This window comes from Vicugna pacos, chromosome 29, assembly GCF_048564905.1.
Source record: "Vicugna pacos chromosome 29, VicPac4, whole genome shotgun sequence".
Lineage (NCBI taxonomy): Eukaryota > Metazoa > Chordata > Mammalia > Artiodactyla > Camelidae > Vicugna > Vicugna pacos.
The window spans coordinates 12,702,878-12,847,056 of record NC_133015.1 but is presented as its reverse complement, the minus strand read 5'-3'; the positions used below and the strand labels follow the sequence as shown (position 1 = coordinate 12,847,056).

Below are 144,179 nucleotides of genomic sequence, written 5' to 3'. Positions count from 1 at the left end.
GTGAGGGAGAGCCTGCAGAGTGAAGCAGGGGCAAGATCACACAGTGCCCTGGAATCTGCGTCAGAAATTGAGCTCTGTGTTGAGGGTGATGGGAGATGCGCTTTGCATTCTGGAAAGCTAATTGGTTCCCTCCCAGTACACTCAGGAGGAGCAGGGCCTGTGGAGGAAAGCCAGTTCCAAGGCTGATGGCATTCATCTGGATGAGGTGATGGTGGCCCACACTCGGGGAGTAGCAGAGAGGTGGAGAGTAATGAATAGGTAAGAGAGGTATTCAAGAGGTGGATTTGTCAGGCTTCAAGGACTGATCAGGTGAGGAGGGAAGAAGAGACAAGGTGTTGAGGATGCTGGCATCACTGTGGGACAGCAGGGCCTTTGACTGTGCGGGACGCACAGAAGAGGAATTTAAACGTTGATAGAAGAGAGATGGTGAGTTCAGCTTGAGATAGGTTAGGTAAAAAGTACCCATGGGACAAGCCAGGGGAAACGCTCAGCTGTCAGTCCGGTCAGTGGGTCTGGAACTAAGGAGAGTAATGCCAGCAGCCTTTGTGACTGCTCTGGGTGATCTGCTGTGACCTGATCACAGGTTGGCATCCAGTATAGCAACATGGGCTTTTGAGTCACAGGAGATGTCAGTTCAAGTCACTGATGAGCTGCGTAAGCTTGGACATTACGTTCCTAAGCCTGTTTCTCCATCATAAGCTGGAATAATGATCTGACCTTCTTCATAGGATGTTAGGAGAAATAAATGAAATCATGCTTGGCCTCAATAAATCCTCACTGGTGGTGTAGCAGGATCATCTACCCTGGAAATGTAGATTTGAGCACCACCAGTGTACAGATGGTATTGGGAACCACTGGAAGAAATAATGAAAGGAAAGAGGCGTGTATTAAAAAACACCAACGTTGAAGGGTTACATAAGGACATACACAGTGGAGATTGAGAAGTAACCAGGGAGGTAAAGGGAAAATGCAGGCAGTGCTGTGACACCATGAAAGCGAAGGGAAGAGAAGGTTTCCAGAAGGGGAGGTGGTCAGTTGGGTAAATTCCTAGCAACGGGTCGAGAAAGGTAAGGGCTGTGTAGTGACATTGGATTCGGGGACAAGTAGGATCAGCGGCCCCCGAGACAGCCGTTTCAGTAGAAGGGCAGAGGCAAAAGCAGATTACCGCCAGTTGAGAGAAGTTGCTAGATACAGATCTCCATTTAGTATGTGAACACTTTTTTGAGTTAAAAAAAAAATGGCACAAGGCAGAGGCATAAGAGAAAATTAAAAATGTTTTCTGATTATAGAAATTTGATTTTGCCTCAAGGCTCTGATTCAGTGTGTAATAAAAAGACCTTCTGGCCCTGGATACGGGCACCCCACTCTAGCTTTTCATCGAGCATTGCCAGGCACTGGCGAAGGAAAGGGAAAATAATCATTCTCAAGGCATTCCCTATAGAGGAGACGTCTTGAGTACACCATCCAGGCCTAATGTGTTCATTCTGTTCTCAAGGCTGTTTTGGAAAGAAATTAAACTCTCTGTAGCATCAGTAGCAATTTTCTGCATTGTGTGCATGTTCACTTGGAGAATTCATTTTCCCATGTAGAGCACTGTAAGATCTCTACTGAGCAGGAACTCTGACAAGAGCCTACATCTCTCAGCTCCACTGCAGGGTCTTCTCAATGACTTTTGCAGATTCGAGGCCAGCCTTTCACTCCCAGCAGCACGAACAGAGAGAACGCACGGATTTGGGGTTGGCACTTGGAATTTACTTATCCTTGCGTGTGGACATTGCACGTGATCCATGTTAGGACCTTTACCCACAAACCAAACAAGCATTATTCCCTCCAAACACATGCACACACTCACATACACACAGACAGAGGCACACACTCACAAACACACTCATACACCGACACAGACCGCTCAAAGCCTTTCACCTGGAAATAGCCTTGAACAGACAAGAGGATTGAGGTACCAAGTGATTCGTTTTCAGACAAGCATCACGGGTCAAACTAGAGCCTGGTCCCTTCTCGTTAGCCAGCACTGCCTTCTGAGCCATGGTTTTCCAGGTAGTCCCATTCTCAGCATCGTTTCAGTGGGATGACTTGAGCAGGTGGTTCACACTGTATGATCCCAAGTTTGAGAGTCGCTGCACTAGTGCCTTCTTTTCCAGACCAGTCTCTGGAGCCAGATTGGCTGGATTCAAATCCTGCCTCTGCCATTTACCAGCTATGGGCAATTTACTTCATCTTTCTGTGCCTCCGTTTCCCACTTTTGTGTCACGAGGACAACAGTAGTATCAGCGGCAGTGTAGTGGGGAGACAACGTGAATTAACTATGTCAGGTATTTAGCCCTGTGCTTGGCCCTTAACCTTAACCTTCTGTCTTTCCTTTTCCTTTCTGTAAACTAAGGATGATAATTGTTCCCACTTCCAAATGAGTTTGACGCCAGCATAAGCTGATGCATGTAAATGCTCAGTTGTCACATGCACACATCTCCCTCCATTTAGTTTATGTCCCCACTAAAACTTACTTGGGAAATCAGGATAGCTTCTGGGCTCTTTCATGAAAATTTTTGTGCATCTTCATGGTGAGTCACTTTCCCATTGGTATAGTCCCTTGGTCTATTTCACTTTCCCCACTTTTCAAGTTGTATCTGTAACAGCTCAAGCCATGAAACCCAACTTCACATGGGAAGGATCTTCCTGGGCTGTGGTGGATGGGAGGTGGCTTGTGGCTCTCCCCTCTCATGGAAATACATCAGGTGGTCAAAAGAACCTCACTCAGGGAAAACCTCCACAGTATTTACGATTTCATTACTCCAACATCCATAGCCTCTGAGAGACAAGTCACAAAGAAGGTGGACACATGCCCTCCAGTAACCTTATTAACTCAGTTCAACTATGCCAATGTAGGAATAGCTCTTATTTTTCATATAAATGTATTTTTATTTTGTAGTCTTCATATCCTGTATATATAAAAGATGTATATATCCTGTATGCATAAAAGATATTTATATAGCCTGTCACATGCTATGCAGTGTTCTAGCCACTTTAGATGTGATATTTATTCTTTATAACGACTTTATCACGTAGTACTAGGATTATCATTATCCCCCTTTTATATATGAGGAAACTGAAGAACAAAATAAATAAGTAGCTCAAGGAAGATCAGTCCAGTAATAAGAAGCACAGCCAGGATTTAAACCCAGATAGTCTGGAGTCAGAGGCTATGTATAACACTATTATAGATAACACTATTATATATTATATGTATTATTTACTTTATGTTATTTATATACATTATATACAACACTATTATAATAGATAACTCCAGAGGACACTTAACTCAGGGTTTTATTTTGTAGGCAAGGGAATCAATGTTTAGGAGAAGAGTCTGACCTTCTGAGCAGCCTCATATACCTAGAAACTTAGTTATTGCTGTTTTGCTCAGAAATGCACCAATGATTCAAGGGAGAGGAAGCTGAGAAACAAGGCTAATTTAAGTGCCCAAGAGTGAGAAGGGGGCTTATCTTGAAAAAGCCCTCCAACATGATCAGCAACTAAGCTGCAAAGGAAGGCCAAGTGAATATAAATAAAAAGAGAAGTCACTTTTTATCTTGCCTTCAAAGTATATGATTTCTAAAGCAAAGATGCCTTTTATCTAACATCTCTGCTTCCAGGAGTTTGGGGAAGAGCATGATGGAACAGGGACACCTACTGGTGAGAACAAGCTTCACTTTGTAGATTTCTATCACTTCTTTTAAGAATGACGGTGATCCCCCCCCCCCCGCCATTATTTGAAATATATTGGTCATGGGCAGTATAAAAGTCAGATACAGAATCTTCAATTCAGGATATTACGTTTTTAAAAGAAAAAAATCAGATGTCTCCAACTATTTATAAGCAATTCAAGCACAGGATCTCCACTCTCCCTTATAGGAATTCCAAGCTACGTTTTAGGGTCCTGCATTAGTCAGCTCTGCTTGGGTGAGGCAAACACCAGGCTGGGTGCCAGGTGCCTGGAGCCCTGCGTTACTCTCATTTCAAGTCAAAAGACCTTGCTTGAACACTTGCATTCCAAGGGGAGGTGAGAGAGAGATTCCTGCACAAGGCACTCCCATCTCAGAAGCCAGGAGCCAAGATGCTCATCATTCTGGATGTCTCAGGGTGGCTCTAGACAGGTGCTTCCCATCCAGGCTGCAGCTTGCAGGACTTGGACCTGGTCTGAGCAGATCAGACGTTCTTGTCTCTCTGGAGCACTCAGATGTTACTTTGATGCTCTTCCATCAAAAATGTCATGAATGTGTAATCATTTGAATTCTCTCCTATGCCATGTCAGTTCACTGAGGTTGGAATTGTACTTTGAAAATTATGCTTTTCTAAGCTTTTTCTAGGAGAAAGAATTCAGAAAGGAGAAATGAGGAAAATTGGTGAAGGAAAATGGAGCTTAGGAGAGGAGACATCTTTGCAGCGAGATGGCAGTGTCACCCTTTGGCTTTGATTTCATTAGTTAAAACACTTTGGATCCTGCTCAAACTTTCTAAACTTCCTAGCCATCACCATGTATAATTGAAAAGTCTTGATGGCTTTAGAAGAAATTGTTCTCAGTTGGGTTGTTGAGATGCAATAGTTTCTTTTGTTTGGTTTTAGTTTCGATGTGGAATTTGGAGTCAAAATAAGAGAATTTGCCTTCCTGCATGTGCAGTTGAGTGATACAAAAGTGATTTAGGCGTCCAGAGACCCAAAAAGGATAGTTTTCATCTGTGTTTGGGGAGAGTTGGGAGAACTTAAAACAAGTTCATGGAAGATATGCACACTGGCATTGAGAATATAGCCAACTATTGAGATGTAGCATTGAATATTAAAAATAAATTCATGAATACTACTGATTAAATTTTATTTATTAAGCACCAAAGCGTAAGCATTGTGTTTGGAGCGCTAAAGAAAACAGATCTCAATCCGATCTGTCCTGACCCTTTAGAAGTTGTAATACAGCAGGACAGATGAAACAAATGACAAATCTCTGAGACAGTAGGGAGAAGCCACTGGGAAAGTGAAACAGAAAAGGACAACAAAGACATTCTCTACTCCTTGAATCCACACTTCCCCCACATCCATTTCATCCCTAGAAAGAACATGGGCAAGACAAGAGGTAATAGAATTAGGAGGTTAGTGCAATTGTTTAAAAATGAAAAGTTGAGGGACTGAATTAACAGGGCAGGGGGTGGAGGAGGGACAAGGGAAGAAGAGACGGATTGAGGGGAGAAAAGGTCTTAAAGGATGAATGAATAGAATTTAAGGACTTAGATGTGGAGCTTAAGGGAAGAGAGTTATACATAAGCATAGATCCAGACACTGAATATTAGAACTGGGGGAACAAAACTTTAATTCCCAGGTTAGAACAATGAAGTAAAGGCAACACTAGTAGAAACAGAAGAATCAAGAGGGATTTGCTGCAGGAAAGTGGGACAGAGGGCAACATTCTGAGTTTCTTCTTCCAACTGTCTGTAAGCCGAAAGAGACCAATGGATGTGTAGGTGGAAACATCCCCTAGGGAAGTTGGAAACTGGTCTCATGAAACTATTTCTGAATCAGGAGATCGATGAAGCGAATCCATGAGATTTTATGAACCCCTCCAAAACCTCATGCAAAGAAATTATATTAATTTGTTTAATATTAGGGGTTAATTTGAAATTACCCTTATTCCCATGTGCTTTTGTGGAAGGTTAGTTTAATATGAAAGAGTATGGGTTATGAAAGAAGTTTCTAGACATGAGGAGCAGTAAATCATTAAGTTAAGAAGGAAAATATTTCCCTGTGTGACTTTTTTGATGAATACTAAATTTGAGAAGTGATTTAACTGTTTAGAGAGTGAATAAATCAAAATGAAATACAACCTCCTATGGCTAAGAGAAACCAAGAATCAAAAGCTTGAATTTAGTAAAAAAAAAAAAAAAAAGCTGAATTCAGCACCAAATATGCTTTCAGTGGAATGAAAGTGAATACTATAATCAGTTGGCTAAAAGCAGTCATTAATATATGAGATATCACCCTTATTATAATGTTCACATAAAAAAGAAAGCCAAAAAACAGACAATATAAATGAAAGGGAATTTATTTATGCTCTCCTTAAATAAGCATACGGTCATTTTATTGAAAATAAAGAATAAATTCCAAAGTTAAAAGCCCTGAGACTTAGTCGATAAATCAACTCTAAAATGTTCTTAATTGGCAACTATATACCGCATGAATAAAGCCAAGTATTTGGGTTTTAGTTCAAGCAGAATTTTTATTCTGCCAATGGAGGTGAGATTAAGAGAGGAAAAAAAATACTGTGTATTTAAGTGGTAAATTTTTTAAAGAATGATGGTTCCTTGTACCAAAACATATTACTTCAGTAATCAGCCTTATGATTCGGCATAGTAGGTGGATGTTTTGTAGTAAAATTCAGAAGGTTCTGCAAATCAAAAAAATCTCCATTGCCTGTGATTCTGCTGATGAGGATGTATTCATCTGGGTCAAGATATAATCTAGCTGTCATAGTAGTATCCGGTTGGTAGAGCAGGAGTCAGAGGTCAAGATGCAGTGGAGCTGCTCAGAGCTGCCCAACATAGCATGCGCTGCTGCTGCCCCTTCCTTCCACCCTCCACGGAAACATCTGTCCAGCAGCCCTGACCTCTGACTCCTGTTTAGTGTCTCCCAGGCTGGCCTGGATGCCAATATGCAATTGAGCCATTATGTTCTTATTTTCAACCTACTTAGTCATGGTTTTGCAACAGAGCAAATTAGTTCTTTTTAGCCTATTTCTGTTGTGAATTTTCCTGTTCTTTGTGTATCTGCCAAATACGTGGTAACTGACAATCTCCGAACCATGTCATTAAGATGAAAACTTCAAAGCAAAAAAGTCCAAGCAGCATGAAAGTTGTGTCTTTTGCAACAGTGCTAGGTCATCATCTGCCTGTGCTTTTTTCTCTCATCTCTCAGATGTTCAGATCTGCTATTTATGCAGTGAGAAGATAGGGCTGTGGGAATGACACTGTGGGGTTTTTTGTATTATTATCATTATGTCAACTCTTATATTTACATAGAAAGCTTAGAATGTGTTTTCCTCAGCTTAATTTCTTAGGAAATAAGATTTAACGACTCTAAGGGCCAGGGACAGCATTTGTTGGATTTGTATTTGCAGAAATAAAAATTTGTCAAGAATGACACGCATATTCAGTGGGCATTCTTGGGGTTGAAACCTGGACAAAAATCCTAGAAAATGCTTTTTAGGGAATTCTAAGCCGATTTGTAAATAATATGACAAAATGAATTTTGTATATTTTATCATGTTTATCTAAATGATCCAAAACCACAAAATAGTACTCTGATATTATGAGAAAACGTGATTCAGTCTCTCCTGGCACCCAAACCTTTCAGCCTCCTAGAGGCCATTTAATGTAGTACAGCTGACCAATGACAGCCAGGGTTCACTGGATTGCAGTTTGATGTACTATCTTAATATAATATGTTTAGTCATGCCCTCTGCCTGTCCTGAGAGGTCAAAGTTTAGTTTCTTGGCACATACAAAACTGGACTGGCCCTTAGGAAGCCTAGAAGCCTAAAAGACAGAGCTGTGCTCAGTAACCAACTCTGCAAACAACAGCTGGGGCCACAAATAAAATAGCCTTTTATTTGCGAGTAAACAATGTGGAAAGAGCTTTTGCTCACACAAAAGTCTTTCCCACCAGATTCTCAAACACAGCTAGCAATATTTATCATCGTCTCCAAAAGAAAGGTACAACTGTTTATGTACATAAATGCATGTGTCTGTATGTGTGCATATGTCCTGCCGTAGAATGAAGGTACTTCTATGAAATTCTATGAAAAGTGTTCACCTCTTCACATATTTATGCATCTTCAGCACCACGAGGAAGGACAGTTCCACCTGATTTGTAGGGATTTCCCCCACCCCAGAGCACTGTCCACTAAGTCATCTTCTTTCAGGAGGGGCCACCTAAGGCATATCCAGAAAATCCCAAGGCTCCAGAAACCCCATTTGGAAAACCAAAGAAGGAAGCAATTCTTACTATGGAGATCAAGAAAGTTTTTTTTTTTTTTAAGAGGATGTAGCTTTTAAACTGAGCCTGATTCAAAATAGTTGTCTACCACACAGAACATAGACTGTGAATAGATGCCATTAGAAGGAAAGGGATGTCTGGTGGCCTTTAGACTTGACCTTCCACCTCTCCTTGCAACTGGTGAATATTTTATAGGCTACAAAAAATAAGGCATGGCCAATCATTCAAAAATCCACAAATGACAAATGGCTGTGGAGAAAGGGGAACCCTCCTACACTGCTGGTGGGAATGCAGTTTGCTGCAGCCACTGTGGAAAACAGTATGGAGATTCCTCAAAAGACTAGGAATAGACTTAACATATGACCCAGGAATCCCACTCCTGGGCATATATCCAGAAGGAACCCTACTTCAGGATGATACCTGCATCCCAATGTTCATAGCAGCACTATTTACAATAGCCAAGACATGGAGACAGCCTAAATGTCCATCAACAGGTGACTGGATAAAGAAGATGTGGCATATTTATACAATGGAATACTACTCAGCCATAAAAACTGACAACATAATGCCATTTGCAGCAACATGGATGCTCCTGGAGAATGTCATTCTAAGTGAAGTAATCCAGAAAGAGAAAGAAAAATACCATATGAGATCACTCATATGTGGAATCTAAAAACAAACAAACAAACAAAGCATAAATACAAAACAGAAACAGACTCATAGACATAGAATACAAACTTGTGGTTGCCAAGGGGGCAGAGGGTGGGAAGGGATAGACTGGGATTTCGAAATTGTAGAATAGGTAAACAAGATTATACTGTATAGCACAGGGAAATATATACAAGATCTTACGGTAGTTCACAGAGAAAATAATGTGACAATGAATATATATATGTGTGTATATATATATATATATATGTTCATGTATAACTGAAAAATTGTGCTCTACACTGGAATTTGACACAACATTGTAAAATGATTACAAATCAATAAAAAATGTTTAAAAAAATAAAAATAAGTCATGGCCAGAAGCAGTGACAGGGTGGCCATGTATAAGTCAACAACTGACAAACTTCTACTTAAATGTAAGAAATTCAGACATGAGAATGTTTAGGCTATATATAAAACTTATCTGAACATTTGTCATAATATAGTTAGTGTGTTTTTATATTTAGACTAAATATCTCAGTGGCTGAATTTTGCCTTGCTAACCCAGAATCACTGTAGACCTAAGCCTTCATCTGTGAAAACTATTTCTGGAACATATACAATAATATTAGCCATCATTAAATAAGTACCTACTAAGTGCTTTATATATTTAAGCTCTAACCCTTTATATATTTAAGCTCAACGCTTATTTATAAAATAAGAGTTTTTATAAACTCTTATCTGAAGAGTAGTTGCCTCATAGCTCAGTGACAGAATTGGGATTTGAGTCCAAAATGTGACCCATTAGCTAAGGTTGTAGTTTAAAATTATGGAATCAGTTATTTTAATATTATTATCAACTGTTTAAGTCACATATAACTTTCATATGATAAATAAACATTCACCTAATCAAAAATAGGGTCTTTAATCTTATTTTGAGACAAATCACTTAATTGAAAAATCCACATGATACTTAGAAACCAGTATCAATCAATGATCTATCAGTAACCTTAAATTCTATTAAATTTTTAATTATTTAATTAAGGGGTTAATAAAGAGTATCCTAAACTGACAGTAATGATCAGGCACAATTTATTATATGTCATGTCCTTGTAACAAAGATTTATAACCTTATAAACTTTATAACAAAGACTTGCTGAATAGATTTGCTGCTGATCAGTTGACAGTTGATCACCCCAACATACATCCTGGGAGATACCATGAAGTAAACTACTTGAATCCATTCAAAATCGGAATGTGCAAAAAGTAATAACTAAGAGATCAGAAATCTGTATGTCAGAACTAAGAAAGGCTCTGTATGACCATAACACAGAGCTATACACAGGGACATAAGTTGGCCAAGTCTTGTTAAAAGAATAAGAGTTCTGTCCTTTTTTGGGACATGTAAAAGGTAACCTGCCTTCTCTCTCCCATTGATAGAAATTATCCAAAGCTCAGCTTAGGAAACACTAGATCATGTTATCTTTATACAGATCATCAAAGTAAAATAATAATTAAAATTTAATAATAACTATTATTCTTGCTATTATTATTTGGGGGTAGGAATTATGGCCCAGTACACACACATAGACAGACACACATCCCAACAAACATTTTACAAAACACTGCTTACCCTCCTGATATTGGCAATCCTATCCTCGTTGATTTCTGACCTATAAAGGGGTTGGTACTCACAGTGTGAAAGAGCTGTGCTAAAGAGCTGTTCGTAAGTAGCTGCCACCATGGTCTGGGGGGACCTGCTTACTAGGGGCTTGAATGACAGCGAGACCAGGATACACAGTACCCTTCCTGGTGGTTTTTATGTAAAAATATTGGTCTATCTAGACAATAGCATGAGAATTTCCTAGCACTTTTTAACTTATAAACCACCACTAGGGGAAGTGTTTAAAATCGGGTTTTTTGTTGTTGTTCCACCTTCACGTACAGGTATAGGTCCAATTCTCTCATCTCCTTTATGGCAAATTTCTTTGAAAACTAATCGCAAATGCTGTCTTGTTTTTATGCATTAAGTTTTAATCACAGCATCTGAAACGTTTTTTGAGAGGGTTGCTTTTTCTCTATATTATCATAGTCCAGATAGTGCAGACGCTGATGATCACATAAGGTAAGTGTCTTAGTATATAACGACATGACTCCTACAGAAACTACCAAAAAAATTTTTGTTTTGTATTTTGCTAGAATTGAGGCGTGAAATACTGGAGCAGGGACATGTGCAATGTGTATATCACATAAAAGAAAAGTATAAATTAGTGCTAAGGGCAGTGTGGCTAGTGATTGTATAATCCCCATCATCCTTTTTTTTAACATTTTTTATTGATTTATAATTGTTTTACAATGTTGTATCAAATTCCAGTGTAGAGCACAATTTTTCAGTTATACATGAACGTATATATATTCATTGTCACATTTTTTTCTCTGTGGGCTACCATAAGATCTTGTATATATTTCCCTGTGCTATACATTATAATCTTGCTTATCTATTCTACAATTTCAAAATCCCAGTCTATCCCTTCCCACCCTCCGTCCTCTTGGCAACCACAAGTTTGTATTCTATGTCTATGAGTCTATTTCTGTTTTGTATTTATGCTTTGTGGGGTTTTTTTTTTTAGATTCCACATATGAGTGATCTCATATGGTATTTTTCTTTCTCTTTCTGGATTACTTCACTTAGAATGACATTCTCCAGGAGCATCCATGTTGCTGCAAATGGCATTATGTTGTCAGTTTTTATGGCTGAGTAGTATTCCATTGTATAAATATGCCACATCTTCTTTATCCAGTCATCCATTGATGGACATTTAGGCTGTCTCCATGTCTTGGCTATTGTAAATAGTGCTGCTATGAACATTGGGATGCAGGTGTCATCCTGAAGTAGGGTTCCTTCTGGATATATGCCCAGGAGCAGGATTCCTGGGTCATATGTTAAGTCTATTCCTAGTCTTTTGAGGAATCTCCATACTGTTTTCCACAGTGGCTGCACCAAACTGCATTCCCACCCATCATTCTTTTATAATGTAAGTTTCAGGTGTACAGCAGTATAATTCAACATCTATATACACCAGAAAGTGATCACCAGTGCAATTCTAGTTTCCATCCATCTAAAACTGGGTTAATTTCCCAACGTCAGAGAAATTTCTTATTATTCACTTGACCACTTTAATACATTATTCTGTATTGTTTCCTTATTTTTCTCCTACATCCCACTGGTGTAAGTGACTTTTACAGCTTCCAGACTCACATGTTCTAACTTGCACTGGGCTGCTATTTAGAATGCAGGTGTTAATTACCTACTTAACAAACCATAGTTATTTACTTCCAACAGTAAATACAACTTAGTTTCTCCCAATTAAGATCTGTTTTTCCTGCTGACTAAGGTTCCAAACCTCTGTGACTTCCCTCTCCTTTGCAAATAACATGAAGTTCACTTTTGAAGGGAATATATGTAATGGCTCTTTGAGTTTTCTCAACTCTGCCTCTCATTAAAGACTGGGCCCTTTCACTGAATAATGCAACCGGACTGTATTAATTTTTTAGGGCTTCTGTGACAAAATGCCACAAACTGGGTGGCTTAAAACAACAAAAGTTTATTTTCTCAGTGTTCTGGAGGATGTAAGTCTGAAATCAAGGTGTCTGAAGGCTCTAGAGAAGAATCCTTCCTTACCTCTTCCTGGCTTCTGATGGTTGCTGTCAATCCTTCCTTGGAATCTGTTGCCTTATATGTGTTGCCACTCCAATCTCTGCTTCCACTGTCACATGGCCATCTTCTCTCTGTGTGTCTCTAAGTCTCTCTGGATTTCTTTTAACAACACCAGTTATTGGATTTAGGGTTCACCCTCATTGAATATGACCTCATCTTAACTAATTACATTTGCAAAGACTATTTCCAAATAAGGTCACATGCTGAGGTTCTGGGTATTCATGAATCTGGGGGGGTGGGGGGGAGACACTATTCAAACCAGTATGCTGACTTTCCAAAAGAACTAGACATTTATCTCTAGCAAACTTACCAGTCAGCTGCAGCCAGAGAAATGGGCTAAATGGCAATTTCATAGGAAAGAATGTGCTAACTTCAAACAGGAAATTGTAAGAATAAAGTTCTTGTACTGCCAAGATTTTATACTAGTTAATAATTTTGCCCCAAACTCTATAGTCCATGTTTTCTTTTTTTAAATGTTCTTGGATCATAAAAATACTGGCATTTCTATAGAACTTTGTAACTTCCAAAACATTTTCACATGCATTAGGTAATTTCATCATCACTACGACATAGTCGTGTAAATGAACTTGTCATGATTAGCCCCAGTTCATGCATGAAGAAATTGAAGCTCCCTATCTTGACACAGGTCATGCAGTTAATTTCGCAGTGCGGACCCAGGAGGAAGGTCAAGTTGTCTGACTTCTCATCCAGCATTCCTTCTGCTGCCAAGTTGAACTGTATTATGTGTGTTTGAAGCAATGACTGTCAACTGCAGGCTGGGAGCAGAGGTCTGGGCAGGATCGGAGACCACTTCAGCATCATTCGTGAGACTTTTTTCTGGCTGACTACCTCCACCCACTCCAGACCCTCTGAACAGTTTTGAAAATCCCCACAAGGCCTAACAACCCACCCCTGCCTCCAAAACTGAGATCCACTGGTTAAAAAAATCTATGGAAGGGCCTCCTTCACTGATTTTTTAAATTTAATTGTGTGGATTTGTGTCTGAGGTCTGGACTTCTCAAACTTTAAAGTGAGTATGAACCACTTGGGAATCTTGTGAAAATAGATTTTGACTCAGTGGGCTCTTTGGATGGAGCCTGAGATTGTGCATTTCCAGTAAGCTCCAAGCGATGCTGCAGGTTCAAGGACCACGTTTTGATTGACAAGACCTTAGATAGTCTTCATATGGAACTCAAGGACTCTGTACAGATAACAGAATGAGTCTATGTGATTGTAGAAAATGCCCACACCAAACAGCCATAAAAAGCAAGACCCCTCTGCCCAGTGAACACCTCCTCAAGACCTAGAAGTACAGAAATGCTTGAACCCATTCAAATCATGGGTCTCTGATGGTTGCTGGCAAAACAAGCCAAACAGGAGTCCATTAGAAGACGTTGTTTGTGATGCTTGGCTTCATGCCATGAAGAACACCTGTCATCCATGCAACTGGAGCATCAGTGAGCTGCGGCTGCCCACTGGCCCTGGGACAACATGGCAGCCTGCCCCTAGGAGCAGATGCAAGGTGAACCATGCAACTTTCTGCAGTCACGGCTGAATTTGGCTCCCATCTAACTTTTCCCTTGGCAGAGCTGCTTCGTTTCAGTGTGACCCTCATTTGTCTTCTGTTTTCTGGCATTCTATAACGTAGTCTTAATGATGTTGACCCCAAAAGTACTTTTTAGAAGAGGTTTACTGCAGAGATTCATTAAAGGGAAAAATAATGATTGCATTAAGGCTTTTGTTGTTTTCTTTCTTTGAAACCGCTGGGACACGGTCTTTAGATATGGGGATAATGGTGGAAATAAATCCTTGCAGCTCCCTGTTAATGGTGATTGATGAGCTGATGAGGCCGACTAGGTGTCTAAGGAACAAAGCCAGTTTTTAATGGCACTTTAATTCTGGAAATGCAGAAGACTTCCTTGCAGAAATTGGAAGTTAGAGTGGATGAGAAATAATTCAACAAATGAGTGTGCGTTCAGGGACCAGCTAGCATAAATGGGTTCTTAAACTAGTCTTTTCCCTGTGTGATTTCGGAGCGTACACTTTAGGTTAAATTTTACAAAAGAAAAATTGTTCTGGCAAATAATATAATGTGTGTCTCTTAAGGTTTTCATGGGCCAATAGACTGTTGTTTAACTCTAAGAAAAAGATTTCTCTGTTTCTACTTCAAAACCTGAAGTTCTTATTAGAATTTTTTAATGTGAGGAAATATTTTCAAAGACAGATGATGATTTAAGTCAAAGGTCACTTGAGGTTTCTACCTGTGTAAGATAATAATGGAGATCTGTCAGGGCTACTGAATCTTCCTGGTAAACTCAATCATAAACATGGCAGAGTCTCCTTCCCCACAGCAAGGAAGGCTGAGATTCCACCTTGTACAGTGGCCCCTCGGCATCTGTAGGGGATGGGTCCAGGATGCCCACGGGTACCAAAATCTACAGGTGCTTAAGATGGGTATGTAAAGTAGTGTAGGACACCACCCCCACCCCGCTCCAGGGATGCAGAACCTGCGGATACGGAGGGTCGACTGTAAGTGTTTTTATAACCTATTCCCTTCCTGCCCTGTCCTGCCTCCACTGCAGTGGAGACTTCTCTTCTTGTCATCATTCGCACCCCTACTCCATCCAGTCAGTCCCACACATCCCAGTTTGTGCTCTCTCTAAGTGCACATCTGATGGTGCCATTCCCTAACCTAAAATGTCCATGGCTCTTACTCCTCAAGCTTTAGTGAGCGTGGGGATCATGTAGGGGGCTTGTTGAAACACAGATTGAGGGAGGATACAGCTCAAGTGGTAGAACGCTTGCTTAGCATGCATGAGGTCCTGGGTTCAATCCCCAGTACCTCCTCTAAAAATAAATAAACAAACCTAATTACCTGCCCCTGCCCCCGACCAAAAAAAAGAAAGGAAAAGAAAGAAAGAAAGAACAAATGAAATAAAGACATTTAAAAAGAGAGAGAGGGAAATCTTAAAAAAAAAATTTAAAAAAAACTACAGATTGCTGGGGGTCTGATAATAGGTATGGAGTAAGGGCTAGAAAATTTGCATTTCTCACAAGTTACCACGTAATGCTGATGCTACTGGTCCGGGGACCATACTGTGATGAAAACTGGTCTTCAGAAGGAAGGCCACCAAAGTCGCCATCAATGCATCCAGCACCCTTCAGAATTTGTCCGTTGTATAACTTCCCAGAAGCACCCCACCCCACCCCCCAAGCCCTGTGCCTCCACCCACATCCAGTCACATCGGACTACTCAGTCCCCAGAAACCAGGGCTCTTGCAAGCTTGTGAAAGTTGTGCGCTGTCCAAATGACAGAGGCATCATTCACATGCTAACCTCTTTACTGGTACCCTCTGCAGCTGACCTACACCTTTACGTGCAGCATCACCACCGACTCCTCTGGATGCCCTCAGTCATACCAAATTGCCTGGAACTTTCTGAGCAAACCACGTGTTCTGGGCTTTGAAGCTTCACCTTTCCTGTCCTTTTAGCCTGTCCTGCCCTTTAACCCCTTTTCTGCATGGAAACTTCTACCCATCCTTTACGGCCTCCCTCTCAGAAAGATTGATGATTAGAATTGACCTTACAGCAAAGGAAACATTTTTCCAAAAGTAAAAGAAAGGATGTTATAGAATCTGAAGAGACCTGTACATACCCTGGTGTTCAAAATCCTGTGTGTTCAAAATCTGTTTTTTCTCCCTCAGGTTTTCAGGAATTATCTTTTTAAAGAACTAGAAGATGGATAACAAAGAGAAAAGGGAGGGAATTTTCTTTTTGTTTTCTTATTTTGTTTTAGGTCTTCACACATGCAAGATGTTTATTGTACAGACATGGTATTTTAACACATTATATTGGTAAATAAATGTTAAATGGATATGCAACATTCTTAAGTTTACAGTTTTATGAATTTTTATGACTTTTCTTTGATGTCTTACTTTAGGTTTCATGGAACAGTGACGTGTGTGTGTGTGTGTATTTTTTAGTAGATAACCTACATTATTAATTTTTCTCAGTGGCTTAACATTTTATTGCAGAAATCTGAATCCACCCAGATCTATACATGGAATTACCACTTTATTCACTGGCTGGATTAACTGCAGACTCCAAGTCATACTCAGGGGAAAAAAATGTGATATAGAATGAATGCAGCATTTTTCTTTAAGAAAAACGTATCCTGTGAAGGTAAAGCCCAAAGCTAATATATAGTCAAAAGCAGGCTTCTCAGAGAATCAGGTTAAAAAAAAAAAAGCAGTCTGCTCAGCAAAATGAAAAAAAGAAAAAGAAAGGATTAATAAAAAGTACAGAGCTTCACCCAGGGAAAGATATGTTGCTGAACTTGTAAAGCTGGTCTGTTATCACAAAATGGACTATTTGTCCCAGGAATTTCTATTGTGAAAGGGAAGTCTATTGCTGGTTAAAGCGTTTAGGCTGACTTTGGGCCATGTGGAAGCAAGAGAAAATGACTAAGAACATGTCTTATTCTTCTCTGGTGATTAGGAAATGCGTGGTTTCTTCAAGGTCTCTTCTCCTTTCCTCCTGTTCTATGTGCTTCTCCCTTCTCTTCTGGTGATTCATTTATTCAGAATAGATTTGTGAGGTGTCTGCTCTGTGTGAGGCACTGTAAGAAAGTCTGTAGAAGAGGGGTAGTCATTCCCTTCCGTGATTCTAAAATTCCATTCAAGAAACAAAACTATCTTCTGGGAAATTGTCAGGTGATTCATTGCAAGGTTGTATGGGTGTAGCAGATCAATACTCCAGCAAACTTAAGCTAAAAAAGGGGGGAAGAGGAGAGACACCTTATTGGAAGGTCCAGGTCCAACGCAGAAAATAAGGAGCTTTGTCGCTCCTCCTTCCCAGCAACTCCTAATCTCCAAGTCTCTCAGTTCAAACTTCAGATTTGCAGGAGGAAGAGAATCTGACTGGGCCAGCCTGGAGCAAGGATTGTCCCCTGAATCAGCATTCCAAGGAGGTAAGGTTGCCAGATCAAATACAGAATGCCTAGTGAATTTCATATAAATGACAATACATTTTTAGGCTAGAAATGCCCCATCCAAAAACTTGATTCAAGGATAACTGGGCATCCTGTATCTTTATTTCCTAAATCTGGCAATCCTGCAAGGAGGCAGCTCTCAGAGTGCAGAATGCAGTTGACAGTGTGAGTTGAAGTAACTGCGTGAAGTGTCCGTGGCACCTTCTGTGCATTTGGTAACCCAGGAAATAGAGACTACAAGCATTCAGAGGAGAGAGGCCACTGTAGCCGGGAGTGCCAAGGAAGGCTGGATTTGGGCAGATGGAGGACAGTGGAGGGAGGCAGTACCTGATGGGGTGAAGGGAACTGACATGCCTAGCAAGCAGCGAGGGTCGCAGCCTGGCTGGAGGGGGAGTTCAAGCCAATTTAACCACCAAGGGTGAGTAATAGGGAACGGAAACATGAAACTAGCTGGAAAACGCAGGAAAGTAAACCAGTCTTTACAAGGGCCTCAAATGTGGCTCAGTTACTGCTTCCTCACACTACGCTGGGGATGAGTCCCAGTGACACATGATTAACAAACCACTGATACCTGTTTTTCGAGAGTAATATGTGTGGATCTTTATTTTCCTCTTGCTCACTTCCCTGCATTCACTTCAGCTCAGCTAAGTGGGAGAGGTGGCCTCTTAGGAGGTTGGTAGCTGTTAAGAAAAGTCCCATTTAGGGAATTCTTGATTCATTTGCACCAAGTAGAAGAACCTTCTCCTTACGGCCATCTAAATTATGCCACGCACATGAATACACTGTTTGTAGGATGATGAAAGGAGCACCATCTAGGCACTGGAGTCACACAAAGCATAAGGAACTGGATTCTTCTCATGGCTCAACAGTAACAGATATATGATTTATGAAGTTCTCAAATAAGTATAATAATTTACACTTTTTAGCACCCTACAGTTTGCAAAGTGCTATCATGTACTTTATTTTATTTGTTCTTGTATTAGAATTCTCCAGAGAAACAGAACCAATAGAATATATATATACACACATAAATATATATAGGTGTGTGTATGTGTATTTATATACATATAGAGGCAGACAGACAGACAGACAGACAGACATTAAGGAGTTGGCCTCACACAATTGTGAGGATTGGCAAGTCTGAAATCCACAGAGCAAGAGAGCAGGCTGAAAAGTCAGAGAGCAGTTGATGTTGCAGTCTTGAGATCAAAATCCACAGAGCAGGCCAGGAAGACTAGAAACTCAAGCAGGGTTTCTGTGTTACTATCTTGAGGCAGAATTCCTCCCTCTTTGGGAGACGTGTCTTCTTCTTAAGACCTTCAACTGATTGGACGAGGCCCACCCCACGTTAGGGAGGATAATCTGTGCTTTACTCAAAGTCTATTGATGTAAACGTTAATCACATCTAAAAAAAAATACCTTCACAATCCCTTGACAGCTATTTGATCAGACACCTGGGCAACCACAGCCTAGCCAAGTTGGCATATAAAATTAACCAGCACAGTCCTCAAAACAATGCTGTTGAGGTAAGCAAAACAAGTATTTATTTCCTACATTTTTAATATGGGAATGCTGAGTCCCAGAAAATTTAACTGTGGTGCCAGTCCTCAAAACTAATACAGTGACCAGAACCAGGATTTTTCAGATGTTTCAACTCTAAATCCCATACTACTCCCATCCGTCCACCACCAGGCACAGTAGAATCCTTGAATCTTTGTTTCTTTATCTATAAAGTGAGAAATGGCATACTTCAAAGATTTCTTCTAACTTGAGTGTTCTGTGATTTTTTTTTTTTACAGTCTAAGCAAGTTAAATGAAATCCTGTTCAACGGATACCTTCCACTAATTCTCTTTGGTCCTCCCCACCCCGACCCCAAATCTGTCATTCACACACTAAGAAGAGCCTAAACATTTATGTTGTACTTTCTTTCAGGAGTTAGTAGAGGCAGTAATGTTTGTGTTCCACCAAGCTTGGCCCATCTCCATGTTCACTCTCAAGCTTCTAAAGACTTTGTAAGAACAAATTACCTACAAAGAGGCTGTCTAATCCTTGGAGTGGGTGTAAGATTAAAGGTGTCTCCATCTCATTGTTGCTCCTTTCATTGCAGAGTTACTATGAATAAGATTAAAGCTCCGCTCACCAGCCTTCTACCTAATGACTTGCTTCCTAAAATCTAATCTTTTAAAATAAGAAATATATCATGACTAGTGAAACAAAGCTCATTTCAGGAGATACCAAGAACAGATTAAAACAGTATCTTCTAGTCTGAAGATAGCCCAAAGTTCTACTCTCAAAAAATTGGTTTTGCATGTGAGAATTAAAAAACCAAAGGAAGAGTTTGCTAGCACATAAGACTGGGTGTCGTCTCACATCCCTCCCCACCCGAAATGCAAGGCATTGTGCGGATTGCGGGCTGACATCAGCTTGTGTGGGGGTGACCAAGTCTTTTCACACCCCTCATTTCACAGTCCACGAATGGGCGGGTGTAGGGGTAGGGATTGAATTTCTGGGGTCCTGTCACCCACAGGTCCAAAATAAATAAAAATCAACCGACCCTTCCAGCGATGCTCACTCTTTGCATGCGTCACGTGGGGTTAGTCTGTTAGGGATGCATGCTTATATGTGCAAATCGGAGAATCAGCACAGAATCCCTTTTGTACTGGGAGGGCAAGGGGATCTTTGGGAGAAGAAAGGGCTGGCCGTCAACCAGCGGCCCCCAGCCTTAGACGAGAGCATTTTGTGTTCAAGGAACATGAGATGGTAGAGCTGCAAACCGCCCAAGACACTTCTTCCTCTGGTGCAAATCACAGGGTTTATACTCTGGTTTGCTTCATCCAGTAGTCTTCTTGGGAAATAGCTAGAAATAGAAGATGGGTAAAGAATAGAAGATTTATAAATGTGTAACTGAATCACCATGCTGTACACCAGAAATTAACACAACATTGTAAACCAACTATACTTCAATTTAAAAAAATTTTTTATGAAAATGAATATATGTATGTATATGTAAGACTGAGACATTATACTGTACACCAGACATTGATACATTGTAATTGACTGTACTTCTAATTGACTGTAATTCAATTAAAAAGTTTTTTTAATAAAAAAAATGTTTTTAATGAGCTCCAGTTTTCTGGGTTTGGCATGCAAACAACTGGTTAGGTGATAGAATATGCTTGAAAGTGTTGAAAATATGAACATTACATAGGTCTGCAATTGTATTTAAATGGGAGATAAGCAATTTGAGTTCTTTATTCCCTCCCAGTGCTGGCCAAGGTTGCTTTTTCCAGACCCATCTCCAGCATGTCTTACACTTTAATCATTTACATTGTATAGATGCTTCATGTGCTCGATCTAGTCTGACCCTCAACAACCCTCGGAGGCAGGTGAGGCAAATGTGAGGCACCGCAGTTTGCAGATGAGGGCGCTGGGGTTCGGAGAGGCAACAGGCTTGTCCGTGTGGCCAGGTGGAGGCAGAGCCATGTGTTTTAATTCTTTGCTCTGTGTTCCTTTCACCACCCACTATCTTCAAAGGATATAAAATCAACAAGTTGGGAAATAGAGGCAAATCTCCAACTGGCCTTACTTCTCTCACAAAGAGAAATTAGCATAACCAATTGCTAATTGGGGACCCATTACCGCGCGTACTGGGAACCCCATTCTTAACTCCATGTGATCCTCTGAATGTCTGGATCTAAGAGAAGAATTAAATCGTTATCCAGGCAATTCAAAAGGGAAGAGAAGTTTTATCCGGAAAGAACATGTATCCCCAGTAATTAAATGCTTGGAACAGACAAAGTGTGATGTTTTTCGAAGCTTTCCCATTTGAATTTTTTATTTCATAAGCAACAAACTGTATTTTGGCAATTCATCCAAAATGACAGGATCAATTGTGATTTGTCCTTGGTTTGGCTTGCAGACGTGACTGGAATTAGCAAAATATCTTTGTTTAGAAAGAATCTCCAATGTTAGAGGTGAGAGGAGCCTTGGGGATGATCTAATCCAAATCTCCAAGGGGGCTGGCTGATGTTACACAGATAATTGTTTGAAATTTCCGCTTCATTTGCCAGGTACAAACACAAGTCTGTTTGCTGGAGCCGAGAGAAACAGCCAGCTCTGGAGGCCAGTTATTAGAGGTGGCAGGATTAAAAACCTAACTTGTGCACAGTTAAGATAAACGAAGCAATACCTAAATGCCATTTGGGTTTGCTGTATTAAAGTAAACATCCAAGTTTAGAAGTGTATCCTGTAGCTTAGAGCAAAATTTTCACATTTGCTCTTTTATTGTGTTAGGAAAAAAAGAATTCTGCAATAAGACAGTAACCTTGCATTTGGCTTACTGCATCACACATCATCCTTGGTATATACTGAATAATTTGCCTAAAGTATTGTCTTTCTGGGAGAACTCACAAGATATTTAAAGCTTCACAAGAAGCTTCACAAGATATTTAAAATAAGCCATTCCAGGGTGTTGAGTATAACTCAGCGGTAGAGTGCATGCTTAGCACGCACGAGGCCTGGATTCAATCCCCAGCACCTCCATTAAAAACAATAATAGTAATAACAATAGTAGTAAAAGAAAAAATAAGCCATTCCTTTACATCGAGAGCAAATGGGTTTTGACAGATTGAATTTGAACATGACACAGAAAATAATGCACCTCAGTACCTTATGGTTTCTTTAACATGACTTGGGGGTGACTGCGGAGTTGCCGAGGGCTTGAGAGTTTGGGGGAGAATTTAGTAATTCTTTTTCTTCAGTAATGTACTTCAAATCACAGTGGGCAGGTACTAAATTTTCAGGTGTTAAAAGTAGCTGTATTCATTAAGTTGCCAGAGCCTAGACCCTAGGCTGTGGTAGAACTGAGTGATGTTTCATTATTTCCCAAAATTAGCTGTCAAAGAAAAATGACCTCCAACCTAGCTCGGATTGTGGAGTCAAGGAAAACTGAAGGCCCACCTTGGGTCTTCCACTGTGTTCTTTGTCTGAGAGGCTGGGCACTAATAGAATGGTCTCACTTCATTTCTACTTCTCTCCGTGCTCTTGGAAGTGATAAACATCAGTAAAATATATCCAAACTGGGCAGGTGCACAGCTAAAAAGATACAGAAAATCTAGAATGTGGATTATCAGCACAAGAATGATGATGCCCGTACTTGAAATGCCCAAAGGTGTCTTGGCAATAGTGTGACCTCCTAGAAAACACAGAGGGACCTGGTTCCTGACGGTAAGATCGTAAAAGTGGGTGGAATGTGACCAGTGCTCCCTGAGAATATTTTAGCAACAGAATATTGTAAATATGCCCCTTCCACTGGCCTCTGAAGGTAGAGGTTCTAGGCGAGCACTCCCAACTTGTCCTTAATAGACCCTCTCAATCCATTTTCCGTGGGTATAGCTAAACCCTCCTGAGGGAGTTTCTAGCTTCAGCCTTCACAGTCTCATAGAGGAGACGAAGAGAACCTTTATTCTACTTTTATTCATTGAGCCACATTTTTAAAGGAAATTCTAAAGTATACTCAAGTCAAAAGTACTCGGCGAAGTTCTGTGTAAGAAAAAATATATAAAACTCTAATAATGAAGTATTATTCTTTAAGTTAAGGAACCATAAACCTTTACTTAACATCTGCAGCACATTCTGACACAAACCATGGTTTTCCTCTAAAGCGATTTAAGAGGAAAGATGCGAGCTGGAAGAAACAAGAAGAAAAAACAATGAGAAACATAAAGAAGGCGGATGAGGACAACAGAGCAAGATCAAGGAGAATAACCCAGAAGCAGAGAAACTCAGGATAAAGGGAAGGGTCCAAAAGTTCAGAAGTCCTGGTGTCACTTATAGATAAACTAATTTTCAGTCTCGTGTTTACTGAGCTGTGTGGCCTCGAGATATTTAATCGCTGCCTTCTGAAGTGTTTACTAGATGCGGAATCATTAAAGTGAAACAGTCCCTGTCAAGATATTTTTCGCAGAGCTACAAGTAATTACTGAGACCAGTGACACCTCCCAAGGTCATTGCCCATCAGATGAAACCAAGCCAGACCTAACCTAGGAAAGAGAAGTTTCCTGCTTCACCAAGAATTGTGTGTTCCAGATGCACAGTCTTTGCTAAGCAAAGAAGTGCTTCCATCCATTGCCCTCAAGCCTTAAACTTCATGCTTTGTCTTATCAGTCTAGAACACTGGCTTCGGGGGAGGAAATCCCTGCCTGGGCTGTCTACGCCCGGCATGGTTTTACAGATATCCCACGTATCTGTTCTTGCTCTTCGTCTTTCCAGACTGAGGTCTGGTTCATTTCGGCCTTGAATCCTATGAGTCATTTTCATTTATATAAAGATGTCTGTGTGCCATGTAATCTCCACACTGGCCGTGAAATAACTACAAGTGTTGTGCTCATTCAACAGATCTGTAAACTGAGACACAGAGAGGTTAAGTAACTTTCCCAAAGTCACACAGTAAGTGATAAAGCCAAGCTCAGAAGTCAGAATGACTGACTCCAAAATTCAGTCACTTGACCCTCCTTTGACTTGTTATTGAGTGCTTTCTGGCTCCATCGTGCTGCCGTTCCTCTGCCCGAGATGTCTGCCCTGGAACTTAAATCATCCTGGACAGTCTTCAAGTTCTTCTTTGTGAAACCTTCCTTGACTGAACGAAGTTAGCTCAAAGTCTTCCTCTCCCACATGAGGCTGGCCAGAAGTCCACACATCGCAGGATGAAGGCTCCCCTGACTTGGGTCTGCCGTCAGTGCTTACCACGCAAACCGTATTTGTTCTATAGGAAGCATTGTTGTACTGAGGCCATATTATCTCTTCATGTGTAGCTCTGCATTCTTGTTTCCAGTTGTAGAATGAAAATTCTGGAAATCATGAATTTTTTCTAGCTTCTGTTACATGGATGGCAATGAATTCACTTAAGAAAACCCAAACTGTGTGGTTAAGAGAGAAAAATTACAAATAACTAAGAGAGGAGAAATGATTATTGCACCTAAATTATTCCAAATTTGCCTAAGAACGGATGGGCAAGGAGGAGAGGAGAATGGACATTTTTCAAATAGCTTGGGCCCTAGAATGTAAATGTGTACTGCATTAGGCTTCTGAGGGAAATGAACTCATAAAAAGTGAATGTATTTGTATTAGTTAGGAGGTTGGGGGTTGTAAAGGGACCTTCTTGGAACGCATCTGAGCGATACACATTATTTAAAGCAAGGTGGACCCATCTGTCTCCTGGCTGCCTAAACAGACTAAGATGACTTGCTAACTTGACTTTGGGTTCTTTTCCAGATCTTGGCCATCGTGTCCATCCTGTTCATCGTACTCTCCACCATCGCGCTGTCTCTCAACACGCTCCCGGAGCTGCAGGAGATGGATGAGTTCGGGCAGCCCAACGACAACCCCCAGCTGGCACACGTGGAGGCCGTGTGCATCGCCTGGTTTACTATGGAGTACCTTTTACGGTTCCTGTCCTCGCCAAATAAATGGAAGTTCTTTAAAGGCCCGCTGAACGTCATCGACTTGCTGGCCATCCTGCCCTACTACGTCACCATTTTCCTCACCGAGTCCAACAAGAGCGTCCTGCAGTTCCAGAACGTGAGGCGCGTGGTTCAGATCTTCCGAATCATGCGGATCCTCCGGATCCTGAAACTCGCCAGACATTCGACAGGCCTGCAGTCTCTGGGTTTCACTCTCAGGCGGAGTTACAATGAATTGGGTTTGTTGATATTGTTTCTGGCCATGGGGATAATGATATTTTCCAGCCTGGTATTCTTCGCTGAGAAGGACGAAGATGCTACCAAGTTCACCAGTATCCCAGCCTCCTTTTGGTGGGCCACCATCACCATGACCACGGTAGGCTACGGTGACATCTACCCAAAAACGTTACTAGGGAAGATCGTGGGAGGCCTCTGCTGTATTGCCGGGGTTCTGGTGATCGCCCTTCCCATCCCAATCATCGTGAACAATTTTTCTGAGTTTTACAAGGAGCAGAAACGCCAGGAGAAGGCCATTAAAAGGCGAGAGGCTCTTGAGCGGGCCAAAAGGAATGGAAGCATCGTGTCTATGAACTTAAAAGACGCCTTTGCTCGAAGTATGGAACTGATAGACGTGGCTGTGGAGAAGACAGGAGAGTCGGCCAACACCAAGGACTCCACGGATGATAATCACCTCTCTCCAAGCCGGTGGAAGTGGGCCAGGAAGGCTCTGTCGGAAACAAGCTCCAACAAGTCTTACGAGAATAAGTACCAGGAGGTTAGCCAAAAAGACTCCCACGAGCAGCTGAACAACACTTCCTCCTCCAGCCCACAGCATCTGAGCGCCCAGAAACTGGAGATGCTGTACAATGAAATCACCAAGACCCAGCCTCACTCTCACCCGAACCTGGACTGCCAGGAGCAGCCCGAGAGACCGTCGGCCTATGAAGAAGAGATAGAGATGGAGGAGGTGGTCTGCCCGCAGGAGCAGCTGGCCGTGGCGCAGACCGAGGTCATCGTGGACATGAAGAGCACCTCCAGCATTGACAGTTTCACCAGCTGCGCCACCGACTTCACAGAGACAGAGAGGTCGCCCCTGCCGCCGCCCTCCGCATCTCACCTGCAGATGAAGTTCCCACCTGACCTCACAGGGATAGAGGAGCACCCCAGAGCCAGGGGCCCCCCATTCCTAACACTAACCAGAGAGAAGGGGCTGGCAGTTAGGGAGGCCACCCCAGACTACGCTCCGATCGATGTAACTGTGAACCTCAACGCTGGCAGTTCCCAAAGTGGGCTCCCTGGCCCCTTGCAGTCTGACAGTGCCTCCGAGAGCCCAAAGAGCTCGCTGAAAGGCAGCAACCCACTCAAGTCCCGATCGCTCAAGGTGAACTTCAAGGACAACAGAGGCGGTGCCCCGCAGACCCCGCCCAGCACAGCCAGGCCACTGCCGGTCACCACGGCTGACTTTCCACTCAGCACCCCTCAGCTTATCAGCACCATCCTCTTAGAAGAAACACCCTCCCAGGGAGACAGACCCTTGCTGGGCGCTGAGGTTCCGGCACATTGTCAGGGACCCTCCAAAGGGCTGACACCTCGGTTTCCCAAACAGAAGCTCTTTCCTTTCTCAACACGAGAGAGGAGGAGCTTCACGGAAATAGACACTGGCGAAGACGACGACTTCTTAGAGCTCCAGGGGACCACGAGGCAGGACAAGCAGGCAGACTCCAGCCCAAATTGCTTTGCAGATAAGCCTAGTGATGGAAGAGACCCTTTAAGAGAAGAGACCTCTGTAGGCTCTTCCTCTCCAAAGGACACAAGTCACAACTGTAGGCAAGACATTTACCAGGCTGTGGCAGAAGTAAAAAAGGACAACAGTCAAGAAGGGTGCAAGATGGAAAACCATTTGTTTGCCCCAGAAATTCATTCCAACCCGGGAGACACAGGTTACTGTCCCACACGTGAAACCAGCATGTGACTAGTTACAAAAGCAATAAAAAAAAAAAAAAACTTGTTTCTTAAAAATGCGATTAATAATACCTGTGAACTAAAACATGGGAAGCCCCTCCCTCCCAAAAAAGTGCATAAAATGTTATTTTTGCATGGCATGAACAGTTTAGTTTAAGTACTGTTTAAATAAAGAATCAAGACTGCATTTTGTAACAAACAAACAAAAATGACTGAAGAATAGTGAACAAATAAAGAAAGCTCTATTAGGAACCAGTATTCTGCAATGTCTGACATTTTTGATCCTTTCATTTCAGATTGTAGACAGAGTTTCAACTTTGAGCTTTTCTGTTACCATGAATTTTAGAATTCGCACATGAAAGGATGAAATGTCATTGCATGCATTCACAATTGCGAGGCGCAAGGTGCTTTGAGCTTGCAAAATGCATAACCTTGTAAATAACGGGGCCTGGGATGCAAAAGTGTCAAGAACGTACGGAAACAAGTTTCTGAGACACAGGCACTTCCTTCACAGCTACTGCCTGGAGGAGCTGTACAGACTTCTTGTTGCACAATTGCAACCTCTTCTTAAACCATCTCACATATCTTGCTTTGGGTTATAAAGCTCTTACAAGTACATTTGTTAAAAGGAATACAGTATTTTTATTGACTTGTGATATAACTCATAGGGTGCATTTTTCTTTTTTGCTTCTGCTTAATTGTGGCATTTGTGGTTTTATTTCTAAATCATGAAAATAGGCAAGATGTAATGACCAGATATCCAAAATTTTGGAATTGAAGCTTGAAATTTTGCCCGTCAATTATATCAATAATTTCATGGGGGAAAAAAGTGTATAACATGCCACAGCCTGTTACAGAAATGTAGTTTTTTAAAACCTGAACATATTTAAAAGCTTATACATCTAAACTTTTTTTAATGGCACTCCACATTTGGAAATCAGTTCTTAAAAAAAAATGTACATTGGTCATCTAAAGATGACTGTATTTTCCACTTGTATCCAACGTAACCTTTTCTGTCTATAGATCTAAAGATAATGTAAATATGCCAAAATGGGAATTCCAAAAAGTTTGACTTTTGGCAAACTAAAAGCAGAGCTATTTAAGTGAGACTGACACCCAACTCTCCGTAGATAGAGCTGGGTTCGGAAATGAGTTGACATAAAAAGAACCCTGACTTGGGGGGAGGGTATAGCTCAGGGGTAGAGCACGTGCTTAGCATGCAAGAGGTCCTGGGTTCAATTCCCTAGTACCAATTCAATTTACGTAAATAAACCTAATTACCTCTTCCCCACCCCCGCTCCGACCCAACGCCAAAAAAAGAACCCTGACTTGATAATGGCCCCCAGTGGGGGAGGGAACACTGCCACGTGGAGAGGGCCGCCAATGTCAGTAGCACCATCAGTAATGGCAGTCACTGCAGCATCTAAAACGCCCCCTCACCTTTCCAAGGCCCCCAGGAGGTGGTCAGGATTACCCTTGTTGAAAGCAATACTTCTAGCATTTTCCACTGAGAACAGTAAAATCCAGAGCAGTTAGGGTAGTTGCTGGCGGTTGCCCTGATGGTGAAAACTCTTCTAAAACCCAGGTCATTTGGATCCACTTCGCCTCACAGGAAATCAAGGGTCAGACTCAGATATGCAACTGCCTGATGTGTGATCCTGGATGAGCCTTGAAAACCTATCTTTGTCTCAGTTTTACCCCAATAAAAGCCAAGACAAATTATTTATAAGCTACCTTATGACTTCAGACTAATATGATTCGTGGGAACGTCCAAGTTTTGTCTCCTCAGAATGCATTTTGTATGTAGGTGTGGGTGTGCGGGTGGGTGTGGGTGTATAGTTCAGGGTAATAGGAAAGTTCTGGGCCAAATTTAAAGCACAACCTTTTGTTTATGGAGAAAAAAATCTAACTTTTATTCTATTTTTAAAAGAAAAAAACACACTGGAAAAAGACAGCCCAAATATTTAGACTCTTACTTAAGGCTCTAAGGAATAACATGTCTTTATTAACAAAATCTGGTCATTATATCTCAGATAAGAAAACAAGTTTTGATCTTAGTTGAAATCCACACAACTCTACTGCTAAAAATAATCTTAAACATTTCTTTCTCACTGTGCTTAGAATTTCTTGATGGTTTTATGTTTGTTTCAAAATACAACCTTTAAGAGTTTATGATCATTAATCATTGATATTTACATTACTCATACTTATTTCAGTGTCTGAAACTAATTGTTGATCAGTTTTTGTAAATCTAGAGTGTCTGAATTTTCTATATATAGTTTTTCAAGGAAACAGATATATCTGCTGTTAGAGGAATAGCAAATAAGTCATGAAAATTATTTCTTTACATAGTCTCATGAAGCAATTATTTTCTAATGTCTCTGTATTGATGAATCTCAGTTTTTTTAATTTATCTGATAGTTTATTAATAATACTACCTTTCATGTGTCCATTAGGCCTTCTACTGAGAACTTTGCTCCAGAATGCTGAATATTAGAAATCTTTCCTAGATAAGAAATCCTAGACATTCCTCCTGAAAGCGTTATCCTTAAAAACATTTTCCCGTGTAATATTTTTTAAGTTTTAAAGAATTTTCAAGAACATCCTATGGAAAGTTTAACCTTCAATTCTTCTTAGCCCCTCTGAGCCAAAAGTCTTCAGCTAGGAAAAAATAAAATAAAATGCTCCTCTAAAAAAAGAAAAAGCTTTGACTTTATTGTTTCACAGGGAAGCACTGTGGGAACCGAGGGCTCCCAGAATGCACTTGTGCAGAGCTTCCTAAACCTTTTCAGTGAACTTCACCTAATGCAGAGATAAAGTTGTCTGCCTGGAGTGGTCTGGGAACATACCAAGCACAGGGTTCCTTCAAAATCTGATGTTTTACGGTAAAAAGTCATGAAAATTCTGCATTTTCCTAACATAGGTTTCCATGTAAAAGAAATGATGTTTTCTTTTCCTTATCAACTAGTAAAATTGATAGTCTTTTAACTTCAAATACCTCTTTTATACCCCCTGGAAAACACATCCCCAGTTTGAGAAGCACTGCATGAGTGGTGGGGACGTAAGCTGGCTCCCTGAGGGACCCTGGAGGTTTCTGCTGCTGGGAGGGCACCCTCATTGTCACCTAGCTCAGTAACCAGGGACAGATGTCAAAGAGGAAAGACGATTTGCATGAACTCAAAATAACACAGTCTCAGGAATGGTTAATTCACTTCTGCTGGTTATCTTAATAACAAAGGCAAATTGCTACAAGATTGTTTTAGCTCAAAGATTGAGCTTAATTTTAAGAGGATAGAAATGGGCTGCATGGATGTATGTCTTAGGCTGTGTCACAGATATAAGAGTGACGCACTGAGTCCCTGGAGTTCACCTAATGAGTCTCTAAATATTTTCACTAGAAATTTCTCCACTCTGGCACGGCCAACAGCTTGGAGGCAAGCATTTAGATCAGGCATTATCCTGATGTGAACTGGATTTGGTAACAGGAAGAATACGTGCCAAGTGTCTGTTCCCATTAATTTCTTGTCAAAACAGTCTCACTCTCACCTAGACATGAGGAAAGTCAACAATTCAACTATTTTCTCTTGAAATTTGAATAGGGGGGAAAAAAGCCTTATGTGTGTAGAGTATTTTAGAGAATTTTGTCATGCTTAGTTCTCACAACAGCCTTCTGAATTAGGTATTATTTATTAATAAAGGACCAGAGAGGTTGGGAATCTTGTTCAAGTTCTCACTGGTCACTGGTGAATAGTAGAATGAGGCCTCACCACATCTGGCTTCAAGTCCAGCGCTCTGAGAAACCACAAGAAACTGTGTTTAGTTAGGTTCTTTTTTTTCTATTAGTATTCAAAATCATGTAAATGAAAGTAGAGGTGCATTTATTGTCCTGCAGTTTGTTTAAAGCAGCAGTAGATCATGCCACATGGTAATGACTTAAGATAAATGACATTGACCATCTTTAGCACATAGGTGTGCCCATTTGGAATTCTAGTCGTAAGATACACATCGCTAGGTTAAAGAAAAGAATTTATTATTCACAATGTAACATGACATACACATTAGGCTGAAGGAAGCCACTTGATTTTCAAAAAGCAAAAAATTAGACTTTAGAACTACTTCTGAGTTCAGAAATATGGTCTAATAGAGTATTATTAGACCATTCATTTAGCAAAGACTAGGTGTGCACCCTTATATTCTATAGAAGGCATTGTGTTTGGTGCTGGAGTACAGCCCCCAGCCTCATGGGGCTTACTGCCTTGCCCACTTCAAGCCAGGCTGAGGATCAATCGAGGTGCTGAAAAATGTCTCTTCTGGGTGTGGAAATACCACTCAGTTATCAAACCAGGGAAGCGTATGAAAGGAACAAGTGAAACGCTTTTCCAAAGAACTGTTTTCCTAAGTAATGGATGAAATGGTATAAATGGAAGTCTGACGCATAATTAATTTTGAATCACAGTTTAGATTAACGTTTGAGATAGCAAATTGTTCATCTGATCGAGTAAAGTTACGAATTGTCTTTCCTTATTAACTGATAAATTGAAAAATAATTTTTCAATTATACTGCTTGTCAAAATAGCTAATAATAGTCTATTGCTAATAACTAGAGCAAAATTTGATATCAGTGAAAAATCTATCACAAGTTTTATATTTTAATAGTGTGTTGATGGTTATTTGGTGAAAAACAAAGCATTTTAATGTCTTTTCTTACTTCCTATTGATGATAGGCAACATTTCAGCAATATATCACTTGTTGAGTCCTCTGAATTTCTAAATAGAAGATATTTAAAATTCAGTATTGAAAAATTATTTAGCTTGACTTAAGGAGTTTATTCACTAGGTCCTGGTGAATTTCAAAAAAAAAAATATATAAGGTAGTTTTTTCCACTGCCACTGTCCTTACCTAAACAAGAACTAAAAAAAAAAAAAAAAAAAGAGAGAGAGAGAGAGAGAGCCAACAAAATCCAAGTAAAAGATCTAAATGTTCAAAGGTCCATCCCTAATAAGAAATAAGAAAGGTTCCCATTCCAAAATCTTGGTGAACATTCTCTATTTTTGAAGTTAACACTCACTGTAATATAATGCTGTCTTTTAGTGTCTCCAATTACCATTTCTTCTATTTGCCCTTTTTAAACAGCCTGACTTAATCTCATAAACCTTTTTTGCCATTGCCATAATGCATAATCTCTTCCTCATTAAGTCTAAAAGAGTTTAAACCCATAAATATACATTTAAATAAAGAAAAGGGGGATTCTCTTTAATAAGACAACCCACAGCCAGCAAAAGATACAAGACCCCAAAAGAAGAAGAAAGACTAAGAAATAGGTAGGTAAATCAATTGTACTTTTAAGGAGAGAAAATTGTACTAGGTACGTGTATTTACTCACATAAAATTTACTCTAAATATTTCTTAACATGAAATTTACAGTTGAGACCATAATTCCAACTTTAAATTTTCTCCTGAAGAAATTATTTCTTATTAGCTAACCGATGCTTCCATATTGCTGGGATTAAAATATTTCATTCAACAAGCATTATTGTCTACCATGTGCCAGAAATTAATTTATGTACCATTTATTCCCTCAACAGTCTAGGAGAGGTTTCATGTTTAAAGAGATGATATTCCAGTTCCACAGGGTGAGCTGGAAATAGTATGACAATATGTTTGAGGTTTTGGTCTGAGAATTTCTCTAATCGACTTTTATTTTCTCTCAGACTCAAGTTACTTATTTTCATTCCTTAATCTAGAATCTGAGTGGCCACCACATGAGCTTTCTGAACTTGCATGCTTAAAATTATAGTAGCTGTCTGGAATCTAGGGACAATTTACTTTAATGTAAATATTGCCCACTTCAGCCAAAGGACCTACAATTCTAGCAAAAATGATACTGAAAATAGTTTCATATGCACCCATAACTGTTTTGTTTGATTTTCTTTAACCCTAGCCTGTAGGCTGAGATAGAAACTATCACAATTTACTGATTTGAAGAAAGCGTAATGCTAATCTGTGTTCATCCACTGTGGGCAATGCTGGCAAGCAATATAGCTGAATGGTTGTTCTTTTAGTTATTTTTTGATAAAAGGCTTTAGGTTGCATACCAAACAATAAAATGGACTTCCAAAATCAAGACTTAGGAAAAGAGACACAGAGTAGTGGCAAAGACGGAGGTAAAGGCACAGATTCAGGAAGGATGTCAGAAGCTCGCCATCCTGCTTTTTATTCCCCATGTTGAGAGCCCTCTAGTGGTCAAGTTTGACAGAAAGCGGAATTCTATTTGCCAAGGAAGGATGAGTTAAGGGAGGACTTGAGGTTCTCTACTATTTTCCACCTTCCAGTACCTGTGCATATAGTCAAAAATCACAACTACGTCCCACATATTTTTTTCAGTGATCTTATTTCTCAGTTTTCATTTTCTTATGCCAAAATATCTGATAAAACTGTTGCTGCCCTCTGCACAGCACTTTCAAAATATTTCCATCTACTGCTTCCAAATCAAAACATAATCACAAGTTTAGCTAAATATTTAGCAGTGTTCTAGTCTGCACTCTGGAGATACAGCAAATGCTATTTTGACCTTTCTGCCATTAGTGGAAAGGTAGAAAAGAACTCAAAGTGGTGATTTTTTTTTTTTTAAGAATCACAAACCTGTAAGACAAACCCACAGCCTCCATTCCACTTGAAGATTTCAAGTGGAACCTGAAATACCCCTGAACTGACCCTGGGGAAAAAAAAAAAGAAAAACAGGTGGTTTCTAATCTTCCAAGCAACATCTGTGGGTACTGGCCAGAAATTCTGTTACAGCCAGATTTCTCCCGTCCTTTAAACCAAGATGCTTCTAACATTCTTATTTGCAGCATATGGATTAGGCTGTAATTTTAACCTGCAGATTATATGTACATCATAATATTTAATTGAAATTAGGAGGACTTTTCATAAAGAAAACACAGACGGTAATATGTATTAATATGACCCAAATTACTTAGCCAACAAAATTTTATCACCAGAATTAGCAAATATGGATATACTATGAAAGTCTCACTAAAGAATTTGTGAAATCGTCCCATTTATTTCAATGTCAAAGGAAAAAAAATGGAAAACCTGCAACTTACAAAATACTGGGTCTGGCATACAATAGCCAAGTTTCAAACGTATGCAATTTTAAAGAGGTAGGATATTAAACCATTAAAAATTCAACAGTGAATGTATAAAAAAGGTTTATTAAGCAAGTATAAGGTACCATTAGCACACTGAAGCATTTTTAATAACCTTTCATTTAACTGCATAATGACGCCATCTGCTCCTAGCGCCTTGCTTTCAATCTGAAAGCTTTCCTGCTTTATATTGTTGCTTGTGTGTTTGCTTGCTTGCTTGCTTTTGTTTGAAGAAGCGAGGGTAAGTGGGAGAACAGGCTTAAAGGGGAAAGTGATTGGGTAAATTACTAAACTACCTTCTGTGCCCTGAGCTGCGGTAGAAACCGTCTGTGGAAGTGACTTGACCTTCTCACTCCCTTCTCCCTTCTTTTCAAGTTTCATCCTCTTGGTTTGGAAACAGATTCTTTTGATCAAATCTCAGATGCTGTCATCCAGATTTGTCATTCCTCTCCTGTCTGCAGTACCCAAGAGCAATCCCTCCTTAGGGTCTGCTTGGATATACAGGACTTCAGTTTCAAGCCAAATGAGCTGGTAGCAATAGCAACTTGGAGTCCAAAGTAAAGGAGGCTTTCCAGGTGGTCAGAAATCTTAGAGAAGCCTAGGGACAAAGGAAATGTCTCTACACCTTGTCATAGTGTGATTTGACCAACAAAGCAATGACACAGTGTTTTTCCCACTACTAACAAAAGAACAATAATTTGTAAAACCTCTATTAAGTTCTTGAACTTCAAAGGCAAATAAGTAGGTTATTTGCTATGAAAAATATTGCTATGAAAAAAGTGAGTTGGTGCCCAACTCACTAATTTATCAGAAGATACCCTAAATGCAAACTTTCCACTAAATTTTTGTGTGTAACCTGATTCATGTGTCTGTTTTCATGGCAGAATACAAAAAGGCAAATACCAATAGGATCCTTTTCATCGTTTTTAATAGTAACATTTTAATCAGGGGAAACTGGTATTACTGTGGTAGTTTTTATATGGTTCTCAACCAAAATTGTAATGGCCATTTAAACAAAGCTTTAGCAAGAGATACTAGAAATGGACAGAAGGCCATATTGAAAAACTACATTACTGTACATCCAATGAGAAATAATTCATGTTTGGATTAGGATTTTAAGTTTTTGCATGTAGAAATATCTTTAGGTGGTCATTTGAAATTAATATTTCTCATCTTACTATAAATATGAGTTTTTTAAAGACTATTAAAAATGAAATGAGGTCGTAAATAGTAAAGCACCTAGCAAAATGCCTGAAGACAAATAAGAAGATTTTTTTTAAGTATTCCAGAAGAAAGCATTTAATTCACATTTGTGTGCTAATTACTTGGTCTTCTAAAATTCTCTTGTGGCTTTTTGGACAATCAAAATTTGAAATGTTGTAAGTTTAAATGTATGATTTTATTCAGTGTTACCTTAATAGAGACAGCATTTTATTTGCCATTTTATATATATATATATACATATATATATATAGCCATCTCATGTGACTTTAAAGATAGGTTGACATTTTTCAGACAAATAACATGCTATGAAAACTTATGTAATGCATTTTTTTACCTAACAGCCTTAGATTTTTCATGTTTAATAGACAAATGTCAATTTCTCTAAGAGAAAAATCAGCTTCTTACAATTACTAAGACTTTAGATATATTCTATTTGAAGAGTCTTATACACCATCCTTATTACCACAAAATTAAACATACTTAGTCACGATGTGAATATTCAACATACTGTTCCATTTTTATGCTTTAAATATTTGTAAACCTGAGGATATATTTCATAAAGTAATTTAAAGCAGAATTTTGTCCCAGATTTACTGTAATTGGCAATTTGCCAGATTAAACTATAAAATGAGAACAAAAAATTTCAGTAAAAAACATACTTCATTAAATTTTGTGTTTAGAATCTAGAGTATGAACTATCATCAGATTTCATCTGAGACTTTTTTGTTTTATTTATTTTCTTTATGTTAAAATCTCATTGATCAAGAAAGGTAACAGAGGAGGAGGCTTGTTTTCTATTTCAATTTATTTAAGATGCCAAGTCACAAAAATTTAACTAAAGCTCTTACTTCCTGTGGGTGATGACCAAGGACCACATGTAATGCGGCACACGTAGTCCTTACACTGACTAAATGCAACTAGTCCAACCAAATCAGTGTGGTCACTGTGCAACCACAGGGATGCAACGAAGTCCAGCGTTAAAGACAGGCTTACTTTGGGTAGATCTTCCATTGAATCTGCAAAGGAATTTCCATGATATGCTAAAATTTCACCTTCACAGTATCCGGTATCCATCATTAGTAAACTGAAAATAATACTTGGATTTTAACGAGGGTTTTTTGATTTGTCTTTTGGTTTTTGGTTTTGTTTCTGGTTCTTTGGGGCTTTTTTTGTTTTTTGTTTGTGTTTAGTAATTTTATGAAAGTTTTAGTATAACACATTACTTAGTCTGGGGTTTCAATCAACTTACGACGCTTTAAAAAAAAATCCATGTTCTAAAGCATAACTGCATGACAGTGTAGGTCTTATTACCACTTAGTTATAGCTTAATGAATACTGTATTCCTACCTGTTTTCTCAAAAAACAAAGTTCCTAGCTTATTAAATAGTATTCAGATTAAGCTTTGTGCTACCCAGTCGGCTCCCTAAATGTATTTATTACCTGTCTTTACATAGCTTGTGTAAAAACTCAATGTCGACTGTCCTTGTCTGCTGCTTTTAAAAGCTGCTGGTGTGACTGTCTCATCTTATTATGTCAACGCACCACGTTACAGTGTCACGTGCATAGGCCACGGTACAAAAAGTGACTGTAAACTTGCTTACTCAACATCTAGTCCAAAAACAGGTGTCAGGCAGTGCAATAACGCCTCACTGTATGAATCATTTCAACCTATGCGTTATCATAAATACCGACGTTGTATTTTTTAACTGTCTTTTCAGGCTTGTAATAAAAATCTCTGCATCGCATCTACGTAGTCTAAACATGTCGAGTAATTCAGTTTAAAAGTGTTGTCTCCCAACAAACTAAAGAGAAATAGCTGCTGGATTTTTCCAGATAACTGCTTAATTGATTTTCCATTGCCAACGTAGACCTGCCTTAAGTGGTTTCCTTCACCACAATTGTGTGTAAAACAAAGGGAGGCTATTGTGGTGAATGCTTACCTAATACCATTAGTTCTGTTCTCTAGTCAAGGATATATGTTCCTCAGAAGTGACCCATTTAGTGATGTCCAGTAGTTAAAAGAGTGCACATTATTTTCCTTTTGGTCTTCAAAACCTAAAGTTGGATATCTATAAAATTAACATATGTAGACTTTCAGAGGCTAGCATTTTAGGGAGAAAAGAGGGCAGAGGAGGAAAGAAGGTGAGGAGATGAAGGAGAAAGAAAGGGAAAGAAAACAAGAAAGCTAATAGAGAAAAACAAATCTCCAAATGAGTTAAATAAGGAAAACTAAGGTTTATCATGTACATTTTTTTTGAAAAGTTGATCAGCTTTTGGGAAGGCCATACGTGTTTGTGTGTGTGTGTGTGTGTGTGTGTGTGCGTGTGGACATAAGTGTGTTTAGGGTCAGGAGGGGGAGCCTGAACTATCCACTGCTTTTTGTGGTTAACTCGAGTCATATATTATTAAAAACAAATGTCTAACTCCGCAAACTCATTAATTCAGTGTTTAATGTTAGAATGACCTTCTGGTTAAACTCAGGACAACTCTGTGACTGTTCACAAAGTAATTTTCACTGACGGTGAAACTATAAAACTATCAGTAATGAATGCACATAAAAAGCCTTGCTGGGAATAATCGTGGGGAATTTCCCGCTAAAACCGGTTGATAAACAACCTGTTCTTTTTTTCTCAACTTGTAGGGATGTTAATAGTTTCTATTAAGTCCCTAACATCTCCCAGATTAAAAACACTCAAAACTATTTTTAAAAACCAAGGAATATAGAGTATCAGAAATTCAAAGTTAAATAATAGTTCTTAAAATTGCTGTATACGTTAATACAATTTCGTATTTCTAAGTTACGTATGGTATTAAACACATAGGTATAGTCGCATGAAGCATCACTCTCTTATTAATTTGGATGTTTTAGAGGGTTTTCATACCATCTATGAATGCTCTGAATGCTGCAGGGAAAAAGAAGCACAATCAGTATTTTATTTTTGAAGATTTATTTTGAAGATTTCTCAGTCGGGTTATCCTGTCTGGTCTACACACATAATAGCATTAGCATTTCATCTTATACTATGTTGAAATATTTTTAATATAAACTCTCAATAGAAGCCAGAGTTTATGTATGCATAAGTGGTACGTCTTGTCTAGTCTCATTCATCTGCCTCAACATGCTTTATTTCATTCTATCTGCAAACAAAAATGTTTTGATTTCAGTTTTGTAAAGAGGATACGATTTAGCATACTCGTGTTTGTTCAGCTGTCCATCCTTCACCATTAATACAATGCCTTTCTCGCCCATTTGATGGTGTTTGTATCAGTGTCCCCATATCTGCTGCATTTTAACTCCATGAAAAGAAAATGTGATTTTGTAGTAGTAGTTTTGCTGATCAGCTCAATATTTCTGCACCAGTCAGCATCCGTATATGCATGTAGTAGTCTGTACGATTGTTCAACATCAAAAAACTTGTTTCCTTTATGTCAAAATGTCTGTTAAATTGCTGGCATTGTTCTCCATTCCAGTCCGGTAGAATAAGCAAGACAGACAATAAATGTGTAAATGAATCATCTGTGTCATTTCAGTTCTCTGCATGAAGCCACTTCACATCGAGCATGGCATACGTGCCTGCCACCGAATAATCCGTGGTTCCTTGACACCTCATTACTGACAGTTGAGGCAGGTGGCTTTTGGAGGAAGTGGAGGAAAAAAACTGCCAAGTCTGGAAAAAAAATGAAAGTTGGATCCATCGCCATTCAAAGTACTCTCCTTTTCAAATGAATCCTTTTAGAGAGCCTACGGCTGAATCACTTGGTTTATATTTAAAAAAAAAAAAACAAAAAACCACTCAGTGCACACCGCCTTGCCAAAACTCTGGGGTGAGATCATCAAAGAATTCTGAGATCGTCTCCCACTGCCATTCCTAAAACCAACTCAGGGCAGTCTTTGTTGGATAAAGCAAATCTTATCTCCTGACCTCAGAGCTAGCTTCATGGGTGTGTGATCTGTGCAGTCACACAGAGGAGCCAACGCTTAGGAGAGTCCAGCACTTAATTTAATAACCCTGCTGTCGCCATCTTGAAATTCTGAATAATGTCTGAGTAAGGAACTCTGTATTTTCATTTTGCGTTGGACCTCATAAATCATATAGCCAGTCCTGCCTAACGGGGAAAGATAAATGCTAAGCCTGCCAATAGAGTCAGGTTCTCCAAGGCAAGAAGTTAACAGATAGTGAGGAGAGGCTTATTTATTTAATAAACTCTCATAGAGCACTTACTATGTGCCAAATCCTATACATACATTTATTCATTTAATCCTCATAATATAGTCATATTTTCACCCTCATTTTACAGAAGAGGACACTGAGGCACAGAAAAGTAGTTTGTTCAAGGTCACACAGCTAGTGAGGCCAGGATTTGAATCTAGGTAGCTTGGCTACAGGGTTTGGGTGCTTGACCATTTAGGCCAATGCTGGCTCTTGCTTTGCTTGGCTGCCTTTCCAGCAAGGAAAACTTCCTCATAGAGTGTTGAGTATCCGCGTTACAGTCTTTACCTGAAAGGCCATTCCTTAATAGTCTGAAAGTTTCAAGAGTGTAAATAAGTTAACAAGTGATGGCTATTAATATTAAGTAAAATATTGCCAGTGTGTTTCTGGCTCAACACAGCTATAGTTACAGAGCACCTGGTGTCTCTACACCTCAGTCCTATACTGAGCACCGAGGGGAAAGAAGTGACAAGGGGAATGGGCTGGCCTTGGACTCAGTGACACTTTCCTCCATCCGCTCCCTCCTAGCTCCGATAACCACCACTCTCTTCCAAAAGCAAGAGGTCCTCATCCTGGTCGTCATTTCATTTAAAAGAGGAAAAAGCACATGAAGCATGCATTATTATGGACGTAAGAGGTCGGGGCTGGCAAAGTAGAGAAATTCTGAGAATTAGACAAGGAGTAATGTGCTCACCAGTCTTTGGAACCTTCAAGAGCCCTTCTCTCTGGGCTAAAGTTCAAGGTCCAAAGCTGTGGGTAAGGGAAGAGGGATCCCCCAGAAGCCTGCTACACCTGCACCCTCCAGGCGTAACTGCACCACCCAGAGCAGCCCTTCCAGTCAAAAGCCCATGGGTTTCTCTGTCACCCCAGAGGGTCAGCAGCCCCCAGGATAAAGGTGATCTATCCATGGAAGGAAACAGAAATCTTTCTCCCACATAAGCATCTCCATTTCACCCACCACACTCCACTTCCCAGACTCTACCTTTCTGAAATTTCAGGAAACACAGACTAAGAGAGAAATAATGAGAAGTCAGGAAAGGAGTCACCCATTTCTACGATTCCATTCATCTCGTAAGAAACGGAATGAAGCAGCCTTCAGCTCTTTCCCTTTGTTGACCTGGCTGAATGCAAAATTCTCACCCTTTCGGTACAGTCCCTTCTTTCTGCTCCAGTCCACCCTAGCCAAGCTCCACCCTCGGCCTTAGAAAAACAAATCCTACAGTGCATGATCTGGGCCACAAAAAAGATGGAGGTGGAAGCAGGGAATAATAGCATGGCATCTACTCTGAGCGAACTGAAAAAAGAACTTTTCCCCTTCTCCACCTTTCCCCGCATTCAGCCTAGTGTAAACAGATGGTTTTAACAGCGTGACTCGGTGGCTGCGGAACAGCAGATACAGCACTGGAGCCAAACCTGAGCACGTTCCTTACTCCAGAGTTTTCCTTTCTCAACCCTTGTTCCTCCTCTGACGTCTTCTAAGAGCTAAAGATGATAAAGCTCCCCCAGCAAAACTTTAGAGCTTAATTTGCAAAGTGGGCAGCTGTCCTCACCAGGGGAAATTTTGTTTGGAAGCCTCTGATTCCATTGGCTGAAACACTGTGACACCTCACGTGACTTTGAACCATGTTGTTCCCCACCTGCAGACATAGCCAGTGTGATGCCAGGAAGCATCAGCACAGAGCTCGAAATACCAGACTCATCACAAGGCTCAGGGTTGTAAAAAGACGCAGGCTTTCCCTCTGGTCTCTGTAACTCACCCATAGTCTGGATGAACTTAAAGCACCTTCAGAGGAGAGTCACAATGACTGTGACCTCTCTGGCCAAAGTGAAAAAAAAAAAAAAAAAAAAGGAAGAGATGAAAGAGGGCTGACCTGAAAAAGAGCAACATGTTCAAGGACTTTTTTTAAAAATTATAACCCGATATTGGAAGACAGGAATAGCACTCATATGATAACAGAAATATTCTGTTGAGTGATTTTTATAATAGTCAACCTGTAAGTGTTTAATACATATTGTGTCTTTCTGTGCTAGGCACAGTGCTGAGCACCAGGGACCCAAGACTAATAAGATGGAGTCCCTGCTTTCAAAGAGCTTGCAGTCATCATCACGGGGATGGCAAACAGCTGGCACAAAGGCGGCCATTCCTTCCAGCCCCCTGTCCTCACCTGTGACAACCATAAATCATGCATTCCTTTCCAGTGAGCCAGGATACAGCAGTCAACCATTGCCAGGCAAGTCAGAGCTGATAATCCCAAAATGACTCCATCTTCCTTTATCACCAAAGACCCTGATGTCTCCTTCTACAGCCATGATGGTGATAATGGTTATTTTGACAGCTAACATACTTGGAGCACCTATTATGTGCCAGACTCTGGTCCAAGAGCTTTATACGCACTACCTCCTTCCATCCCATTTCTCTAAGGTGGTTGGTTAACTGAAATCTGATGTGGTCCTCCCTGGAGATGCATTTAAAGGCAATGGGAATAAACTCCAGCCTGAGGAAATTAGATGTCCTTCAGATGAATTTTCCACAAGTGATGGATGTTTCACATTAGTGATAACGAGAGAGCTGGTGAGACCTGCTTCGCAGGATGTCTTCAGAATTAGGACAGATTCTCACGCAGCTGTAATGAGAAGTGCAAACCTGCTGGAATGAAGAAGGGCAACTCAGATGGCCTTTCGGTGTTCTTTTCATTTCCAAGATCCTATCCTTTGTGGCACTCCAGAATCAAATTTATTTTTTTACTAAAGTCTGTGGTAAATTGTATTCATTAAATTGTCTCCACATGCACTTAGCAGAGATGACAAATTAGCAAAGGTAGGGGGAGGCAAGCAATTTGCAAAAACATATTTTTAAGTTTCGATTAATCACATATCTACATTTTCTTTTTTCTTTTATCTTTTTTTTTTTTTTTTTGGCTGAAGCACAAATCTTGTTGGGACAATTACTCTCAAAAATACCTCAAGGCAAATCACTGGACATGAGGCAAAGTCCTGGAAATTCACACCAGCGAATCACTGTAATGTGCATGAGTGAATTAACTTGTGGTGAGTTGCCTTATTTTAGGATGAGTATAATTTCATGAACAATTATTACTTGTAGATGCCAATTGACTCTGAAATCCCAGTGTTTTTTTAAAAAGAAAAGCAATGCATAACATCAGATAACATTTTTCTATTTTAAGAACTCAAAGTTCTTCCTAACTATAATTCAGAAAAATATAATTTATGTTGCACTTCATTTTAGCAAGAAATCTCCTTGTAATGCTTACTATAAAGCCATTTCCCAAAGAAAAGCCCATTCTATTTCTAATCTTTAAATGATGGCATTCTAACATTTACGTGCTGTAACGTAGAACTATCTGGCTGTATCTATTCTTAAACCTTTGTGAAGTTTAAGAAGTCCAACCTATTAGACTCTTGGTACCCACCCCAACCATCATAAGGTTGACATACATATTCCCAAATAAATTAGAATTCCAATTTCCATTGACTAACTAAGGGGAGGAAAAAGCACATGCCAGCTGAAACAGAGAAAAGAAATGGGCACAGGAGAAATAAGAAGCTGGTAAAGCAATTTACAAATGATCAAGGTCATTATCAGATCAAGAAATACAGCAGGAGGAAAGATACAAAGTCTTCTGTCTTTTCCTTGATAGAATTTTTAGTCTTTTTTTTTTCCTTTTCCATGGCAGTTTGGAAAAATCACAAGAGAGGAGGAAGTCTAATATATCACAAGTCCTAAGCACTTCAGCTCTTTAGAGACCTTGCCCAGTTCCCAGCTGAGCACCAACCACATCAAATGGATGCTTCCACTTAAAGAGTACAGGCTTTGGTTGAAGTGGGGGCAGGGGGAAGTAGCTTAGTGGCAGAGCAATGCTTAGCATGCATGAGGTCCTGGGTTCAATACTCAGTACCTCCATTAAAAAAGAAAGAAAGAAAGAAGGAAGGAAGGAAAGAAGGAGGGAAGAAAGGAAGGAGGGAGGAAGGAAGGAAGGAAGGAAGGAGAGAAAGAAAGAAAAAGAAAGAAAGAAAGAAAGAAAGAAAGAAAGAAAGAAAGAAAGAAAGGAAGGAAGGAAGGAAGGAAGGAAGGAAGGAGGGAGGGAGGAGGGAGGGGGAGGGTGGGGGAGGGTGGGAGGAAGGAAGGATGGAAGGAAGGAAGAAATTTAAAGGAAAAAAAGAGCACAAGGCTTTCTTAGCTCCATACGTGGTGGTCACATCACCAGGTGTGGTGCCAAGAGAGGGACACAGGACCTGGGGAGTCGGGAAGGGCATCCCCCAAGGTGACTCCAGTGACGTCACTGGAGAAACCTTACTCACCACTCAGCTCTGACCACCTCAGCTTTGGTTCCCACACACACACCTGAGCAGGGAGTGGAGCAACCTCTTGGCCAGGAACTTTTCTTTGGTGTCAAAGTTAGGATCTGGGTGTGTAACACAGTCCCCCAGGACCTGAGTGAATGTGGAATTAGTACAAGAGTTAGAAAGAGATGCAGGAAGGAGGAAGGGAATGGTGAACACTGTCAGATTCTCTCTAGGGACTGAGGAGTCCCAAAGAGGTTGCTGACCACAAAATCTAGAATCTATATAAAAAAGACTGATGGATCTGGTAATAAAAATGTTTCAGTGACAAAGATACTATGAACAAAAACAAACTAAGAACTGGGAAAATATATTTGCAACACATATAACCATGAAAGAGCTAATTTACTTAATTTAAAAAGACCTCTTCCAAATCTGGAAGAAAAAGAACAACCCAGTAGACGAGTGGGCAAAAGCCCTGAAGAAGCAGTTAACAACAGCAAAAAGAACTCCACCGGGTTTCTAAATGCTTAGAAAGTACTCAGCCTCATTCAAAAAAGACGTGGAAACAACCCAAATGTCCATCGACAGATGACTGGATAAAGAAGATGGGAGATACACACACACACACACACACACACACACACACACACACAATGGAATACTACTCAGCCATAGAAAAGAATAAAATAATGCCATTTGCAGCAACATAGATGGACCTGGAGGTTGTCATTCTAAGTGAAGTAAGCCAGAAAGAGCAAGAAAAATATCGTATGATATTGTTTATACATGGAATCTTAAAAAAAAAAAAGGACACAAATTAACTTACCTACAAAACAGAAACAGACTCACAGACATAGAGAACAAAATTTGGGTTACCAAGGGGTAAAAGGGATGGGAAGGGATAACTTGAGAATTCAAAATTCGCACCTCTTGGGGAGTGACAGAAATGCTAGCTATCTTGATTGTAGTGGTGGTTTCATTGGTGTATATATCTATCAAAATTCATCGCGTTGTACATCTGAAATATGTGTAGTTTACTGTACAGGAATCATACCACAACAAAGGCATTAAAAAACCTACATATCATTTTTCTCACATCAGAATAACAAAGATCTGTTTTAAATAACAATACACAGTATTTGGCCACTGTGTAGGTGTAAAAAAATAATAAACAGAAACGTCAATTAAACAGATCCGAGAGAGCAGAAGGGGGAGCTCTCACGCCCTGTGAAGACAGCAGAGCCCAACAGGAGGAGGAAAGACTGCTTTCTGGGCAAGGATTCAGCCAGTAGAAAGCCGTGGAGTTTTTGTTTACTCTACCCATCCCGATTTCCTTGTTCTCACTATAAAAACTTTCCTTCCCTTGCTTTGTAGAGACTTGCAGACGGCTCGCCATAGTTGCAGACCTCAAGTTGCAATTCTCTGCTGATTCTGAATAAACCCATCTTTACACTCTGCTGTACATCTGAAACTAACATTGTAAATCAACTACACTTCAGTAAAAAAAATAATAATAAACCCATCTTCGCTGGAGAAATATCTGGCAATTTATTTGTTTCAAGTCAAACTAGAAAACTGGCATTCTATACACTGTGGGAGTATAAATTGGTATAAATTCTTTGGCCGGAAGTTTAGCAATAACTATTAAAAGATGAAAATTTGATTTGCCCTAGCAATGCATCTTTTAGGAATTTATCTTAAGGAAATGTTCTCATCTGAGCAAAAATCTATAAAGACGTTCACTGCAGCCTAGTTTAAAAGAGCAACACTGAAGGAACCTAAATGTCCTTTGAAGCAGTTCAGGATTTACCACCCCAAATATGCCACTTCAGTGGATTGATTTATTTTGAGCTGAAGGCACTTAAAGAACAGCGAATGTAAGGAAAGGCTTTCTCTGAACTCCCCTCATCTGCCTAAAGACAGATCCTCCAAAACGAACTCAATTGTCATAAATCCCCTCCCTACCGAGTTTCATCAACCAGGGGAGATTGAGTCATCGGAGAGAACTAGAAACTGACACCACACCAAGGAAGGAAGGAAGGAGGGAGGGAAGGAAGGAAGGAATGAAGGAAAGAAGGAAGGAAGGAAGGAAGGAAGGAAGGGAGGGAGGGAGGGAGGGAAAGAAAATTCAAGGTAGATCAGTAAGTACTTCCAGTGCTTAACTGACAATAAGAAAATGGTGATGATAGTTGCCTCTGGGACAGTGGCTGGGGGACTGAGTGCTTGATTGGAGAGAAGATGGACTTTTTGCTGTAAATTTTTTGTACAATTTGGATTTTTTTCAAGCTTGTCATTTTTTTTCCAAGTGAAAAAAGAAGGTGAAAGATTGAAGAAAAAGTTTCAGCAAAGTGGGAGAGGCAGCTGGAGTGCAAGGGAGTGAGAGGTAATCTAAACAGAAAATGCACGGAATACAGGTGGGGGTGCGGCATCTAGGCTCATCTCCCCTCCCTGTTCTTTAACCCTGATTACAGCCCACCATGCTACTTATTGCCGTCGCAGGGATGGAGAATAAGGCTCAGGGGAAATATTTAAAAAGTAAGAAGGAAAGATGAGCAAGGAGGAAGGTAAGGCCATTCCATGCCATGCAGTGCTGACTCTGAGCGGGCTGTGCAGAATCCTAGCCCCTTTCTCCTTCCCACTCTGCCTGCTAAGAATTTTACGCTTCCAGACAAGATTCCAAGAGCACCAAAAGTGCCTCCTGTGAATATTTTTGGGGGGCCTTGGATTTTCTCTTCAACTTACTTGAAATTGCTCTGAGAAATTCCTAGATATTGAGGCACTGAAAGAAATTTCATCAACAGCCTAAAAATTCTTTGTGCAAATGGAAAACTTGGCTCTGGCTGAACAAGTAATCAACCATTATTCTCTAAAGAGCCATTTCCTCTTTGTGAGAACAGAAGCCCATTTCAGAGACTTCATAAATGTAACTGTTTTATAAATGAGCCACCATCAAAAGGACCACTCCACCGTTAAAGATGGAAGCAGCAAACCAGGAAATGAGGGACTGGCAATAGAGAGAATTCGTTCAGCTCTGAGAAATTTTCTATACTGCCTTTTAGGCTGCAATATTTTTAAATGAGCCAAGCAATTCCAAAACTATTAATAAATATGACTGATAGTTCAATCATCAATTGAAAAGTCAGGCTGACTTAAATTTGTGAGGGAAAAGATTGCTTTAACAAGATTAAAGCACTGTGTTCAGGTGAATGAAGATGCAAAGAGTTAAAATGAACTCAGCTGTCATTTTTGCAAAATATAAAAGCAACACAATAGCTATAATTGTATATTATAATTATATTATAATTATCTTTATAATATTATGTATGTATTATATATAACACATAATTGTATCAAAATTTATAAAATTATAAATTATATTATAAATCATACATTATTTATAAAATTATAAATATAGTATATAAATGTAATTATAATATAATTGTAGTTATAATCATAGAAAAGATCTGGAGCAACTATTTTTCTTCATTAAAAATGGGTGGTAGTGATTTTTAATCTTTTTTGAGTCAGAGCTGTCTTTCAGACTTCAATGAAAATGTAGATGGTTAAAAATTCAAGTCCAAGAGTTACATGGCCTGAGTTCAAATTCCTGTCCACTATTTATTACCTTTGTACTTTAGGCAACTAATAACCCTTCCAAACCAAAGCTTTCTCATCTATATGATGGAAATAGTAACAGTAACTGTTTAATAGGGCTAAGAGAGGTAACTCGCCTGTGGTGCTTACAGCATCGCCTGACGCTCAGGCAGTAATAAATGCTCCCTGTGACTACAATCGTATGGACTCAAGTATCCAAAAAAACGCAGAGATTTCTGGTTTTAGACGTCTGGATCCAGTGGCTCAAATGATACCCTTTTGTCTCCTCTGCTTTCTCTGTGTTGGCTCAGGCAGCCTCTTCCCAACAGGGTTGTTCTCTCAGAAACTTGGATGGGAATCCATGCTTCCTTAACATTCCCAGAGATGAGCCTCCTTGCCAGTTCTGTGCGCGCAATCCCGAACCAAGCACTGCGCCCAAGGGAATGCAAAACTCTGATTGGCCCAGCCTGGGTCAGCCAGGATGGGGAAGACCTTCCAAAGCCAGGTGTGGACATGCAGGGAGTGGGAGGGGAGTGTTTCTCTGAGAAAAATCAGAATGTCATTCCTAAGGGAAGAGTGAATGGAAACTGAAGGAACAAAACTGGCGGATAACCACCAACCCCAGGTCTAAGCCTTTATTTTAGGCCACCACATCCTCGATTATTAGGGAAATTGAAGCGATTCCATAATTTTCTCTTTTATCCATTCAGTGCTTACCAGTTCTAAGTATGAAGAAATGTTTTCTTTCGTTTAACTTTGAATCTTGAAGAGAAATTATAACTCATTTTCTCTGAGACTCGAGAGTCATTTTCAAAAAGAAAACTTGTGTTCTTACCATGTTTGACTGCGGTGTTTGGTTTTCTGGGTGTTGGTTCCTTTGTCTGTAAAAACGAAAGGGTTGGCTTGGGATGATCTCTAAAGTCGCTTCTAAACATCTGTGATTTCTAAGAACAATAGCAATGACTCAACAGAAAAATTGCTTGTTACCATCAATCCTATGAACCCTGGAAAAGCCTTCCTTTTATCTGGGCTGGTTCCTCAAAGCTCGTCTCTAAGCAACAGAGTCTGGAGTGTTTGATTTAGAGGGCAGACACTGGATGCAGAGTGCCTAGTCCAAGTCCTGCCTCTGGTCACTATGGCTGTGTGACTTTGGGCAAATTGCATAACCTCTCTGTTGCCTTTTCTGTAAAATGAATTTAACAACAGACCCTCACGAAGAGCTGTGTGAGCATTAAATAATTTATAAACGCAAGTGCCTGACTTTGTTATGTTAGTAAAGGCATTGGCCATTATTAAGCAGGCATCACCTATAAAAAAAAAAAACACTTTACCTATAGAGGAATAAGGATGAAAATTACAGTGGACTTCCCATCACAAACAACGCTTGCAAGAAGAAAATGAAGTGAAATATTTAAGATGTTGAAAGAAAAAGTCAGTTTTTGGTTACATAGGCATACACATTTATCTAACAACCATGTACCTTAAAATGAGTGCATCTTATTTTATGTAAATTATAATGCCTCCATAAAGTTTTTTTTTAAGTCTACTAAAGTCTACCATATGCCAGTTATCAAGTGAGGGTCTGAGGGATTTTAAAAAGAGAAGGGGCAGTGGGAGGGGCTTAAGGCATAGTCCTTATCCCTCATGACTTAAAGGCTAAAAGTAGCTCTTTTATGGGGTCAGGGGGTTGGGAAGAATAATTAGTACAATGTGCTGAGAAGCCTAAGAAAAACAGGAACAAGGGAAGTCATAGGATAAGCACTCAGCAGCTCCTGGGAAGGTCAGGAAGGTCTCTAGAAAATGTGACATTTGGGCTAAGGCTTCGAGAAGCAGCAGGAGCTAACCAATGTTTTCCTATTGCCATTTGTACCATCGTCTCCAGCTGCCATCTTGTAAGGCCCGAGGAGTCACCGCTGTCCTGAGCAGCCAGCCTGCTGGCTGCCACTGGGCCTCCTGCTGTGGCGTGAGTTCTCAACTCCCACCGCCAGGTTCAGGCTGAGAAAGTGGCCAGGCTGAGTGCTGCTTTGTAATTTTTTCACTTGGTCTCGTCTAGACTTTCTAATTTCTTCCCCTTTAAATGTGAGACCATAAATGTCCAGAATATAGTCAACTTTCGGTTTATAATATTTCACGATGATTTAGGTTTCTTTTTCAAAAGGAATAAAATTATAGGCAGAAGAAATTCGGGGGTCAGAAAGACCCAGAGGCCATTTTTCATGTTGCTCAGGTTTTGGTCCAGGTGTGAAATGTGTCCTACGACCATTGCCCCTGCTGTTTTCCAGCTGTCCCATGTCATAACTCTTTATGACTAAAAATTGGAAAATTAAAAACAAAGTATTAATCTTTATGTTGGAAGAAAAAAAGTTTTTTTTTAATCTTTGTGTTGGAAAGCAATCTTCCTGGAGGACTGGCTCCATCTATCCTCACTAGTCTTTCTTCCCGTTCACCCCTCTTCACTCAGCGGAGCCCAGTCCTTGTAGCTCCTCCAGCCCCAGCAGGATCCGCTTTCTGTGAAACTGGTCCAGCGTCAGCTTCAGATCACCTGACTGCAAGGTCTCCTTCCAAGTCCCCACACAATCTGGATCTGCCCCTGGCCTATTTCATGTGACACAAACACTCCTTAATCTGGGGACAGCTGGGGGTCTTTACGGCCACACCCCACAGCAGCCTCTAGTCCTATCCAAAGGGGGCGAGTTCATTAGGATGCGCAAACCCAATCCTTTCTCTCTTTCCCTCTAAGCCAACCTACTGATGAGGGCTGTACTCATTAACTTTGAACAAATCTTAATCATCTTTGAACACACAGTTTAAATGTTAAGCCTAATTAAATCAATAACACCATCACTTTTCATTTGGTGTGTTAATGGGGACACAAACAGGGACTACTAAAGTAATGACTCTCATTAGATGAAGAACAAAATTAGCATTTATGGGTTCTAATTAAATTTTGGCTCCCAAATATGATGGCTTTTGCTTTTTGCTGAAAATAGTGAACTTTCAGACTAGAGAAGGAAATAATAAAATGCCCAGATAATTCGAAGGAAATTGATACAAGAGTAGCCCCATTTTCTGTTTCTGAATCTTATGGCCTGTCTAGAGTTCCTTGAGCCATGGAGACCCCAGATCCACCCGTGAGACAAAATAAGATAAAAATAAATAATAAATGTGAATGCCATTCAAAAAGGATAAACATCTCTCAAATATCAGCTGCTTCAAATTATTATCATTGCTGCTGTCATAATAATACCAGCCCTTGCAGCTGGAGGGAGAGAGACTGTGGACCACAGAATATTAAATGCGAAAAATTGAAAAAGCTTATTGCTTTCAGTTCTTCCAGGGTTAGGAATAGCAGAAGTTGTTCAAAGCCTTTAGAAATCAAAACCAAAAATACTTCCATGTGGAAGGGATGGTTAAAAAACAAACAAACAAAAAGCACTCAGAGAAGAATTTTACCTGGACCTTGTATAGCACACTCAGACAAAAATAAGCCTTTATTTTCTCCCAAAGCATGCTGCAAAATGCCTACAACTGCTTAGTTACTACCAAGGGAAGATGTCTCTGTCTATTTCGGTGGCCCTTGCAGCTTTCTCTCCCTAATTAGAGCCTCCATATTGTCTGGCCATCTGCTTCTGAGTTCTGCCCAAGTTGTGGTAATGGAAGGGGTATTTTATGATCTCATCCTTTTAGTGGGAGGGTAAATTCTACATGAGCCTGGGCAGGACAAAATACCTTTGGGGAAGACAAATGGACCCCATATTTGTGTAACAGCTAAATATTGCCCCCCACCCCGCCCCGGCTCTAGAGGTGGTAGGGGGGGTCCTGCTTGACTACCCCACAGCCAGTTAGCATGAAACTACCCTACACAGAACATATCCTACCTGCTCTCAACCACTGTCCTTATGGTGTCTCCTTCTACTTGATTTGCTGCTTGATAGAAGCCCTTGTCTTTTCCCATGTTTAGCTGCCTTCTCTTATGCTGGGGCATTTTGGCTGTTAGATACAACCATTTGGGTAACCACCAGCCTGGACTAACCCTTTGACCCCAGCTTCTCATTTGTCCATGTTCAGTCAAACTTTCTGGAACCTAGTTCACAGGGAGAGCTTTCAACAGTCCCTTTCATCCCTATACACACACATCTCTCCTCCTCTCAAGCGGTGAAGTCTACCTGTTCACCACCGAATCTGGGATGACTTTATGGCTGGCTTGGACCAAAGAAGTGACTGTTCTGGGCGTAGGCCTTCGGAGGGCTGACAGTGCCTATTTTCACTTCCTTAAAGCCTAGCTGCCATGGAAAGAAGTCCAATCAATCCTACTCAAGAAAGAGGCCATGATGACAGGCCCTGGAGAAGACACCATGTGGGAGGAGACCTCACGGAGAAAACCAAGGACCCAGACACACACATGAGCCCAGCTTACAACCTGAGGAGAGGCCCAGTCAGCCCACCCAGAACCCACCTTTTGAGCCATCCCTGATAAGGTGTCAGACATATGACAGAGGCTATCTTGGGCCCTTCAGCCACATGGAGGAGAGTTAGGGCACCTCAGCTAAGAACCAGTGTCACCCATCAGAAATGAGAGCGAGGCCATTTGGAACCCTCTCCCAGCAGATGACTGTGAACACGGGAAGAATCCCAGGCAAGACTGCCCAGACTGTCAACCCATGGAGTCATGAGAAATACCCGCTGTTGTTTTAAGCCACTAAGTTTGGGGCTGGCTTTCTGGATAGCAGAGTATAATAAAGAAAAATACTCACCCACCTGCCTGGTTTATCTGTGCTGGCTCCCCCAGCCTTTTCACTGCAGTGATAAATCCAAGCCCACAATCCAGGCTGACAATGCAGCCAAGCTTCCAACTCCAACTCTGTTGCTGGAAGCAGAAGAAGGTCAGGCACAGGGTCCCTAGAATCACACTGCCTGGACTTAATCAGAGCTCTGCCATTGACAAGACGAATAACCTAAGGCAAGTTACCCTGTTTGTTAAATAGGGATCATAATAGTGGGTACCTCCCTGAGCTGTTGTGAGCATTCAGTGAGATGGTCTACGTGGAATATACTCAGTTAATTTTTTTGACAATTTTTCAAAGGCATGAGATAGGTTTTGAGGGGAAGGTTTTTAAATGAAGTCACATCCTAGAAAACTGTTTTTATAAATTGTAACTGAGAATGAAAAGCCCACATTCCATAGCCCTCCAAGCCTCCTTCAGAGAGTTGCCATGGTCATACTGGAAGGAGTACAGAGTAAATGACATAGGGCATCTTTTAACCGGATATATCTGTAGAAGGGAATACCTCTAAGTGCTCATTTAAATATTTTGGGCAAAGCTTTAAGCTCTGCTTTACAAAAGAAAATTACTACTTCTAATTATTTCTTAAACTAGGATTTTAAAATTTTAGTTTTCCAGCCAGTGTGAACATAGGCATCTAAAATACTTGCTTTATTCTGATGCTGCACAACAGAAACAGTGATAAACTAGAGAAAGTACACAAAACTAGCACTAATATTAAGTTCCATAGAAGAGAATGAGAAGTTTAGTTAAGGTTGTACTGAACCAAACTTGGATCTGCTCACCAGTGCACAGTAAAGCCAGTCTACTGACACTGGGTTGTGGTGAAGGAAAGTACAGCGTTTATTGCAGGGCACCAAGCAAGGCGTCTAGGACAACTAGTGCTCGAAAAGCCCACAAGCCCTGGTGAGTCTCAGCAAGGCATTTTTAAAGGCCAGGTGAGGTGGTGGGGGGCGGGGGTCCTCAGAGTATGTGATCAGCTTGTGCACAATTCTCTGATTGGTTGACGGTGAGGTAACAGGGCAGTGTCACAGGGGTTAACATTATCAGTCCTTAGGTTCCAGTAGGTCTGGGGACTATGTGCTCATGGTCAAGCACTTAACATCTTCCATTTGTTGAGGGGTTAGCAGCTGTAAAATAGCTTAGGAAATGTGCATCAGATACTGTTATCTGAGTACTTCAGAGAGTACCTAAAGGAAAGGACCCAGGGCAGGGGTCTGTCCTGGAAAGGCCCCGAAGGGTCCTGCTTCATTACAAGATGATATGGCACTGGAAGCATAGAAAGGGAATCAAGCAGCTCTAAAACTTAGAAAATCACCACTGAAGACTGAAAATGTGATGAAAAGATATTATGTCTATACATCATAATTTGTACACTGGGAATAACAGGCAGAATAAAGGCAAATGGTCTGATTTCTTGAATTATAATGCAAATAATTCATTTTAATTGGATTAGGGGTTTTTCAGCCTGAGTATTGCTTCATACAATTGAGATATGAACAAAATTATCAAGATGGTGCATTCAGAGTGAAGCATCTTCTTCAATAAGAACAAATAAAATGAGAATTCTCTAGAGTCAGAGACCACAGCACAACTCTGGAATATTTTTAAAAATCAGGACAGAAAATACTAAGAAAAAAATAGTATGCTCTTTAGTTTTCTTAGCCAGTTCAGGCTGCTATAGCGAGATGCCATAGACTGGGTGGCTTAGAAAACAGAAATTTATTTCTCACAGTTCTGGAGGCTGGGAAGTCCATGATTAAGGTGCCATCCGGTTCAGTTCCTGGTGAGAGGCTCTTCCTCGTTATGTTCTCACATGGCAAAGGGAGAGAGGAGGGAACAGGCTTTTATCTCAAAGTCTTTTCTTACTGGGGCTGGGGCAGAGGCAGCCAGGGGTGGGGCTGGTGGTATTTAAAACAAACAAAAAAATAAATAAAAACTCTTCTTATAAGAGGGCTCTACCCTCAAGACTTAATTACATTCCAGATGCCCTGTCTCCCAATACCATCACCTTGGGGATTAGAGTTTTAACAAAGGAATTGGGTGGGGGGTGGGGGACACAAACATTCAGTTCATAGCATTAGGTTACTGTGGCAAGTTGTTTTCTATAAATGGCCACAGTATTTCTTGTCCCACATGCTCTTCCAAAACCTTTCCATTCTCCTTTAAATAGATGGGCATCGTGTCTCTCTGCCCTTGAAGCTGGGCAGGCCTTTGTGACTGCCTCAAATAAAAGAACGGTGGTTTTCACCCAGTGGTGTCTTGTCCCCTCGGGAATATTTGGCAATATCTGGAGACAGTTTTGGTTGTCACAACTTGAGGGAAGGGTGCTACTGCTACTAACCATCCAAAAATACACAGAGAAGCCCACAACAATTATGGGGCCCAAAAGTTGGACAGTATGGAGGTTGAACAGCTCTGTAATAGAGTACAGTGGAGGTGATGCTTTATGATTCTCTAGGCTAGATCATGAAAGGCAATGCAACTTCTGCCTAGCCCCCTCTCTGCGGGGTTTGATATCCCTGGGAACCCAGCAACTATACAATGAAAAGCCCAGTCCACATACAGTGGCCCACGTGCAGAAGAACCTGGCTGAGGTCCCAACCAACAACCAGCAACAACTCAGCCAGTCATATGAATATGCCATCTTGGAATCAGATCCTCCAAGCCCTCAGTCAAGCCACCCAGCTGATGCCATGTGGAGCAGGCATGAGCCATTGTCTCTGAGTCCTGTTCAAATTGCAGAGTCATGAGACAAACAAATGATTTATTTTTTAATTCACTAAGTTTGGAGATGGCTTGTTACTCAGCAATAGAAAACTGTCATCTTATCTATCTATCCATCCATCAGTCCATCCATTACCCATCCATTCATATATCAGGAATTGTAGATTAACACTCTTATACATAGTATTATGTGCTTGATAAAAATTTCTGTAGTTTATTCTCAAATGTCTTGTTACTCACTTTGTCTTACTTTGTAGAGTGGGAAATCTTTGGGGAGCAATAGGCCCTTCCATGGGGATCCTTCCTTTAGGTACAATGCATTAGTGGCCACCTACAGAGTTACCAATGAATCTGGCACTCAGACCTTCTACAGTTCTCAAGAACTGTAAAAAAAAAATAATGCAGTAAATACAAGTTGGAATTCTAAGACTGTATAGCAAGAACAAAAAAGAGCATAATTATTGATTTTTTTCATAACTTCTGAAATAAATATAAGGCTCAGATGCATTCAGCAGGGTAAGAATATTATTTTTAAAGAACCAATACATATACTATATAGCTATGATGCTTTATAGGAGAATCTTTTTCGGTAGAAAATTGCCCCAGGGACAAATTAGTGGAAGAAATTTAAATAACGGGTTTTATTTCTACTTAGAATTTCTATATTAAAATGTATCAAATAATTATACCAAGAAACTTTCACCAAGCCACTGATAAACTGAATGAAATAATGATGGCAAATGGAAAGTTTTTCAAATTAGTTGATATCTTAGAATTCACCAGGATATTTCTAATCAGTATCCTCATCCTTTGCAGTATGCTGTTTTGAATTTTATATAGCTTTTGAAGGTATTACTTTTTCCATTAACAGAGTTTCACACGGCTAACATTTTAGAATCATAATATCAAGATAGAGTACCATCTTTTCTTCACTTTATTCTTATAAATTGTAAGTGTCTTATTTCTGCTCTAAGTGCTTTGTGGAGTGAGATTGGATGGATGAATGGATGGATGATAGGTTATTAATAGGTAGGTAAGTATGAAAGGAAGAAAGATGAAAGAAAGAAAGGAAGAAAGGAAGGAAGAAAGGAAGAAAGAAAAGAAAGGAAGAAAGGAAGAAAGGAAGAAAGGAAGAAAGGAAGAAAGGAAGAAAGAAAGAAAGAAAGAAAGAAAGAAAGAAAGAAAGAAAGAAAGAAAGAAAGAAAGAAAGGAAGGAAGGAAGGAAATACTACTCTCTCTGGCAGCAAACTTAATCCTATTAAGATTTTAAATCATTCCAATTTTCTAATTAAATTTTCTCAGAGAATCTGATAATATAAACCCAATCTCTGCCCAAAAAGAACTGCCTTTTTTTCTTCCCTCATCCTTCTTGCTTCACAAGTGTCCTCACTTATTTTACATCCCAAGGAGTCGTTTTGAGAGTGAAAAGACTAGACATCGGTGCACAGACTCCAGGCCTAGCTATAACCAAACACATGGCTTTGGGCAGTTTATTCAACTTCCTGAGCCTCCGTTTTCCTCATTTGGAATACGTGGACAACATACTGCAGGGACTGTGTAAGGATTAGCATGATGATTCTGTGAAGCATTTGGCACATGCCTGCCGTGTAGCAATGAACAAGAAACCGTTGTGACCATTATTTTTAAATTGCTGAAGCTGTCTTGCAGTTAGAATTATCTTCCAGTTCTTATCACGATTTCATTTTCTTCATGTAAAACTTTCTTAAAACTATCATTTCCTCTCTAGTTACAAACAAAATTATTCAAAAACTCTAGTGTTTTCAAACTGCAGCAATAAGTATCTTAGCAATGAGTATTAGCTGTAAAAAAATTAATAAGCAGAAACCTCAATTAAATAGGGTTGGAAGACCAGAAGGGGGAGCTCTCACACCTTACAACAACCGGCAGAGCACAAGAAGACTCTTCTTTCTAGGCAAGGGCTCAGCCAATGAAAAGCCATGAGTTCTTTGTTTATGATAGCCCTCCCAACTTCCTCTCGGTAAAAGTGGTCTCCTTCCCTTGCCATGTGAGAAATTGCAGATGGCTCCCCATGGTTGCAGACCTCAAATTATAATTCTCTGCTGATCTCAAATAAACCCATCTTTACTGGAGAAACACCTATTTGTTTCAGGTCGACATAACTCAGCAATTATATTAGAATTTTTTATTTCCACTATTAAATGACCTGAACGAATTCATGAAATCCAAATATACCCGATTTAAATCAATCAAATAATTGCATGGAGAACATCAGTGCTGATCAACCACGGCTCAATGAAAATAGCTAGGAAGCATCAAAGTCCTATGCTCCTCATTCCAAATCACAGAGACACGTGGCTGGAATTGGCCTTACCAATCAAACACACATTTTGTTGCTAGATGTCTTTCTGCTTTGAGAGCCTTTGTCCCAAATTTTGTCTGAATGTGTCTCCCTTTCCTTGGCTGTAAGAAATAAGATAGCCTGAAACTTATTGATAGTCCAGGTTGACATGGATGGTTTAGCCAAACTACTGAAAACTGAAACCACATGCTTTAAGTCAAAGTGCCACAAATCAGTTCATCTGCATGTGTCAGCTGACTGGTTTGGCTTGACTGAAGTCCATAGAGGTGGCCTGTATACACGTGTACTGCTCTGGAGAGGCAATCACCACAGGCTCTCCCCTCTGGCAATACTGTCCAGCAATCTTCTAGCAACCATGAGGGAAGCTGTTCTTAAAGAGCTGAACAGTGCACTGAGCAAGGCAGAATGGAGAGATGAAAAGAACCTGAGTCCTTGATGGCGATGTTGGGCCACTGGTGGACCCACCTTGGAATTGACCCACACTCAGCCTCCTTGTTATGACATAATACATTCTCCTTGTGACTTAAGCTATTTTGAATTGGGTCTTCTGTTAGGTTCAACCAAAAACACACTAAATGATTCACGGAGACAGATAAATTATCTGTGATAGAAAACGTTTGTCATAGGTCAAAAAAAAAAATCATGATGCAGAGTGAGCATTCAAAGGATACTTCTCATGCTACAACTTAACAATCGATAAGGGAGGGAGGGATGTCAGTGACTGGCCTGATCCACCTTCCTGAGGGATCTCTGACTTAGCGGCACCCTGCTCCTTCAGTTCCCTGATTCTTATGGACTTAGTCCCACCAGGTACCATACTGGTGCTCCGTGGAGAGCAGTGAGAGAAAATATTAGACATCTGAAATCAGAAGAAATTTCTGAAGCCAAAAGAGCAAACACAGTAAGCCATATTCATGAATGTTCCTTGTATTTGTGTGGTAGCTTTCAAGCCAGCTTCTTGGGTCTCTGGCCCCCATCCCATCTCATGCTTGGCTTTTTTGCGCACTGGGCTTATAAGTGAGCTAATAAGAAAGAATTTCATAATTTTTTTAAAAAAAGATTGAAAATCTTTGCATGGGGGAAGTTATACTATGTATTCTATTGCTTAACCAAAGAATTCATTACATAGTGACCTCTACTGGAAAGAGCGAATGTTATCACCAGGGCTGACAAAATAAGTAGGCAATTTTGTCTGTTTAATCAAGGAATTGGTTAATTTGGAAAGGCAATGCTGGTCAAATCTGTTATTTAAAGTAAGGCCCAATTGTACTCTGAATATTTTTATTTTAAAGAAAGATTTTGTGAACTATTTCAAACTTTTGAAGTATAGAAAATAATACAATAAACACATACCTGCCACCCAGTCTTATCAAATCTTAATATTTGAGCACACCATTAAAGAGAAAACCACGGGCCTAAGATGATGCCACTTGTGCTAAAAGTCCATGATACCAAGCCTAGACTTCATACCTGACTTAACTGTAGTTTTGACCTTCCCCAGAAAGGTAATCTTACTCAACTATCTACAAGTTTCTGGTTAGTACCAACAAGATGATCTGTTAAGTGGGCCTTCTTCATCTCCCTGAGGAAGAAGAGGCATCTGCATGATAAAACCCTCGCTTTTCCCTTCACCCCCCAAAAGATATCCTGGCCTAAAAATAATCCTTTCTTTCCCTTTACCAACAGCTCCCTTGCCCATCATTTTTCCTATAAAAACCTTCCATTTTGTACAGCATCCTTGAGCACCCCCCTGTTTAATAGAGGGGGTTCTGCCTGATTCTTAAATTGCTGAATAAAGCCAATTAGGTCTTCAAATTTACCCAGCTGAACATTGTTTTTTAACACTTCAGGTCATTTTTTAGTAGGACAATTCTGTCTACATGAAGCCCCCCTGTCCCTTCTATTGTGGGCACAATGCGGCGGCTGGTGACGTGGTGACCCGTGGGTTGGTAAAAGAATTTACCAGAGATAAAGTATGAGAATAGAAAGGAGTTTATTAGGGTACACTGCTGTAGACAACAGGGGGCCACACAGATGAGAGGTGACTGTGCGAGTGAGCTCCAAGGGCTGGTTATTGGGGTCTTTTATAAGGTCAGGCCACAAGATGCCTGATCGGCTTGTGCACAAGTCTCTGACTGGCTGTAGGTGAGGTAAGAGTTTTAGGGTCTGTAAAGGGGTTTGACTCTGATAAGGTGGGCTGAAACAAGCCAGCCTGTGCTGTTGTGACATTGGGCGTCACCTAGGGCTTTGTTAGCGGAAACACACCCAGTAAAGAAAGTACTTATCTGTTGAGGGATCGCAGGCAGACATCTGAGAGCCCAGGAATGGGGGTCGTTGGACTTTGAAGGATATCAGTTGGCCCAACACCTCCCCTTCATCCCCTTTCAAGAGGGTACTGCTGAAACCGAGCAGGACCCTGTGAGGCCTCCCCGGGTACAAAAGCCTTTCTGACTCCCCCATTTCTCATTTGTAGGAAAAAAGTTTTAGCTTCCTAGATCTTCCTTGAGTTCCAAAGGGCAGATTCAAACAGTTGCTAAACAGGGAAGGGAGGAAATGTAGAAACAAAGGAAAGGCAGTCAAGAAACAATAGTGCAGCCTTGGGGCAGGGGCCTGGTTTCCCCCAAGGGATATGTATAGCAATCTGGTAAGTGTCTCTGAGTTCTTCCGTTGAAACTAAGGCCCCCCTCCAGGTGGAGGTTGGTAACTTCAGGCTGAGCACCAATCTTGGACTCCAGACTGGTTGCAACCGGAAGGCTGGTGATCGAGATTCCTGATGATTGAGATTCCACCCTGATATCTCACTCCCAACAATCAGAGGAAAGTCGCACACCCTGCAGCCCTTCCAGCAAATTTTGCCTGTAAAAACTCTTCCCTGAAAACCATCTGGGAGATCAGGCTTTTTGAGCGCAAGCCACCTGTTCTCCTTGCTTAGCCCTTGCAGTAAACCTTTCTCTACTCCAAACTCTGATGTTTCCATTTGTTTGGTCTCATTGTCCAAAACACTACTTGGTATTTATCTTTCAAAGTATGAATATTTTCATACTTCTTCATATAAATGAATTATGTATGTATGTGTGTATTTTTTGGTAGAGGGCGTAGTTGTATTTTTTATTTACTCTTAGAGGAGGTACTGGGAATTGAACTCAGGACCTCATGAATGCTAAGCATGTGCTCTACCACTTGAGCTATACCCTCCCCTCATATAAATATATTTATATATAAAATAGGGTATAATGTTGCAAAATTTACATTTTTATGTAAATGGAATCTCACACACACACACACACCCCTTTCTGAAATTCACACTTCCTGCCTGTTGTATTGGCCTGCTATTGCAATCATACCCCTCTCAAGGGAAAAAAAAGCAAAACTTTTGAGATTTAACCTGATGGGGAAAACATGATTCTTCATAATAGAGGTACGTAGGATAAAGCTGCTGAAGGGATTTTGTACAAAAATGTTTGAAAACCAGGACAAGCAGCATTATTAGTGACAAATTAATATCATTGTTAGTGACAAATACTCAACATCATAAACATAAGAATTTAAGAAACTTATGGGTTTCAAAGTGTTCTTTAGAAAACAGTCCAAGGAGGAAACAGTCTTGGGAATTATAACAGCAGGCGGAATGTCTTCTAGGTTTTGAGGGATTCTGTGTTAGTTAACTTAGTCTGTCATATAAAATACCACAAATGGGGTGGCTTAAACAACAGAAATTTATTTTCTCATAGTTCTGAAGGCCAGGGAGTCAAGATCAAGGTGCTGGCTGATTTGATTCTGAGTGAAGGCTCTCTTCCTGGCTTATAGACAGCTACCTTCTCACTGTGTCTTTACATAGCTGGGGAAGGAGAGAGGGTGGAGAGTGAGATCTTTGATGTCTTTTCTTATAAGGATACCAATCTTATTGGATCAGGGACCCACCCTTATGACCACATTTAATCTGAATTACTTCCTTATAGGCCCTATCTCCAAGTACAGTCGCATTGAGGGTTAGGGCTTCAACATATGATTTGGGAGTGGGGGGAGTGCACAATTCAGTCCATAGCAGAATCTTTCCACAGTATCGCTGTCCGGTAGTCATTCAGCCATTACATCAGTGATTCTAGTGATAAGAAATTAGTACCTGGAAATACTTCATTGCAGTAAAATAAATAAATAAATAAATAACCCCCTCCTCCCCAAAATAAAGGCTTTGATGATGTTGGATGTTATAAACAGAAAGGTTTTTAAAGTAAACTTTTTATTCAGTTATAACGCATATACTGAAAAGTGCCCAAATCATGTTCAATGAATTTTCATAAAGTGACTACACTGATGTAACTATTACCCACACAGAGAAATAGAACATAACCAGACTCCCTCCTCCCATCCCCTTTTGTGCTTGAGAGTAAGTTTCCAAATTCAGAAATATTCACTTATTGTTGTACAAGCTAAAATCTACAGTCTATTTCAGACTTTGACTGAAATTCATTTCCATAATAATATACTCTTTCTGGAGCAATTAATTCTCAAAATTTGGTTCCCAGACAAGCAGCCTCATTATCACCTGTGAACTTAAGACTTGCAAATTCAAGGATCCCAGTCCAGCCCTACAGAGCAGAAACTCTGGAGGTGGGGCCGAGCAATCTGTGTTTTAATAAGCCCCGGGGCTGATTCTGAGGCCTGTGGGTTTGGAGAAGCATGGATCTAGGTCTGTTGGAAGAGTGTTGGTTCGCGATTGAAGAGTAACTGTTAAGCGAATACTGGAATCTAAAGCGTTACGCTTGAATAACGGTGACAAGTTTTAATCACCTCTTTTTGAAACACACTGCGGGTAACAGGCTTTTCCATTTTAACCAACTATATTGTTGTTCTAGTCAATGTTGCATTTTAGCACGAGGATAAAGCAGCCCGCTCAGCTCCTACCCTCTTTCCCAGCACAGTTAGAACTTGTTCAGTTTACCAACAAACTGGCGCCCTAGAGCCGCGGGGAATTCAAGGTCAAGGGGCGGGAGCAGGTCTCGGCCAATCAGAAGCCAGGCTCGAGTCTCTCGCCCATCCCAGCGGTGTGATTGGTGGTTTCCCGCGGGCGGAAGCGATCCTCGGCGGCTCCGCCCCGCGACCTCCAGCACAAGCCAATCGTCTCCCGGCGCTGGAAAGAGCAGAAGCCGCGCGAGCGATTTAACATGGCGGAGGACGCAGCCTCAGCGGCTCCGAGCCCGCGAGGGCGTGCTGACGGGGAGGATGCGGGCCCCTCGGAGGAGCGGACGGTGGAAACGGCGAGAGAGAATCAGGAACAGTTTGAGTGCCAGGAACTGCTCGAATGCCAGGTGCAGTTGGAGGCCCCAGAGGAAGAGGAGGACTCGGGCCTGGTAGCTGAGGCCGAGGCGGTAGCTGCCGGCTGGATGCTCGATTTCCTCTGCCTCTCTCTTTGCCGGGCCTTCCGTGACGGCCGCTCCGACGACTTCCACCGGACCCGCGACAGCGCCGAGGGTGAGTGCCAGGCGCGGGCCCGGGGGTCTGGTTTGCCGCGCTGTCCTCCCGGGGGGTGGGGGTGTCGGGGCTCCTGCGGCGCCGGAGCGAGGGCTCCAGGCTCCGAGTTGAACGTTAGTTCGAATTCCGCGTCGGCCTCTTAGCAACTCCTCGTTTTGCTCAGATTCTCAGTTTTTCTCCGGTAACGGTAGAATGAGAATAAGACCCTCGGCTAGAGTTGCTAGAGGGTTAAATGAGTGGAAAATGTATAAAATTGCACCTAACCTAGTGTCCAACTCCTTTTCTTTGGCGCGTGTATTTTTTTTTTGAACTGAGTTATTCCTGCAATGGCATTTATTTAGCAAGTCACTGTGACCTAGGCTTCAGTGTTTTCTATGAATTTGTGAGCTGTTTAAATCAGTATAGGCTTCATAATAGAGGTAACCGACGGTGAAATCCGCCTAAACAATGCAGCTTGTAAACGATGGACAAAGACATTGACGCGTAGAGACTAGCTGGCTTTTTTGAATGATGCTCTAGTATTTGTTTAGTTGGCACCCAACTATTGCAGCTGAGTGCAGCCCCAAAGCTAGTGTTTAGTGGAAAATTAAATACTTCAGAAAACCATATTGACACATTTCTTGTTCACGGTTATCCCATGAGTTACAAAAGTAATCTCAGTTTATAGAGGAGTGAACTAGTTAAGCAACCTAAAGTATTGATAGGTAGGTTAAAAAGATTGTTCTAGACCCATGCCTTATCATCCAATTCAAGAACCGTTCCTCTGTGTCCGGATAACATTACAGCCGTGGTTAATTAACATTAATTAGAAAGTTAAATCCTGGAATGAAGCCAGTTCACCATAATTAGAATTTTTAAAAAGTCCTGTTTGGGGAGGAGGTAATGATATATTTCCTTGTTCTCTCAGATGAAAGGGCACTGAAGCAATGTAACCCTAGTAGCAACTGCTACACTTAGTACCCAGGTCTTGGTTTCTAATACCATTCTTCAGAGAAATTGCCTGATTCTAGGACTAGGACAGGAAATATGCAAGTTGAACCTGGAGTGTCTGTGACAGAAAGTAAGGAAGTGCTAGAAACAAAGCCAAACAAGACTCCCAAACTAACAAAAACTCCCACAAAGAAGGGGGCCCAAGGGGACACAAGAGCCAATTACAAGAACTCCCAGTGGCCAAAGCTGAAATAACTCAAGCAAGAAAGTAAAGTACAGTTGACCCTTAAACAACAGGTTTGAACTGTACCTGTCCACTTACGTGCCAGTTTTGTTTTATTTTGTTTGCATAGTAAGTACTACAGTACTACACGATCTGTGGTTGGTTAAGGCCGGCTATAAAGTTACACAGGTATTTTCAACTGCTCAGAGGATCAGGGCCCCTAACCCACACATTGTTCAGGAGTCAACAGTAGTGTTGGATTATAATCCGAAGTATACAGTATCTGTAAGCCCATACTGATGTAAATAAATGGCAGAATAAATACATGAGTGGGAGAAGAGACAAATCTCCTATACAGAAGAATTCCTCTGTCCTCAAGGAGATGAGGCATAAATTACCATTCCTTAAGTATAGGCTGTGCGAAGTGACTTTCTTCTGAAGAGTGTAGTGTAGAAAGGGAGAGAAAGAATAACTTTTGGTAGAGAAACCTGACAAACACTGCCTCACCTAGGTAATCAAGGTCAACGTCAGCAGTGATGGTTGGTAGCTTGTACACTTGATATAATGTGATGAAAATGGAACTTTACCCCTGTGATCTTCTTCCCGAAACCCTGTAATTCTAGTCTAATCATGAGAAAAACTTCAGACAAAGCCCAATAGAGAGGTACATTCTACAAAATACCTCAAAACTGTCAAGGTCATCGAAACCAAGGGAAAGTCTGAGAAACTTACAGCCAAGAGATCCCTAAAGAGACATGACAGCTAAATGTAATGTGGTACCTTGGATGGAATCCTGCGGCAGAAAAAAGATGTTAAGTAAAAGCTAAGGAAATCTGAATAAAGCATGGACTCTAATTAATGATGTATCAATATTGGTTAATTACTGTATCAAATACTAACATAAGATGCCAATAATAGGGGGAACTTGGTAGAGGGTATATGGGACTTCCACTGTCTTTCTTCACTACATTCTGTGAATTTAAAACCATTCTAAAAAGTAAAGTTCATTTAAGAAAAAATAAATAAATAAAGACGCCTTTCAAAGTTCTAGCCCAAGACCCAAGGAATAATCTAGGCCACCTCCATTACTTTAGGATTAAAGGCACAGAAACCCAGAAAGAGTAAACTAGTTTTCAATTTGCATTGCTAAATCAGTGACAGATATACAAATTGTGAACATAGTGTTGTCTCAATATTCCATTTTTTTAAAAATTGAAGTATAGTTGATTTACATCTGCATTCCATTTTTGACTGAAAGGACTTCCTTTTATGAACTCTTCTGTAGAGTTCCATTTACTACAGTTTTCAAGATTGTAAAAATATACAACAAAGAGCATGCAGCTCCCAAGTGAATTGAGTTTGATCTCTGGCTCTGCTAGTTTATAGCCATGATACTTGAAGCAAGTACTTGGTACCACCACCGTTTCCTTGGTACCACAATTTCCATCTGTAAAATGATAGTAATAATAATATCTACCCTAAAGGGCTGTTGAGAGAAGCAAATGGACTAATGTATATAAAGCAGAGTCTCTCAGTCTCAGCCTGTTGACATTTTGTACCACATCATCCTTTGTTCTGGGTATGCTAGGGATGGGGGGCAGGGGGGCGGTGCAGGGGTAGAGATTCTCCTGTGCATTATAGGATCCCTGATCTCAACCACTAGGTGTCAGTAGCACCCACTCCTCCCCCTTTCCACTTATGACAATTAAAAAATGTCTCTAGATATCGTCCCTAGGGGACAAATCACCCCCAGTTGAAAACTACTGGTAAAAAAAAAAGGGGGGGGGGAGAAAACCACTGGTATAAAGTGCTTACAATAGTGCCTGGTGTTAAAGTGCTTAAGTGTAGTTGTTGCTGTCATCAGCTCCTCCCTCATGTGTTTTTGTCAGCAGTGTTTGGTTACAGGTATGGAAAAAGCAGATAACCAGGTTCAACCAGGGTAGATTTTCATAGTTTTTGTTTTGTTTTTTTGCCTAACGGGTACAAAGAATAGAAGGTCAATGGTTTGTGGGATATCTGTAGTGATTGCATAGTAGACACACTGAAGATGAAGAGAAGTGAAGACAGAAGGGATCTGGACTTTCTTCCCTTGACTAGATTAGATCTTTCTTTTGTTTGCTCCTATACCGCACTTATCCTTTATGACACATTAACATTTTAATTAGTCACGAATAACTTTAATTTGTGCCTTCTCAGACTTTATTTCCTCAGAGAAACCTTTCCTGGTATCTGCTCCCTCTAAACAGCTACTGAAATACATTCTAAGATTTCTTTGTAATATGCGTTCATAGCATTTTGTACTTGTCTTTTTCAGTTTTCTCCACAATTTTGCTTTAGTTGTTCAGTCATTTGTCTTTTATTGCTACATGATAAACCTGTTGAAGACCAGGATTATGGTTTACTCATCATTGTACATACTCACTGCCTAGCATAACATCTGGGTGGGCATTCAAATATTGGGGAGATTAATATTAATATATTTTTAAAAGCTTTGTAAACTGAACGGAATCTCACTGAAACCTTGACAGAATTAATATGTTTCCTATAATATTAGGCATTTTAAGGTATAAAGTTAGGTTCCAACCGATGATTTGACACATTTTATAAATTTGGATCTAAATCTCCCTCTTTGTTACTTGTGATGCTTACTTTGATACTTGTGATACTTAATGCTACTTGTGAAAGTATGTAGTTTTTGGTTTAGGTGTTTTTTTTTTTCCGGGGGGCAGGTAAATAGGTTTATTTATTTAATTTTTTTTTTTTAATGGAGGTACTGGGAACTGAACCCAGGTCTTCCTGCATGCTAAGCATACACTCTACCACTTGAGCTATACCTTCTTCCTGGAAAGTATGTGGTTTTAAATAGGTATTATTCTGCATATGAAACCTCAGTTTTATTTTGAAAGAAAAGTGTTCATTGTTATTCTTTTTTCTGATTCCTTAAAAATTGTCTATAAGTAAAGCATACATCTCTAAATTTGTAATAGTCTTTGGGTGAGATTTATAGCCTATTACTCAGTAAACCACACAGAGGCACTGCTGGGTCAAATTTGGTGTTCTGTTTTGTTTTATGTTTTAATAAAAATCACTTTTTCACTTTCAGCTATTATTCATGGACTGTCCAGTCTAACAGCTTATCAACTGAAAACTATATACATATGTCAATTTTTGACAAGAATTTCAGCAGGAAAAGCCCTTGGTAAATATGTTTTTTTTTTTAATTGAAGAATAGTCAGTTTACAATGTTGTGTTAATTTCTGGTGTATGGCATAGTAATAGTTATACATATATATTACTTTTCATATTCTTTTTCATTACAGGCTATTACAAGGTATTAAATATAGTTCCCTGTGCTATACAGTAGGACCTTGTTGTGTATCGGTAAATATGTGTTTTTATCTTTCAAGTAAGTTCCCAGGTGATTGTGATGCTTATTGGGGAACCATGCTCCTTGGACTCTGTCTTAAAGATATCACTGAATTTGACTGGATGGTAACTTTGTGATGACTCTTGTTACTATCATACATAACACTGTTTTTTACTGGCAATTGTGATACTTGAAACCTCTTATTTGAGCTTGATTTCAGGACTTACTCAATAATAGAATGTGATTTATAGTTAAAATAGCTTTCTCCTTTGTCCTCATAGTTTATTTTAGATTGCAGCGGCCAAGCCTGGTTCAGTTTATCAGTAATGGCTGATATTTACAACATGGTCATTTAAAGGACCTTTTGATGCAAATAATTACATATTGTTTCTTACAATTTACAAAATGCTTTCCCAATAGTCTCCAGTGGTAGGCAATAATTATACAAAACCGTTTACTTATAAACATGTTGCATGACATAAAATCCCAGTGTATTAGTACCATTCTCATGGCCTTAACTAATCTGGCTCTGGCTCATGTTGTGTGCTTTGTTGTGGGGATGAGGTTAGGTCTGGCATTGGTGCCAGGACCATAAGTGAATTAAGACTAGAGGCAGAGTAGATACTGGGGAGACAGTAGATACGTAGGCTGGGCTAGTGGCTGAAGAAAACAGGCTGATGTAGACGCAAAGAATTCCTGACCATGCAGTCCACAAGTTAACATGGTTAACAGAGTTGTTTTGTAAATGTAACAAAATATTCTAAAGGTGCTCAGTTGGACTTTGCATATAGCAGTTGTTCAGTATATCTTCGCTTCTCCCTCCAACAACCTTTCTTCCCCCAAAAAAGGTGGAAAAAAATCCCTGTTTTGTGTGTGATCCCATTGTTTAGTCTTGGAATTCACCGGGATCCTCTTTTTGGTACATCTTAGATGTAATAAGCCAAGGTCAGTGATCAAGAATCAATACATTTCACTATAATGGACTCAAGTGTGGCAGCATTTAAAGTTTCTTTTTAAGTCATATATTGGATTTTCAGCTATATGTAACCCTTTTGCACTTTTTTTCTTTTAGTGATTGCTGTATAGCAGCACTGCCTAATAGAAATATAGTGTGACCCATATACATGGTCAAAACTTTTCTAATAGCTATGTTAAATAAAGTAGAAACAAATTGGTGGGATTAATTTTAGCAATATCTTATTTAATCCAATATTTCTAAAATACATGTCAACGTATAATCAGTATAAAACATGCTAATGAGATATTTTACCACTTTTTTTTTCAGTAGGTCTTTGAAATCTGTTGTGTATTTTACACTTAAAGTACATCTCAGTTTGGACTAGCTGTGCTTTAACTGCCCAATAATTATGTATAGCTAGTGGCTACCATATATTAACTTGAATCTCCTGTCCCACTTAGCCTTAATTTATGGCAAATGTCTTGCAGGGGAAACTTTTGTTTATGGCAGGCTCCCTGCTCTCCCTCCTCATAAAGGGACTTGATCTCTGAAGATCTGTGCAACTTCGGGAGATTTCCCTACCTTTCCACCCCAGCTTCCTGCGCTGCCCCCAGTATTCAGCAAATGTTTTGTTGGGAAAAGTCAAGCATGTGTTTTCAGTTCCTCTAGTTTCCCATCCACCAAGCTAGTCCCAAGGAAACCACCAAAAGCTTTCCTTGTTTCTCTTACCCCAGTAAAACTCCTGCCTGGAGTACACCAGATCCTCAGCCTTATCAGCAAATGAGCCCAGGGAAGAAAAGAGCTGCAAATCATCAGCTTGCCTGAGAAGGACTCTCTCTGGAATGTAGCTCATCTAATTCTCAGTGCTTACACAGCTGTCCCATGTCTTTTGTGACATGATTGTAATTTATCCCAAATTTTTTCTGGTTTTAGTGAGTGTTGTCCTGCTGCAGTATCCTACATCCTACTGGAAAGTGAAAGTCTACGCTATGACTTTTTTAGGAAGGCAGATGAGTAAGAAGGGTTAGATAACGTCAGTCACAGACTTATTAGGAATGATGAGTATTGAAATGAGTTTCATGCTGATCTTCACTCTAGTGTCACTTTCTCAGAGAGGCCATTTCTAAAAGAGCCTACTCCTCTCCCATTATTCCTTGTTCCTAATGCCTTTTTTATTCTTTTTAGCTCTTGTTACTCTGAAGTTATTTATTTATATGTTTATTACCTGTCCTGCATTATCATTATGAACATAATAAGAATAGAAACTTTGTTTTATTCACTGAGGTATCCTCAGTTTTTAGGCAACTGCCTACACATAGTGAATGCTTAATACTTGTTGAATGAATGGATTAGAGATTATAGATGCAAGACATACATAGTGAAGGTGCTGAATGTCAGATTGAGATGTTTGTATGAAATTTACTAAGTAGTTACCAGCCACTGTCAGTCTTTGCTTAGAATAACCTGATGAAAATTCTGTTTTAAGAAAGTTTAACAGTAGTACAATTTTCTCACTAAATATTCACATAATATTTATTGTCAGCATTTTATAAGTGAAAAAACTGAGGCTTAGAAGGGTGAAATAACTTTCAGCACCACACAGATAATACACAATGGAGTCTGGAATAAACTCCAAAGTCAAGTTTTAAAACCACTAGATTGGATATGATGATGACAAAGAGGAAAGAGTAAAACAGTGACTTCTTAGGTTTGAAGCCGTGGTGATTGGAAGAGTATTGGGAGAGAAATAACTTCTCAAATGATCCTGTTTCAGATATCTACAAAATACATAACAAAGATTTCAATTAGTATATGGTAAAATCCAATTTCAGTAAACTAATTTCATGCTCTGTCTTGAGGTTTGTTATATTGCAGTTAAACTTTAAAAATCACTTAAGAATTCTCTTATTGTGACACTTTATGTAAAGTTAGCTTATTTCAGCTCTTAAAATCAGGATTTTAGTAGAGAAAAGCTTCAGATGTTTTGTGGACTCATCTAGCTTTTTCTTTTTTTTAAAGTTGATTTTAATGAGGAAATTAACATAACAAATTAAGTCACTTCTCTAAACTGGTATATACAAGAGTAGTGCCTGGCCCATAGTATACACTCAGTCGATATTTAAAGAAATGTATTTATAAAAACTTAACACCGTAAGGTTCTCTGTAGCTTTCTAAGTTACTTTTTTTCTTTTTTTTGAAAGATGCACAATTTGAAATTGATGAACGAATTACACCGTTGGAATCAGCCCTGATGATTTGGGCTTCCATTGAAAAGGAACATGACAAGCTTCATGAAGAAATACAGAATTTAATTAAAATTCAGGTATGAGTATCACTTTATATTTATAATTATTACTTTGCTAGAAAATACAAACATAACATTTAAAGAAATTAAGAGCCACTTAATAGAAGTTGGATGGTAAACCTATGGTAAAATTTAATGTAATCATTCTCTTTAGAAATTTGACTTTTGGTTTATAGTCTTGACATGTAATCTGAAAGCTGGGACTTAATGTTTGCTACCTATGTGCATATTGCCCCCACTTTGGAAAATACATCTGACCTAATTAATGATCACCAAACAGCTTTCAAAAACCAGTTTGTGCTTTCCCATTTAAAGATTATCAAATGGTGAATGAATGGAATTTTGTGATTAAGAGAATGTCAAATTTTAACTGTATAGAGAGAATTTAGTAGACTTAATAAAGAGTGAGAAGCCAAGGAAAGTCATTCAAAGGAATAATAGCAGGGACAGTATGTTTTGCTAACAGGCAAAGCAAATACCCAGGATTTTCATAGTTAAATAAATTTTTCCTGATTTTTCAAAAAAATGTCATGGTTGAGTAGGAGAAAACAGTCCAGGTAGTATTCCACCTTCACAAGAATTAATTACTGATAGTGTGGTGACTATCAGGTAGAATTAAGACCTGAAGAATGTGGTCAGAAAAATGACTGCTTTTATTAAGAACTTCAACCCAGGCAGAGATATGTCATGTTATCCCAATCTTTTGGAACTCTAGGGGAAGCAGCCCTTGTTAAAATATACTCATATAAAATTGAGTGGGGTTACCATAAAAACACATAGCAAACATGTAATAATATGTTGCTTTCTATTTGCCAGATACTGTTCTAAGCACTTTCATATATAATTCTTTAATTCTCACACTACCCTAGGAAATAGGTACTTTTATTTTCACCATCGATAAGAAACTGAGGCACCAAGAGGTTAAATAGCTTGCCCAGGTTTACAGAGCTACCCACATGATAATGGTGGTCTTGTATCTTACCACATATGGTATCAAAAAGTCCAGTTTATAAAATGATTATTCAAAAGCATCTGTCTTCCTGGCTTTCTACTAGAAATTTTCCTGGGCTCCTAAGTAGCAAATTTTGTATATTCTAATCATCATAAGTGCTGTCAGTCTGCCTCCTCTCTCATTTCCCTTTTGCTCAAAATTAGTATTTTGGTGGGCCCTCAATGTACATGGTATAGCTCCTAAGTTATTTATTAACACTTGTGTTTAATTTGGCCTAAATTAGAAAGAGATAGAATGCTGGGCGTTTATTAGTAAATATTCGAGGGGCCAATGAAAAATTTTCATATCATTTCAAACAATAGTTATTTTATCTCTGAAAAGTATTTTATATCATTTGTCAAGTCAAAATTATTAAATTGCAAAATAATATTTTAAATGACATAGTCCAGGGTTATTTCCATGTTAAACAATTATTGGATATTTTCAAAAGCAATCTAAGGTATGTATTTGTCATCCTATCTTTTAGGCTATAGCTGTTTGCATGGAAAATGGAAATTTTAAGGAAGCAGAAGAAGTCTTTGAAAGAATATTTGGTGACCCAAATACTTGTACGGTAATTATTTAAATTAGAATCAGAATTTTAGAGCCATTTATATGGAATAAAGAAAATTGAAAGAGAGAACATTGGAGGAGAAAAGAAATGCTTTCTCTTTTAAGTAGTATAGAGGAGTACTGTCCAATAGAAATACAATGCCAGTCACATGTGATTTTAAATTTTCTAGGAGCCACATTAAAAGAGTAAAAAACAAATAAAACTAATTTTAGTACCGTTTAACCCAATATATCCAAAAACATCGTTATTTTTGACAACCAACATAAAAAAGTATTGGTAAACTGATGATTTGCAGCTCTTTTCTTCCCTGGGCTCATTTGCTGATAAGGCTGAGGATCTGGTGTACTCCAGGCAGGAGTTTTACTGGGGTAAGAGAAACAAGGAAAGCTTTTGGTGGTTTCCTTGGGACTAGCTTGGTGGATGGGAAACTAGAGGAACTGAAAACACATGCTTGACTTTTCCCAACAAAACATTTGCTGAATACTGGGGGCAGCGCAGGAAGCTGGGGTGGAAAGGTAGGGAAATCTCCCGAAGTTGCACAGATCTTCAGAGATCAAGTCCCTTTATGAGGAGGGAGAGCAGGGAGCCTGCCATAAACAAAAGTTTCCCCTGCAAGACATTTGCCATAAATTAAGGCTAAGTGGGACAGGAGTTTGAAGTTAATATATGGTAGCCACTAGCTATACATAATTATTGGGCAGTTAAAGCACAGCTAGTCCAAACTGAGATGTACTTTAAGTGTAAAATACACACCAGATTCCAAAGACTTACTGCAAAAAGAAAAAAGAAAGAAAAAAGTGGTAAAATATATCATTAATACATTTTATATTGATTATAACAGTTTTTTGGTTTTGGCCAGTTTGTTGGTAAACTGGACAGTTTCAATCTGGAGAGAGATGAGGAGCTGAGCAGGCTGCTTTATCCTCATACTAAAAGACAGTACAGTTGTCCCATGGTGTCTGCCAGGGATTGATTCTAGGACTCCCATTGGATACCAGAAATCCAAGGGTGCTCAAGTTCCTTATATGAAATGGTATATAATGGTATTTGCATATAACCTGTACACATCTTCTCCTATACTTTAAATCATCTCTAGATTGCTTACAATACCTAGTACAATGTAAATGCTATCTAAATAATTGCCACCATGTGGCAAATTCAAGTTTTGCTTTTTGGAACCTCCTGGAATTTCTTCTTCCCAAATATTTTTGAACTGCAGTTGGTTGAATCCCAAGATTTGAAATCCAGGATACAGAAGGCTGACTGTACAAAAAAGGGAGTGCAAAATATCTCACTAATACTGATTCATGCATTAATATGTTTCTTCTGTTTTCCTTAGCCTTTAAAAAGGAAACTGCTTATGATAATCTCTCAGAAAGATACATTCCATTCCTTTTTTCAACACTTCAGCTACAACCACATGATGGAGAAAATTAAGAGTTATGTGAATTATGTGCTAAATGAAAAATCGTCCACCTTTCTAATGAAGGTATGCGTATTTCAGAGAGATTCTAAACGTAGACTTAGGAGAAACTGTTACAAGAAAGGAGAATGCTTGAAATAGAAATCCTTAAAAACTAATCAGAATTTTATTTAGTGATTTTATAGAAGAACGTGGCAAAATGTTAAAAATAGTGAATCTAAAGGATTTATTGGTGATCTTTGTAATATTTTTATTTTTCAAAATGAAAAGTTGAGGGGAAAACTTACCAAAATAAATTAGGAAGTAAATGAAAAGAAATAATTCGTTTTAATTTAATTAAATTTAAAAGAAGTTTTTAGCGTATTTTTGAGAAAAGTCAAGTTGGACTGAAGGACAGTTAAAATTTTTTTTGTATAACATTTTATCCTGTCTTAGCCTCAGAAAGTTTTAACTTAATATGTTATAGTGGAGCATTGATTAATTTGAGGTAGTTTTATTTTTTAAATACCTGGAATTTTATTTTAAAGTGACATTTTATTCTAAAATTGCCTAGACAGCATTGTGTGTATTAAATACTTTTATAAGGAAAGCCCTTCTCCATGATGCTTATAAACCAAGTATGCAGCTGATGGTGATGTCATAGTTACTGGGAAATAATAATGCACTGCCCTTTATTGGCCTGTGAACAGATATTAGGTTATGATTGTCAAAGAACCAGAAGGCTTAAATGCATTTCTTCCTCTCCCACAACCCCCCTTTTTAAGGCTGCAGCAAAAGTAGTGGAAAGTAAAAGAGCAAGAACAACTTCTCAAGATAAATCTAATGGTGATGATGTTGAAATGGAAACTGAAGCTAATTTGGATATAGGAAAAAGGTTTGTGAGTTAATATATTTTTGTCTTATGGATGTAGTAGCTATATCAAAGTGATGCTAGTGAGCCATTATTAATAAAAATAATTTTTGAGTAGTAGGTGTATTGTCTTACTGATGATTAACATTTTGATATTTCGAAGTCCTATAGAGTTACTTCATGGCTTATGCAAATTCTGTTATATATGCTAAGCAAAAGTAGAGAGAAAATAGTACTGTTTAAACAGTGTAGTCATATTTACCATTCTCAGGGAGCATATGCTCTGGAGCAGCGTTGAGGTTGAAAGTGTGACTCCTGTGCCCCTTAGTTCTCAGATCCTACATGCCCTCATGTGACTGTTTTACTGGACTGAGGGTTATTCTAATATTTTTAAATATTCATATGTCTTCTCTGAGGGTAAGCTAACTGTTTCATCTGGTTCTGAAACGAAGAAACTGTGACTTGCTCCAGTGCCAGAGGGCAACAGGCTGTGTCTGTCCTACATGTTGAGAGACAGGAGTTCAGTCTCCCTGATTATTTCTTGGTGGAGGATCAGCGGTAGAGTGCATGCTTAGTAAGCACAGGGTCCTAGGTTCAATCCCCAGTACCTCCATTAAAAATAAATAAATAAACCGAATTACCTCCCCCAAAAATTAATTTAAAAAATAAACTGTAATAAAATTATTTCTTTAGGAATTGCCAAGGGTAAATTTTACAGGGTTGACTTTTACCTTTTTCTTTAGCTTTAGAAACTAACCCCTATTGAAGAAGATAAACTCTACCATTTTAAACATTATAAAGTTATTTTCTCTTGAACCTATGGTCCATTTCCTCTATTCATCCATCCTTAAACCAAAACCAAATAGTCAAATCCTTATGGTCTCTGGATGGATGTATTTGGCAATGGATGTATTATTACTCTAAGTCTTCCATGACTTAAACGCTGCAAGTCCTCATTTTAACTACTTTTTGAGAGGTGGGGATTCGAGGTTGAGTTGAATGAACATGGTATTGGTCACACTTCAGGACTGAGATCAGTCTCCGTACAGTTCTTCTTGTCCCTGCCTATCAGAGCTTAATCTGCTTGCTCCTCACTGCTTCATCTCCCCAAGGGCTCTACTGAAGTCTTATTTCTCATTGACTTACTTATTTCTAAGACCCATTTTGAGATGTAGAGATTTCATTTATATTGGCTCAGTTTTTAGTTATTTCATTTTGTTTAGGAAATCAAAGTTTAGTAATACTAAGACCCAGTACATTCTGTGGCCCAGCCTTGTGCCCAGTGTAGTAGTGCTTTAACATAAAATAAAATTCAAACTTACCGTGATTATTGTGGATAATGAACATATTTCCTATGTACTATTCTAATATAATACTACCCACTTATTTCAAGTGCCCTTCTAGACACGTACACAGTTCCATCAGGGTGTGTAAAAACAGAACTCTCGTTCTCACGTGTCTCTGTGTACCCTGGCTCTCCTTTACCTCACACATCCAGTTATCTCCCCAAGTGTTAGGAATTTCATCTCAGAAATGCCTCTTTAATGCATTCTTATCATCTGTGTCCTGGATCATTACTTAGCTTTGTACCGCACAAATCCATCTTTGACTTGACTTCCAGAGTTAGCTTCCTATAAAAATAAATCTGTTTAACTCAGTTCCCAGCTAAATAACTTAATAATTGGTTTTCTGTTTCCTACTTGATGAATAGATTGTATTGCATGGCTTACAAAGCCTTACTTAGCTCCTTTCTGGTTTTGTTTTCATATACACTTTGTCCCTAAGCATTAACCCCTTCCTGCCCACATACATGGCACTTTCTAGCAATATAACTTCTCTCTGACTTTCAAATATTATGAGCTCTTTCAAGCCTTGACTCTGCTTCAGTTTTGAATTTTCTTCTTTTTATTCTCTTCAAGATCTCACTTGCCATTCAAGGTCCAGCTCAGAGATCACCTCTAGAAGTCTTACTAAGTTCTCTGATCAGAGCTGTCACTTCTGTGCTCTCACAGCACTGAGTCATACCTCTAGAAAGGACTTATCTTGAATAGTAACATATCTGTTTACCTGTTTCTATCTCACTAGATTGAGAATTCTTTGAAGGTTCTTCATTAGCTCTGTATTCTTGGTGCCTAATTCATTACCAGGCATACATTAGAACTTACATTGCATTAGACACAGAGAACAAAACCAAAACTTAGAGACAAAGTAAAGATCAAGAATCAAGCATATATCAAAACCAGCCTGGGAATCAGGGCAAATCATCAAATTCACCAGTTTCAAGGAAAGAATCAGTAGGAGGCAAGTGAAGAAGGATAGAGTTGGAAGTGTGATTTTTGAGGTCAAATGGCTGGAAAAGATGAAACCCGTCACGTTAACAACACTAGATGAAATACATATTTTGTTCTGATAAAGTTTATAAAGTATATGAAGCAATAAAAAGTATAGATTGGAAACAGTAGGAGACATTACATAATTTGTTGTTAAAGTTTATAGAGAGGCTCAAATGCTAAGAAGTTGAAATGGACAGCTTCACCCAAGTGTCACCATTGAGCTGGCCTTGAAGGATGGTTAAGATTTTTTACAGGTGAATAGAAGACAAAATGTCTTTCCAGGAAAGAGGAATAGTTCCAGTGAAGGCATAGAGGTGCAAATGGTCGTACTGTGTTTGTTGGAGCTAATTGTAACAATAACAAAGGGGAAGAATTTTATAAGTTCAGTTGGAGACTGCTGGGGAACACAAGAAATTAAATTTGATTTCACAGTAATATCCGTAAGAGAGTTTTTGAAAAAGTGACGTGAATGCTCAGTTGCAGCATTAACTCTGCTGAACTTATGTTTAGGGAAGCTTGATTTAATGACTCTGGTAAACACATCTGGGCAAAAATTAGCCATGTTGTAATGGACTGTAAAGGTCCTAATTTTACCGGTGTTTATTTCCAAAGAACTTTTTATAAATTGAAATATGACTTGACTATATGTACTATCTTATGAAAAGTTTCTTCTATTTACATTCTTACAAATGTTTTCTTCTTTTAAAGTGTTAGTGACAAACAGTCTGCGGTAACTGAATCCTCAGGGGATACAGTATCCTTATTGAGGTGAAGTAAATTGACATTTTATTTTCTCTGTTTTTAAAATCTTTGAAGCAATTCATGCAAATCTAGATTGGCTATAAAAAGTGCCATGCAGATGGTATGATGTGAAGAATATCTCAGGGTCCTCCTTATTTCAGTAGATTTTTAAGACCCTGATGATGTGTCTTGAATACCATGCAGTGGAGACCTGCCTCTGGGATCCTGGGTGGTTTCACATCGTTTCTACAAAGAATACACGTGGAGAGAGTACTTTAACTTAAAGTGATATTTAGTAAACTCTCACTCTGTCAGAAACAAGGATATGATGCTGGGGCAGGAAGGGAATGGAGGTTTCATTTCTGATGAATGTCCCAAATTCTTACCTCATCAGATTGCTTAAAAGACACTATAGCTTACTAGAAATGCTATGACAGACAGTATAACATGTTCAGAGATCAAAAAGTCTGCCTGAATGATTTCCGAGGGTAGCACAGTTGGGATGCTAAATGAACCATGGCAAGGGGTGGCTGACTTGGTGTGAAGGAGGTCACTGGAAATGAGTTGACAGGCCAGGATGTTATATGGTTTATCCATGAAAACACTGAAATAATTCATGGAAATGGCAGTACTTGGGGGTAGAGAAAGATTTGTGAATGGTGGGAAGTGTTTGGAAGGATAGTGAATGATTCTGGAGCATGGTAGATGGTGATACACTCCTGTGGCATGAATCCTCACAGGCTAAGATTTCTATGGAAACAGGATCCTGAAAGTGGCATAAATTAAGAAATGAAAAGTATAGAGAGCCATCCCGAGCCATCCCTGGGACCCTGCAGTTCATGGAAGGTGGAAGATGAAGCTAATCTCTACTTGAGGAGGTCACAAGAGAGAGAAGTACTGTCCACAGGGGAGAGCTAAACTTTAGACAAGGCGAAGAGGTGAAGAGGTTGAGAATGGCATTCCAGAGGACGCAGTAGCAAGCTTTGGGAGGGAGGGCAGGCACCAGCAGGTCGCGTAGAGCACTCGTGGGAGCAAAGGTGTAGGTTTCCGGTGGTGATGAAATAGCTGCCTAAGCTTAGGTGAGCTGCTTCTTTCACTTCAGTTTACTTCTTTATAAAACGGGAATAATACCAAGTTTGCAAGGTTGTCAGAAAATTCTACCACATCCTGTATGTCCAAACAATTTTAACCTTTCAAAAAAGCCCTATTTGGAATCTGTAAAGATAAACAGGTGATACCTGCCATCATTTATAAAGGAATTTGAGGATTTCTCTAATTGGAAGACCAAAAGAATCTTAATTTCTAAGTAGATGAGATGGAGAAAATAAGTGATGGGAGAGAGGGAAGTCTGACAACAAGTATCTTAGAGGCCGGAGATTAAGGTGGACACTAAGCAAGGAGAGTACCGAAGGAAGCAGGCCAAAGTAGAAAGGGGTCCTAGACAGAGATGGAGACAAACCATCTACCTTTTTTCCATAACTTTTCTACTCTTTGCAGAACAAATGACAAGCTTTCATGTTTCATTTAGGTCTCACAAAAATCTCTTATCTAAGTTGAAACGTGGAAGCCAACAACAAGATATTAATAAGAAAGAGGAAAGAGGGGAAACTCTTCAGAGTAAGTACACTCATTACAGTTTTGGGAGTGGAGAATTGATGTGTCCTTGAAAGTAATCCAACCCTTGACCTCACACCACAGCACACAGACATACTTCAGAAAACGAAAGCACAAAGAGATTAATAAATGTCATGACTTCACAGAGTTAACTAGAGATGGTACCAATTTTAAAAGTTAGCTCTTCTGACTGCCTAGCTTAGCGTGCTTTTGCCATGCTTACCTTAACTTTATTTGGCAACTTAGGCTAGTTCTTTACCTGAAACAAAATATAATTGATTCTTTTTATTTTTTGCAATGTTCCGTAAAGTCATCATGACACTTAATCAGTGAATCCAGAACAATTACAGAGGAATACCGGGTTGGGTTCTTTTGAGCCTCTGGTTACATTTTTATCAACTATTCAATAAATAACCTTGTTTTATGTGTTTCTGTTTAAAGACACTATTTAATATATGTTGTTGATTCATTAACATTGAACTCATGGCCAACACCACTATAACTCATGCCTGAATGAAGCTTATGTAACACACATTTTCTCTGCAAGGAACTTCGTATATAGCCTTCTTCCACTTAGGAACACTAGAGGGGACTTCCACAATACACTTGGGGGCCATTTTAAACAGCAAAGTTTCCCCAGAAAAGCACAAAAATATGGCACTAAGTAGACTGTAAAAAGAACAGTTATTTCTAGGGTGGAAGCTGAAACAGGAAAGCAGAGTTTCACCTTGTTTGACCTCAGCTGGGAACATGCACGTTGGGTAACTCAGCTCAAATTTTTTGCCACTCTCTGCATGTCTACCAGTGACCACAAAAACACTGCAAGTGTTGATTTTTGAGTTACAGCTTTTAGCAAGTAGGTGAATTTGCAAATACCAGGATCCATGAATATAATGAGGATTGACTGTATATAGAATCTGGCTACCCTCCTCATTGCATTTATAATTTATTATCCTTACAAAAGGCATGGCTGGATTTAAAAAACAAGCAACAATAACCCAAACAAAAAAATCTTAGAAGTGGTCCCTAATTATTTTCTATTATAATTTGATTATAAGTTCCTCCTTAGTATATATTCATGCAATAAATGTCTATTGAACTCATTCTGTGTCTAATGCAGGGATTTTTAAAGCTTACTGATTCAAATCTAAATACTTACTCATCGATATAAAAATAATAGATGTACCAATCTGATGACAGGCTCATAGTAGGTCTGCAGTAAATAATAATTGAAAAAATTTATTCATAGCTGATGGCTGATGATAGGGCCGCTGTTAGCTATTATGTGTAAGTTACAGTTCTAAAACATTTATACCCATAGATATTATCATCATCCTCACTTTAAAGATAGTAAAGTTAAATTCAAAGAAATATTTGCTTCATGTTGGAGTTCCTAGCTGCAAAACGGCTAGGAATCATAATTCTAAACTAAAATAATTTGGAGATTTTCCTGCATTTGTAATTTCATCATACAAAATTCAAAGAAATGAAAGCTACACCTTTCTGCACTCTTGAAGATCAGTAGTTAAACTGATGAAGACCATAATTTTATTGGAGAGTGTCTTGACGGTGACTATAGATAAGCCTAGAAGATCTTGTGAGTTTTAGTACATTTCTTAACTTTTTGTTAGATATTAGTAATATATAAATATGTGTTCCAAAAAATTCCAAGTTGTTTAAATGGTGCCCAGGTATCCTCTTGTTACAAATAGAGGATATCAGTTTTGTTTGTGGTAAACATTTAAAAAAATTTTTTAAACATCTTTAAAATTTTTTTTTCAGATTTGTAAAATCGCCATAGACTTTAAGAAAGAAACAAGTAATTAGAAAAGTTGAAAGAAAAAAGATCACATAAATTCTTTCAGTGCAGAAAAATCTCAGCAGCATTCAGTGAAATGATGATTAATATTTGAGTTAAATGCATTTTATCTATAAACTCAACCCTCAAAACAGTCTGGAGTCGTGCTTTTTTTTTTTTTAAATCACTCCCATTTTACAGATGAAGAAGCCAAGACAAAAGGAGGTTAAATAAAAAGCCGTTGGTCACATAGATTGTGAACTGGAACCAGACCCAGAATTTGAAGTCAGACATTTCTGACTTAACAGCCTATGTCCTTTAATGCTGAGAAAGACCGTCTCAATGGAAGAATAGACAGAATCATAACAAATAAAATTTATAAAAATGTGATGAGGTTACATGTTTTACTTTAAAATATATTTACATTTATGTTTTGAAAGGTGATACTGAAGAATTTAGTGAGCTTCAGGTAAATGCTATTTCATAAAAAATATATCAATAAACTATAAGATTCCTCCAAAATGAAGAATAAGTAATATGAAGTGTTTTGGGAGGTTGGATCAGGTTGCTTCTATAACTGTCAGATTTAAACTTTAAACTACTAATTGATTTTAGCTGTAAATGGTGAGATTAAGCAAAAAATCTCTCCCACGCATTCTCAATTTTCTTTTTGGTAATATTTTATATGATCAAATTTTATAATAGTCTGTTTTCTAGCCATAATTCTCATAGTAGTTTAATCTGTATTTAAATTGATTATTGCTCATCACTAACCCTTTGGTTAGGATTTTTCTGCCTTTAACTCTTCATTTTGATTTATTTCTTGTTTGACTGGGTTTTTAAAACCTTGCCAGGTCCCAGAGTCAGTGCACTGGGCCCAGGTGAATGGTGCAGGCAGTAAGTTGTACTGAAAGGAGGAACTTGGGACCAAGGGCACATTTTGAGTAAGTAGCAAAACACTGTAGCAAAGAGTCCAGTTCCCTTCCCCAGGAGAGAGTAGTTATGCAGTGGCCAGGCTGGGGTTCCCTTGGCTCACTTAGGCGCCCGATTAACTGCAGAAACTGTTTAATATCAGGAAGTGACTAGCCTTGTACATTAACCAAGAGCTGCAGGGATGCTTAGGGCCCATGGTGGACTACCTCTTCCTCACACATAAATTTAGAATAATCTTGTTAAGGTCTACAAAGAACCCCATTGAAATTTTGATTTGAAATCACATTGTAATAGTAGGTAATTTTGCAGAGCGCTGACACAATTGTTGTCTTCCTATGTATGAACGAAGTATTTTTCTCTGTTTCAAGAAATATATTTCTCTATTTAGATTGTCATATGTATTTTTTCTTAGAACATGTCTATGTGTGTACACACATATAGTAAAGTGTTATAATTTAATGCATACAGATCTTGATTGCTTTTGCTCAGTTTATCCCTAAGAATATTATATATTTTGTTACTGTTGTAACTGTTACCTTTTTATTATTTTAGTTAAATATTTTAACTGTTGCTAATGTACAGAAATACTGCTGAGTTTTGTTTATTGATCTTATCTTATTATCCAGCCATCTTGCTAAACCCTTTTTAATTATATTTGTAGATTCTTTGAGGTTTTCTGTACAGCACAACATGGGGGTTGGGGGCACCGGCCCCTGTGCGGTCACACAGTCTGCTGTCTGCCTGAAAAACAAAGGAATTGATAAATGACTCACTCGAGGGCAGGAAGTCATTTCCTGGAACTCTTGGGATAGAATCAGGAGGACTCAAACCCAAGTTCTTTTGATTCTACATATTATGATCTCTAATCAAACACAAACTTTCCCTTACACTTAAAGATTTATAAAATGAGAATGCTATAGTTACTGAAAAGATTCCATGTATAAGTAGACCCGTTAAGGTCCAACCCATGTTACTTAAGGGTCAACTACATAAATAAGTTTCCTTCAATACTTACCATTACGTTTCTTTTCAGTTGAATATCCATTTATTGTCTTGTCTTACTAAACTGTGAATAATAAGAAAGAGGAAAGGGTTTACTTTATACACTGTGTCAGACACTCCTTAAACATTATCTTAAGAAATTTCAACAATCCTATAAGGTAAATATTATTCCTTTTTTTAACAGATGATGAAAGGCAGGCTCTGGGAGGTGAGATGACTTCTTTTAAAGACATAAAAGAATCAGGATTCAAAATACACCCCCTTTGGCTTTCTATTTTATTTTTTCAGTTCTGTAACTGACAATCAGCAGTTCTCATCCATGTTAACTGTCGTAGATTTTTGAAAGTGGTGATGGGTACATAGGTAACCAACATATGGAGCTTGTTTGGTGATCTTAATCCTCCTTACAGTTTTTGGTGATAGTATTTCTACTTTTAGGTGGACGAAAGGAAAAAGAAAATAGTAGGCGAGCCACTGAAAGCAAGAGAATACGTGTTTTAAACAGTCAGCCTGTAACTCCTAAGAAATGTCAATCTAGGAAAAGACAGGTATTTGTTTATTATAATTGAATAATACTTCATGGATATTAAAGTCATAATTGAATAATAGTGATTGTTTCACATTGTTACTGTTCAACCCTAAAAAATCTTGAGTGCGAAATCTCTCTTTTCCATACTAGATTAGATGACCCACATTGTAAAGATATTCTTAAGTTGGGTGTTGATAGCATAACTTATTTAGAATTATTGTATTGTTATTATTTTATATTTTTATCTTCCTAACAGATTCAGTTTGAATGATCTTTCTGTGCTTTTTTTGAAAAAGAGAAGAATATACCGTTTGAGAAAGAATTTTTCTAAATGTCTTATTGTTGAGGTGTTGGGACTAGGATCAGATCCTAGGCTACCGTGCCTTCTTCCCCAGTGGGTATGGCCAGCAGCTCCTGCTTTTGATTAGCTTCCTGCAGGTATTTCTGTGCGTGATTCCTTATTTAGCTCAATCACCTCTACCTTTTGGAGCTATCGCTAATCAAGGGAGGCCCCTGCTGTTGTTTGCAGACCAGGGATTTAAGGTGTACGCCTCAGGATGTGTTCCTCACTTTGGGAAAGTGTACACAGCAGGCTTTCTGAGATGGATAGATAGAGTGGCTGTGCCACACTTCTTCACATACCTTTTGTCAATTTCTGCCAATAATGTACTGCCTTCACCTATATTCGTTCAGGTCAAAGGATTCTCCTAATTTTCTGTTTGGGATTTCATTTCTTTCCTTGTTGCTGCTTGGTGAATTCCCAAGGGAGGATGAAGAAATGTTGAACGTTATGCCATTATATGTAGCCAAAAGTCATGTATTTCTGTCTTTGATTTTTTTCCACTTTGTATTGAACCAAAGTGTAGATTTTTCGGTGTTTACCCTACTTTGTGTTCTCCATCCTGGATCTGTTTTGATTTTTTGTTAATTTTGGAAAATTTTCAGCCATAACTATTTCAAGTCTTTCTTTCCTTCTGGTGTCCCATTATGTGTATGTTATACCTTTTGTAATTGTCTCGCAGTTTTTGCTACTCTTTTCTTTTTCTCTCTCTCTTTTTTTATTCTTAAAGCTTTTCAGTTTAGGTAGTTTCTGTTAACTTCAAGCTCACTGAATTCTTCATCAGTGTTTAGTCTGCTGATGATCTCATCAGAGGCATTCTTCATTTCTGTTATTGTGTTGTTGATTTTTAGCAGTTCCTTTTGATTCTTTTTTTGAGTGTGAGTTTGTTTTTGAAGTATTTTTTAAATGGCTTTGTTTTACTTGTTTCTTTAATTTTTAGGCCGGGGTGGGGGGTAATTAGGTTGATTTATTGATTTATTTATTTTTAGAGGAGGTACCAGCAATTGAACCCAGAACCTTGTGCTTGCTAAGCATGCATTCCACCACTTGAGCTATACCCTCCCGCCTCTTTCGATTCTTTCTTAGGGTTTACATCTCTGCGTACATTTACTGATCTGTTTTTACATGTTACCCATTTTTTTCATTAGTGGTAAAATGCATATTGGCATATTAATCATAGTTATTTTAAATTCCCAAGCTGGTTATTTCAAAATCTCTGCCATAGCTGCGCTCGATGCTGCTGTTTCTTCAGATTGTGTTCTGCCTTTTAGTGTACCTTAGAATTCTTTGTGGATAGCTGGACATGATGTATCAGGTAAAAGGGACTGAAGTAAGTTGGACTTGAGTGTGAAGTTTTATATTTGTCTGGCTAGGAGTTAGGCTTTCTTTACTGTTCACTGTAGATGTGGGTGTCAGGGACTAAAGTTTCCTTGTTTTTGTCTCCCTTGTCTTTTGAGTTTCCCTCGAGACTCCTTAGTAACTAAGGGTCTGAGCTCTTTCAGCTGAGGCACTTAATATACAGGAGCTCAGATAATATGCTAAGGTGGGGACAGGTAGGGAAACATTGTTTAGCTCTCTGGTTTTCTCATGGTTTTAGTAAGCTTGTATCCTGGGCTAAGACACTTCACATGTGCTTCTCAGCTTTTATTTCCCTCTCTTGAATAAGACAGGAAGGCTAGAGGGGGCTGAAGTTGAGTATTTCCACAAGTCAAAGATTAGTTTCTCTTGAGGGCAGGCATTGTTAATGGGAACAGGATGCTCTGGGTGTAGTTCAGAATTGGTACTTTCCTTCTTCCGCCTACTAGAAGTAGATTTTTCTTTCATCTTCACCCTGAGAACTTGGAGCTTTTTGGAGGGAAAACTCACAAGTTCATAGGCCCCCCAAGATTGTGCCCCTGGAGTCTTTAACTCAAGGTTGTTCACAGTGAGCCTCCATCAATTTATCCATCATAGTAAATGTTCCTACCAGTACTGGCCCCAGCCATGAGCTGCTTCCAGTCTCCTGCTTCCAGTCAGCTGTGATGCTCTGTATCCACCTTTCTGTCTTTCTGCTTTTCAAGGTAGCAGGTTGCCCTGTGACATTAATTTTCTGAGAAATCTAGGAAGTGTTGTTGACTTTCAGTTCGTTCAGTTTTTCTCTTCTTGTAAGGACTGGGATGATACTTCCAAGCTCTCTGTGTTAGTCCAAAATCCAGAAGTCTCTGTCTCATACATTTATCTTTCCCTGTGGTTCTTCTGGCAGTAATTCTAAATGGGATTATAGGTGTTATTAACTATATATCAGAAAACAGTTTCTCTGTATTTTTTGTATTTGAAACAAAATGTAGGATATCAACTACATAATTTTAAAGAGTAGAATATAGGTGGTATTGTCTGAATCACTGTTTACTCTGCCAGAAAATAATTACTTCCACTTTTTGGTGGGATAACTTATTTCATTGAGTGACTGATTTTACCTTATTTTGTGTTGAGATTTCAGTTCTTTAGAAATTTTTATTGCAGTAGACTGCAATTTCTTGTGTAATTTCTTGGACAGTTTCTTTTTGCTGCATTTGTATGTTAAACAGAAAAAGGTATTTCTGCCTGCCTCATCACAATTTAAAAAGAGGTCTTCCTTTTGTAAATTTATTCAAGAAAAAAAGTAGATGCTGAACAATACTTTTTCCCATAGATGATATATAATGGGAGTTACTATATAGTATTTGTTTTAATTATAAATGATCTTTTTTGTACACATCATCTGTTTTATTTTAAAACATGTCTACACTGCATTTGAGCACCAAGACAGATGTGACCAAGAAACCCACAGTCCTGTCTCAGCAGGCAGTGGGTCCAGTGTATGACTTTTGAGGTATTATTTTTCCCAGTAACAGAAAAATGAGAGGATAGGAAAGATGAAATGAACATTACTCTCAACTCCTGTTCAGGAATCTGAGTGATGAAATGGAATGATATTTAACTTTGAAAAGCTCTTCTAAAGCACCTTCTCTCAAAACTAGTTAATGTTTAAAGGTGGAACCTGGGGTGGTGGACCAGCTGGACCTGAGCAACACAAGGGCACACAAGGAATGTGTAAAACAGCATCCATGCCTTACTGCAAGAAATGGGGAACAGGCTGTGCTTTCTGACTGATAGTTCACTTTTTCCTGTTTTATGAATTCGTACAAGTTTAGAGGCTGTCAGAACTGCACAGCCACAACTGTGATGCAGCATCAGCACAAAAAAACCTCTTTATTTTGTCAGTTGGAAAGAATCCATTTGACCTATGGGAAGAAGTGTCCTGAATAGGGTGATGCCAATACATAATATTCAGTTATGACCCCAAAGAAATATGTGGTTTATATTGAAAAGTAGGAATGTCTTTTATTTTTAAATTGTCTTTCTGTTCAGCTGTGGTTTTTTTTAAATTAGTATTTGATAAGGTTATGTTAGCCTTCTATGTCTTTCCTCTAAGGGAGAAAGTAAATATTAGAAGACTGGCAGGTTGTTTCTCAGGCACACACAGGGTTTCTTTCTGTTTGGGGACTACTTTGGTTCTTAGCTTCTGGAATAATTGCACTTCTGGCACCCTTGGGCCTCCAGCAGTGTCCTCACCATCCAGCGCTGAGACCTCCATATTCCAAAACAAAGTAGCCAACCTGAAGGACTTGCATCGTGGGAAAGAGAGGTCACCTCCCTTTGCTTTTGGCTCCCCATCATCAGAGGGAAGTGAAGGGGGCAGGTAGGAGCATACCTCTTGGGGCATCAGATCATCGCTAGAGAAGGCAGCAGAGCAAGCCTAGAGCCTGCCTGGTAGCCCTGTTGTGAGAAACAAAATGCCTTCCCCAAAGTGTACACTTCCTACTTAAGATCTAAAGTAGATGCTTTTGAAATGATTTATCTGGGCCAGTGAAAGGCAGTTGCTCATTATATATTATCCAAGTTCAGATTTTCTACTTGATCATGCACACCAAACCAGGCTTTAAAAACAGACCAAACTAGACTGGAATATGTGCATTTCAACAGATCAGAAGTTGCAAGATGCTTATACCATTTACTGACATAGCACTACACCCAAGGACTCCATTGGTGTGAATAAATAGCATTTTTAAAGGCTTAGAAAACATTATTTTATCCTCTAAAAGGCATTAGAAATGATACGCAGTTTTTCAACATTAGTTATATAAACTTTTTGGCCTTAGGAAAGAAAAAGATTGGTGCATTTTAATTTGTTACGTGCTTTTTGTATGTTTTGAGTTGTGCCCATGGCTAGGATTGTTTTGTTGTTTTGTTGTTTTTTTAATTGAATTATTTTTTACTTCTAAGAAAAGCAAGAACCAAAAGAGAATAGCACTAAGGGCACAGCTTTTGCTTATGTCCTGAAATACAATGTCTAAAACTCTTTGTTAACCTTGTGTCATTATGAATGGGATCTAGCAGTAAGTCAAATGTCCAGTGTATAATATGAAGAAACAAAAAGAGTTTTAAGCCAAAGAGTAGACTTAACAGTTGTACTGCCCTTACGTTTTCTTTCTGATCTGACGCTGATAAGCTGATTGTGTCACTTACTCAATTCTATCTGGACAACAGAAGTTGGCCTCTTTAAACTCTAAACTTTTAAAGATTACAGTTTTATTTGCTACATGATCACTTATTCTATGTGATGTTTTTCAAGACTCTTTAACCTCTAAATCACAGATAAAATTAACCAACAGCCGTTAAGAAAATATGTAGATGAAACAAAATAAGCCATAATCACTGTGTAACAATAATATATCAAGTTATAATTGCTCTTTTTCATTAGAAAGAAAAAAACTAAATATTTAATGTTAAACACATCTTTTCAGTTAACCTTTATTGACAACAGTATAACCTTTTTCTTGATCAGAGGTTGACAGACTATTTCTATAAAGGGCCAGGCAGTGAATATTTTAGGCTTTGTGGGACATATACAGTTTCTGCCACATGTTCTTCTCTTTCTTTTTTAAAATGTAAAGACCATTGTTAGCTCCTGGGCTGTACAAACAGCCTGGGGCTGTATTCTGGCCATCACTTGCCCAGCCCTTGCTGTGTATGAGCCACTGCAAAATACTGCTTAAACTTCTGTTGTACCCAGAAACTTACATAGTATTCAAGCAGAGAGTGTTAGTTATTTCTTGAGAGAAACAGGGTTTTCTAGTGTATCAGAATCCATCTTTGCTGTCTACTAAGTAAAGTAATATTGCTCAGATCATAACAAGAAAACAGTACTGTGTGTGAGGTTGGGATAAATCAAAGACTACTTGTTAAAACTGAATAAGCCTGTAGCAGCTACTTACACAACAAAAATTCTTAACTTGGGGACCATAAAATTAATGGGTTTTTTTTTTTTAAAGGGGAGTCCAAGTGGCTCCTGAAATGTCATGTAGAATTTGGTATTCCTTCACTTGTCTGTAAAGTGGATCCATAGTTTCATCACATTCTCAAAGATTTATGTGACCCTAAAGATGAATAACCCACTGCTGAAGTACTTGTAAAGTAAGTACGTGCCACGCCCTTAAACTCCTCCCTTGCACGTACAAAATTTACATCTCCTTTGGTTTTGTGTCTGTTAGAAGCTTCCAGTGTGGTAAGGCTTTGTAGGAGCGGTGGCTGGTGAGGGAAGTGGACTGGCATGGTCAGTACGGAAGGTCGTAGGAGGGATGTCAGTCTGTGTGGAGGTTGAGTGGCCGTGCGCTGATATCGGCCGTGCAGTCGCTGATGGGTGGCAGCTCTGACTCCTGCAAGAGGTATGCTTATGGTCACTGTCAGGGTGTGACATTGGGCCGTAGACAAGACAGTTTTCTTTTCGTGTTTGTTTACAAGCACTTTGAGGATCTTTGTAATACTGTATCAGACAACTGAGCTGGGTATTTTTTCTTTAATTGTAATAGAATACACAAAGCAAAGTTTGCCAGCTTAACCATTTTAAAGTGGCATTAAACACATCGTTGTGCTACCATCACCACCATCCATCCACAGAGCTCTTGCCATCTTGCAAAACTAACTCTACCCGTAAAACAATTCCTCATTCACCCCTCCCCCAAGCCTCTGGCGACCACCATTCTACTTTCTGTCTCTGAATTTGATTATTTAGGTACCTCATATAAGTGGAATCAATACAATATTTGTTCTTTTGTGCTTGACTTGTTTCACTTAGTGTAATTTCCTCAAGGTTCATTTACACTGTATTATGTGTCAGAATTTCCTTTTTAAAGCTGAATAATATCTCATTGTATTTATATGCCACATTTTGCTTATGCAGTCATCCACCAGTGGACACTTGGGTTGCTTCCACCTTTTGGCTATTATGTTTTAATACTGCTATCAACAGGGTATACAAATTTCAAGTCTCTCCTTTCAGTTCTTTTGGATATATACCCATGAGTAGAATTGTTGGGTCACATGGTACTTTTATTTTTAATTTTTGAAGAACCACCATACTATTTTCCATAGCAGCCACACTTTTTCATTCCTACCAAGCATGATTAGAATTCCAGTTTCTCCAACACCTATTATTTTGTTTTTTTGATGGTGGACATCCTAATGAGTTTGAAGTAGTGTCTCCTGGTGGTTTTGATTTGCATATTCCTAATGATTAGTGATGATGAGCATCTTTTCATGTGCTTATTGGCCATTTGTATATCTTTTTTTGAGAATTATTCAAATCCTTTGCTTATATTTATTTGTAGTAAAACATAACATGAAATTTATCATATTAATCACTTTTAAGTGTATGATTCACTAGCATTAAATGCATTCTCATTGTTACGCAGCAGAACTTTTTCACCTTGCAAAACTGAAACACTGTAATCATTAAACAGCTCCCCATTTCCCTCTCCTCCCATTCCCTGGCAACCACTCTTCTACATCCTGTTTCTGTGAGTTTGACTACTCTAGATATCGAATGTAAATGAAATCATACAGTATGTGCCTTTTTGTTACTAATGATGAGTGGATTTTTAAAGAAAATGTGGAAGGCAGCTGGGGAAGTTCATCAAAGTTCAGATGCAGTAAATAATCACTCAGATGACACTGGTCCTTCAGCATGTCCGCAGGAGGAGAAGTTTGACACCTATAGCAAGTGCCAAGTGTCAGTGTTTTTTTTCCGTGTAAAGTACTGAATTGTGTTTTTAAAAATGTTCAGTCATTTTTTTTCAAAAATAAAATAGTGTATTTTTAATTTGTGTTAGTTGTGTTTTCAGAAATCTTACTTTAGAGATTTTGAGTTTTATGTGTGTGTATACTTTACCCAACAAAGAACAGGATTTCACTGATTTCGTTAGAGAACTATTAAATATTCATACGTTCTATTTAGAGAAAAATAATCTATTAGCAATTATAGAGAAGTATCTTTCTTAAGAAACAGTGTGGGTTTAAAGTCAGACAAATTGGGTTTGTATGTAGCTGTCTGATCTGGGGCCACTGAGCCAGTGTGTTCATGTGAAATGAACAGTAATGTAGAAGGACCCTTGAAAGTCTCACCACAAAAAATACAAGATCTTACAGAAACCTAAGATATGTTTGCTGGATTTCTTCTACTCTTAAGAGATTATAAAATTATTTTGATAAAAAACAGTTGTATTTCTAGTAGATACATGTTCTTTAAAGAATTGCTTCTGTGAATAACTTCTACTTTTTTATCTACTTTTGACAGTAACTTGATTTATTGTAATCATTTCACAACATACATGAATACTGGATCATTATGTTGTACACCTGAAACTAATAAAATGTTATATATCATTTATACTTCAATTAAAAAGAATTGCTTCTGTGAATAACTTCTACTTTTTATCAAAAGGTGTGGCTTTGGGAAGAAGACAAAAATCTGAGATCTGGTGTGAGGAAATACGGAGAAGGAAATTGGTCTAAAATACTGTCCCATTATAAATTCAACAACCGAACAAGCGTCATGTTGAAAGACAGATGGAGGACCATGAAGAAGCTAAAACTCATCTGCTCCGACAGTGAAGACTGAGTGTGCTTGCATAGCTTGATGAAATGACAGTTAAATATTTTGATCACTGCATTTTATTTGAAACTTGGTGGTCATTAATCTAACTTAAAATTTTGTTTAAAGCATTACAGTATTTTTCTCGACACAGTCATTTAATAAGAGGATTTGTGCTGCAAGAGTAAGATTGTATGCCATCATTGTATTCCTTAAGAGTCTTTACTTTGGTAAAAAATAAATTTGTTGAACCCTGATATTTTCAATACTCCTACTTCCAGACCTGTTCCAGTAAAAAAAAAAAAAAGGAAACTTTGTAGGAGAAGTGTATTGCTTTTAACCCCTTTGTGTCTGTAGGCTGACTTCAACTCTGTAACACACATAAAAGTGAGATATCTGAATCAGTGAATAATAATTAGGCCTTTGCCACAAGGGATAATGAATTGATTTATGGCCTTAATATTTAATTACTAAGACATTTGTTTATAGAATGATAAATGGGCAGAGTAATCTGAGTTATTACATATTTAAATTTTCCTTTTAGTAGTTTCATATAAAGGGAAAAAACTTGAGAACAATACCCATAGGACAAGGTTTATAATATTACTGAGAATAGCTTAGGTCTCATTTAGGTACATTTGCTTTTTGTTTTAGTTGAAACTTTGACAAAGATGGTTGTAAGTAAAGCTTACTAACACAGCATTATAAATCAACTGTACTTGCAATAAAAAAAGTTTTTTAAATAAAGCTTTTTTATAACCTGATGCCGTAAGTATAAGTATCAGTTCCTCTGATATTTTCATTTAATAGATCAATATTAGGCCTAAACAGTATTCTGTAAATGCTTAAATTGGTTTTAACCGTGATCATTTTGATGTCTATGATAAATACTTAACAAGGTCATACATACCTTATTAGACGGTTTTGAGTTTTCACCAACATCTTTAGAGGATTTAGTAAAAAACTAGAATTATTTAGCATTTTGAGTTATGTGTGCTTTATTTAACAAGTGAGTGAAAATACTTGAGCATCTGCATAAAAAGTTAAATGGTAGTATTTTGCAATCTGTATTTCTTATTAAAGTTTTATACATTACTTTCTCATTGTCCCTGAATATGTTGTCTTACACATACAGTAAACAGAAATGTGGATAATTACTCTGTGCTTCTTGAGTCAGTCTGTCCTGTTACACCACTGGTTAGTCACTGTGTTTATTGCAGACACTTTGATGGTGAATGCTAGAGCTGATGGCATGAGCCAAAATAGACCAGTAAGTCAGTCTCATTCCAAACATACCATAAATCATCAAATCTAAGTTGATACTAATGTAAGATACTCACTTATTTTATGTGCCACTAAAAAAAATCACTATCAATTATACTTCTTATTTAGAATTCTGTTTTACCTTTAAGAGAGCTATTACAGATAGAAGCATAGATTTTTACTGTATAACTTTTTTATCGGATGCATGAAAAGGAAAAGCAGGATAAACTGGGGAATGTATTCCTAAAACTTCATCTTAAGTCTGACTCTTGAATTTCTTAATTGAAAATTTTGAGATAACTGGATTCATATGTAGTTGTGAGAAATAATAGTTCCCTTGTACACTTGTTCCAGCTTCCCCCAATGTCATGTGTTTAAAAAACTGCATTACCACCATTAGGATACTGGTACTGATTTCCCCATTCTTGCACATTGTGTGTGCAGTGTTGCGAGTATTTCATTGTGAGCATAGCACTTGTGTGGGTTCATGTGTCTGCCACAGGCAAGATACTGAACACTCCAACACCGTGAGGATCCTTTCTGTTACTCCTCTCCCTCCTGCATCATTCCTCCAACCCCTGGCAACCACTAATCTGCCTTCCATGTCTAAAATTTAATCATTTAAAGTGTTAACGTAGAATTGGGGAGGGTATAGCTCAGTGGTAGAGTGTATGCTTCGCATGCATGCAGTCCTGAGTTCAGTCCCTAATACCACCACGTAATAAACCTAGTTACCTCTCCGCCTGAAAAAAGAAGCAAAACATACATAATGTTACATAGTGACTTCCTGAAAATGGCAGAGTAAGGGGGCTCCAAAGAGCCTTCCCTCTACTGAAATGACTTAAGCTGGCAGAAACTTGGAGTCAACTTTCTGAAACTAGTAACTGGGTAGTACTTAATGAAGAAAGGCTACTTAATTTTGGTAAGAGGATTTCGGTGTTTAACCCTGCTTGAAGGGCTAAGTGGCCTGTGTTCTTGTGCGGCTGGATGCTACGTGAGGGGGCAATACGGACCTTGTGCTCAGATTGTGGTTGTGTGTTTTGGCCTGTCGGGCAGTTCCCGGAGGGTTCAGTTCAGAGGTATGCCGTTGTTTTGCCCCCTCTGGACTCTCAAGGGCTTTAAAAACATTGCCTAGAGCCGCCGAGGGTCAAGGCCAGCAGGAGGGCAAGCAGCAGAGAAACCGGAAAGCCTGGGGAGGAAGGTACCTGGGGCGTGAGGGGTTAAGGGCTTTGAAGGGCTCTGGAGTAAACCGGGGAATCCAGAGGGCCAGGCACAAGCCCGGGACTGGACAGTCTCAGGGGTGACCCTCGGCCTCTCTGCCGAGTGATCTTTAGGCTTCGTAAGTGCGGGAGGGGGAGGTTAAGGCAGAGTTGTAAGTGGCCTGGCTCAGCATTGAACACGTGCTCCAACTCAGAGCCAGTCAGCAAAGGCTGAGAGAGTATCTTGTTTTTCTTTCTAAGGAAATTAAATGAAATACTCTATGTACCCTATGCCATTTTTTCTTTCACTCAACATACTCATGTTGTATGCAGCTGTACTTGTTCATTTGCATTTCTTTACAGTAATATATAATTACATCACAATTATCTGTTACGCCGCTGAGCATTTGAGTTGTGGAAATAAATGACAGCTCAGAAGTGAAAACAGGCTGTTGATTCAGGGCTTTCTATAGAAAAGGAGTCAGCCACCAGCACCTGTGTTTGGCAGAGAAGCAGGCTGATGTCTTTGATGGGACAGCTTTAGGGTGAAAAACAAAGGCTTTCGGGCGTGCCCTGATTGGAGGTTGCTGGCGTGAGGGACCTGGAGCCTGGCCAACTAGCAGCGGGGATCTTACGTGATTATTTTAGGAAACATATTTGGCTTTCTCTGGTCCTGAGGTGGAGGGAGTAGGGACAAAAAAAAACGGGATGCTGGCAGTCATCGACCAAGTCCTTCCCATTCTGGGTTGATTGCTGCGGGGGTTTAGTTCAGCCTTCTAAACTGGTGGCTGCAGACAGGTTGTGGCTCTGAGCTGTCACGTAAGCTCTGCCCTTTGTCAGTTTTTATATTCAGTCTCTGAGTTGTTTCCAGTTAATGGCTGCAAGGCTTTTCCAATTTACATGAAGTGTAATGTTAGGAGTAATATTAATTCTTAAATGAACTGTGTAAGCCCTGGAGCAATCATACACACGTAATAGATACAGACATATGTATAATTGTATACACATATGTTGCCAATAAATAAATTAAAATAAAATAGCAAAGATTATTCAAATAATCCAAGAGAAAGAAAAAGTCAGGGGAAGGGGACAGGAAGTTAAAATAAAACCACAGGGACAAACCAAAAAAATGAACAATGGTGCTCCTGAATCCAACCACATTGATAATTACATTGAATGTCAGTAGTCTAAGCCAGAGGGTAAGCAAACTTTCTGGAAAGGGCCAGATAAAATATTTTCGGCCTTGTGGGCCATGAGGTTTCTGTCAGCTCTGCTTGCAGTTAGCCATAGACATAAACTTGTGAATGAGTAGGTGTAGCTGTGTGCCAGAGAAACTACTGCAGAAATAGACAGCAGGCAAGACTTAGCCTGCGTGCATTCTGACCATCTTGCTGAAGAGAGGGCGGCAAGGGAAATAAGGACTATAAGAAGGCCCCTGGCTGCTGCCAAATGGTGGAACCCAGCCTGCTGGTGGTGGTGAAGAAACTGGCCGTGCTGGTCTGGAACAACAGCCCACCATTCCCGGGCGGTGAGGGGAGGGTGGAGAGGTGTTTCCATGTGAACAAAGTGCAGCGGGAGCACAGAGGCAAAATGTGCCTGGTCTGCTTCCCCCCACCCTAGCCTGCCTCCTGCATCTTCCAGATCACTCGCTGTCCCCTAACGTTACAAAGAAACTGAAGAATATGGAAAGAAATCTATGTCTGTTCCTGTCTGACTGAAGCACTGTGCTATACACCAGAAACTGACACAACATTGTAAACTGACTGAATTTTAAAAAAGCAATGAAAGACTAAACATTTTTACTGAAAAAAAAAGAAGAAAATGAAAAGGATACAGGAAGACACTGAACAGAGAAGGGCTTCTCCTCTCCCAGGCCCACTTTCCAGGATGGTTCTCGGTTTTAGATGTCCTGGGGGTCATCACCATCCCCATTCTAAATAACGTGCTTATGCTTCCATTTCCAGGTTACTTACCATGGCCTGATACCTATGACAGCAACTCCCTGATGTGACAGGTGAGACACCCACTGCCTCACACTTCCTCTCCCTCTCCTCCTGCGCTGCTTCTGAGCTTTGCTCAATCTATTCCTTCTTTTAGTAGCTAAAGCTCTTTCTTGTGCCATCTGCTCTAGACAGAAATCCTTGTCTCCCCTATGCAGGATGAGGAAATTCGGACCCTCTACCCCTCTGTGCCTCCCCTCTGCCCAGCTTCCCACACCCTCCTGTTACTTTTACATTGTCAAGGGTTCAGTTTGTTGTTGGTTTGGTTTTAGCATTTATTCTGTCCAGTGATTATAATGAAATATTTTGTGTTTTGTGTATGGGTTGATTCTAAAAAATCAGAAACTGATAACCGTATGTTATGATTATATAGTATATTATTCACATGAGATCCTAGAAGTGTGACTGACTCACCAAAAAATGTAATCCTGTATCACAAAATTCATGCAACTCAACGAACTGTCAAGGTAAATTGTATTCTCCCCTTCTGTCTCACTGTTTTTCTATCTTCCTCTCTCCAGTACCTCAAAATCATGCCACATTTTAGTTTGCTTCAGATTTTGACCATACTTTGATTTCAATTTCTTCTTGAAACGTTTATGTCCATTTTTATAAAAATAATACACGTTCATAGACTCACTTTTTATTTCTTAGTACAATTTCTCCCATTCCATTGTATATATGTTCTGTAGTTTAATTCCCATTCCTTTATTGATAGGTCTTTGAGTTTTTTCCTTAATTTTTTTTAATGGAGATACTGGGGCTTGAACCCAGGACCTCATGCCTGCTAAACATGTGCTCTACCACTGAGCTATACCCTCCCCTCCACGGTCATGGCTTTAAAACTGAAGCACTCTTTCCTCCCACTGCCCTTCAATTCTCTCTAAGCTCAAGTGACCATTCTCAACTCTTTCAGCTCTTTTCTCAGGTGTATGCTCAGACTGCTGTTTGTTATTTTCCAGTGTGAGGTGTTACATTAGTCACCCCCCACGATACAGCATGAGGTTTGGGGTCTCTTGCATGCTCCCCGCAACCCTCCACAAGCATTTACCTCTCACGCATACATATGCTTCTCCCCAGTTCTTCCAGAGTAATTTGCATGTTTCTGGTTAAATCAGTATTCAGTGTTTGTGTTACTATAACCCTGTAACTGTTATTTACATCTGAGCTGTGTGTACCCATCACTTACTCATCTCCAAATTCTCCGACCAATTTTAAAACCTCTGATTATGTTGAAATATGTCAGACATTCTACTGACTTCATTGGGTTTTGGTGGCATCGCTCCTACCCCCATGTGTCTGCTTGCCCTCCAGCCTGGCTGCACAGCTGTCAAGCTTACATCTCCCCTCATCTTGGCTCTGGGCATCCCAATTATCTCTCTCCTGGTCTTGAGTCCCTGTTTCCTGGATCCTCTCTCTTGGCTTATACTCTCATTTATCCTCCTATATTTTCCCAAGAAGATATGCATATAGTGAAAAATGTTTATATCATGCATGTCTGAATACATCCTTATTCTACCCCTCTATTTCGTGAATAATTTCATTGGATATAGAATTTTAGTTTGAAAAACATTTTCTCAGAATTTCAAAGGCATTGCTCAGTTGTCTTGAGCATCAAATGTTGCTTTAGGTACTGTGACTCTGACACCATTCTGATTACTGAGCCTTTGCATGTGACCTACTTTTTTTCTCTCTGGAAGCTTGTAAATTCTTCTGTGTATCCAAAGAGCTAGAATTTCATGGTAACATGCTTTGATGTGAGTCTTCTTTTTAAACTAATGATACTCAATGAATTCTGAAATCCCTGGGCTAAGTTCTGAAAAGTATTATTCTGTTATTTCTTTGCCAATTTTCTCCTGTCTTTTTTTGTACTTTCTTTCTGGAACTCCCATTACTCAGGCATTGCATCTCTTTGACGGATCTTCTAATTCTTATCTTTTGTCTCCTAATTTCTGTATCTTTAATTTTTTGGTTTACTTTCTGGGGAAAATGTCATAAAACTTAATCTTCCAAGGTTTTATAACATATATCCACTATCAAACTTTTTAATTTACAAGAGCTTTTAGTGCTCTGATTATTCCTTTTTTAGGGCATTCTGTTCTTATTTCATGATTGATAGCATTTCATTTTTCTGCTCCTGGCAGTGTTTACTCCCTCTGAGTTTTGTTATATTGCTTGTTTGTTTCTGTTTAATTTTGGTTTCCCTCTTTCTTTGTTAATGGTTTTCCTCCAAGTGCCTGGCTGAACTGAGCTGTCCATTTGTATTTATAAGTGAGGATGAAGAAGTTGCTTGAAAGCTCTGTGAGCACTAATGTGTGCTCACACGTCAAGGCAGTGATCGGACAGAAACTTGGCTCTTTCACCTGTTGGTACCTATAGTCATTTTATTGGATGATTCATTTTCTCAGAGAGGAATCCAGCAAGCTGGTGTGAGTGGGTGAGTGTCGCAGTGAGGCAGTGAGGGAGGGAATACAGCGTTCTCAGAGCGTGTGGAGGAGGGACCTGGGGGGTCACCACTCAGACCAGAGACTGATTCTCCCTTCTCAGTTGTTCTTTCTGGTGTGTCCAATCTGGAGTCCCTACCAAAGAGTAAACCTTCTGTCCAGCTGTTGCCTGGCTGCAGAGCAATCTAAGGCTCTGTTTCTTATACCAACTCTCAACCATTCCGCTGAAGGAAACATCTGGAACCTTAAGTGAGCCTTTCCAGGGTGTTGTCAATGACCTTGCTCGCCGAAATTCACCCCCAGAGGCCTTTGGCTTTCTCCTTTCTTCTTAGACAGCCTCTCCTTTACTAGTCCTGAAATTTTGTGACCATCTCTTTTCAGCTGTATTTTTCTCTTTTAATCTCCTTTTCATTACATTTTTGTCTTAAAAAAAATCCTTTAATTGTAATTTTATTGGGAATTGGCAGGTAAAGGGGGTAAATATATGTTCAACCTGCCTTGTTTAACTGAAAAAAAATACCCTACTTACAACCATCTCACAAGGCTTCTGAATCTCTCTGCCTTGGAAAGGCTGAATCTTGCCTTCGCACTTTCAGCTTGGCTGATAGAGAAATGTTAGTTTCAAAGTCATACTCCCTCAGAGCTTGGAGGTTTTATTCTATTAGACTTTAAGTCTCCACTGATGTTGCTGTCTCTCAGGGAGAGTCTTATTTTTTTGTAGGTAATCTGTCTTTCTCTGTCTGGAGGGTTTTATAGCGTTTTCTTTATCCTTGATTTTAAATTTCACAAATTTGTCTTTAGGGGGTGGGGATTTTTTGAATTCATCTTGTTTGTGCTCAGTGAGCCCTCTCCATCCTGAGAAGAATGGCTCTCACCTCTGACTCCACCTCCTTTTCTATGTGTTTTAAAGGGGATGGTCCCTCCATTCTGGTTTACCCATCAGTAGAATCCCGGGTGCTTTCAATCTTCAAAAATATTCTTCAAAATCTCTGGGCTGATTCCCACCCTCCCTTCCGATCTATGTTATAGACTCATTCTCTTTTGTGAATCCTGTCACCTCAGTGGGATTGGAGGAAGGAGAGAAGGTAAACATGTATCCGTCACCTTGACCTAGAAGCTTCGCTTCTCTTTCTATGTGCCCATCACCTGATCGCTTACACCTCAGAATGCCCAGGTTTCCTAAATCAAACTACAGTTATTTGTACGAATCTTCACGAGAATATTCTTAGAGGGCAGAACCAGTTTTATTTTACATCATTTTGGTGCAAACCTAGAAAAGACGGCTAATTAAACTTTTTATGCCAGAATAGAATTAAGTAATTTAAATTATTGCTATTGCTGTGTATGCATCATTGCAACATTCTCGAATAAAAACGCCCCAAGAATGAACCCAAAACAGAACGGTGTGATTATATATCACCTTATTCTTTGTCATCTCTTTCTCTCTTTTTTTCCCCCAATTTTCTAAATGATCACCATCTCTAATTCCTTCCTCCTTGTGTCCTGAGTGGGGATATTTATTTTTGTTCAAAGTACTTTCCTCATGCATTTTTGAAAAGCAGCCTATTAAGGAATTCTAGGGTCCGTAAATCATTGTAGAGTGCCCGTGGAAAGGACCCCAACTCTAACGTGCTCATTAGAAAAGAACACTGAAGAAGTCTTACCTACTTTGATCTTTAACTCTGAAAGTAAAAACTTTTGGTTCTTCATTAATCACTTGGACTACATGTTTCATTTCTGGACTGTTTCCTTGGGCTTTGCTAGAATGAATACCAAGCTTTTCAAGATCATTATTGAATAGTTATGACTTCTAACCTATGAAATTCTTCTCAAGAATAGAAATAAAAATATGCCCCAATATGAAAGTAATTAATGGCCATGTACCAAAAGCGAAAGACCTACTTTGAAAAATTGATTTTACACAACTCAATTATGCTAAATGTTATAACACATATTGGAACCATAAGTACATCACAGCTTTTTTGCTGTTAGCATCATACTTATGTCGATCAGTTCTAAAGTGTTTTGTTTAGGTTATAGTGAAATTTTATTTATTCTCTGATCAGTCCAGAAAATTTGGGTATTTTTTAGTCAGATAAATAAAGAGCTTTTAAAAATGTGAACAGAAAGTTTATTTAGTGGCATAAAATTTTAAGCAACATTGAAAATTACTCAGGTTTGCCTTCAAAAATTTTGCTTTACAAAAGGGAGTGGGAAGGGATAAGTTTACGAGTTTGAGATTTGCAAATGTTAGCCACTGTATATAAAAATAGACTTAAAAAAATTTCTTCTGCATAGCACAGGGAACTATATTCAGTATCTTGTAATAACCTTTAATGAAAAATAATATGAAAACAAATACATGTATGTATATGTATGACTGGGACATTGTGCTGTACATCAGAAATTGACAGATTATAACTGACTATACTTCAATTAAAAAAAATTTTGCTTTACAAATGTTAGAAATGGCCTTAAAATGTTAATTCTGAACTTAGAGTTGGAATTCCTAACCCTGATGAGACTCAAATTTTTTATTATTGGTTTCTGAAGAATTTAATTTACCACACAAACAATTCTGACAGCTGAATATATATAGTCAGAAATATTGCTGCTCTCAGCATTAAATATTGGGGATTTTTCCATCCCTATTAAGCTTGCAATTATTATGTTATTACATGAATGTACCAAGAAATATGTATTTTAGTAAATCATTTGTTAGGTAATAATATTTTATACAAATGAAACCAAAGGAATTTCATATACGAGCATATCTCATTTTATTGTGCTTCACAGATAATTGCATTTTTTACAAACTGAAAGTTTGTGGCACCCCTGCATCTAGCAAGTCTATTGGCTCCATTTTTCCAATACCATCTGTTCACTTTGTGTCTCTGTGTCACATTTTGGTAATTCTCACAATATTTCAAACTTTTTCACTATTATTATTATATTTGTTAAGGTGTTCTGTGATCAGTGATCTTTGTTGTTACTACTCACTAAAGGCTCAGATGATGGTTAGCGTTTTTCAGTAATAAAGTATTTTTCAATGAAGGTATGCACATTGTTTTCTCAGACATAATGCTATTGCACAGGTAACAAACTTCAATATAGTGTGAACAAAACTTTTATTTGCACTGGGAAGCCAAAATTTCTTGTGACCCGCTTTATTGTGGTGGTTTGGAACCGAACCCAAACATCTCCAGGGTATGCCGGTAGATTAAATCTCAAGCTTCAGTTCTCCCAAGAAAATACCCTGAATATAAAATTTTGCAGAAATAAAAAGGGCTTTGCTTTTATAGCACCATCAGGCTCTCCATCAAAGCTGATTCCTGGATGAAAAGCTAAGACCTGGGTCCAGCTGTCATTCATCCCAAATCCTTCAACAAGGCACTTTGTCTCTGGTTCATTGCTTCTCTAATCATAAAATGAGACTAATACTTCTCTGTGTGCGGTGGTGGGGATCCTAGCATTTGTAATAAATCTCTGCTATCCATAATCTATACCTCTGGCTTCTACTCCAGACATAAGAAAACGTGTGCATGTGTGCTGCAGGAAAACAAAGTCGTATGTTTTACTTCAATTAACTCCAAGCTCATCTTAGTCAACTTCAGGCTTAATTTAAGCCTTGGAAATAATCTTAGATGCTAATGATGGTAGAATGTTCACAATTAAAGCAAGTGTTTCATTCATTGGTGCCAAAATTTCACTTCCTGGAAATTATAACATTTAAAGAAACTCTGTACTGACCTAGAATGAACATTTGATTGATTCTTTTCGATTAACTGAAGAAAATTTCTTCTAGTTTAAAAAAAGTATTTTAGTATAGTTGTTGGTTTTGCATTAGCTTACTAAATCTTAGCTTGACTGTGGAAAGTGATTTGTGACAATTTGTTCGACAGTTATTATTTCAGAATTTATGGAATAATATATGGGAAATGTATGAGCATACATATATCTATAGGCAGTTTTTAAGGCTTTTCTTTTTAAGAGATTACAGAATAGAAAGAAAGAATGCAAGACTCAAAGCATGGATACCCTGAACATGACAGCTTATCAATAAACGAACCACGTACAGACAAACATGAACTCCGTGTCCAGTGTGCCACCTGTTGAATGAGGAGCCGCCAGGTGACAGGTCAAGGATGTAAAACCACAGGAGACTGCATGGTGGGCCCTCAACTTAGTAAAAATAAAAATAAAGGCGCTGTGTTTCTTGAGAACTGGCCCCTAAATTTCCTTTCTCTATTTCACAGTGTGGCAGTGACTTTTATACAGGGGCCCTTGGCCAAAGAGTTTATAAAGGATTATGAAACACTGAACGTGATTTGCTAATATTTAGCATGTTTACAAACACATTTTGAAATATTTCTATCACAATCTATATAAAAATAAAGCTGTGAACAGCTGGACAAGAACACCGTTCAACTCGCCGCACTTTTTTCCAAGTTCCTTGACACCGAGGACTGCCGACTGCTTGCCAATGGAGAGTCTGGTTTCTGAAACAGTATTTTGAAAATGGGAGTTACACGAAAAGCAAACCAAAGGAAATTCTAATTTACAGAATTATAAATCGAAATTTGTTGTTTTTCTTTTTTTTTTCCCCAGAATGATCACACCTAGAGTTTTGAAATGCATTACAAATTAAAAAAAAAAAATCACAAACTAAGTCCCTTCTTTGGGTTCCATTAAAACAAGTTAACAATCTCTATTTGGGGACACCCCTGTTAAACTGTAGTTTGAGGCTACTGTGTTGGTTTCTCTCACTCGCTCTGAGTATATGAAGTGCTACATAAAGGAAAAAGGCTTCCTGGTTTGTGTGTATTTAAATTAGAGGGGTCTGTACCAAATGCTCCCTTGTAACACTTTCCAACTCTTTGATTCCATAATGAAAAATGGGAGACGTGAAAAGAAAAAAGCCAGATTATTGAAATTATTATTTTTAAAGTCACTGGAACCTCAGCCACGGTTTAAGGTGTTTTATGGGTACGAATTAAATGATAATATTCATTTAAAGTCAAAATAAGGATGAGGTATTGCAGAAAAACATTAAATCTAAATATTAATTGTCTATTTCCCGAGTTCCTTACCCACTTTACTGTGTAGACGGTGAACTCAGCACAGAGGCTGCTGGCACAAGAGACTAATAAACATAAATTCAGGTTATTAAATATTAAAATGTACTGTGGGAATAGCGATTAACTGGAAAAGTCATACTTTTTCTTTCTAATCTATATTTTTACCAGTTCCAGCTGACATACTTAAAACCATAATCCATGTCCATTACAAAGCCTGCCCTTCTTTTAATTATGAATAGTGTTAGCAGATTTAACTGGTAGCTAAATACAGGATGGAGACGGGTTTTTAGATGGTTAAAATGTTTTCAAGGGTCAATTCTCTTGGACAATCTATAGATTTCTGTAGGTGTATGCAACATTATAATTTACAAGAAATGTATATTTTATCCTTCAGATGACCAAAATGTATTTCTCATGTATATTTGGTCTTTGTCCAGAGTTCCTGGCTGGTAACACCCAAAGCCCTTGGAATTTCCTAAGTATTGAGAGTGATAAAGGTGTCTTTTGTTATGTGGATGCACCTTAAGTAGGGAGTTGGTTGCCAAGAGAGCCAACCAGGTGGTTAGAGGGTTAGAACTTTCAGTGCCCTCCCACCCCCATCCTGACCTCCAGGGAGAGGGGCTGAAGGTAGAATCGATGGCCAATGGCCAGTGATTTAATCAATGGTGCCTACCTAATGGGGCCTCCATAAAAGCCTGAAAGGATGGGGTTCAGAGCACTTCTAGGTAGGGGACCACGTGGAGATGTGGGGAAAATGAGTTGAAAGAAAAGTAAAGAATATTTTGTGATACATGAAAATTATATAAAATTCAAATTTTAGTGCCCATTAATACAGTATTAGAAAAAAGGCAAGCTCTTCTGTTTCCATAGCGTGTATGGTTGCTTTTGTGCAGGTCCTTGGTGGTCATTTAGGATCTTGGCCCGAAACCCAATACCCAAATTCACCCACTCATCTCTGGTATAGAGCCTCTAAGTCCCCAAGTGTGAACTGCGCCCTGGACTCTACAGTTGCCAGATGGAGGGTTCTCCTCGTTGTTTTCACTTCCCAGATCACGCCTCGATCTGCTACCTACTGGTCCGTTGTTTAGGACGAGGAGAGGACAGTTCTTCCCAAGTGAGTACCAAGAAAAACCTTCCAACCAGTTTCCCTCCCTTACCCATCAGAGTCCAGCCCGTCTCCAGAACAGCGAAGGCTCACAGAGTGCATAGCCGGGGGCTGGCAGTCCACACACACTGTGTACCCCTCTCGGAGGTACTGCATCCAGCGAGTCAGGGGGCGGTTTTCCAGGGCACAGTGAGGGGTCAATGACTCTGTCTTGAACTCCATACAGTATCTAGGGGGAAAAAAAGGGAATAATTCAACTTGCTGGCATGAGAAGTGGCCTAATGCTGTAGAAGGTCTTAGGAAGCCTGGAATCCCCACGGACACTTGACAGCCCAGAGAAGGCAGGGCGGCACATGTGCACGGGTCACAGGTGTCTTGGCAAGTCCCGCATTGGCTGAACTGTGACTGTGCCTGCCTGACAACTATAGTGACCCTTTGTGCTGTTTTTCAATCCATGGTTGAATTATCTGGTCAACGCGAATTTGCAGAAATTTGTCTCATGTCCTGTCTAGTCTGACCGCTATCTTGGGTATAAAAGCACATTTCAGTAGGAAAATAGCCCTTGATAACTTTGCTGAGATTTTAATGAATTATATAAATTGAACAAGAACTTGCTTGAGCCTGAGCGCCTGTGAGCCCAGGGAAGTCTAGCCCTTGACACCCAGGCAGACACCTGTCTTTTTTCGCCTTTCCCATATATACCCCCACCCAGCTCACCCACGTGATCTGGGGGAATGCGATGTCTTAACTTGAAGCTGAGCATCAGAGTTATCCTGGGCATCACAGACAAAAGGACAGAGCGGCTGAGACGTGTTTTTCTGTAACAGACTAGGGAAAAGTCTATTCTGTGACTAGAATCTGAAGGCCCTGGGGGAGCATCTAGGCGTGGATGGATATTTTAGAGTTTTGTCCTTAAAAGCAACATGATTTTACAATTCTTCAGGGAAACAAAACAGAGTAAAAACCCTGAATGTGGCATTTCAGGTTCTAACTATGCTAAAATGGACTAGGTTGTTTTGTTCTGTTTTTTATCTATACCATTATGAGCGGTAATGGGTTAGATGGAATTGTTTGGAAAGTCTGCTTTATAAAAGATCTTTAGCAATGGTGGCTGTGATTTACTAGGTTCCTTGAGGTATTAAGACAGGAAATTCTATGACGCAGCTTCAGTCAATTTCAGATAGTTTAACCCGGATATCTTTTTAGTGATATTTTCTCATTAAATTCTCACAGCAACCCCATGTGGTAGGAATTAATAGTCTCATTTTTCAAGAAGAAAAAACAGATGCAGTGAGTGGCAGGGTGAGGAATGAATTTGCAGTGGTCCGATGTCTCTGTTCTGACAGCAGAAGAGTGAACTCTTCATGAGCGTGAAGGTTCCTCCCAACCTGAGCCATTAGGACTCAGTAGAAATCCTCAGAAATCAGATGGGGGCCACTTCCAAACTCACCAACCAGAGGCGGTGCCGGAGTCCACGGTTCCATAAAGACCACAAGATGATGTGACTGCCAAAGTCACATCATCCCATTTTTATATAGCATGTTTCATCTTAGAGATCAGACCTCAGAGACAAAGACATCTTTATAGCCCCACAAGAATGGAGAAGGGACAAGGACTTTCCCAGCTCTGTGGTGGAGAGTCATGTTTTACCCAAAGTCAATGAACAAATAACAGAAGAAAACCCATCTCCCCAAGTTACCTCTGTGGGCTGACTGGACCGTCCAACTGGAAAAACATAAGTAAAAAGAAATCAGCAAGTTACCCAGCATCCTCGATGTCTGTAGACCACTGTGGGGAGGCCGCCTGTCTTGTCCTCTCCTTGTTGAATGCGGAGGAAGTTATAAAGGCAGGGACTGGAAAAGGAGAACGATGCTGAACACGTGCAGCCTGAAGTACCCAGAGCAACGTCCCCCCAACTTGGTTCCCAGCCCATCCAAAGCCCTCCATCCCCAAGTCCAGAGGTCTGTGGGACACCGTCAAGGAATGAAAGAAGGTTAAGGTGGAGTCCCCAGAAGCCAATTCCATAAAGATTTGGGCAATGCAGTTGGGTAGGGAGAAGAACTGCGGGCCTTTGATAAGCATGTCAGCAGTGGTAACACAGCTGGAAAGGCTGGAGAGGGGCCAGGAAGCACGGCCCAGAGCGGATAATAAAAACATGGGTTGGGCTGGGGGTGGAGTGGGGCAACCAAGGTTAAAAGTGTCTTCCGATAACCACAGCCTGGAAGCTCTGACCCTAGCCATGCAGCCCAGGATGTGAGTGCCAGGTGGCGGCCAGCACAGCGCTCTCCCAGCGCCAGCAGCGAGGAAGGAAGGTCCTGAAGACTCTCTTTCCCTTCCTCTCTGCCACCCCATTCCACCTCTGATGCTCTGGGTTGGAGAAAAGAAAACCGCCAGAAATTCTTTCCTCCCACCTCTGCTGTCTTCTTTTACTTTGTTTGTCCCCTTCCTATTTCATCTCTAAGTCTAGGGAGGCATCGGTTGCTCTGTGTAGCACGTGGAGAGAAACCTCTTGATTCCACCTTGCTGTCAACTCACGGAAGACAGGATTTTGCCTTGTTCATCCCAGCAGCCTTCACACATTTACACACGTAATAAATATGTGTGTGACGAATGACTGGGTTGATGGATGAACGGATGGATCAAATTGCTGCCAATGTGCATGGGCTCTACTTCCCTGTGGTCTTCTGTCCCTACACTGAGCCTTGGGGCTGAGATGGCTCAACCATCCTTCCTACCCTTTGTTTCAGAAACTGGACCATCCCAGGAAGGGGAGAAACCAGCTGAGGTTGGCTTGTGTGATGCCCAAGTCATCAATCAGCAAGAGCGAAATGGCAGCAGGGTACTAGAAGCAAAACCTAGATTCTTTGAGCTTCCAGGTTCATCTTGCTAAGCTCCCTTCTGCCACAAGATGGCAGCCCTAATTCTTCTTTGATTTCTGAACGCAGAGTCCTTTTTATTTTACATGTAAGACAAAAGTGACCTAGCACCTGGTGGCCACTTGGTCCTAAGAGTTGCAGGCACAGTTCTTGTCTCTTGTGGCTCCGCACCTAATCTCTCCAGGCTGGACATTACCCACATCTGGTGTAAACTCTAGAGTCCCAGCTGAGTGGCTCTTCATTGCTGCGCTAACAAGTTTAATTGTTTTCCAAAGAGAACATGACATTCTTTCTAAATGTGACTGCAGCTTTCAAACATCCAAAATCCACGGGACAGAATCAAAAAAGAACAAGTGACTGCATGTATCCTTCTCTGTTTCTCTTAGACCTAATTATGAAAAACACAAACATCAAAAGGGTTTTTGTTTTCTCAAGTATGGTTTTCATTTCTGTTCTTCTGATGCATTTATGTGCTTATTCACTAAGTGAGGCATGTACTTACTACTAAAACCACGGAGCATTATACCAAACTGTAGTATTTTGGGGATGTGTTTCTTTAGCCCAAAGCATTTCTCTGAGCTCCTAATTTGTACTGCATCAATTATTAAAAAAGTTCAAATGCAATCCTCTTACTATATAGCTCAGGGGAAAAAAATTTTGGTTAAGAAGTAGAAAGCAAGTATATGACTATAGTTTCTGATACAAAATCCTAAGAAAAGTTCTAAGATAGTAAAAATTAAAGCTAACAGTGATGCATATCTAAGTTTCCAGGCGCAATGCTAAGCCCTTTTCATGTGTTAATGAATTTAATTCTCACAACCACCCTCTGAGATAGATCCTCTTGCTTCCCCATTTCACAGATGAGGAACCTGTGGCCCAGAGAGGTTAAGAAAGGCTCATGTATAAGCCTGGCAGTGCCCAACAGTGTCTCCAAAACCACCTCCTCACTGCCACACTCGACAGCCTCTATCACAAGGCAGATGACAAAGTGTCACTATTTAAAGTTTCACTGTTGCAGCATGTTTCCTACAAATCATTTACATTTGGCTTTATTTTCCCTTTCTGTCCCTAACCACTGTCCTTAATGTGACGTGAGATCTCAGGGAGTAAGGGGGGAACATTAGCCCTGGCACTCCAGGCCCCCTTGGGCCACGGGGGAGGGGGTGGGAGCTGTGGTCCAGGAGGGGTGGGGAGTGATCGCAGCTGACACAGATTAACACCTGGAGCAGGATGGCACCTTGGGCATTGGTAACCTGCTCATTTGCAAAGTGCTTTCACATCATATGTTACTGATCTTCACCAAAGCTTTGTAAAGAGGTGTTCTGATGAGGGTTTCTCATCAGAAAACTGAGACTCATTGAGGTTAAAGGAAGGGAAATTAATAGTAAATGACCACGCAGGGGCCCCAGTATGGAAAATAGCTTCTGTTTTTTCAGACCTACTCCCTACGCTCAGTGTCAAGCCTCTGTGGTTATGACCCGTCATAGAAGGGTCCAGTGGCTCTGGACTTGGTCCTCCCCACCCCCCATCCTGGCCCCTCCAGCCTGGGGCTTGGTTTGGTGCCACATTCTATGGAGGGGGGCGCCCTCTTCCCTGGCAGGAGTCTAAAGTGAACAAGCCAGGAGCCAGATCATCTGGAGGTCTCTGAACCAGCGCCACTTTCTAACATCCCACACACATTTAATGTTTCATTACTTAAGAGTGGTAAGTAATTTAGAAATTCTTTCACCTCCAGTCCCACTTCTGCTTATGTATGGAAGCACGTGACCAGTGCCCCAGGACAAAGGCTCTCCATAAAAGCCAGATCCCCCTCCTCTCCCCTTCCTGGCAACAATATTCAAATGTAATAGACTCTTTGTTAACAGGGTATTTGCCAACTTTTCCGGCATCCCATCAATCTACCATTGACCACTTTTGCAACAGCTTCCACTGCTCAAAGTGGGGCACCGCACACACTTACTTTGAACATGAAAGTAAATTAAATTTGCTTTGAGAATTTCATAAAGGCCCCCGACACAATGGGGCGGGCCACCTGAGAGCCACTCGCCTGGAGATACAGCAAAGACGAGAGCAGAATGAAAATTTGACAGATGACACCAGCCTGGAAGCACTCAGTTCATAATAATGCACAGTGGTTTCCTCTCAAGAGGAAAATGCATATAAACCATCGTCAATATGGGCAACAAATACATAATATGGGTTTGTGGATTTGTTTTGATGATAAAAAATATAGTCATGATATACATTAAACAAAACAGGAAGAATGCAACAGCTACTTGACTGTGAGCAAGAGTGCTTCAGTGACCGTGTTTCAGTCTGGCCTTTATATTTCTCCTTAGTTACCGGAATCTGCAATTACAATGCTAGCTCTACTGGTAACAGCAAAACAACTTGTGGTAGAGGAGAGGGACCCATGGGATTTAGAGCCACGAGGTTTAAGTTCTGTACCCTTTACAAGTGCTGTCATCTCTGAACTCCAATGTCCTATCTCCACGACAGGCAGAATAATGCCCCCGCCCAGTCCCCAAAAAGATGTCAGTATCTAATCCCCAGAACCCGTGAACATGTTATGTTACACGACAAAGAGTGAAGGTTGTTACTCAGTTGACCTTAAAATAGGGAGACGGGCTGGATTATCCAGATGGGCTGAATGTAATCACAAGGGTCTTCAAAGAGTCAGAGGAAGATGGTACCACAGAAGGAAGGCACAGAAAGATGTAAGGTTGCTGGCTCTGAAGATGGAGGAAGGGGGTGTGAGAAAAAGGTTGTGTATTCTGGGAAATTCTGCCTTCAGCAAAGCATCATTGATGTGATCCTGCTGGGATGCAGGGGCTGAGGGCAGAACCAAGCATCCCTTCTTGGGCTGGACCAGCAGCTCCTGAACTCCAGCAAGCACCTGGAGGCCTCGTCCCCGGCAGAGCGCTACGTCCCCCTCCAGGGACTGTGATCCCGTGGGTCTGGGTGGGGCCCAAGGCATGTGCATTTCTAACAGGTTCCCAGGTAAAGCCGAAGCTGCTGGTCTGAGACCACGCTTAAGGAGCCACCAAACTGGAGCATTCTTGGGGTCCTGTGTGCCCTGACCAGCTTGTGACACCAGTCATCATTTCAAAGACATCCCAAAGGGGAATCTTGGGGTGCGAAGTCAGGGCTACAAATGCCAGTGGCCCTGCCCCAAGTCTAGATTTCTCCTGATAGGAGGCCATTAAGAACAGGCTGCTCTTGTTAGTGTCACACCAAAGTTGTAACACCTCCTGGGGAGTCACATAAAATCGTCTTCGTGGAGTTTGTGGGGAGGGGAGGTGCCATGGGGAATTTGGGAGCTGGGGGACATTTGGAGGAAGGCAGGCGTGTTGGCCTGGCCCATCAGGGACGGAGGAGGGGATACCTCCAGGTAGGGAAGAGGACCCCAGGGGCCAGGTGTGGGCCCATCACGTCCAACTGGATCCTCTTCACTGACCCACCTGTCCCTTTTCCTGTGACCTGCATGATCTTTCTATGAAGAGATCCAGGGCTGGGAGGAGATCTGGGCATCCTCACGTGACACTGAAGAGTCAGATGTGCTGAAGGAATACTTTCTAGCAGCTGGACCCTGTAACCAAGTGGTGCAGTGACTTTTTCTGACAGATCTGCCCTGGGTTGTGAGAGCCATCAAAAAAATCAATTATGTCCCACAGCGACTTCCTCCCTGAGCCTTTCCGTAGTGTTGCTGCAGAGTGCAGAGCTGAATGTGTCTTGTTCTATGAGCATGTGAGCACTAAACTATTTCCCTGCGAACTTAACATGGTGGCCGTATCCAGAAGGGGCCTCCACCCTGGCCCCGCCACTCCGCATGTCCCTGAGATATCTTCAAATCACAGATCTGATCACATTGGCTCCTACAGAAAACACCCCAGTGGCTTTCCATGGCTCTTAAAATAAAGACCAGAATCCTAAACAAGGACCCCGGGCCAGGCATGGAGGGGGTGTCAGCACAGAGGCCTCCCCTCTCACCACCCACCTCCCTCTCTGCTGCCCACACCGTGGCATGCATTTGGCTTCTCAGATGGGCCTCGTGCTTCCTGCCCTTCGGAGCTCTCTGACCTGGAGGTCCTGGGCCATGCTGCTTAGCTGACATCACCCAGACACACCAGCTCCCGGCCAGCGCCTCTCCTCCCGCTCTGGATGGTGGTCGCCACATCATAGTTTTTGGAAGTCCCCTCTCATGCAACCCTGTTCGAGCAGCACCCTCTAAGGTTTTGTTTGATGCTGCCTCTCATGGTCACGTGTTTTTCTTAGATCAGCCCCCCAAACCCTCAAACCCCCTACACCCGACGCTAGACCGTGATCTACCTGACCACAGGCTCCACGCCAGCTTTTCTCCCCATTGTAACTCTGGCAGGCAGCCCAGGGCCTGGCATCAAGCAGACTCTCGATACATGTTTGCGTGAGGAATGAAAAAGGAACAAAATAGCTTGGCGAGGGTCCTGTAAACATGGAATTTTCCAGGTTCCTATGAAAAACATGATCTTTGCTGCCCTGAGAAGTCAGTGTTTGTTCTATCAGATTTAATCCCAGCCCACACTCTGGTCTTGGCCTTTCTGCTGTTTCCCGTGGCTTCCGCCTCAAGGAGGAGCCGACTGCTGGGCTCCTCGGCCATTTCACTTCGACCAGAACAGTCTTCCCCGGCCATAAACCCCATCCCCTCAGCCCTAGTCCCCTTGACTGAGAGAAGCAGGTGTTTCAAGAGAATCTTGTTACCATCCTTCAGGAATGTCTCATTTTTCTACTACTTTCGCATGGGTGCGGGTGTTTATGGTTAAACTGGAACGACAGGGAAAGGTGAAATCCTTATCCTTACCGGACACGTGCTATCCGGATGACATCCTCCTTCTACCCAAAGCCCTTGTCGTCAGCTAGGCTGAGCTCGCTGGAAACCACAGTGCGCGCCCTCACACCGAGCGCGCGCACCGCAGGAAGGGGCCCCCGCGGGGTCACAAACACACCCAGGGGAGGGGCGGGGAGGGGCGGGGAGGGGCGGGGCGGCGGCGCCGGGAGGCCTCGGCGCGGCTGAGGGAGCATTCCTTTACCAAGCACTTCCTGAGCCTCCTATCTCGCCCGAGCAGAGGGGCCCCTCCCACTCCCCGCAGCGCGTGCAAGTTTCCCTGCCCCGGGGGCTTTCTGTGGGACCCAGGGATGGAAAGTCACCCGGGCGGCAAGCGTGGAAGCCGCAGTACCGAAGGCGTGCCCGCAGTCCTGGCCCTGGGCCGTCGCGTACTCCAGGCAGCCGGCTCTCTCCTCCAGGGCCGGGCAGGGCGCGCCGCCGTTGCGGGGCTCCTGCCGCACCGCGCGCCTCCGCACGCGCGCCGTCGGCCGGCACCGGTCCGCGCAGCCGCTCCAGGGGCTCCACTCCCCGACCAGGCACGGGCGAGCTGAAAAACAGCGCACACCGCCGGGTTCAGCCCGTGTCGGCTGCGCTCGGACCCGGCCCTGGGTCGGGGGGACCACGGTGACATGGACGCCTCCCGCCCTGATGGTTAGCTGATAATCCGGTACCTCTCAGGGACAGGCGGACGTTTCTGGATCCTGGAGGTGGGACTGAGCCGAGGCACACCAGTCAAATAAACTGAGTAAAAGAGACCGATGCCCTCAGGGTATTTCCGTTTATGCCTCGGGCTTAGATCAGATCTTTGCTCTTGCGTTTCTTTGATCCTAACTTGAGCCTCCTCTGCCCAAAACATTTTAATTGTAGCAGTAATACATATTCATTGTAGAAAACAAAGGAAAAAAAGTGTAAAAAACAAAATGTATTTCTCCCACCCATAACCCCATCACTTACCCAGGTCAATCCTTATCAGGAAATGTGTCTCCGTAAGACCTGGCTTAGGGCCACACCATGGGACCCCTATCCTCGAGGCTCCTCCTGGATGCTCTGCTCTCATCCTCCAGGGCTCAGGGACTCATACACTGAGAGGTGGGGTTTACAGAGGAGAAACCAAGGCCCACAGAGGTCGAGAATGCTTGCGGTCATGCATGAAGGGGCAGAATTATAGGGGAGAATTTGGCTCTCGCTTGGGCAATTCTCTGGCCATGACAGTAAAATCAATGTGGTTGTGCATTTAACTTCCCCACTGAAAGTCCTAATGAGTCTTTAAAGGACCGTAATGAGTTTTTAAATTGAATTACTTGAGGACTTGACATTGGATACAAGAAAAGAACAAGGAGACAGAAGATGGACCACTGAACTGCATGCCAAACTCTTTCTTTCCCACAAACTGCAGCCCACTTTATCCCTATCACTCTCATCCCTTCAAGTTCACAGAGTTTTCACCAGAAAACACGCCCAACTTCTTTGAAATCTGATTGGACTTCTGACAGTCTGTGCTCAAAAACTCAAGTTGCCTCCCAGCGCTCTGATTTAGGGATCGCGGCGCTTGGAAGCCGTATCGTTTGGAAGCACGTAGCTAACCCCTGACATGGAAAGGGTCACATTCAACATAAAGCTTGGCTAGCAATTTAAACATTTCAAGCTGTTTTAAAAACATACTTCTGTTAATCATCTAAAAACTCACAGGCATCACCTAACTACCTAAGGAAGCGAGAACGAGCCACATGACAGTTTGTTCCTGATACCCATGCACACATCCTTTGGAAAATCAATGACAGATCACTTCCTGCTGGTCATCTCTTGTTGACCTTCCCTGTTTATTTTTCTCGGTCCCATGATTTAATTGGCCCATAGAACCAGAGGGCTTTGAAAGAGGCTGCCAGGTTTGGAGCTGGTTGAGAAGGACTCTTTCTGACCTCAGTTCTTTCAATAACTCTTCCCCCCACCACCACCAAATCTCTTTGTCCCTGAGTCTAGCCAGTCCTGCCCTGATATGTTGGACTTGAACTACGCTCAATAATACACTTTAAAAAATTATACTTTTTCAAAGATTAACATTTGGACATCACTATAAAATACAATTTTGCCACGGCTTTAATTCAGAACTTAGTAATATGGCCTTGGTTACTAAGTTACAAACTATCCATATGGTAAAAGACGGCATGGCGGATGAATTTAGTCTTTCAGTATTTCTTCAACATTTGTGTCTCGCATCTACTGTTTATTTATGTTATTTGGTTTGACCCATAGTTAAAGTTCTCAAATCACAGAATCATTAACTCAGTTGTTCTTACTGGTTCAGGTCTGTCCTTGGCAAAATGCTGTGGATTATTTGGATTGCAATTTGTCACAGATCACAAGCAACCTTTGGTCAAGGAGGTTGGGAGAAGGACAGAAGCTTCTGATAGATTTATTACCACAAGGCATATATCTCACCTGTGTGACAGAAACTGCCTTTGAACTATTCCATGAGTATTCCCTTCCCACTAAAGCTTACCTAATTCGTGTCTATATACAGCATACCAAAATATTCTGTCTTCAGATCTGACTTTCTCTTCCTTCACATTTCACTGACTATCACTGGGGCCAACACACTGTAACCTCATGAGCAGAAGGATCTCCTGCGGCTCTAAGCTTGTCCCAGCTCCCTGTTAACAGTTCAGATTTGATGACAGCATCCCACCCATTTAAGGGGAAAGAAGCCTAGATTTAATGGGTGCCCGGGAGCTCGGTAAACTCCTCTCTTTTCTTCTTCTTCTTTTATAACATTCAGGTCGAGTTTCCCCAGACGTAGACCTTGAGATATGAATCTGAATGCAAACAGTTTATGTGGGAGGTGGTCCCAGAGGCACAGTCAGAGATTGGGGAACAGAGACAAAGAGGCAGGCGTAGAAGAGAACAGAGATCAGAAGTAGATGCTGAGTTTCTCCTTTTGGTCAAGTGGGCGCCCTTGGCTCTGGGCTCATTGGGCAGGGAGACAGTGGACAGTCCATGGGGGAAAGGAATCATCAAACCCTTCCAGATGGTCCAGCTGGTGCCCCTTCCTCAAGGGCTGTCTGGTTATCAGATGTCCCTACCAAGGCTTGAGCAGGATGGCCAAGAGCAGAACAGTAAGTGATCGAGCTCAGTAACAAATCAGCACACACAGAGGACATTTTCACATGTCCTAACAGGGATGTCCATCCAGTCCTATCCAAGTACAACTGCCTCAAAAGATGTACCAGTAATCCTTTTTAAAAAATGGATTTTTTTCCTTCTTAATGGTCCTGAGATGGAACCCAGGACCTCATGCACACCAAGCTTGGGCTCTACCACTGAGTTATACCTCATACCATCCCTCCATAAATGGCTTTTTAAAACTCCCTGCATGGGTAGCCATTGAATTTGGAACAAAATCTATCTTCCTGCATGGTCTACAAAGTCCTGTGTGACCTGCCTGTGCCTGTCCCTCCTCCCACCTGGAGCTGTGCCCCCCACCCTCACCTTTGCTCCCAGCTCCACCCACGCCGACCTCATCATCCCCCAACACACCAGGCTCTTTCACACTCTGAGGCCTCTGTATGTGTGTTTCCTCTGCCAGGAATGTTCCTCCCACACTGCGCATGGCTGGGTTCGGCCCATCTTTTAGGTTCCAGAAGATTTATTTCATTTTCAGAGAGCCCTTCCCTGGCCAGCTTATCCAACTAGTCTCTCTCTCTCTCTCTCTCTCACACACACACATCTTATAAAATTATCTCCTCTCAGAACTCAGTGTTCCTTGCCTTCCAACATCTCCGTAATTCAAATGACATATTTGTGTATCTGGTTTATTGTTGAGCTGCTTCTTTCATGCCTAGCACTTGGCACATGGCAGGTGCTCAGCAGATATCTGCTGAATGACTGAGTGAATGAAATGGCCTTGGGCGAGTTCCTCCTCCTTCCTAAATTAAGCTCAACACTGAAACAGACTCTGGTCTGCTCACGTCATAAGTAAGGAGCCAAAGCACTGATGGAGACTCCAGGGTGGGAAGGAGAGCCCGCAGAAGGCCAGGAGCAAAATCAGAAACTCCCAGAGCCAAACACATAAGAAATTCTGAACCTGGACCGGAGTGGTCTGGGCTCTCCTGGCAATGGTGGCCCAGAAGGCTGTCCACTGGCTGGGGGGCTGCTTTCTGCACCTTCAGGTTTCGAGGATCCCAGCTTCTCCTGGGAGCCACAGTCTGTCAAGTCCTTTTTAATCCATGGATTACTCCTGCCAGTACCATGTCTTGAAAGTAACAAGCTTCTTTAATTTCACTATCCGTGGCATGAAGTAGTATTTCCTTTTATTTGAGCCCAATTTCCCTCACTCAAGAATTTCAGAATATGGTGGAAAAAAATCTGCGTTCATCTTATGTGTGCCACCCGTGGACCTACTGTTTCAGTCGGTCTCCTTCCCTTCAGCTTTTGGACTCATCTGTCTGTGGACACTTCCCCTCTCAGAATGACCACTGGACTCTCCCTAGGCCCGTTTGCCGCCCGGCGAGTTGTGCAACCAGAACTAGACACACTAGTCTCAGTCTTCAGGTACCAAAGGGTAGTATAAAAGCTTTTTTTTTCTAATGCTTTTCTCGATGATGCCAAACACACCTCCCTACACCACCACCTCCCCCCCCCTCAACCCCAGACACACACAGCAGGAGCAACAGCAAATTAAGCTAAAAGCCAGACTACTTCACTTTGTAAATATAGTCTGGATTATTTCTTCTGAATGTCTTTGCTAATCTTCATGGAGTGTCTCCTTGGTTAATCACAGACACTCAAGCCTTCCTCTGTGAAATCTGGCCCTGCCTGCCTGGCTCTTGGCCACCTAACAGTTGAAGGCCACCCACGACAAAGCACTTTCTCCCTCACGTTGTTAAGTTCAAATAGCCCTCATCATTCCTAAGGAAATATTTTTCTCGCACTTGACCCACAGCCGTACCATTCATGTGTAGCTTCTGTTTCTTGACAATCTCTGGAGGAAAAATAAAACAGTTCCTTTACACACACACACACACACGTACAATCTCAGGGTGACACAATTTTAAATGTAAATCATCTCCCTCTTTCTCTCTCCTTATGTATACCCCTTCCCCAGGACCCTGTCAAAACTTCTTTGGAAGTCAAATGAGACCATGTTGCCCCAGCACCTACAGCACCAGTAAAATGATCAAGTATTTGTTTCCTCCTGCAGAAGCCATGTTATCTGGCCCCTGGTCATTTTGTTTTTTTTCCCTTTTGAGACATTAATTGGACAAGTCCATGAAATGCTAGCAAGACAGTGAAAGGAGCAGTCACCTTAGAAAAACAGAATTTTATACACCCTGCAAACCTAGGAAAAAAGGGAATCAAAATCAAGAAGATAATGATGCTTTTTCTGGTTAGTAAGTTTCCAAGTGAGTTCTTTTCTTCTTTTGCGTATTTCTACATTTTCTGAGTTTTCTGCAACAAACATGTATTTTGTAGTCAGAGAAGTGTTACTTTTAAAAAGGACAGGTGGATAGGCCCCAGGTGACACTGCCCTCTGAAGCCACGGATAACATCCCCCAGGTGGAACAATCTGTCACTTTTTTACTTAAAAATATTTGGGGGGGGGTGGAATTAAGTATCTATTTATTTATTTTATATGGAAGTACTGAGGATTGAACCCAGGACCCCATGCATGCTAAGCGTGCACTCTACCACTGAGCTATACCTTCCCCCAACAATTGGTCAATTTTTTTGACAAACGTTCATAAGTGACACTGTGATAGTTCTTGGGATTGCGAAGAGTGGGACACATTTTTTTGCCCTTGAGGGGCACACAGCTGATGGAGAAAGACGACTCACTCACTTTACCTCTATTTATCAGGAAGGTCCACAGCTTCTCATTAAAGCCTCATTTCTTGGAGGCAGTAAAAACATAATGTTTAAATGTGTGGGTGGACCTAGAGTTCCTGGGTTCAAATCTTGCTTTATCACTTATTAGCTGTGTGACTTTGGACAAATTGCCTGACCTCTCTGTGCTCTGGTTACCTTGACTGTAAAATGAGACCAAAAGCCAAGAATACCACAGTGGACTGTGAGATTAAGTAAGTTTAGAGCTGTGAGGTGCCTGGGAGAGAATGGCCCGGCCCAGAGTAAATGCTTACCCTCCGGGGCTGCACACCCAGGGCTGCAGCCAAATCATGTCAGATACTGGCGCCAGGCCCTGCTCGTTATTCCTGCACAGACAAAGGCTGGGAAGCCACATGCTGTCTCTCAGGGCTCTATGGCTCCAGTAAATCCTTGACTTTCTAAATCATTGTAGGCTGTGACATCCTTTTTTTGGGGACTGAGTTTTGAAGCCCACATCTTCCAGAATATTTTCCCTTCTCCCTCCAGATACGATGTCAGCAGATTTTGGCCAGTTGGTTTCTTAGATTCCCCATAAATCTAGGAGAAGAGATTGGCCTATAAAGACTACTCAATTTTTTGTCCTGTTCCACTTGGGTTAATTATTTCTCTTTCCTTAAGTGGCTCATCCAAGATCCAGTGCAACCTTGCACTTCTAGAATCTTTGAATGCAGACTGTAGGTGATGACTTAGAGACTGAGTGCTATGAGCCTGATAGGCAAGCCTTCCAAGAAGTTCTTTCAGGGCTGGGGAACTTGGACCTGTCCCCTCCTTTGCCCCTCCACATCCTTGATCAGGTTCAGCCAGTGGAGAATTTTCTTTTTTGGGGGGTGGGGGTAGGGTGGTTTTGGAGACACATTAGTGCTGTGGAAACCCATGCCATCATCATGAGATGTTCTGAGCTGATTAGTTTCAAAACTGATTTTTTTTTTGGAGTGTCTGTAGATTCAAATTTTTAATTCTAACTGAGCAAAAAAAAAAAATCACCCAAACAGCAAAAACCCCAAACCTTTCTATTTAGAAAAAAAAGTGCCAGTATTTCATCTCTTAACTACATCAAAAAATAATACACTTATCAAGATGAAAAAATTAGAAGGTATAGAATGAAGACATGCTTTGTTCTACTGACACAGTTACGTTTTCATTCACATTTAATGCAATTTCAGTCGAAAGGCTTCAGGCAGCATCAATAGGTAACATAATGTTGGACAGGAAGGAAATGAGAGGTGGGGAGGGATAAATTGGGAGTTTGGAATTTGTAGGTACTAAATACTGCATATAAAATAGATAAACAACAAGGTCCTACTGTATAGCACAGGGAAATATATTCAATACCCTGTAATAGCCTATAATGAAAAACAATATGAAAAAGAATATATATATGTATAACTGAATCACTATGCTGTACACCAGAGATACAACATTGTAAATTGACTATACTTCAATTAAAAAAAAAAGAAGAAGGAAATGAGATTCTAAGAGGCAGAGTGGTTCTATGTACATAGAGTAACTGGGGGCTCTGGCTGCAGAACCTTGATTTACCTAGGAATAACTAAAAGCTATGAATTGGCACAAACAGATGGGGCTTGTGGCAGCCTGAAGTCAGGCAGTCGTGGGTTCAGACTGCGCTCGGCTGTCCACCCATGTTAACTTTGTGATGGAAGCGCCCTCTGAAAGCCCCAGCTCCTGCAGCTGGAAACACAGGAGCATCACGCCTTTTCCCAAACCCCGGAATCTGCACGGTCGGGCCCCTTGTCCAGGGCTGAGGAGCCGAGCACGTTGGCTGTGTCCTGCCCCTCACTCTCACCCTCAGCTCTGAAGCACGAGCAGGCTCGCCAAGTGGCCAACTTTCAACTGTCTCTATTTTCTTGCTGCCTTCCCCCCAAACTCCAGGTGCAGAGAATTAACCACCGAGGAGCATTTTCCATCCCGAGGCTGTTTCTGCCTAGGCCTGCAAGGGCCTCCGTTAACTCCCCGGGGAAGGGCACTTAAGGCCCCCGAAAATGCTCCTTTAAAAAATTCTACCAGACACTGTCTCCTTCTCTGGCTTGGGTTCCTTTGTCCACCGCACACAGCTCTTCCTAGGCTCCAAGTGGCTGGGATTTCTTTCTGAGCTCTCCTGGGGATGGTAAGGTCATCTCCTTTCTGCTATTACTTCCCCAATAAATCCCCACTCTGCAATGATAGGCTCTTTGTTTCAGTATATCTACCTCCTGGACTGAAAATAAGGGGTCTATTTTTGACCAAATAGAGACTTGGAGGATTCTGCAATCCCTCTTAGTGCTGTTAGGGCTCACAAAAAAGCCAGTTTTCCACATGACACTCACCTATCAAGGTGTGTTCACTGACTGTCCTGTTCACCAGGTGAGCCTCAGGGCCTAGGCTACGCTGCTGCGGGTCACACTGAACAGACACGGGGCGCTTTCCTCCTGGAATTCCTCTTCTCCTCGTTTATTCTCTGGGACTAGGCTTGCCCATTACTTCCTCTGGGAAGTCTCCCCTGAATTCCTCTGGGCTCCTGAGCTGTTCCTCTCTGCCCTCTTGGATTCATTGTTTTGACACTGAGCCTATTTGCAAATGGTTTTGTGTGTGTGTGTTTCCCTGCTCAACTATGAACTTCCAGAGGGCAGAGACGTGTCTTCACCATCTTTGTATCCCTGTGCTTATCACAGACGGGCCCATTATCTGAACTACAGGAATTCTGTATTTACCTTTAAGATGTAGGCAGATCCCTGGAGAGAAAATATTTAGTGAAAGAGGCTGCATAGTGAAAAGGCTTCCCTTGCATGATCCAGGTAACTGGGGCAAACAGCTGTTTAGGGAGGATGTTGCGAGGAGGGAGCTGGGGACGCCTGGCTGAAGGATACTGAGTTTCCTAGGTAACTGAATCTTCACCTTACTTTAGTAATAACGTACCCTGGCCTTGAGCAGGAAAGGGAAAGAAGTGTATCAAAAAGATCAATATTCACAGGTAAATCATTAGCCTTCAATCAGGATTTGAAAATTTGTCATCTGTGTTCTTTCAGCAGCAGGCCTGGGTGGCTGTCCTGCCATGACTAGTGGCCTCTCCTGGCAGAAAAGAGGCAGAAGGGCTCCTCCTCTCTCTCTCTCTACGCAGCATCTGGTTCCCCAGGTAATGACACAGCCCTGCAGACTCCTCTTCCAGGAAGGTGCTGAGGCTCTCACAACACCAGTATCCTTGAGGTCAGATCCTAATGATGTATGGCTTTGGAGTGACGTAATTATCAGGGAGCAGGGCTAATTTTATTTCCAGGGCTGGCTTCTCTCAGATACGCCTTGTTCTTAAAGACTATACTCACCATGTCTTCCGTAGCCTTTTACTTTAATTAAATCATCATATATTGAGCCCATACCAGGGGCTGTGATACTGTGGGAAATTTAAAGATGAAAAAGACAGACCCTAACAGAAAATCAGCAAGATTAAAACCTACTGGGAGACCTGAGACAAAAATCTTTATCATGCTGTTTGGATACAAATGACTTCGAAGAACAGATCGAATGCCTCCTAGGAGAAAGGGGCCGTGCGACATGCGGGAGTCCAGGTGAGCACAGCCGTGGTCCTCCCCGAATTTGTTCTTCAGAAGAAAGCACCCTCCCAGAGCAAGCCCTTGGTGCCTAATTCCTCATTCCTTCCCTCATCACCTGTCATTAGGCCCGTAAGATCCCTGAGGGTTAACAGAATGAAGGCGGAGGAACCTGGCCCAGGAGCGTGGCCCTGGGACCTGTCAGTGCCATATCTCCAGGTGGGAGGTGGCCCTACCGAGTTGGAGCTCCTGAGCAGGGAATTTATTCAGCAGAGGACCCTTCCGGAACACAGGGCTCCGGCCCCTTCCACCAAGGCTCTGGTAGCGAGGTGGGCTTTGGAGTGGCCTACCTAGATGGAGAGGACTGGGAGACCGCTGGATGGAGGGGGCTGCGGGGCCCTAGGATTTAGAGTTTGGGGTGCACCCAGAGAGAGGGGGCTAGAGGATCCTAGGACGAAGAGAGCTAGGTGTACCTGGATGGAGGGGTCTGGGGTAGGCCGGGATAGAGGGACCGGGGGCGCCTGGCTCTGGGGCTGCGGTCCTCGGTGTGGGACCCCCGTGCCCCTTGGCTTCGGACGAACGGCCAGCTCTCGTCCTGCCACCCACCTGGGCACGCCCTGGCGTAGTCGAAGCAGCAGTCGCCGGTGATGAGGCAGGCTTGGTCGCAGAAGCACATCCCGTAGACTCTGTCCAGCCTCCAGCCGTGGACGAAGCAGGCGGGGTCTCGGCCGGGGCAGCAGCGCCCCGAGTCGGCGCAGCCGGCCAGGGCCCCGGGCCACAGCCGCGCCAGCGCGCACAGCGCCATCCACAGGGTCCTCATCGCCCGCGCTCCGCAGACCTTCGGGGCGAGTGCTGTGCTCCGGGGAGAGCGCCGGCCCTGCCCCGCGGCCGGCCCCCGCCCTCCCGCGCAGCCCCTCCCCAGCCCGGGCGGCGCGCCCGTCGGGAGCCGGGCGGGTGCCGCAGCGGCCCGGCCGGGGCGGGGAGGGCGCCTCCGCCCGGGGCGCCCGCGATCGACGCCCGCGGCCCCAGCCCCGCCTCGCGGCACGCCGCCCCGGCCCGCGGGGACCGCCCCGAGGCAGGGGAAAGCAGGTGCGCCGGGATCCCAGCGGCCCAGCGAGCGGCGGGGCCCGCCAGCAGCGCCGCCAGGGCGGCCACATCCCCTGGCTCCAAGCTCGGTTTCCTGGCGTCGGCGGACACGTTAGCCGGTGGGCACTTTTGACTCTAAAGCCAGAAGCCGAGTTGATGTGCACACGCGGAGTTCAGCCGCACGATGCGCGGGGGTCACCCTGACTTCGCCCAGGAAACCCATGCTGTACTTCTCCTGGGACACCAGTTCCACACGACCCCCGCCCCACCCCCACGTCCCGGGCCACAAAATCGAGAGATAAGATCGAAGAAACATCCTTCCTTTCCGCCTCATTTTATGATGGGACTTTCCTGCCCCGGGAAAATGACACTTTGCTTCGCTGACGAGGCAATTAATGAACGTGGAAGAAAGGAGACATAGAATATAAACAGTGCTCTGCTTTCTGTTAAAACAGAATTTCTTTGGGGAAATGATACTTTAGAAATAGCTTTCACTTTAATCATGTGCCTGCCTAACTTTCCATAGACATTCTCTTCCACCATTCTCTCCAAATATATTATATGCACCTCGCCCTTTTTGTTAACCAAAAATCATCCTGGAAGTTTCATTTGATGTTACATTCTTAAATCATTTAAACTATTTAATGGTTTTTGTGAGAAACCAGGAATATAAAGTTTCTGTATCTGTGAATCTGAGAAATTTAAGTAACTTCAGAGCTAATTTTTTTCCTTTCTCGTATAAACGTTTCTCAAAGAGGAATTTCCTTTCCTCTTCAGAGAGAAAAGTAACAAAAGAGAGAGAGGGGGAAAAAAGCTTTGTTGCAAAAGTAATAAAACAATGGAATTATCAAATATAAAAAATAAGTAAAATAGATGTGAAATGACAGATTGAATATATTATAAGAATTGTATCTTATGAACTGTAATCACAGATGAAATGTGACAAATGGACAATACAATCTTTTCTCACTGTCCAAGGAAAATGCACTCTAAAATCAAAAAGAAATCCTTTCTTTGTGATTATTTATAGTAATAAATCTCAGACTTGGAGACATTTTTGTTTTCCTCTTTGAGTTAATCTTTCTTACTTTTTGCAATTTAATTAAATAATATATACTTTATTTTTTGTATTTTTAGTTCTTGGTAGTTGGTGCTAAATAACTTTGTCAGCAAATTATGTCCTCTGCCTTTACCTGTGTTGCAGGTTTTATTAGCAGCTTTGGACTAGCTGATTCACGTAATTGATCTCCCACGTGTTCACGAAGGCTGTCTGCTTTATGGAATGCCTTTAGCTAGAGACTTGTTCTGTAATGCCCTAAGAACCTGGACTTGTTCCAGGAAAATGTAAAGGAAAATGATCCACCAACAAGTTCATTTCCAGATACAGAAAGTAGAAGAAGATGACCTCCGGCTTAAGAGGATTAAAAATATTATGCCAAATGCTTGCTCAAATACTTTCCCCCACCCTTTTCCACCTTTATACTCAGACAAAAATCAAAAGCTAAAATCCAAGCAAAAAGTTAGGGGGTCTGTGCTCAGGGGGTTTGGGTCCAATTCTGATTCTACGATCTTGGACAAATCGCCTCAATGTCCTCATTTCAAATATGGAATACTAAACTCTCTCAGATGGCCGTGAGTTGTTTCTAGAAATGAGGTGATGTGTGTAAATAGTGCACCAAGTGGCCCTAAATATCTGCTAGGTCATGTCCTATTGCCCACCCCACTCCCACTTCATAATTTAAGCCTAAAGCCAAGTAAAAGACAAACTCAGTTTTAACAGTATGCAAAGTAGGGGAAAGTGCGAAGTTAAAAAGAGGAAACCTCGAATACAGTCATCCCTCAGTATGGGGGGGGGGCGGGGAATTGGTTCCAGGACCCTCCTCCCCACCTCCCCTGTAAATACCAAACTCCGAGATACTCAAGTCCCTTATGTAAAATGGCAGTTACCCCCTCCATTTCTCCCTCCCCCATGTTCACAGGTTCTGCATCCTCGGATTCAACCAACCGCTAGTGGAATGTGGAACCCGGATGCTAGTGATTACTTATCACCAAATGTAAAACGGAGCTTGTCTGTGGTGACATTGAAAGAAACTCACAATTTCAAGTTAAAGCTTGCACTGTCTTGAAAACAGTTCCCCTAGCAGGCCCTGGCAAAGGAAGTAGTTCCCGCCAGAAGGCAAAGTCAAGGGGACACTGACATTTAAAGCAGTGGAGTTCACATTCCTACTGGAAACTGGGTGCAGTCAGAAGTAACAGTCACTTTGTTTCCCAGGTCTTAAAGATCTTTGGAGAACAGAAATCATTCCAGTGATCAAGTGGTGAATATAGGAAATAATCAAATGCACCTTAAATGAAACACCCTTTCTTCTGAAGTGTTGTCTTTGGAAGCTGTCCAAGATTGGTTAAAATTACAGAGGGGAAGGGAGGCCTCCTCTGTTCATCAGATTCCAGAATTCAGTCATTTTATAGGATGTCCACATATATGATCTCATTCGACCTTGCATAACTGTGAGGAAAATGTTGGCATCCCCATTTTGCAGATGACAGAGATTAGACATGTAGCTAATTAGTGACAAAACCAGACTAGAACTAAAATTATTCCTTCCAAAGCATTGCAGAGTTCTTCCCATTACTTAAAACTTGGTGGAGGTGGGGAGATGGTAATGGAAAGTGAGGACAAGTAAGATTAAGTGCTGTACTAACCACTGTAACTAGGGGATGTGGAAATAAGAAGACCAATAATTTCCAAAAAGGTCTGGATATATTTAAGATGAATAGGGAGTTACTAAAGGCATCCAGGAAACTCTGAGGGCTGTAGAGGCAAACTCTTAGGGTTGACAGATAGAATATTTGATTCTTTTTTTTCCCCTTTCGGTTTAATTGAGATGTAATGGACATACAGAACTGTATAAGTTTAAGGGGTAAAGCATAATGATTTGACTTAATACATCATGAAATCATGACCACAGTAAGTTTAATGAACATCCATCATTTCGTACAGATGCAACATTAAAAAAGTAGAAAAAAAATTACCCTAGTGATGGGAACTCTTAGGATTTACTCTCATAACAACTTTCATATATAATATACAGCAGTGTTAATTATCTTTATCATGTTGTAGATTACATCCCTAGGACTTATTAATCTTATAATTAGAACTCTGTACCTTTCAATCCCCTTCATCCTATTCCTCCTTCTCCCACCTCTGGTCACCACGAATCTGATGTCTTTTCCTATGAGTTTTGTGTGTTTGTTTTTGATGTATAATTGACTTCAACACTAAGTTAGTTCCTGGTATACAACATAATGATTCGACATTTCTATACAGTTCAAAATCATCACCCTCATAAGTCTAGTTGCCATCTGTCAAAGCTACTACAAAATCATTGACTGTATTCCCCACACTGTACATTTCATACCTTTGACTCAGTTATTTTGTAACTTGACATTTGTGTCTCTTAATCTCCCTCACCTATTCATCTCTTCCCCTAAACCCCCTCCCCTCTGGCAACCACCTGTTTTTCTCTGTATCTACAACTCTGTTTCTATTTAGTTATGCTATCATTTGTTCTGTTTTTGTTCTTGCTTTTAGATTCCATATCAAATAGGATAGTTGATTCGTGGAAAGGTTTTGGGGCATCTATCAGAGGCAAACTATAGCATGAATGTCGATAATGTCATATTTTGTTAAATATCGGACACCTCTAATTATAAGATTCATCATTATTTTATGTAATACTAAGAGACAGTACGTAAGACAAGACATTGTCAGTTAAAGTATGGAGTGTATTTAAACATGGATTGCAGTATTGTCTTAGTCTGCTTGGGCTGTTATAACAAAATACCATCATAAATAACATTTATTCCCCACATGTCCAGAGTCCAAGATCAAGGTGCCAGATCAGTGTATGGTGGGAGTCTGCTCTCTGATTCATAGACAGTGCCTTCCAGCTGTAACTGCACTTGGCAAAAGGGCTAGGAGCTCCGTGGGGTCTCTTTCTTGGCAGCGCTGATCTCCTCGGTGAGGTCTTGTAACCTAAGCTCCTCCCAAAGGCCCTGCTTCCTGATACCGTCACCTTGCGCATGAGGTTTCAATATATGAATTTGGGGGAAGCATAAACATTCCGTCCATTGCAAGAATGGACCTTGGTTTCAGAGATGTGAAGATATGTGAAAATGTGCCTCTTAGAATTAGCGAAAAAAATCAAAAGAAACAACACTTTCATCACTTTATGTTCTATAACACGTGTTTCAGGAAATCCTACGAGGCAGATATGGTTAATTTTCTCATTTTGTGGAAGGGGAGGTTCAGAGGAGCTAAGTGACCTCCCCAGCATTCTGGGGCTCAAGCTGAGCCCACCCCTCACAGCCGCACTGCTTCTTTGGCGGTACTTAGTCCCTTTCTGTGGGTGAGATGCCCCTCCAGGCTGAGGGCCAAAGATGGGTAAAAACTGGTCCTTCCCTAAGGAGACTGAGGTCTCTTGGAGACACTGGCCATGTAACAATCATCACCGAGTGTTATGTGACGAGGGCTATTCTAAAAGGGGGTGCTGGAGGTGCCTGGGATGACTGACAAGGGAACCGGGCAGCGAAGAGGAGACTGAACTTGGTTATAGAGGACTGGGTCACTGTTATTCCCTTACCTTCTCCCCGCAAAGTACAGATTTAGCCCCCAGGAATATCTTGCATATCGTTTAGGAATGTCTTGCCTGGATAGGCTGATACTTATTCATCTAAAAATGCTTAACATGCAGGCAGGAATCCCAAGATACTTGTTAGAGATTGGTATGCATCATGTACCTTCAACAATTCCTCCCCTACCACTTTATAACAAGCAGCCAAGGACACCATTATCAGCGTTTATGCTGCCAATTTTATAATGTTGATCCTATCAATTAAATAAACATGGAGGGGATACCAAGGTGGGAAGGTAAATGCACTGGTTGCCTATAAAATATTAATTCTTCCCTTCTTTTCTTACAGCCCCCAGATTTTCCTTTGGGGGGACCCCCCTTCCCTCTGTTATGTGACAGCAGTTCATTTGGGGTGGATTAACCTCACTCCTAGCTCTAGTGATGGGTTCTGAGGGTTAATTCCATCCTCAGCCTACGGACTAGTCCAGGGATTGGTCCAATCAGAGCCCCAGGATTGAGATGTTTGCTCCTTCAATGGATGATCTGCTTTCACATTTGCCTTCCTCGGATGTGCCAGAGGACACATGTGGCCTGTATGAAGCCACCTGAGATCTTAGCCAACAAGCAAAGGAAGGCAGAGGAGGGGGTCACAGGGCTCTGACTGAATGACACTTGACATCAATTTCTGTGGCTTAAATTAAACAAAAGCACCCCACAGAGCGACGTGGAAAGTAAGGAGCTCAAGTTTTAAAGAGAACAGTCGTTTAGTGCTGTGGCTCTATCACTTACTAGCTATGGAACATTGTAAATCTTTCAAGTCTCAGTTTCCCTACCTGTAAAGTGGAGATAAAGAAGGAAAGGATTCATTAACGTCTAGTTTGATTCCTGATATATAAGAATAAGTTGGTAATTAATGATAATTTTTATACTTGTTCTCTGGACTTTAACACAAAAGGCACACTTTAATTATAAGTGATAAAATTCTCTTTCATAAACTATTCATATTCATATTCGTGACCTGTCAGGCTATAAGGTACAATTGCAACAGCTTTGCACCAGGAGTCCAAAGACCTGGCTCCTAGAATACTGCCAATGAGTGATCATGGGCTGTTCGTTTAGGATCTCCAGACCTCGATTTCTCTTATATGATTTGAAGCTATGAGCCAAGAAAATCTCCAATGACCCTTTTAGCTCAAAAATTCTAATATTCAACTTATGTAGCAATATAAGTCATGAGAGAGAGATCTCCCACGCTTTCTTTGACCCTCATAGAAGCTGCAAGGAACACAGTTGAAATCACTCTGCAGAGTCCCAGTCTCTCCAGGCTGAGATCAGAAGGGCTTATTTGGAGACAGACATTTACGTCCACAGATTAATTACAAATTCATCCTAGATGCTTGCATGGATGTGTATGAGTCATGAAGATTATTGTAGAATGACATGGTTTTAAAAAAATCTGATTTAGGAGATGAGAATTATGGCCCATAACTCGCTAGCTGTATGAATCTGAAGAAAGCGTTTAATTTCTCTATGCTCCAGAATCTCACCTATCAAATCAAGTGTCTCGAGAAGCTTTGTGAGATCTCCAGTGGGTCCAACACTGATTCTGTGACTAAAATTGTCTAGTTCAGAGATAGATAAATTATGCCTATTTTTTTCAATGCCTATTTTTGTAAAGCTTGTGAGGTAAGAGGAAAAAGTTCTCAGAGATCTTTTGTGTGTCATGTGAAATTAAGTGAATGTCACATTTCAGTGTCTGTCAATAAAGTTTTATTGGAACGCAACCATGCTCATATTTTTACGTATTGTCTATGACTCTTTTCACTCTTACAGGCAGAGCTGAGCAGTTGCAGCAGACAGAAACTGCGTGGCCTGCAAATCTGAAAACATTTACTACCTGGGCCTTTACAGAAAATGTCTGGCTGACCGCAAGTCAATAGCTCTAAAATTCTGTGAACTAATATACTTAAAATGTTTTGCAAACTATACAGCATTCATCCACATGGAAGGGGTTCATGTGAAATGGAATTCTGAAATTAAAAAGGCACAGCCAGAAACCCCTTGACCTGCAATCATTGTTCAGGTTGAAGCCATGGCTTGTGCCAAGGTAAGCCTGAGCTGCTAGGAAATACTATGAAATTGGAAGCAAAGCTTAAAAAGTAAAAAGGAGAAAATCATCTGGATGAAATTAAGGAAGTTGTGTAACTTACTCCTTTTATGGTAAAATAACCTTCTCTGATCCACAGCAGGGCTCTTTAGAGCAGATTGTTCTTTCTTCCTACACGCAGATCTCCCACTACGTCAGCTCAGCGAAGGGCAAGAGCCCCTTAAATCGCTGCCACGAGAGCCAGAGAGAAATATGCCCGTTGGAAGGGGCAGAATGTTCCTGCTCCACTGGGTTCTGAGAAGTAAGTGGGGAACTAGCGCGCTCGCGGGCACGCCTGGCAGCCCATGTGGGTGTGAGGCGGTCCACACTGCATATCATCACTTTGACCTTGATCCCAGGCATTTGTTTGAGAGAAAACATGTTCTTTGCACGCTAAGCCTCCAGATACTCTGATTTCTAGGGAATAACAGAGCTACATCTATAAAGGCCTATTTGGTACCACAAACTCTCTCATATACTTAATGTATCTTATTTTATTAAAGCTTAAGAGGCAAGTATTACTGTTTATTTTTGACAGTTCAGAAAATTGAAGTTTGATGTGTTAAAGAATTTGTCCAAACTAAAGATATTTAAACATGTTCTGTGCAATTTCACAGATCTACATTTTTTTTCCTACTCAGAGAATTATGTAACCAACAACTGGATTTCTATTAAAACGTCACAGATTTTTTAAGACAACTATCTTGACAAATAGTGCATAGTTAGACCATTGAAAAACCCGAAGGCAGTGAACCCCGTGGTAGCATTTTCTATTATCAGTTCCTTAAATTCTCCTTTTTTCTTTTAGTTACAATTTTTCTATTTCTTGCGATGAGAATGTTAAAGATTTACTCCCTTAGCAATTTTCAAATGTACATCCAGTGTTATTAACTATAGTCACCATGCTGTACATTCCATCCCATATTTGTATGACATTTACTTTATAACTGGAAGTTTGTACCTTTGACCATCTTCACCTGTTCTGCTCACCTCCCATCTGATACCTCTGGCAACCACCATCTATAGCTAGGTATGAGTTCAGTTGTTTTCTTTGCTTCTTCTTTTTTGGTTTGTTTGTTTGTTTGTTTTTAGATTCTACATATAAGTGAGATCATACAGTGTTTGTCTTTCTCTAACTTATTTTACTTAGCATAATGCCGTCAAGGTCCATCCATGTTGTCGCAAATGGCAGGATTTCTTCCTTTTCATGGCTGAGTAGTATTCCATTGTATATCTATACCACATTTTCTTTATCTGTTCATCCATTCATGGACACTTATCTTGTTTCCATGTCTTGGCTATTGTAAATAATGTTGCTGTGAACACAGAGGTGCAGATTTTTTTTAAGTTAGTGTTTTTGTTTCCTTGGGATAAATACACAGAAGTGTGAATGCTAGATCATGTGGTAGTTCAATTTTTAATTTCCTGAGAAACCACCATGCTATTTTCCATTGTAGCTGCCCCAATTTATATTAATGCACAAGGGTCCCCTTTTCTCCGCATCCTCACCCACACTTGCTATTTCTGGTCTTTTTGATAACAATCATTCTGATGGGTATGAGGTGATATCTCATTGTGGTTTTGACTTGTATGTCCAACAGTTCCTATAATTCTTAAACATTTAATTAATGATAGAGAATATTGAGTTGGAGGTCAGAAGAACTGGGCCCTAGTGTGTGGGGTTTTTATTCTTTTTTTTCTTCTTTCTTTCTTTTTTTTTTTTTTGGCTACTCCCTACTTGTGTTTAGACTCCACAAGTCTCACTTTTCTCACCTGTAAAACAGGGACACTAAGATCTACCTTGATAACAGGGCTCTCGTACGAAAGTGCTTTGTAAGCACTTATTATTACTTGGTCAATGTTGGATTCTTCTTATATATAATTTTATATTAAAATGTTAGTTATTAATATTCTAAGAAGTAAATGGGAACATACTTCAAGAATTTAAGTAGATGTAAATACCATTAACTGAAAAATGTTATTTTTGAAGAAAAAAATCATATCTATTTTTAGCAAGCTCAAAAGGCTAAAATTATCACAATGAACAACCACTTTCCAATTTTATGTAAGATGCTATGGAAAGAGAATGGCACAGCTACAGTCGCAAACCCTCTTGGAGCCTGCATTTTAGTCAGATGTAGCAAAAGGTTTAATTCCATGCCCACATACCACCCTGTGCGCCGGTCTAGATAATAACCCCCAGAAATATCTCCCACAAGTCCCAGTTCACAGCCTTCCAAGAATCAAAGGGGATGCTGGACACAGCCTGGCAGAAGTCTGCACGTTCAGCACGTCCTGGCTACTCCACTTGGAAATATCCGACAAGTTGGAGACACCCACCGGGTTTCTTCCCCGAGCCCTGCAGGCTGTTCCGACCCACAGCGCCATCTGCTGGCTGTCCCCGGGAACGGATTCGATGGCCGCCTCTTCTCCCTCGGACCTGACTTTCCCCAGCTGTCCTCCTCCTGCCTGTGTATCCCGCGCTTCACAATTCAGTTCACTCTGTGTTAAGAAGTCATTCTTACACTTGTATACAGACGTTCTTCATTCCTAGATTAATTTGCTAGGGCTGCCATAACAAAGTCCCACAAACTGGGTGGCTTAAACAACGGAAATTTACCGACTGTCTCACGGCTCTGGAGGCCAAGAGTCAGAAATCAAGCTGTGAGCCCGCTGCTACCTCCTGAGGGCGGAGAGGGGAAGATCTGGCCCAGGCCGCTCCTTGGCTTGTAGATGGCCGTCCTCGTGCTCACAGGGTGTTCTTCCTGTAGGCGTGTCTCTGTGTCCCAATGTCTGCTTTTTTGTAAGGACACCAGTCATATTGGGTCAGGGCCCACTCTAATGACCTCATCTTAACTTAACTAATTATATCTGCAATGACCTTATCTCCAAATAAGGGCACATTCTGAGGTTCTGGGGACTAGGACTTCAGCACGTGCATTTGGAGGGGGACACACAATCAATCCACTGCAGCCCCCCTTCCATTTCCTTCCGACTTGCTCAGATACCACGAGGCATTCTCTTATTCTCATTCTCTCTTCTGCTCAGCCTCCTACCTACCTTGCAGCCTGCAAATTATCTTATATGATGGAGACACGTAAAAATAGGTGTGTCTAGGAAAAAGAAGGCCACGTGCTTTGAAACCTGACCTGGGTGGAGATGTGAGAACCCACAAATCACTCAGAATGCCTCTTCTGAAGGTCCTCACTTCCTCACCTTCCTTTATTTAAACCAGCTTGTCTTCTTTTCCTTAAGCACCATCGTTCAAAGTAAATACTTCCCACACAGCATTTTTCTGTTTGAATCACCAATATTCACACCATACTATGTTCTGCTATATTTTCATTGTCAATGTGTAGTATTTTAACTGTTATAAAATACATTGGAATAAAAGTCCCTATGAGATGGTAACTCCTCCCCTCAACCCACCACCCCCATCAAAGATACAACTGTTAGTCTCTAAGTATTTGTGTGCTGGCCACTGCGGTGGGTGTGGGAGATACAAACATAAGTGAGGCAAGATGTCTGCTATAAAGAAAGGCCAGACAAACATAACTAATAATCTAAGTTTCATAACAGTCTATTTATAAGATGATACAGCAGCACAAAAGATGGAGTGATTAATTAAGCATTAGGAATCAGAAGTCATCAGCTCCCAGCCATCTAGTAAAGGATAGCATTCTCGGTGAAGGTAAAATTTCATAACAGATTGAATGAGGAGAGAGAAAGGCTGGCCTGCAGAAGAGAAGGGCATTCCAGTACTTTGGGAACAAACTCAAAAGCAGAAGAACATGTGAGTGGGATATTGGATAAGCGTCTTTGAGCATCTTCCATCCAACCACTAGCCTCCTGCTGCTGTGTATTAGTTTATGAAAGAGATGGATGCCATCTTTGACCTCAGGGACACACACACTGACCAGTGGAAGTGAATGAAATATTTTCTGAACTTGCAATGAATTTCTGGAATTTCAATTCAAGCCTCTTCATCAACTTACAAGAGTCATTATAATCATCCGATCAATGAATTGTTGACATACTATTTCATCTACCCTACAGATGACTATTATGAGCTGCACTTTGTCCAGTCATCCATAGAAACTTTCAATTTTCTCTTGGTAGTTAGTTTCACATCATTTCTGCTTGTACCAATTCTTTGGTTTGTTTGGGACTACGTTACTGCAGCATTCACACACACTCTCTGAGCTAAAACCTGGACACACCATAAGCAGGCTTTAGAATTATTCTTTTGCGAAAACAGTCTCAGAATCCTGATTTTCACTTGCATCGCTTGACTGCATCCTCAAAAGTCAGAAGGAATATGTTGTTCTTCTTGTTTGCTGTCTTTGAGGCCAAGATTTGGTCAGGGTTGTGCACACAGGGTCCTTTCTCTATTACCACTGACTTCACACTGTTACTTCTCCCCAGTTAATGAGGTGATCCATGTCATTCCAACCAAATCCTACCCCTGACCCTAGAATGGTTTCTTATCCCCCAAACAGTAGTCCAGATCCAAGAAATATCAAAACACTAAAGCTGAGAGTGTTAGAGATGATCTTATCCAACCACATACTTTTACAGTGAGAACACTAAGCCCCAGAGAAATTATAGGACTGATAAGATTATGCAGAATCCAAACAAGAATTAAGTTCCCCAGATATTCAGCTTTGCTATTAGTGTGTCCTGTGTGTTGCTGTCTGTTGGTTTCTGTCCTCCAGCCCTCACCTCTCTCTCTACGTGAACCATGTTAAAGATTTTGATCTTTTCTTAAAAAGGTAGGGAACCAGCTGCCGGATTTTTAAGCTGAGTGAGCATGATCTGATTGATAAACTTTTTCAGAACTCCCAGTGGCAAGTGGAGGCTGGACTGGAAGGAGCACTGTCACAAATATGTGTTATTGTGTTTGCCCTAATCACAACCCCGAAATGACCCCTGTGCCTCCTGAAGCCCAACCACCTGGGCCACAGCTCAGTGTCCTTGGATGGACACCCAGTCCAGGGCAACCAGGCAGCAGCTAAGACAGAGGCTGCCCAAATAGAGACGTATGGGTCTGCTAGTCTCCCTCCAGAGGTTCTGACTGAGGCACCTGCGATGGGCCTCCAGCAGTCTGTGGTTTTTAAGCCCCAGGTGATTTCAGTGATTAGCCAGATTTCAGTCACTACTCTAAGGAGTAAGAGACACAGAACCAACTGTCTGCTGTGATGGGGAATGAACCAGGATGTTGTGATGCTGGGGCTTGAAACCATCTTGGGCCAAATGCCAAGTGAGTGATGAGAGGACATTGCTTGAGGAACAGAGGAGCAACAGAGGCAGAGAAGAGAGAGACCTCTGTTCCTGAATTTCCAACTACCCAAGACCTACTATACTTCATTTCATATCCCTGTAACTTCTGGTAATACTGGACCATCACAATAATCTGTCCTTCATCTATCCCATGTGTCTGTGTGTGTGTGTGTGTGTGTGTGTGTGTGTGCGTGCGCGTCTTTGCTGCTGAAACATCCATCATTTTGGAAGAGGTCCCTAACTTTCCCTTCCCTTAACTCCCTATTTGTTCTCATTTTCTCCACCCCAACCCAGACCTTGGTCAAGGACTACCTCTCGTCCCAGAAACTGATGATGTTATCAAAAGCTTGATAAGTGTTTGGTGTGATATCTATCAGCAGGCACATTTCTACTTAAGAATCTTCCCAGGATTCCTGTAGTGCAAAGGATGATGGGTTCTTGGAGCATGGAGGAACCAAAGAGGGCTTGGCAGGAGATTGTTTATGATGGAAATGCTGGGGACTCCCTTGCTTCACACTTTGTGATCACACCATGTGGTTGAGATCACACAAACCTGATCGGGAAGCTCTAATTTCAGCATCTACACAGTCCCCACGCCACCCACGGTCGCGAACAGAAGCTTTAGTCCTAACCTCCTCTGATAGCTCTGATCTGAAAATCATGTTATAGCATGTGGTCCGGGAGTTAGCTTCTTGTAGGTGAAACTAAAGGCGCAGCTACTGAGGAAGACAAATGGAAGCTTCTATTCAAATATGGGTCAAACTGAGGGGAACTGGAGTTATTAACCTCAAGAAACTTTATTTCTAGTAGAGTAATCCTTAATATATGAACACACACACACACGTGAGAGAGAGACAGGTAGATGGATAGTCTGGAAGAATTTCCACCAGAATGTTCATTGAGATTATTTTTGGAAGAGGCGGCCCACGGCTTTGTTTTGATTTTTTGTGTTTGCTTATTTGTACTTTTCCTAATGTTTTGTAAGGGGCATTACATGTGCTATATAGTATTGTATCAGGACTGAACGAAAACAAAAGAGTGAGAAACCTTTTTTTCTAAGAAAATAGGAAAAGAAAGAAAGGAAGGAAGAAGGAAATGGGGAGGGAGGAGGGAGGAAGAAACACTTCAGAAAAGGCACTGTTACTGTTAAGAACCCCACGCTCACTCCTGGTCTACGGGTCGACTTGCCCTGCAGAGAGATGCTTTCCCAAACCCGGTGCATGAAGTGTGGAGGCGAAACGCACCACCCAGTAAAGGAGAGCAGCCGGAAACCATCTGCACCGGGAGAAGCCGCTCCTCGCACAGAGTATTTACTCAGTCGTAGAAACACTGTTTCCGTTTCAAGTTTAAATTACAGCCAGAGCGATACTGAGCACCCGATGAAAGGAAGGTTCAGGTCAACTTCAAAGTGAAGCTGAGACCAGGAGATGGCCCCACGTCACCTCCACCTCCTCGCCCAGCCCGCCGCCGATGGCAAACCCGCCCCCCTCACTTTGTAGCTTCTCCCGGGGATTTAACTGATGGAATCAAGATGGAAGACTTCAAATAGGTTGCACTTCTGTATTTTTCCTCCGCCTTCTTCCCTCGGTTGCTTATTTCCTTGTGTCTGTTTATTCTTTAGAGCTCTCTCTCTCTCCCCCAAGATCCTAGGATGGAAGTTCCCTAAAACCAGGGAACCCAGAGCTAACTTCCCACCAGCATGAACACTGAGTCATTTCGCTCACAAGCATCCATTTAATTTTAATTTTAAGATTACTCCAAGGGTCTCTAGAGGACCTTTGTACTTTTCCTTAAAAAAATAAATCTATTTTAATATCCTGGATACTGATAAGCCTAAAGCAGTATCAGACAGGTCAAAGTTAAATGAACATTATAATTATCAAATGGCAATTTAAATTCCAGGCCTCAGAAGCCAGCATTTCAGAGCCAGACATTTCCTTCCTTTACTAATAACAGTGATTAACAATTGTATTTTGTTTTTAATGTATACAAGGCATTTCTGCATTATCTTAGGTGAACCTTTCCACAACCCTGAGCAGGAAACAGAGCATTGTATTATCTCCAGTTTACAAAGATGGGAAATAGAAATTAAAAGAAGTTAAGTGACCTGCAGAAGCAAGTAGCCCCTGGAACAGGACTGAGGCACCACTCAGCTCCGTTCTCAAAGAGTAAGAAGTTCCTTTCCTGGAATTTACTTTGCTGTCTACAGGTCATCCATGGTCAGGATGGTGCTGGGGGCTGTCTAAAATACATTTCCAATACAATTGTATGTGTTGTGTTTTCCCAAACAGGAAATGCAGATGGTCAACCAGCACAGGAAAAGATGCTCAACATGGCTAGTTATCAGGGAAATGCAAGTCCAAACCACAGTGAGATTTCATCTCTCACCTGTCAGAATGGCTGTCATCAAAAAGAACACAAATACATGTTGGTGAGCGCGTGGAGCAAAGGGAGCCCTCATACGCATGTCAGTTGGTGCAGCCACGGTTGAAAACAGTATGGAGGGTTCTCAAAAAACTAAAGATAGAACTACCATATGATCTAGTAATTTCTCTCCTGGGTAGACATCAAAAAAACCCAAAACCACTAAGTTGAAAAGATACATACCTCCCAGGGTTCATTGCAGCATTGTTTATAACAGCCAAGATATGGAAGCAACCTAAGTGTCCATCAACTGGTGAATGGATAAAGAGGATGTGATATCTATATGTACATACATAATGGAATACTACTTGGCCATAAAAAAGAATGAAATTTGCCATTTGCAGCAATATGGATGGACTTGGAGGGCATTATGCTGAGTGAAATAAATCAGACAGAGAAACACAAATACCGTATGATATCACCTATATGTAGAATCTAAAAAATACAACAAACAAGTGAATATAACAAAAAAGAAGCAGACTTACAGAGAATCAACTAGTGGTTACCACTGGGGAAGTGGGGGGTAATATAAAGGCGGGGGAGTGGGAGAAAAAAATACATTTCCAATAAAAGCATATGTTTTACAGTTAATAAAATTATTTATTTAAAAATTTTAATATTTTTATGCCATTTTGATCAACCTTAATAATATTTGATAACTCAGCTCCAGAGTAAATTTTTAACACAGTCTTAGAGACATAGGAAATATAAACATTTAAATTTGTATGCATATTTTTATTGTAAAACTTTCAAGCACAAGATAATAGGAGAAAATTCTATTTTGAGGGGGGAGAAGTGGGATGGAAATACAAGTTCAAGGAAGCAAAGGACTATTGCAAACTTTCCCGAAGTTTGAGAAGAGTTTTTCCATGTTTTACAAGTGGATGACAGTGGTTATAAAATAACTATGTTGTTTGTAGTTCAGTGAATATATTTAAATGAATAATATATAGCATTATTTTTAACTACCGACATTTATACTACAATAGATTGCAGTATACATACAATAAATGTAGTATATAATAGATTGTAACTGTTGCATCCAATTACATCACTGATAAAAAATTTTAGATGTCAATTTTTTTAAGCACGAACGTTACCCCGAGTTTATATAATGTTCTTTGGATGGGAAGAAGCATTAAAACTATTTTGAAAACCAACATGTCAGAGGACCCGTGGCCTCAACTGAGGGTGGGAGGAGCAGTGAAAGGTGTATGTTTTAATAAATTATTTAATGAGAGAGAGAAGCTTTTAATGGAGTAACGCAGACTGATGCCAATTTGTATATGAGACTTCATTTTGGACTAAACTAAATCCAACTTTTTAAAAACTGAAAGTGACCCAAAAGCTGTGGGATGGGGTTTGACGGAAAATTTTCAAAGGCAACAATTGGATTAAAAAAAATTAAACTATTTCGTGTTTGTAATTAACCAAGTTCTAACTGTTTGATAAACCACTTAAATAACATCTTTCCACTAAAAAAAATGGAACTTTTCCTTTAATTAGTTCAGCTGAGCTGTGTGAAAGGGCTAAAGAGAACCACAGTGTGTTGCTTGGAAATGAAGGCAGCCTGAAATATCTCACTTAATGACTTAGCTGGGATTTTTTAAAATGCGTTCATGTAGCCATGAATAAATACACTTACTGTGATAATGGGATAGGGTTAGCATACATTTTATTCCCATTTTTATGTGAGCCCTGGGAAAATGTTCACATAAATTAGTGTATGGAAATGGAAGATATTTCATTATAACCAAGTCCTTTAACTCGTTGAACTCTATTAACGTATTCTGTGATCAAAAATTATTTTTAATGATCAGCTTACAACTCAAAAAGCCCATCCTTCAAAGCGCCACAGTGGCTTTCTGAGGGCCACGTCAGTCCTTTCTTCTCTTCCAGCCAAGCATCTTAGAACTCAGCCTGAGTCTAGTGCAAAACAAAAACACAACACCCCCAAAACAAACATTTGTTTTAAGAATACTTGTTTAGTTCAATATAATAGCTTCAAATTAGATACGGAGGTCATCTTAAGTACCTCAGTAAGGCTCCTTTTCTATAAAGTTATCCATAAAGAGCGGGGAGAAGAGGTAAAGTGCTACGCAAACAGCAGCTACTACAATAATTACGGTAACAGATATCAGCTGCTTACTTACTGTGTGATGAGAGCCTTGTATACATTAGCCGAAACATTCCTCGTAATAAAGATATGCTGTAGTCAATTTTATCCTCACCTTACAGATGAGGAAAGTAGGAATCTAAGGGGTTAGATAGCCTGCCTGTATGCGAGTAACTTGTAGGGCTTGCATGAAAACCCACACTGTTCTGATTTCCAAGTCCATGGTGTTAACTATTATGCCTCCTCATTGCAAGCACATGAAAAGTGCCCATGGATGGCTTATGTGATGCTCCAAGAGTCACTGCCTTCCCGCGTCCTTCACACCCATCCACTCTCCTTGATCTTCCTCTCTTTGCTCTGCCCGTCTTTCATTAGGTAGACCAATATTTTCAGTCTTCTAAAGGCACCTCTGTAAGCATTGCCTCATTCCTCCCAAGGTTAAAAAGCTCAGCAAACCCTGGGTTGGTGGGAAGGATATTCAGGATTTGGACCTGTTTCTAATGTCACATTCCATCTCTGGACTATTTTTTCCCCTGAAGCCCACACAGAGTAATTAACATTGAACGGCAAGACAAATGAACACCTGGAAGGGAGCCAGCCAGCTGGCATCAAAGCCAGGCTCAATGCAATTTGGTTTCATTGAGCTGGACAGATAATGAAGAAAAGAACATTTAGTCACCACTACGAGGATTTGGGCTTTAGAGGGTGAAAAATTCCGGACAATACACAAACAAAGATAGGAGATAGGACACTGGAAGGAACGTGGAGTAACAATGTGGCTAAGGACACCTAAGCTGAAGGGACACATGAGCTGGGGATGGGACACAGAAGAAAATATGATGCAGCCTGTGGACAGTGGGGGGCTTCATGTGGTTAAAACCACTGTGCTTACTGAGATTTCATAAGTTCTGTGTTGAGGTCAAAAGGGGCATTTGGATCAGCTAATAATTGTTCTGAAATCAGTTCTACTCCAATGAGAATTGCTGTACCCACAGGCATGATGAAATGAGCAGGAAATGAGTGGAAAGTCCCACTGTCACAAACGCCCAATCATAGTGCTTCAAATCCCCCACGAGCCACCCTTCTGGGTTGGAGCCCTCGAGGGGTCTATCACAACATGTGCAGCATAAGATTCCAACAAGAGAGCCAATCATTTTCCTTTCACCATGGGAGGAGTCAGTAGCCTAACGCTCCAATTAGATTTCCCTCTTCCACCAAGCAAGCTATTCCATGACCTACTAGGTAGTCGGGCACACCCACTGCCACATCAGTGCTATGACAAGTTCTCACAAAAGAGGGGCCACATACTGTTCGCTGTCCTGTTCTACAGGGGCGGACAGAATTGCAAAGCAATTTGAAGTCCAGAGTTTACAGCCAGTTTTGCTTTGGGATTTTGGTTTTCAAAGAAAGTATTTCTGAAAAATTTTCTTAGGTTCACTGAAATACAGTAGAAAAGCAAATACACTTTCCATTTCCATAAAGTATTAAATGCCCTGAAAAGTCACCCTCACCTGCAAGCGAGTAATTCACCTCAGTTTTTTTTTTAATTAAGGTAATATTTACCTAACATAAAATTAACCATTTTAACAAGAAAAATTCAGCCAGCTGGCAAAAGCCAGACTCATCGTAATTTGGTTTTAGTGAGCTGGACAGATAATGAAGAAACAGAACAACATTTAGTTACCACCAGAATGTTAGAAGCTACAATGGGGTAATAAAAGCTAGACCACAGTGGTATTTAGTACATTCACAATATTGTGCAACCATCACCTCTATCTGGTTCCAAAACATTTTCATAATCCCAAAAGGAGACTGGGTACCCATTAAGCAGTTACTCCTAAATCTCCCCACCCCTACCCCCTGGCAACTACCAACCTGTGTTCTTTCTCTGTGTATTTAACTCTTCTGATTATTTCATATAAATGGAATCATATTAAGTGTGACCCTTTGAGTCTGGCCTCTTTCACTTACCATAGTGTTTTCAGGGTTCATCCAGGTTATCTTATGTATCCATAGTTCATGCCTTTTTAATGATTGAATAATTGTCCACTGTATGGATATACTGCATTTTGTTTCCCCATTCACCTGCTGATGGACATCTGGGTTGTTCCAGTTATTGTGAATTACACTGCTGTGAACCCAGTGAAAATTGAATACCTATTTTCAATTCTTTTGGGTATATACTTTGGGAGTGAAATTACAGGATCGTATGGTAATTCTATGTCTAATTTTTTGAGGAACCGCCAAACTGTTTCTCACAGGAGTTGCAGCATTTTACATTCTCACCATGTCTCAGTTTCTCCACAGCCTCACTAATTGTCGTTTTCCTTTATTGTTGGTGTTGGTTTTTTGTTTTTGGTTTGGTTTGGTTTGGTTTGGTTTGGTTTGGTTATAACCATCCTAGTGAATGAGAAGTGATGTCTCATTGTGGTTGTGATTTGCAATTCCCTAATGACTAATGATTTTGAGCATCTCTTCATGTGGATGTTGGCCATTTGTATGGTTGACCCTGAGGCTCTACATACAGGATTCAATCAACTTCAGATCATGTAGTATGTATTTATTGGAAAAAAAAGTCCACTTATGAGTGGATCTTCACAGTTTGAACCCATGTTCTTCGAGAGTCAACTGAATAGTCAACATGAAATCCAGATGCTTTCTACGTGAGCTTTCCAGTTAAATGACAGAGAAAAATTTTTATAAGCTCTCTAAGAAGGAACTAAAAAACCTGACGTTTATCTATTTAGAATATTAGTAATTGTGCCTTGTCATTCAATTGTTTCTGTGCCATATAAATTATGGTATGTGGACTGGAAATAAAAATACATTAAAAATAAAAGCTAATTATGATGAGCTTGGAAAAAATAGTCAACCGAGTATCTTTTTTGGAGAAATGTCTATTCAAGTTCTTTGCCCATATTTCACTGGAATTGTTTGTGAGTAATCACTTTTAAAAAGTGATGTTTATTGCTTCTCCAAACTATTCATAGTTGGTATTTTCTAACTTGGGGGGTGGTAATGAGGGTTAGCATCCTGACTATATCTCTCACCTCGACACTATTCTAAGAGCCACTGCCCTCTGATCTGAATCCCAGGTAAGAACCAAGCTAACGTTTATTGAGTCCTTACTATATGCTAGACAGTGTTTTGAGTGCTCTTACATTTAGTAACTCATCTAATTGTCGTGAAAACCCTATGCAATACACCCTCATTGAGTTAAAAACCAAGATGAAAAAGCATTAAAATAACTTTGCTCCAGATCACATAGCTGGAAAGTGGTGGTGCTGGGATTTAAAGCCAGTTCAGGTGCTAGGCACCAAGAGAGGTAAACTAAGATGTGACTGAGGTAGTCCTCAGCTCAAGTTTTTGATACTTAATAGTCTCTACAAGGTGGTTTTCAGGTGGGTTTTTACTCCAGAGTTCTAGAAAGCTATTGGGACAGGACGATGAACTGCTGTGCACACAACTAAACTTTCTCAAGAGAGTAGCAAGTCTGTGAGTATCTTAAAATTGTATCTAGGCAAATAGAAAGATGTTGACCAAAAAAAGCACACCTGGGTGTAAAATAGACCAACTTCAGTGAAAAACAGTTTGAATTTCCACCAATGAATGCGATCAGTGATAGAGGACGTAGAGGAATCGGAGTGCAGCGTTAGGGGGGCTAAGCCCAGGAACTGCATGAAGAGACCCCGTGGGCTGCTCGTTCCCTCGTCATCAGGAAAATAGGTGAACATGCTGAATGGAAACCTCGTGGAAACATCACTGGGTGTAACCTAATGAAAACCAGTGTCCCAAAATTTGCTCACCGGGGAATTAAAAAATAAAAATAAAAGCTCAATGATCTGTTCTATGTTTTAACACAGAGGAAAAAAGTCGATCCAATTACACCGAGTAAAGTTTTTTTTTGGTAACTGGATTCATTAAGCACAGGATGTGCCCAAACTTCTTCCTGAAAGTACGCTAAGTAGTCTTTGAAGATGTTATTGGCTCAATGAAATACATTAATAAACCTAAAAACATCCATATGTTTTAACATGAGTGAGTTGTGAGCATGATACACCCTCTTCCCCCAGAGCCTTCATTTCCCACCCACTGCCATCTTTATTTCCTTCCGATCCCTTTCTTTTAAGTTTTTTTCTCTCATTAAAAACTACTTATAACTATATAGCAAGAATTGGGGTCTATAAGAAGCTGTCATTAACTCGACAGCCAAATGCCAGAAAAAAGAGAGGAGTTTGGAAAACAAAACTGATTTGGAACAAAGCAGACAGTAAAACTGGCAAAGAACAGGTTGAGAGCAAACTGCCTGTGGGCACCGGTTTGAGTCTGTGATTCACGACTGATACTAAATGGACTTTGTAAGTAACCAGTCGTCTAACGTGTAGACGTTAGTTTTTGAATCATCAGTAGTCCTAGAACAAGTGGAAGTCTGACCAAGATACATATTAGACAACTGTGTAATCCACAACAACTGAGCAAACGTAGCTCAGAAAAAAAAGGGCGAAGAGCAGAGAAAGTTTCCTTGCATTTAACGAAATCGCTTGTGACTCCGCTCGGCGTGGTGTCCGATGACGGTCTTTCCAGGGTCTGTTTCACAGCGGAGTGGGTAGATACACTCCGTGGGAACGTTGCTGGAGGGAAGAGAGATCGCTAGACTGAGACTTAGGAAAGCTGTCCCTGCGGAGTCGAGTTTGGAAACGGATCTGTGAGGAAGAGACAGGGGTGATCAGGCAGGAAGGATGTGGG

At 40.6% G+C, this 144,179-nt stretch overlaps 3 protein-coding genes and 1 long non-coding RNA gene across 8 annotated transcripts; 2 read left to right on the top strand and 2 right to left on the bottom strand.

The window, feature by feature from the left end:
• Positions 1-23,628: 23,628 nt before the first annotated feature.
• On the top strand, positions 23,629-26,523 carry KCNB2 (potassium voltage-gated channel subfamily B member 2). The gene is given in 3 exon segments (XM_072951658.1): positions 23,629-23,649; positions 24,681-26,399; positions 26,401-26,523. Coding segments are annotated over 3 exon segments (1,863 nt in total).
• Positions 26,524-53,800: 27,277 nt separating this feature from the next.
• LOC140690142 (uncharacterized) lies at positions 53,801-57,583 on the bottom strand. The gene is made up of 3 exons (XR_012065324.1): positions 57,178-57,583; positions 55,065-55,207; positions 53,801-53,908 (listed from the first exon to the last, which is right to left on the bottom strand). It is a non-coding gene; the product is annotated as an uncharacterized lncRNA (long non-coding RNA).
• A 4,662-nt stretch (positions 57,584-62,245) lies between these two features.
• TERF1 (telomeric repeat binding factor 1) lies at positions 62,246-92,594 on the top strand. 4 transcript variants are annotated; one of them, XM_006202416.4, is made up of 10 exons: positions 62,246-62,637; positions 66,894-66,989; positions 70,317-70,438; positions 71,899-71,985; positions 73,325-73,474; positions 74,173-74,282; positions 77,300-77,359; positions 78,861-78,949; positions 83,118-83,227; positions 91,350-92,594. In XM_006202416.4, exons 1-10 carry the CDS (start codon positions 62,331-62,333, stop codon positions 91,524-91,526), a joined length of 1,308 nt encoding a protein of 435 aa, XP_006202478.1. In that variant the 5' UTR covers positions 62,246-62,330; the 3' UTR covers positions 91,527-92,594. The 4 variants fall into 4 exon arrangements, with proteins under 4 accessions (XP_006202478.1, XP_006202479.1, XP_072807907.1 ...); XM_006202417.4 differs by lacking the exon at positions 77,300-77,359; XM_072951806.1 differs by lacking the exon at positions 83,118-83,227.
• Positions 92,595-101,168: 8,574 nt separating this feature from the next.
• SBSPON (somatomedin B and thrombospondin type 1 domain containing) lies at positions 101,169-122,729 on the bottom strand. 2 transcript variants are annotated; one of them, XR_012065435.1, is made up of 6 exons: positions 122,354-122,705; positions 112,678-112,872; positions 111,794-111,927; positions 110,926-111,053; positions 106,351-106,441; positions 104,758-104,817 (listed from the first exon to the last, which is right to left on the bottom strand). XR_012065435.1 is itself a non-coding variant. In XM_015237672.3 (5 exons), exons 1-5 carry the CDS (start codon positions 122,565-122,567, stop codon positions 102,787-102,789), a joined length of 795 nt encoding a protein of 264 aa, XP_015093158.2. In that variant the 5' UTR covers positions 122,568-122,729; the 3' UTR covers positions 101,169-102,786. The 2 variants fall into 2 exon arrangements, 1 of the variants encoding a protein (XP_015093158.2); XM_015237672.3 differs by lacking the exons at positions 110,926-111,053; positions 111,794-111,927 and adding an exon at positions 101,169-102,904 and having other exon boundaries at positions 104,641-104,817; positions 122,354-122,729.
• Between the last annotated feature and the right edge of the window lie 21,450 nt (positions 122,730-144,179).

Bases quoted from the DNA above. Each gene is read 5' to 3' on its own strand.
- TERF1 (XM_006202416.4), top strand. From the start codon at position 62,331: ATGGCGGAGGACGCAGCCTCAGCGGCTCCGAGCCCGCGAGGGCGTGCT. The intron at 77,360-78,860 runs GTGAAGTAAATT...TGTTTCATTTAG, and splicing joins GATACAGTATCCTTATTGAG to GTCTCACAAAAATCTCTTAT. The intron at 78,950-83,117 runs GTAAGTACACTC...TTCTACTTTTAG, and splicing joins AAGAGGGGAAACTCTTCAGA to GTGGACGAAAGGAAAAAGAA.
- SBSPON (XM_015237672.3), bottom strand. From the start codon at position 122,567: ATGAGGACCCTGTGGATGGCGCTGTGCGCGCTGGCGCGGCTGTGGCCC. The intron at 104,818-106,350 runs GTAACTTGCTGA...TTTTCCCCCTAG, and splicing joins ACAGACATCGAGGATGCTGG to ATACTGTATGGAGTTCAAGA. The intron at 102,905-104,640 runs GTAAGGGAGGGA...ATACTGTTTCAG, and splicing joins GACGGGCTGGACTCTGATGG to AAACCAGACTCTCCATTGGC.